The sequence below is a fragment of the Spinacia oleracea genome, chromosome 6, assembly GCF_020520425.1.
Source record: "Spinacia oleracea cultivar Varoflay chromosome 6, BTI_SOV_V1, whole genome shotgun sequence".
Lineage (NCBI taxonomy): Eukaryota > Viridiplantae > Streptophyta > Magnoliopsida > Caryophyllales > Amaranthaceae > Spinacia > Spinacia oleracea.
Genome location: NC_079492.1, coordinates 93523941 through 93668119, shown reverse-complemented (window position 1 = coordinate 93668119; position 144179 = coordinate 93523941). Strand labels below are relative to the sequence as shown.

Sequence of the window (144179 nt, the reverse complement as noted above, 5' to 3'; positions counted from 1 at the left end):
TTGAGTTTCACCAAAACTAACATGTACTCACAATTATTTGTGTACCTTACCCCTTTAGGACCAATAAGTAACACCTCGCTGAGCGAAAACTATTACTAGATTGATGTAAAGGATATCCAAGCAAGTGTTTATTTTAGCATGGCACCTTTTAACTCAATTTTTAAGTTTGGAACTTAAGGCTCTTACTATGTTGGTTAGATTTTAAGTGAACTAAAATCCTTAATCATGCAACATAATCAAGCCACAATCTCATGCATAATTAAGACATATTTAAAGCAATAAATAACTTAAAGCATGCGTAAGATAAATGTGATCTAGTATGGCCCGACTTCATCTTGAAGCTTCAACTTCAAAGTCCGTCTCGAAAATGGAAATTTCGTCTTGAATTTCACCGTGGGAGGCGCCATTTTCTTCAAATAGGATAAGCTATAATTAAACTAATTACAACTATTTGATGGTACGCAGACCATATTTTAAATTGAAAAACAAATTTGGTGCATTAGACCAATTACATTCAAATTAATGGTGCGCAGACCATATTTTCTATCCTATTTGGGCCATACTAGTCACTCCATAACCTGCAAAACAGTACATATACAATATATACCATTCACCCATTCATTATCATGAATGGCCCACATAGCTGGTTAGTAAAACACGTTATGCATCACATAAATATTTGCAGCAATTAATTAAGGGCACCAATAATCTACCAATTATCCAGTCCTTATTAATTCTAATCAAGTTGTTTTACCTTAAAGGATTTGTAGACCTAATCAAGAGTTTATGACTAAAAATGCTCCCACTTAAACCAATAAATTCATATGCTTTACTAATTTTAAACATAAAAATGTATTTCTAGTCTAACCGGAAACATACAAATTTAATTAAAATTTAAAGCTCATATAAATTTATAATCGAATCCATTAATTTAATTTATTTCAGTTGAATTAAACGAATTTAAATTAATTCAAGATTTAATTCTAGTAAAATAATTAGTATAAATAAAATTTATAATAATTATAATATTCAAAATTAAAATCCAAGAAAACAATTTAAATTACGTATTTTAAAATTAATTAAAATCGTTTCCGAACTGAAAATTAAAAATTAAATTCAAAGCGCATCAATCGGGTCAAGACGAGGCCATGGGCTTGCGCCCATGCCTCGTCGAGTCCACGAGGCAGCATCGCCCCTCACGAGTGATCGCACAGCAAGGCACGAGCAGCTACCACGCGCAAACGCAGCAAGCCGAGCCACGCTTGCGCACAGCATCGCTCGCTGCTTCGTAGCGCAGCAGTTGCTTGGCGAGGCTGGGCGAGGCAGCGCTCGTGCTGCGAGGCACCCCTCGCTGCCCGCGCGCGCGCGCCTGCCTTTACTCGCTCGCCTTGCTTCTTCGCCCATCCGCCCATGCATCATCGCAGCACTCGACGCAAGGCAGGGCTGCTGCCTTGTGCTCGCGTGCTACTCGCCTTGCTCGCTGCATTTGTACCGCATGGGCGACGAGCTCCCTTGCTCGTCGTCGCATGCCCGCACTATACAACACCCCTTAAGGGTAACACGTAGCGTCCATTGCTTTGTGCGTGCAAGTTTTCTGAGCGAATTGCATAAAAATTAAAACTTTTATTTCCAAAATTAATGACAAATTAATAAATCATATTAATTTCATAATTTTAGGGCGAAAATCGAAAATTTATTAATCAATTAATATCCGATTAACATGGATTCAAGTCTAGGTCATAAAAATTTAAAATTTAACACAAATTAACAATTTTTATGGTGGTTTTTAATCATTGGTACCTAATTAAATTATTAATAAATTATGAAAATCAAATTAATTCTAAATTATTCTAATTTCAACAAATTAATCATAATTACAAATTAGGTTGTATAATTAACAAGGCTAGGCATTCAAACTTGTTAAACATATACTGTAGGTCAATCAAAAATTCAAGATTTATCAACAAGAATCGCAAATATTTAATTTAACATCTTAAATTTACAAACTTTTGCGTTCGAAAAACTAAAACCTCCGAAAAGTCATAGTTAGGCTTCGAATTTGGGAATTCTGGGTTTCGGCGGAATTTACTATTGTTGTCAAAATTTTAGAATGCCTTTTACATGCGGAATTGACACAAAAATCACTCGATTTGGTTGAGTAACGAACATTCTGCCGAAAAACTGCGTACATATAATTAAATAAACGCAATTTGCAATTAATTAACAATTACGAAAATTAATCACCGCTTTTAATTCCTTGCAAATTTGTAATATTTAACCATGTTTATGCAATTTAGATTATGAAAATAATAAGAGGCTCGTGATACCACTGTTAGGTTATGATTCATATGACAAAACATAAATCATGCGGAAAAAACCATAAAGCCAAAAAAACATATTATTTGCACATAATCATTTAGCATAGATGCATACACTTTGTTGCGTGCCCTCCCTAGCTGCGCCCGAACCGAACAAGAACAAGTCTTTAGGACTCCAAGTGTCGTCCCTCCGTAGATAGTCCACAGCACGTCCGGATCCGCCTTAATCTTGACCAACTAGAATCGCCCTTAAGGTTGCTTAGGAATTTCGGCTATTTAGGTGCAAGTGTATGGCTGATTTTTCTTCAAAATCTTACCTTTAGAATACTTCAATTGTATCTATAAATTATGACCCTAGGCTCTTATTTATAGGGGTATGGAAAAGGAATTATAATCCTACTAGGATTTGGATTTATTAATTAGAATCGAACTTGAACTCTAAATAACAAATTTAATCTTATTAGGATTAGGATTTAATCAATACACGAATTCCGATAGGATTAGGATTCATTATGAACATGAGCATCGTATGGCCACGAGCATCGCACCACCCGCGCAGGCCTTGCGGCCCACACGAGCAGTCGCTGCTCGCAGCCCAACAGCACGCTCAGCGTGCGCGCGCCAAGGCCTTGCTCGGCCTGGCCTTGCGCTGGGCCTGGCGAGGCTGTGGCAGCTCCATGTTGGGCGCTCGGCTTGCTGGGCGCGGGCCTGGCTTCGTGCTGGGCCTTCGTCTAGCAAGCCTCGTCCGATGCTAATTCGTACGATGCGCTTCCGATTAAATTCCCGGTTCCGGAATTCATTTCCGATACGAACAATATTTAATATTTCTGATTCCGGAATTAATTTCCGTTTCGAACAAATATTTAATATTTCCGTTTCCGGAATTATTTTCCGATTCCGATAATATTTCCGATTCTGACAATATTTCCGTTTCCGGCAATATTTCTGATTCCGGCAATATTTCCATTTCCGATAATATTTTCCGATACGTACCACGTTTCCGTTTCCGACAACATCTACGACTTGGATAATATTTATATTTCCGATACGATCCATATTTCCGTTTCCGGCAATATCATCGTTTCCGGAGTATTCACTTGCTTGTGACGATCTCAGCTCCCACTGAAACCAAGATCCGTCGATTCCGAATATCCATAGAATGAGTATTTAATGCCATTAAATACTTGATTCGTTTACGTACTATTTGTGTGACCCTACGGGTTCAGTCAAGAGTAAGCTGTGGATTAATATCATTAATTCCACTTGAACTGAAGCGGCCTCTAGCTAGGCATTCAGCTCACTTGATCTCACTGAATTATTAACTTGTTAATTAATACTGAACCACATTTATTAGACTTAATATTATATGCATACTTGGACCAAGGGCATTATTTCCTTCAGAAGATTGAGAGTGGTGAAAAAGAAAGACGTACTTAATCCCTATATATACACGACAACATCAAGTGACATCCTAATCCCATTTGGAAACGCGTTAAGAAATCCGGGAACTGCCAAAATAGAACATCCAGCGCCCAAGGCTGGGCGCTGAAATTTCTAACGCCTGGCCATGGGCGCCGGAAATGTAGCCCAAGGTCCGGATCCTTCAAAACGCGGAGCAGGAAAGGACTTAAAACCGTGTTAGTAGACACGAGGCCCTATTGTAATCAAGATCAAGCCCGAAGCACCTTTAGAGCCCGAATAGTGAAAACAAATGTTAAAGCTTGTCGAAACTTAGACTCATCTCAAGAAAAAATATGTGTACATTTATCAAGGCAATATAGAAAAAAATAAAAAAAATCAAGGTCATTCTTCAAAACACAAAAACAAAAAATCAAGTCGTTGGCTTCTCAAATTAAAAAGCGTTTATTTGTCAAAAAGATCAATCCGGGCCGAAGTAAGCTCGATGTGCTAATTATTGAAATGAAGCAAAACTTTGTCGCACTCCACGACTTCATCAAAGTAGCATACCACTACAAAGATCGCTCGCACTTACGAGCACGATCCCAAACGCGATCAGGGACATTACAAAATGCGTATCCCCAAAGAACCTCTTTGACAAGAAATGACCATCAAGCACGAGTTCTCGGGGGCTCGAAAGAAAATATATATTTCAAAAGAGAGTATGCAAAGTTAAAGCAATGTTCCCAGACTACGCTATACGAAGTCCCGTGTTTGGATAATCTCAAAAGATAAAACCGGATTACGACCTCAAGACAAAGGTCGCCGTTGATACTTATACATAGTCCCCTAATCAAGGACCCAGGTAGTGGCAGAATTGAGCCGTAAAGACTAGCTCAAAACCATGAAAGATGATGACCACGAGACAATGGTTCCTCTAAGCACGTTGTCAACCCACATTCAGGTTGCAACTAAATCCGAGCATCCCTCGAAAGAATTCGCTCTTACAGGAATGAATAAGAAAGAAATTCTCAAAAGAAATCACAAGAACAAATGAAATAGGGACTTGCCCACCTCAATCGGGCAAAATCGCGGCACGTACCACGCGAGTCCCAAATCGAAAAGACGAATTCAGGTTCGCTCACCTTCAGCAGGCGGGGTGTCCACCCTTAGCGGACAGGGTTTGCCCACCTTCAGCGGGCGGGGTCTGCGTCACTAACCGCGCAGGTCCTCAGTTTTCGAAAGTGACAAGAAAATAAAATCTTCAAAATCAAAAACAGGCTCGCCATCTTCAGCCGGCGGGATTTACGTCACAAACCGCGTAGGTCCTTATTTTCAAAACATCAAAACAGATTCGTCCACTTCTATCGGACGGGGCGTCCACCCTCATCGGACAGGCTTATTTTCAAAACATCAAAACAGATTCATCCACTTCTATCGGGCGGGGCGTCCACCCTCGTCGGACAGGCTCGCCCACCTTCAGCGGGCGGGGTCCGCGCCACTAACCGCGCAGGTCCTTAGTCGCTGCCGCGATAACTTTTCCCGGTTTATCCTTTTCCAAAAATCAAAGGATGGTTTCCCTTTTCCAAAAATCAAAAGATGGTTTCCCTTTTCCAAAAATCAAAGGATTGGTTTTCCGTTTTTCCAAAAAAGAGCGATGTGCTGGATTTTCCTTTGTTTTACGTCCTATAAAAACAAGGGGGTTTTCTCGTTTAGCTAACCCTAAAAATGAGAATCTTTAAAACATTTTACCTTGTGATTGGGCTTGGCCAGGCCTAGTTACACTTTATAGCTTTGATTTCGAAAACATCTTTAGACACTTCCAATGACAAAGTGAGGGAGTTTTTATACTATCAGTTAACAAATTCCAATGACGCGTGAGGAATGTGTTAACACTTCAAGTGATGACCCTTAAGTCAAATGTTATCACTCGGGGGCTCGTGAGACCCTCGCAAAACAGGTCACATACACCATGGCTTGTATGACGCACTCCGTCTAGTACTTTGACCATCGTCTCATCTCGAGACTCAGTCATAGTGGGGGCTAACTGTAGACACCTACTTTTGTCCCCATTCCCGAAAGGAAAGGTTCGATGATGAGAACATAAATCTCCACTTGGCAACGCATCTCCAATAAAATAACGAATCTCAATCACCCTTTCATTTCAGCCAAAACTGCTATTTATAGAAACCTGCTAAGAATAGTAACCGCCGTAAAAGGTAATTGTTAAAAGTGGCAAATCATAAAAGATAGAAACCTGTCAGAATTAGGTGTTGCACTCCAACATAAATCCTAAAAGAGATAGAATTTACATTTCTGGTATAATTCGAAAATAAGAGTTACGTATTAATTAAATTCCTAACGAACCTAGAGTTCGTAATGGGCCCAGACGCATTCCGTCATAAGTTAATACGCACTAAAAGACTCGGATAAATCTCAAAACATCCGTGTTCTAAGAGTTCAAATCTGACAAAGAACTCAGCCCAGATCCCATTTTCAACGCCTGGATCTAGGCGCCGAAATCTTCGGCGCCCAGCCCTGGGCGCTGAAAATGCCTGGGGCCGTTTTACCTCCGGATTCTTTTTGGATTCGTATCTTAAAATCAATCTTTCCACACACCCTTTTTCTATAAATAGAGCCTAAAAACCGACGTGAAAATAACACACAATTCCATAATCTGAGTATTGACTCTAGCCTTAAGCCTAAGCCTCACGCTGCGAAATTGATCCGGCGTTCTGTCGCAATCGACCCAAAAGTCGAACAGAACGCGTCCTGCCCCTTGTAGCTTGATGAATTAAGCCTAAATACTGGAACATTGCTTAGAAACCCGAGATTCGTTAAATAAAAGGAGAAATAGCAAAGCCAAGTGGTTAGTTTTCTGAGAACCACAACGCACCTCTCAAGGGTGCGTTGTAATGTGTCCCTCATATGATTTAATCGCTTTCATCACCCTTTTATAAAATTGTCAAACTATTAATTTGATTGATCTATCACGCCTAATGAGATAATATCTTGGACAATTGAATTATCATGCTAGGTACCTTAAATCAATCTAAATAAGATAATCACGATCGATTTAGTGTTATGTGTTGCATATTGCTAAAATCAATTCAGAATAGTTTAATAGTTTAACGCATGTCCCTTCAATTATTTATGCTGAGCTACTAAGAATAACCTGCCTCTGGAGTATTATCGATGAGCACTCCTCTCGGTAGCTAAAGTCCCCCGAACTCTCAATCTCTGCCCTGCGGGTGTACGTTGAGCGATCCCCACACCAGGGATCATAAGGGAACCTATGGCGGTCGTGGTCGACCATAATTGCACTCTCTTTATGTCACGATAACCGGGTTTTGTCAGTTTTTCTCATTGTCGTTAAAAAATGAATGACGACTCCTATATTACTAGTCAATTCGGTGTAAACTCACAGGAAATCCAATTACACTTGATCTGACGACGTCACGCCCACGAGGGACGAGGTCATGCATTAGCCTCGTGCTTTTTCGACCCCCTCACAGTGTAGCATCAATATTTAGCATATCTTTATTTCCTTGAATCAAGAACTATTCTTATGTACCTTTTCAAGTACCATAAGTCTTTCTTGATCTCAATCTAGTTGATCTTCACTTAGATCAATAGAGATTGGTATATGTTCGTCATGCCCAAAGTCATACGATACGTTTTTGGCGATCCTCACGTTATATTATACATGATAAATTCTTTTGCAAAATAATTCCCAATTGAATTCTATTCATGTAACTTTTAGCTCATCTAGTTTCAGTAGATACTAAATCCAGCTAAATTCTTTGACATATAATATAGGATAAGAATCTCATTTAGACTCTTTGATGTTTAACTTAGTAAATGCTTATACATAGTTCAAACATTCATTACTTAGATTTATTCACATGGGTCGAATATCTCCAATGGAGCCTTTCGTGTTTGATTTAGTAAACGCCATTACTTAATCCAAAATAATAATATAAGATCTTTGTAAAATAGATCTTAAAACCCAGTATGTACTAAGTTTCTTCTTGGTCCGTCATTGATGAATAATTTTCAAATCTAAGTCATTAGCATTTGAATGTTATTTCACAATGGAGAGATATGTGTGTGATACACATAGGACCAATTAAGTTTTATGTACTCCCACTACACTTCTTATATATCTATAAGAAGCTTGTACATTTTATGAAACTAAAATACTTATTAGCTTCACTAAAGTACAATTCCAATTCCCAATTGCTTGCTTAAATCTGTACTTAGATTTCATAAGCTAGCTTTCATTTAAAGCATTATTTGGATCCACAAATCCTATGACATGTCACGTACATAGTTTATTCCAACATTTGATTGAGGAATACGTTTTGTCATCCAATTGCCATATGTACCAATATGCAATCATTGCTTGATTTATAGACTTGAGCATTATGATTTTGCATGAGGTTTCAACACAATCCACACTGTGAATTTGCTTGTAACTTTTAGCAACTAATCTAGCTCTGTGTGCGAAAACACAATTTCATGTTTGATGGTTTTTATCCTTAAAACTAACTTGCAACCAATAAGTGTGAAACTATTCTTGCAAATCAACAAATTTTCAATTTTGTCATCAAAACACTAAGTATTTTTTTATGCCTTTAACCAATTAAACATTAAGTCTATATATAGCCTCTAACCATAATAGGGAATTTGGGTTTCTTCATAGCTTTCTTACAAGTCACAAACTCATTAATCTACATGATAATAGTTTGACTGCAAGTTGTAGGTTTCTTCACTATTTAGAAGAATCGCATAGTTTCAGTGACCTGGACTCTATGTTTCTTCACTATCTAATAGAAGAATCTCATAGCTCCAGTGACCTGAACTCTATGCCTACATGGGTATAGAACATCAAACAATAGAATATTAATAGACACTAGAAAGTCTTTTGAATATTCTGTTCTCCTTGAAGCACTTGTAAAGTCTTCTAAGAGATATTTATTCTTTAAAGCCACTTCTAAAGTCCTTAAAGAATAACTTCGGATTTTCTGAAGCACTTCGAAAAGCCTCCGGAATGTCCGTTTATGTTTGTTGTTCGCCTCGAAGACTTTCGAGGTCTATTTTTCTCCCACTTGTCATTTTGGAAACGAATCTCCAAAAGGACACTATTTCGAGCAAACAAACATTATGTTCTCAAAAATTCATGGTAGAAACAATACCCTTGTGTCTCATTTGAATAAATCACAATGAAACATATATCTATACTTGGGCCTTAGTTTGTCGAATGACAAACACCAAGCTCCCACTGAGTTTAGCAACTCTCTAGATATATATTATGAAAAGATATTCTCACTAGTAGAAAAAACCCTTGTTGCAACCCCCTAGTTGCAGCGTACAAGTATTAATACGCTTCAACAACCAATCGGTCAACGCGGGTCAAACCCTTTAAAGGGTTATCGCAGCGTACATTTTTATTGTTCACTGCGAAATAGTTTATTGCAGCGTACAAAATTAAAGCCCGCAGCAAAAATCATACTCTGTTGCAGCGTACATGCTATTGTACCCTGCAACAGGTCCTGATCCGTGTTTCAAAATAAGTTAGCCCATTTCTCAAAATTTGTTGCGGGCTCCGTGTTTCAAAATACCCTGCAATTCAAAATACTCCAAAATATCTCAAAATTTTAGAACTCATTTCCCCGCTCAACTCCAACTCTCCAAACATCTCCATATTTTTGAGAACAAGCCGTCGAACTGCAGCCCTTGTTCGGCCCTGCGTCGCTGTCGAATTCCTCCCTTGCTCGGCTCTGCGTCGATGTCCTCTCCGGTGGTGTCTGTTCTCGCCTCATCTCCCCCGTCGCTGTCCTCTCTGGTGGGTGACGTTTCAGTCGCTGAAAACTCGGTCAGCTTGGTCGGCCAGGGGTTCAGCGTTCCCCCGTCGCGTCCTTGTTCCGGTGCTTGCTCGGCCGTTACTCTCCTCGCCACAACCAGTAAGTAACTATCTTCCCAGCTGTATTTCCGTTTTCGGATTAGGGTTTTGTTCAATTTATATTTTTTTTTGATTTTTTTTTGGTTGTTGTTCAATTAGTTTTTAGCAATTCACATGATTAGGTTGCAAAGGTGCATGCTTTATCTGTAGACTTGTAGTAGTTTCCCAAGTAGCTAGAAATCAACAACATCAAGAGTTTCTGATTGTAATCGAATGGTGTACCCTTTTGTCATTGAGGTGGATGGCTCATCCTATTGTGGGTGTGTTGGGTGCTATTACAAGCTAGGATATATACTCATATGTTCACTATTTCTGCCTTTGTTTTCCAAGAGTAACTTGTCAGTTTTGTATGTGAATCTTTGGAGAAGTTCCACACGGTGATTGAAGAATGTGGATAGTTAAGATGTTGATTATTTTGTAAGACATTAATTTCATGAGGCCTTAAGAACATCTGGCTGGATGTAACTTGATAAGTCAAATAGAACTAATTATGAAGCTGAGTGTTGCTTGTGTTGATAGTAAAATGTTGTGAAAAAGGGATTCCATCGAATTTGCGTTGTTGTGTGTCAATTCATATTACAATATTGGGCTATTAGCACTGAAAATTTGCACAAGCTTAGGTTACTTCTTTCTTGATGCAATGCTCTTAAGATAAAGGGAAGGAAAGTGGGCAAGAAATATCCCACGTACAAAACACACTGCTACTGAAAAAATAGAAAACCACTAATAGTGCTTAATTAAAGGGAAAAGTGAATACTAACAATCTTTGAATAAACTACTTAATTATCAAACATTTAATTTGTTTGTCAAGTAATGAACTGACCAAAGAGTAGTTGTCTACTCCGTATTAAATTGTCAGGATGAAAAGGTGTTCTTCGCTCACTATGCGGAGTCACATAAGATGATGTTCACCCACCCTGCTCTGCTACGAAAGCCTAAAAAATGAAAGATACATGCAGGCATGTCAGCTTAGGGCTAGACTGAAATGTAACTGTTGAGGATAACTTGTACATGTTGAGCTTTCTTGTCACATTTACTGAATATGTAAAATAGACAATCAATTAAACAGGCCCTCTTACTTTTAGCAAAATAATCAAGGCTAAACTTATATTTTCGCTACAAAGTTTATACAGGTTGGTGAATGCAGAATATTTGAAGGAAATTGAGAGAACTCGAAGACATCTCCGTGTTCTCATCTTTACCAAGCAATGTGCTCCTATCATGCTTCGCTTAGCGTAATCTCTCAATCCTGATCAAATTCATCTTTTCCTCGTTAACTATTTTGTTAATGTTCAAAACTTCCACTTTCTCCTTTTATTCAATGATTGATTTCTGCTTTCCGATCCTTTGGCATGGTAGATGGCACGATGATTCAGGGAGTCCAAATGGTTCAATAAGGAACGAGCACGAGTTGAGACACAAAGCCAACAGTGGCCTCAACAATGCTAGGACTAAACTAAACTAGTCATACATGACTTGTGTGCTACCTTCGCCGAGTATAGGCGTCGTTTACTCTAGAGATGCTGAAATTTTACCCCACTCACAGTGGAACAATTACATGAGATGAACTTGAGGGATTCTAAAACATATATACTTCATATATGATGTGAGATTTAGATTTCAAGTAGACCTTAAATCGCCATGTGATTAGATTTTTACGCAATTTTTGCCCCTCCTGTTTAATTTTTTGCTTTTATAGTTTGATTATCCCATATTTACATGATTTTATTGTCAACTACAGTTGATCTTTGAGAACAAGATGTATTGATAGTTGTCGTAATTTGTAAAATACTAGTTATTCTTTTACATCTCTTTATGTCAGCATTTCCATGCAATTATAAGCATTGTATTCCTTTTCACTTTGTTGCTTGATATTTTAAGTCTGTAAATTGGTACAGGTATATTTATCACCATTTGTTGGGACATGAAGTCGAGATGCAGGTGGTTTGAAATACTTTGCCTCATCGATTTGGCGCTCCAGGTCTTCCAGAGTTGAATGCATCTCAGGTATTATATTCTTGTCTTTAACATTGTTCTTGTAGGCTCATGTTTTTTTTCTCTGTGGGGTTTGTGGTTGTCTGTTCCCTCCATTGATTGCTCGTTGAACCTCCTTCCTCATTCATCGAAGTTCATCTGAACTACTTGAAAGGTTAATTCTGTTTATGTAAGCGGAATATAACATCTGAAACAGAATACAATGAAAATACAGAGTACTAACTTATGCGGTATACTACTCTTAATAATAACCTTCTCTATTACATCCAGTGTGTATATTATGTGGTTTGTTAATTGTTTCTAATTTACTTTGGATTTTGATTTCTAGCTACAATAATCGGGCAATTATGGAGGCTGCTCAAGTACTGCTTTATTTCGGAGTTGAACAAATCATCTATGTTTCTGAAATGACGCACTGCTAAATAAAGGTTTTACTTCTTAACTATACCACTTCAAGGCATTATTTCTTTTCAGAGTTTCTGATTCAAGAACATTCTAGCTCTTTTTTCTCAAATACCTAATACAACGTACCTAAAAACTCATTTCAAACTTAATACCTGATTCATATGATTATTTTTAATTTTTCAAGACTCAATCCAATGAATTTATGCACGTTTGAGACTTGTTTGGTCGTTATAGGTCTTTTTTAGGCTAAAATGAGGCATTTTCGCTCCCAACTTTGAACTAACGAACCTAAGAACTTATTTCAAACTTACTACATGATTCATATGATTAGTTTTAACTTTCGAAGACTCAATCCAATCTATTTATGCACATTTGAGACTTGTTTGGCCATTATAGGTCATATTTAGGCTAATATGACATTTTCGCTCCCAACTTTGAACTAACGTACCTAAAAACTCATTTCAAACTTACTACATGATTCATATGATTATTTTTAATTTTTCAAGACTCAATCCAATCTATTTATGCACATTTGAGACTTGTTTGGTCGTTATAGATCATACTTAGGCTAAAATGAGGCATTTTCGCTCCCAACTTTGAACTAACGAACCTAAGAACTTATTTCAAACTTACTACATGATTCATATAATTAGTTTTAACTTTCGAAGACTCAATCCAATCTATTTATGCACATTTGAGACTTGTTTGGCCATTATAGGTCATATTTAGGCTAATATGACATTTTCGCTCCCAACTTTGAACTAACGTACCTAAAAACTCATTTCAAACTTACTACATGATTCATATGATTATTTTTAATTTTTCAAGACTCAATCCAATCTATTTATGCACATTTGAGACTTGTTTGGTCGTTATAGATCATACTTAGGCTAAAATGAGGCATTTTCGCTCCCAAATTTGAACTAACGACCTAAGAACTTATTTCAAACTTACTACATGATTCATATGATTAGTTTTAACTTTCGAAGACTCAATCCAATCTACTTATGCACATTTGAGACTTGTTTGGCCATTATAGGTCATATTTAGGCTAATATGACATTTTCGCTCCCAACTTTGAACTAACGTACCTAAAAACTCATCTCAAACTTACTACATGATTCATATAATTATTTTTAATTTTTCAAGACTCAATCCATCTATTTATGCACATTTGAGACTTGTTTGGCCGTTATTGGTCATATTTAGGCTAATATGACTTTTTCGCTCCCAACTTTGAACTAACGTACCTAAAAACTCATTTCAAACTTACTACATGATTCATATGATTATTTTTAATTTTTCAAGACTCAATCCAATCTATTTATGCACATTTGAGACTTGTTTGGTCGTTATAGATCATACTTAGGCTAAAATGAGGCATTTTCGCTCCCAACTTTGAACTAACGAACCTAAGAACTCATTTCAAACTTACTGCAAGATTCATATGATTAGTTTTAACTTTCCAAGACTCAATCCAATCTATTTATGCACATTTGAGACTTGTTTGGCCATTATAGGTTATATTTAGGCTAAAATGAAACATTTTCGCTCCTAACTTTGAAATGAAGAACCTAAAGACTCATTTTAAACCCTTGACATGATTAATTTGCTTAGTTTTAAGTTTCCAAGGCTCTTTCCAATCTATTTATGCACATTTGAGACTTGTTTGGCCATTATAGGTCATATTTAGAATAAAATGACATTTTTGCTCCCAACTTTAAACTAACGAGCCTAAAAACTCATTTCAAACTTACTACATGATTCATATGATTATTTTGAACTTTTTAAGACTCAATCCAATCTATTTATGTACATTTGAGACTTGTTTGCCCGTTATAGTTCATATTAATTTAGGCTAAAATTACATTTTCCCTCACAACTTTGAACTAACGAACTTAAGAACTCATTTCAAACTTATTACATGATTCATATGATTAGTTTTAAGTTTCCAAGACTCAATCCAATCTATTTATGCACATTTGAGACTTGTTTGATCGTTATAGGTCATATTTAGGCTAAAATAAGGCATTTTCGCTCCCATCTTTGAACTAAAGAACATAAGGACTCATTTTAAACATTTTACATGATTAATATGATTAGTTTTAAGTTTCCAACACTCATTCCAATCTATCTATGCACTTTTATGGCTCATTAGGCCGTTATAGGTAATATTTAGGCTAAAATGACATTTTCGTTCCCAACTTTGAACTAACGAACCTAAAAACTCATGTTAAACTTTAATACATGATTCATATGATTTGTTTTAATTTTCCAAGACTTAATCCAATCTATTTATGCACATTCGAGACTTCTTTGGCCGTTATAGGTCATATTTAGGCTAAAATGACATTTTCGCTCCCAACTTTGAATTAACGAACTTAAAAACTAATTTTAAACTTATTACATGATTCATATGATTATTTTTAAATTTTCAAGACTCAATCCTATCTATTATGCACATTCGAGACTTCTTTGGCCGTTATAGGTCATATTTAGACTAAAATAACATTTTTGTTCCCAGCTTTGAACTAAAGAAACTAATGACTTATTTCAAACTTATTACATTATTAATATACTTAGTTTTAAAGTTTTCAATACTCATTCCAATCTATTTATGCACATTTAAGGCTTATTGGGTCGTTATAGGTCATATTTAGACTAATATGACATTTAATCTAATGCTCCCATTAAATTTTTGTTTTTGAAGGTCTATACTACGAGGAATGCGCGTTATGCTAGTGAGGAAATTGATGTGGTTCTTGAGCAATGGGCTAAGTTTTTTACCAGCAAGTATTTATTATCGGCCTAAGCGCGTTTGATCGAGTTGGCTTAGATGTTATAGAACAATCTTTTATATTAAAATGTATGCGTACGTTGAAATTGGAACGTACATATATTTAAATGTACTACATGCACTTTGTTTTGGGATATTTGGTATACAAAACACCAGTTATTATTTTTATATTTGTTATACCGGTTGCGATATTCTATTATTGTTTTGACAGGTTTCTATATTTGGTGCAAGGCACTCTAGGTATCCCTAAAAAAAATTAGAATTTTCCCGCCAAAAGTGCTTTGTTGCAGCGTACATATATATGTGTACGCTGCAACAAGGGTCAAAAATTTGGCAAAATTCCAGACTTGTTGCAGCGTACAAATAGATGTACCCTGCAACAAGTGGAGTCTTTTGCAGCGTACACGACTTTGTACGCTGCAACAAGTCAATATTTTTGCCAAAATATTGACACTTGTTGCAGCGTACATTTGAACGTACGCTGCAAAAAAGTACTTTTTGCAGCGAACATTGTACGCTGCAACAAGTTCAGACTTGTTGCAGGCCCCCCAGTTGCAGCATACGATGTACGCTGCAACAGGGGTCTAAAAGCCCGCTGCAATAGGGGTTTTTTCTACTAGTGTCTGAAATTACTTTTCAATAGTTTTGACGAATTTGGTTTAGTTTGGTGGTAGTTGAGCATTTTGTTTTAGAAATTATAGGAAAAGTCTTTATGATTCATCATTGATCGAATCAAGTACTAATTGACTTCGATCATTCCAACGTAGATATGACATATCTTATGGAGCTAGATCGTGAAGTTACAACACACAATCATTGATGATCATTCTTGACTTAAGTAATCATCAACATGATCTGACCTACATCTTTATGATTCCTTGCCAAGTGGATTTTATACTTCTCAATCTTTGAACTAGCCAAACAGATTCAAACTTATATCACATTGAGTAAATAAACCAATATGCACTCAAAACCATGTGAAATAATAAAGTCATAAAATCTTTCTTTAGCTTTAAACTCTATTGTCTAGGCGTTCTAACAATAGTTCATATCTTTTGTTACTTTCAACAAGTAAGACTAGCTTGTCTTGAATGATCTAGACATCAATCAACTTTCAAAAGTCCATCAAAATAGAGCTTTTGAATGTTAACTTGTTGATATGGTCTAAGCAACAACGCCAAAGATTAGTGGAACTCAAATCAAGAGATTGATTTGAAACTAGTAAAGTTCTTATTGTTAAAGAGTTGTTTGTTTTAATCAAGCATATTGACTCAACCCGTAATTGACCATTTCATTCAAATAAACAAACAAACATTGTTTTTGTTTTTTTGAATGTGAGTCTTTCTGTGTTTGGAAACAGAAATTTAGGTATAATGATTATGGAACAAAATAGCCATTAAGTTCCAGCCTTTGAAAGGACTTAAAACAAACTAGATGACCCCACAACTAATGTAGCATTGCCATGCTTCATTTCCCACTTGTAGGTCATTAGTGTATCCTAGCTTCCATTGTTTGAGTTATTACCGAAGTAAGAACCTCAAGCGGTATATGATACCAAGGAAGTTTGATTGCTAGGTTACTTCTCTTTAAACATAAACTTTTAGGTAGAAACGGAATTGTAAATTCCTTTCACTTGTTCCTTGTTTTCCTATTTCTTGTACCCTTTCTTATAGACTTAAGAATTGAATTCTCTAGTGTTGACTTTTATACTTTGTTAGACATGTCCAATGTCACTCCAACAAGGTTCTTACCATTTAATTTATGTTGAATATTCTGTTTCAACTAGATGATCTTACCAGAAGCTTCTAAAGTTCTCTAAGCATCGATCTAATCGAATGTCTAGGGACTAGACTCATTCGAGAATTAAATGGACAAAGATATTAGGTTGTTAACCATTGGTAAGGCTGAGCGTTTAAACTCAATGCTTTATGATCTCAAAACTACATTGTATTTTGAATCTACAAGCACCAATTGGTTTGCCATTCGACTTTTGATATTCGAAAACAACCATAAAAGTCGCTAAAAGAAATGTACATTTTAAATTGCTCACTTTCTCTCATTTCCGTGAATCGTTCTTGGATTCACTACCAATCGAGGAAATTTACTGTTACCTTTCTAAAAGGGTTTACTACAGTGCAAGATATTTAATTATAAACAATAATTAAAACATACATTGAAGCATGCAAAGTCTAAACATTTATCATGAATAATAACTTGAATATTAAAGCAATCATGCAATTCAAACAAGTCATTAGCATTTTATTCGAATTTTTGTTCCGGCAGGTGTGAATAAAATGATTCCAAGACCCTTAAATCATTGAAGAATTAAGCACATTATGTATTTTGACTCAATTCTAAAATATTTTAGGTAAGCAAAAGCCTTTTGCTAATAGTCTAGAAACTACTCTTGGTTGATAGATACGTCTAAGAACTTATTAGGTAAACCTATCGATTTTGCCACGACATAAAAGGACTCCTTACTTATATCGTTGAGTTTCACCAAAACTAACATGTACTCACAATTATTTGTGTACCTTACCCCTTTAGGATCAATAAGTAACACCTCGCTGAGCGTAAAACTATTACTAGATTGATGTAAAGGTTATCCAAGTAAGTGTTATTTTGGCATGGCACCTTTTAACTCAATTTTTTAAGTTTGGAACTTAAGGCTTTTACTATGTTGGTTAGCTTTTAAGTGAACTAAAATCCTTAATCATGCAACATAATCAAGCCATAATCTCATGCATAATTAAGACATATTTAAAGCAATAAAAAACTTAAAGCATGCATAAGATAAATGTGATCTAGTATGACCCGACTTCATCTTGAAGCTTCAACTTCAAAGTCCGTCTTGAAAATGGATTGGAAACTCCGTCTTGAATTTCACCATGGGAGGAGCCATTTCCTTCAAATAGGATAAGCTATAATTAAACTAATTACAACTATGTGATGGTACGCAGGCCATATTTAAAAGCAATAAAATTTGGTACTTTAGACCAATATTACATTCAAATTAATGGTACGCAGACCATATTTTCTATCCTATTTGGGCCATACTAGTCACTTCATAACCTGCAAAACAGTACATATACAATATATACCATTCACCCAGCTAGTTAGTAAAACACGTTATGCATCACATAAATATTTGCAGCAATTAATCAAGGGCACCAATAATCTACCAATTATTCAGTCCTTATTAATTCTAATCAAGTTGTTTAACCTTAAAGGATTTGTAGACCTAATCAAGAGTTTATGACTAAAGGCTCCCACTTAAACAAATAACTTTATATGCTTTACTAATTTTAAACATAAAAATGTATTTCTAGTCTAACCGGAAACATACAAATTTAATTAAAATTTAAAGCTCATATAAAATTATAATCGAATCCAATTAATTTATTTTCAGTTGAATTAAACGAATTTAAATTAATTCAAGGTTTATTTTAGTTAAATAATTAGTATAAATTAAAATTTTATAATAATTATAATATTCAAAATTAAAATCCGAGAAAACAATTTAAATTATTAATTTTAAAGTTAATTAAAATTATTTCCGAACTGAAAATTTCAAATTAAAATTAAAACGAACCAATCGGGTCAAGACAAGGCCATGGGCTTGTGCCCATACCTCGTCGAGTCCAACAAGCAACAAAACCCTTGTCACTCGATTGATCGTACCGCAAAGCCCAAGCAACAACGCACCAATGCGTCAGGCCCAGCGAGCCACGCTTGCGCGCAGCCCACTCGCCCATCGCCTTGGCGCGCTGCTGGGCAACGCTTGCTGGACAGGCCAGCCAACGCTGCCCGCGTGCACGTTGTGCTGCGCTTGTCGGTGCCTTGGCTACTGCCTTGGCGTGCTGCTGGGCGAGGCAACGCACGTTGTGGGGCAGCATCCATCGCTGCCCACGCGTGCTTGCCTTGCTCGCTGCACTTGCTTGCCCATCGCCCCATCGCCCCACACGCGTAGCACACAACCCCTAGGCAGCCATTGCCTTGTGCATGCCACGCTCGTTGCTCGCTGCATTCGTACCGCATGGGCGACGAGCTCCCTTGCTCGTCGTCGCGTGCCCGCACTATACAACACCCCTTAAGGGTAACACGTAGCTTCCATTGCTTTGTGCGTGCAACATTTATGAGCGAATTTTATAAAATTAAAACTTTTAATTTAAAATTAATGATAAATCATATTATTTTCATAATTTTAGGGCGAAAAATCGAAAATTTATTAATCAATTAATATCCGATTAAATGGATTCAAATCTAGGTCATAAAAATTTAAAATTTATCATAAATTAACAATTTTTATGGTGGTTTTTAATCATGGGTACCTAATTAAATCATTAATTAATTATGAAAATCAAATCAATTCTAAATTATTCGAATTTCAACAAATTAATCATAATTACATATTAGGTTGTATATTTAACAAGTCTAGGCATTCAAATTTGTTAAACATATACAATAGGTCAATAAAAAATTCAAGATTTATCAACAAGAATCGCAAATATTCAATTTAACATCTTAAATTTACAAACTTTTGCATTCGAAAAACTAAAACCTCCGAAAAGTCAGAGTTAGGCTTCGAATTTGGGAATTCTGGGTTCGGCCGAAAATTAATATTTTTGTCAAAATATTAGAATGCCTTTTACATGCGGAATTGACACAAAAATCACTCGATTTCGTTGAGTAACGAAGAAACTGCCGAAAAACTGCGTACATATAATTAAATAAACGCAATTTGCAATTAATTAACAATTACGAAAATTAATCACCCTTTTTTAATTCTTTGCAAATTTAAAATTTAACCATGTTTAAGAAATTATAGATCATGCAATTAATAAGAGGCTCGTGATACCACTGTTAGGTTATGATACATATGAAAAACATAAATCATGCGGAAAAACCTAGATGCCATGATACATATTAATTGCACATAATCATATACCATAATTTAGATGCATACACTTTGTAGCGTGCCCTCCCTAGCTGCGCCCGAACCGAACAAGAACAAGTCTTTAGGAATCCAAGTGTCGTCCCTCCGTAGATAGTCCACAGCACGTCCGAATCCGCCTTAAGATTGACCAACTAGAATCGCCCTTAAGGTTCTATAAATTTTCGGCTAATAGGGAAAGTAATATGGCAGATTTTTCTGCTTAAAAATCCTAGTTTTGAATACCTGAAACTTGTATATAAATTTGTGACCCTACGCACATATTTATAGGATTATGCAAAATGACTTAGAATACTATTAGAATACCAATTTAGTTTAATTAGAATCCTGTTAGGACTCTATGAAATAAATTCTATCTACTAGGATTAGGATTTAATCATAGAACGAATTCGAATAGCTTTAGGATTCGTATTGCACACAACCGCACACGAGCACGAGCACGAGCACAGCCCGCGCAAGCCTCGCGGCCCACGCGAGCTACTCTTGCTCGCAGCCCATGTCCGTCGCAGCCCACTTGTTCCGCGCGCGCCATGCCTTGCTGGGCCTGGCCTTGCGCTGGGCCTGGCGAGGCTTTGGCGTGTGTGTTGAAGCGTGTGGCTTGCTGGGCGAGGGCCTGGCTTCGTGTTGGGCCTTCGTCAAGCAAGTGTCGTCCGATGCTAATTCGTACGATACGCTTCCGATTAAATTCCCGATTCCGGAATTCATTTCCGATACGAACAATATTTAATATTTCCGATTCCGGAATTAATTTCCGTTTCGAACAAATATTTAATATTTCCGTTTCCGTTTCCGGAATTATTTTCCGATTCCGATAATATTTCCGATTCAGAAAATATTTCCCTTTCCGGCAATATTTCCGATTCCGGTAATATTTCCATTTCCGATAATATTTTCCGATACGTACCATGTTTCCGTTTCCGGCAACATCTACGACTTGGATAATATTTGTATTTCCGATACGATCCATATTTCCGTTTCCGGCAATATCATCGTTTCCGGAGTATTCATTTCTTGCCTTTGACGATCTCAGCTCCCACTGAAACCAAGATCCGTCGATTCCGAATATCCATAGATAGATTATTTGATGCCATTAAATACTTGATCCGTTTACGTACTATTTGTGTGACCCTACGGGTTCAGTCAAGAGTAAGCTGTGGATTAATATCATTAATTCCACTTGAACTGAAACGGCCTCTAGCTAGGCATTCATCTCACTTGATCTCACTAAATTTATTAAATTGTTAATTAATACTTGGACCAAGGGCATTATTTCCTTCAGGAACGAAGTAAAAATGAAGGAGAGGGAGGTAGACTGATCGGAGATGGAGAGCAGAAAATGAAGAGAGAGAGAGAGAGTTGGGTGAGACCGAGAAGAAAAAATGAGAGGGGAAAGGTTTCCAGATTTCTCTTTAGTAACTCGTAAGGGGATTTGACACTAGAGTAGTAAAAGATATGTTGGCTTTCTCCTATAATGACATGTAGCATAGGTGAAAATAAGGGATAACTAGTATAGTTTGATTAATAAAAATATAGTTAGTATAATTAGATGAGGTAATATTAATCAACTCTAATTTAAAAGTACTTATAAAACAAATCAATTAATAAAAATATTATACTTACTAATTCTATAAAATACAATATAATAATTTGATCAGTAACCCTTTAGATTAAAGAATTTGTTTTTTTTTTATTCTTATTTTTTATAACGAAATTAAAAATCCTTGAAAGAATTAATTTCAAGAATAAATTTAATCTAATTCTTAATATCGTATTAAAAGCTGCTTAAAATAAGGGCTATTACAATATATTAAGAATGTAAAATATTGGGGCATCACATTATACCTCCCTTAAAATAAGTTTCTTCCTCGAAACTTTAAACTATAAAATTTAGATCATTTGAATAAACTTATCATTTTGAAATCGCATCTTGAAATCATAGTGTAGTGTACAAAATGAGGTAATTCAATTTTTAGTGAAATAATTCAAAATTGGATATATCGATACTTGAAATCTTAGGAACGACACTGAATATAAGAACTTAATTTCGGGAGATAGCTTGGAGTCCAATGAGGGTTTTGAATCTCATCAATGTTGAACCATTATCGGCATTGCTTAATTGCACAAATTGGAACAGGGTTAAGTAGATTGACAATGATACTCTAACTATGGCTCGTGCTACAATACGATGGAGTGCAAGGACATGATTTACTCTCTAGGGAAAATTTTGGAAAGTCTATCTCGAAGGGTTTCCTACATTTTAAGTACTTAGTTAAAAATTTGGTTCAAAGTTTTGACTAAATTTCATTCCCTAGCAGATCAAATAATTCACAACCATAATACTAATTAAGAGGCTTGCCTTCTTCGAAATTGCTTCTTAAATTTATACCCCTTATCAAATCAGAGATAAATGGTTCAAAATATCAACAATAACCCATTCTTCATAACAATATCCATAACAAGGCACTTTAATTCAAATGAAATCAAAACACGCAAATGAAACTCACTATTTAACTTCTCACAACTCAAATGAATGATAATCTCAACCACAAAAAAAATTCTACGCTTTTGCATCTCTAATCATATAATATTCTCAATCAAAATTTTCCTCTTATTGTTTCAAAGGTAATAACTAATATTTGAAATCATCTAACTCGATTTCCCAACTCAAACTACCATTTTAAACAGACTTGCTTACATCTAACAACCCAAGAAACTTAAAATTTCAATGTTCTCAAATCACAATTCTCATCACTAAACTCAAATTTCCCAATTGCCATCTTAAATTATTTGACAATACTCCAAACTATTAATCAAATCAAACCATAAAGATCCACCATACACATTATTCATAACTAATTAATCTATCCATAATTCTAAATAATTCATAAGACCATCCTAGGCTTCCAAACTCAAGTTATCGAAAATATTCCTTTAACAACCAAATAAATCCAAAACATTTCTAATTTTCTCACATAATATCACATGACCTTAACATCATCATCCCATGAAAGAACTTATACTAAGATCCACAAATCACTATTCAAATTTCAAAACTCAACTCTTTATAAAAGAAACTCGTACTCGTAACTCCCAATCATACGCCATGATATGAAGATCATAACGAACACAAAATAAATTAGGTTATAACCTTGCCACTGATTTCTAATACCATGTCCCAATTAAATAATTAACTCATAAGGATCTCAAACTGAATATCCCAACATACATTACTAACTCAATTCCCGAATATGTCAAATCAATATAACTTAAACATTCTCAAATCATAATTCCAATTTCCTAACTCACTTTATTCAAATCACAACTCATAATCTCCAAATTAGGGATGTCAACGAGCCGAGCCGAGTATTTGGCTGTTCGAGCTAGGCTTGATAAGAAATTTCCGAGTTCGAGCTCGAGCCGAGCTTAACCGAGCTTTCATTTTCCCTGTTCGAGCTTGGCTCATTTAAGTTTTTCGCTGTTCGAGCTTGGCTCACGAGTAGCTTGTTTAAGTTCAAGCTCGAGCCGAGCCAAGCTATTAACAAACGAGCCTTAATAAACAAGCTTTTAACAAACGAGCCTTAACATTATGAAATATTATTTTTTAAGAAATTATAATTTATAAAACATAAAAACATAACCAAACCCAAATAAAAAGTTAACATCTTATACTTTTTAATACTATTTTATTAATTAGAATCTCCTCAAATAAAAATACTCTAAAAATCAAAATCTAACAAACTAATTGCAATTAGTTCTAATCTTTTCACATCAACATTCTCATCTTTAATTCATCTCTTCTATCCTCCATCAGACTTGAGTTATATCTTCTAATCTTCTACCTTATTATGTCATACCTGCAAGAGGTTAAAAAATCAAAGATTAGTGTTAAAACAAACTCAACCAAAATAATTTTACTACACGTATGTAAACTAATTAACATTTTACCTGGTGGTGTCATTTATCTATCTTCAAACTTCAAACAAGGTTTACTTCCGTCACTCCATCACTTTTTGCCTATATTGTAAAGTTATTACAAAGTAATTAAAAGCATTGAAAGTGAATAAACCATTACTTACGTAGTACTAGTTTATGATATAGAACATACCTTCTTCTTCCTTTTAATCCCATAAAAGCTCCTTAACCAGTCTTCCCCACACAACAACATTTGAACGGTTTCAGCACCGAGATTAGCTCTATGTGGCTCAATAACACGACCGTCGGCACTAAAAGTAGCTTCTGAAGCAACAGATGTGACTGGAATTGCAAGGATATCACAAGCCATCCTCGATAAAATTCGGTACTTCAAGTTGTTTGCTCTCCACCAATTTAAGGGGTCAAAATGCTCAGTCTCAGTCTCATTACAAATGTAGACACCCTCTTCCAAATGTTAATTCTTCTCAAACCTTATCCTCAATCAACAACAACGAATCCCAAACATCTTTTTCGCTACTATATAGCCAAGTCGTCAAATGACTCGGCATACAGTCGTAGGCCCGCTCTGATACCATTCTGTAATACCCCGACTCTAGATCCTATTAAAATATTACTTAAAATAATAAATATTAATTTGAGTATAAAATTCGGCAGAATTTCCTTTGTAAATCGAACAAGCCCAGTTTTGGGATTATTTAAAAACCTGAAATAAATTCAACAAAACCAACATCCATCCGAAAAATGCGATTTACAAACCTGTATATTTTTAAACATAGGCGGAAGCAACAACAGAGAATCAGAGTATTACTGCCGCATTTACCTCGGGGAAAATGCAGGGCTACAACTTTCAAGATCGATAAAGAATAATTAAGATTACAAACCTCTTTACGTTAACCAAATTAAACTTAACAATTATATTAAACTTATAAAATAAATTAATTATTAAGAAATTTATGATTGAAAAACCCTTCTTGGATACATTGACTTCTATTAGCATCATCCTCACTCGAAGTAACCTATGATATCGATCATACTTGTGGATAATAGTCATCTGCTCACCATAACAAAATGGGTCGTCGCAGGTTCAATCCCAAATGGGAGAACAACACAAACAACAAACACACACACGTCAGCGAAAGCCGAGTACCACAACTCTAACTTAATCAAGTAATGAGAAAACTCATGTGACCGTTTAAGTAAATGAAGATAAAACACCAAATAATAAATACACACAAAGACGTCGTTCCCAAATAAATTGTGAATAACAACAGATAAAAGATACGGAGTCTTGTTAGTACTTAAATAAGTATTAGAAATTACTATTGGTTCTCTATCATATCAGAGCTCTTTCTCTAATCTTATTTATCTCTTACATTCCCAAATTCCTTTAATTCTCCATTCTAAGTAGATCCGGGAGCCCCTAACAATCTACTGAATAATATAGATAGACCCGGGAGACCCTGATAGTCTATTTAATGTGTACCCGGGAGCCCCTGACAGTACATTCAATAACCTCTAGTGTGCACACCCCCCAACTCTAGTTTTTATTGTGACCCGGGAGTCCCTGAACAGTCACACTATAGATGGGGAAGGTTTACCATCTTGCCACATACGGCGATAATTAATTCCAAATTGCCACATACGACGAGAATTAATCAATAAATCTCATAGAAGAGGGATTTGAGTAAATTACCAATTGACAGCAACGAAGATAACCGTGGCCACCATTAGTGGCGGCGGCAGACAGAGGAAGGGCGAGCACGGAGGCGGGACAACACCACCAACCTCAACAATGCAACAACCATCACAACCACCGCATCACCGGCGGTGCGAACACGCAGGGGAGGCAGAGAAACGGTGACGCGGTGCGACGCGACGGTGGAGGGGAGCAAGAGGGGAGAAGGAACGAAGTAAAAGTGAAGGAGAGGGAGGTAGACTGATCGGAGATGGAGAGAAGAAAATGAAGAGAGAGAGAGTTGGGTGAGACCGAGAAGAAAAAATGAGAGGGGAAAGGTTTCCAGATTTCTCTTTAGTAACTCGTAAGGGGATTTGACACTAGACTAGTAAAAGATATGTTGGCTTTCTCCTATAATGACATGTAGCATAGGTAAAAATAAGGGATAACTAGTATAGTTTGATTAATAAAAATATAGTTAGTATAATTAGATGAGGTAATATTAATCAACTCTAATTTAGAAGTACTTATAAAACAAATCAATTAATAAAAATAGTATACTTACTAATTCGATAAAATAAAATATAATAATTTGATCAGTAACCCTTTAGATTAAAGAATTTGTTTTTTTTTTATTCTTATTTTTTTATAACGAAATTAAAAATCCTTGAAAGAATTAATTTCAAGAATGAATTTAAGCTAATTCTTAATATCGTATTAAAAGCTGCTTGAAATAAGGGCTATTACAATATATTAAGAATGTAAAATATTAAGGCATCACAGAGGTCATTCAGCGTGGGTAAATGACCAATTTACCCTTAAAGGTTTCATTTGGTCGGGTGAATCATGGTACGTTGGATTGATCTGATTCGAGAGGCTGAGATTGCTTCTCATTCTTCTCATTTTAAGCTCCCTTCCCAATTGAGTATATATATATATATATATATATATATATATATATATATATATATATATATATATATATATATATATATATATACATACGTACTTCCTCCTTTCCAGAAATATCGTACCATTTATTTTTACACTATTCACACTACGAATTTACCCATTTTTTGTGATTCGTACGTAAGGAAATTTTAGTCATGTGGGGTCATGTTAGATTCGTATCGATATATATTTTTTAAATATTAATTTTTTATAATTTTTACTTGTACACAATTTGAGATATTAATAGTCAAAGTAATGGTTAGAGAAGTAAAAGTCAACCATGGTGCGATATTTTCGGAATGGATGAAGTATATTTTTATTGATACATAAACAATTATACATAGATAAGAGTTTCATTTTTATTAAAAGTATGTTCATAATAGATATGAGACTAAAAAATATATACTCTCAATTCAAAATTCACTTGTATTAAAGACCCGAAAGTAAAGCCTACAATCGAGCACAAAATAAAGCTCAACAAAACCAAAATAAAACGCAAACTAAAAAAAAAAGTTAACTCTAGTCAAAAGTTGACCAGAATCCTAACACTTTAAAACATGTAAACTTCAAGTTACTATTGCAGCAGTAGTGTGCTGCCTATTTTACCCCCGCCTTTCAACCTTAATTACTGAATTTTGCCATGATGTTGGATGATGCCACGTGTTCCCATCAACCATCTGCCTTATTTGTTCCTCTTTGGTTCCTCTTTCCTTTTCCTCGACTCTGGGATCTTGATCCTCCCCTTCCATTTTCAAGAAACCCTAGCTCTCCTCTCTGCAATCTCCTCCGCCCCTTCACACATCTCCTTCCATCACCCTAGATTTTCAGACCGCCAATCTCCGTTCTTTTTCAAGAGGGTGTTGTTTTATGGTGATCGAAGGCCACGTTCGAGGATTCTGAGAAGGAGTACAATATTGATACACCGAAAGGTAAAAATCGTTTATTTTCGGTGGTTTTGTTTTTGATGTTATTTTAGGTCAGTTTAACTCACTACCTCCTTCCATTTTAAACCCTAGCTATCCACTCTCCTACGTCGAATTAGTTGCTTCATAATTTGCCTCTTCAACAATTGGCTCCCAGGTTCTTCATGATTCTCCTCTCTCAAACAAATTCTCCGCTGCCAAAATCGTTTGAACCCGCGACTCTCAGTTCTGGGTTTTGTTTAAGTTTTCTGGGTTGTTTCACGCAAGGATTTATGCAGAGTGTTTGATTAATTAATTGGTTGAATGAAATTTGGATGTGAACATAATCGATTTACTTGTTTAATTTGATTTGTTGAATGAAATTTGGAGTTGGATAGGTTCAGAAAATTGATGTTGATTCGTTGAAAATCTATGTCATTTTAATTTTCATTTTAATCTACGTCATTCTATTTCATTTTAATCTATGTCATTCTAATTGTAATTTTAATCTCTGAGTTGAAAATATATGTCATTGGTAGCCCTCTATTTACACGCATTACCAATGGTAAACAAAAAAGGTAAGGAATTTCGTATATGGCCTTCTATACTTGATTTTCTTATACCATGGCCTTAATGAGTCTTTTTAAGGAATTTTTGTGCTAGATAAGATTAGTTATGGTTAATTATACTGACCATGATTAATTAAACATGATTTGTTTTCCCTCCCAAATGAAAATAAGTTCCCCCCTAAATATTTTCCCTCATGGTTGCAATGTCGTGTTAATGGAAAAATCAGGGTTGCAATACTGTCATGGATGTCTTGTCGCACGATATATCACGTACGTTTCACTAATGTAATTAAACTGTGTATTATGTATGACTAACATACATCAAATGTTTGACCGATGTAATTAAATTGCATATTAATTAAAATGCTTGATTGATGTAACTAAAATGCTTTTAGATAGCTATTGTAAAGATTCCATTCAAAGGTAAGATTAGAGAAAACAACAAGAGTAATTTGAGAGGATGAAGATGTTGACCTGATCGTGGGATTTTACAGAGACAAAGATTAATATGGGTGGTGGGAGGAGACTACTTTGCAGGGAGTTGTTAGAGGTGTTAGAGTAATTGGGTTGCTAACCATGGTTGGAAACATCTTAAAAAGTTATTAGAAAGGCCCAATAAGGCTATCGTATAGGAAAATCAAGATTAGAAGGCCACAACGTGAATTTTGCTTTATTTCGATTTACCATTAGTAATGTTCATAAACAGAGGGCTACCAATGAGAATTTCCCTTTTAATTTTAATTTTGGCTTAATTCGTGTTCGGTTTATATTGGTGTTGGATTTGTTTACCTTATTTTAAGAGAGTAGATCATCCTATCTGCGACTCAAAGCATAATGTAAACACAAAATATAAGAGCCGATTATCAATCCGAGCGAAGGTGGACTCCGATTATGAAACAAAGAAAGCTCAATAATTTGAGACGGAGACAAAATTATCATCATCTAACACCACTAATTAAAACACAGTAAAATAAGAATTGAATACCTTTAGATAAACCCAACATTATCTTACTTGCTAACGTCTTCTTTCACACATTAGCAAAAAAAATGATGTTCAAAGTGGAGATTGTGAATAGTGCAACAAGTCAAAAGGTTAAATAGGGATGGAGGGAGTATAACGTCTGAATTTCTAATTTGCGAAAGGTGTTGATCCTACATTTTGAGGTGCAAATGCTTATATTTTATTCACATTTTTTTATCAGATGAAAGAAATTGCAACAAAGAATTTTCAGCGGATATGTGAGGCATATTAACTACTCTCAGATTAGAATAAAAGACAGATATATGATATATATGGTTTGGAAGGTTTGAAATATAGATCCGGTTTAGAACTTGGAGTGAAGCTAAATAAAGCTGAAGAAATTAAGGAAGACCTACTGGTTCTATTATGGCCAATGTCTCATTGCCACAATTTTTGGACGGTTATGTCATTATGAGGGAGTATGTTATTTTATTTATATGTATTTTCCCATTGTTTGATCATGACATGCTTTTGTGGGAGAACTCTTATTTATTACTGTTAAAATCCATTAATTGGTCTTATATTGGTTCATGTACATGTAAATGACAGAATTGCCATGACCAGTGAGGTACAGTCTCAAATGTCTGAACGCATTGCAATTACCATAGGCGGGAACTTAGAAGTTAAAGGCAACTCAGGTCGTGGAGCTGCTTCAGTGTTCTTAAACATCAGATATCTCCAGTTGCCTCCATTGAGTATATGGCATCTGCTGGTCTGCTGTCAATCATTGGTATACAAACAACACGGTATTGAAGGAAATATGTCCTTCACCCAAGGTGCATTTAGTCTAATACCAAGGTTAAGATTAATTGCGAACAATTAATTCAGTGAGATCAAGTGATCGGAACAGCTAGCTGGAGCAATGCTTCCGATCAGTGAGTTCTAATGAATATTAAGCTCACAACTTACTCTTGACTGAACCTATAAGGTCACACCAATGGCACGTAACAGATCACCAGATTAAATGAATCGGAAATTCATTTAATAGCTTTTCGGGAATTAGTTTTGGAAAACGTATTATACGATACGACCTTGCATCGGAATCGTATATCGTATCGCGAATATTCGTAAGCTGGGCGAAACGAATAAATCGTATCGTACGACGGTGATTCTTCGTATACGAAACGATAAATAATATCCGGAAGGAATTAGTCGCGAGTACGAAGGGCATTGGAGTTGCCGGCCCGTCGAGCCAAGGACGCAAGCGTGCAAGGCCCAACGAACCAGCAAGCTCGCGAGCAAAGGCGAGCAGCCAGCCCGCGTGTGCGTGCGAGCACGCAACACAAGCAACGCAGGAGAGAGCACGCGAGGCCCACGGCCCAGCAGCTCGGCTGTGTGCGCTGTGGGCTTCGGCCTGCAGCGTGTTGGCTGTGCGCAGGTCCGTGTGGTCGTGTGTGCAAGTGTGGCCGGTCAAGGCCTTGTCTTGGCCGGTTACACAATATAATATTAATTTATTATATTTTTGCACACAACCTAATACACACAGTAAGTTTTCCAAACCCTAAACCTAATTCAGAAATTACGTTCTACAGTTTTCTCTCTCTGTGAAAACCGTTCTTCCCAAAAGCAAAAACTCTTGATTGATTGTCTAAGCTACGGTTATCAAGACGGATCTGATCGTGTCAGTGAACCAAGTAGAGGAACGACAAGTAGAGTTCTAAGTTCGTGTTCGTTGACAGATTACTAGGGAAAATACGCTTCGAATATAAGTTTTCTTAATCTGTGCTTTATACATGTTCCCTGGCTTTGGGGATTGTTTCCGCACATGTTATTATGTTTAACTGTATTCCCCTATAGGTATTTGACTTGTATTTCTTTTTTTCTTTTTATTTTATTTTATCAATCTGATTTTTCTATTTTTTAGAGTCTGGTACGTTCCCATCTTGATTGCCAAGTTCTCAGTTATCCAATAATAAAACTGGTTGTGTTTTACCACATGCAATTGTCACCTCACTCTTCTGCCACCGTTGGACTTGCAATGTCGCTTAACGATGGGTCGATCAATCTTTCTAATTTATGGACTTGCCAACTGTCTGAGACTTCTAATGGAAATGTATATCTTTCTTTTCTCAATAACACGTTAAAAGACAGAAGGAAAAGTTGCATTGGAGATATATGTTTGCCTTTGTTATGGATTCATATGCTTGTAGTCATCATTAGTCTTCTAATCTCGATAACTTTCATTTCTTGTTGTTTACATCTGTGACAAAATGGATGGCACTAGAGATTGACACTAAGGCATTTCTTGTCGTTTACATCTGTCATTAGGAATGTATTGAAGCATATTAGACATATATAGTCCGCATTCATTTTGTTCTTTCTCTTGGAGGAACATCATGTAATTTGTGTATCCTAACTAATTTTATTTGTAATTTGACAGGATAAGCTTGATGCTAAAATTATTGTGGCAGGCTATTCAACTACTTGTAGTCAGAAGATACACAACCACCTTGTAAGTTACAAAGTATTTTTATTCTACTTTCCTCTGCGGCAGGAATAACCTCTTATCTATTAGAGCCTTATGAAAATTGAATTGGATGTGGTACGTAGCATCTGTTACTAATATATTCTATATGTAGAGAGAAATTCTGTGTGTTTAATTGTATTTTATTTTAATGTATCCCTGGTGACCTTTTCATTTCCCCCTCTGATGATACCTTCACAAAATGGCTCTTTTTTAATTTCTAATTTTGATAATTATTACATGTACGATGTTGGTTCTTCTTGATCCATTAGTTAAGAGGAAATAGTCCCATAATTTCTTTCAAAAGCTATCTTTTTGCCCCATTTTGTGATAATTGTTTTCTATTCTTCTTATAGCACTGGACAAAATGTTGCCGTCCTCTACTCTGGAGATGTTGATTCCTGCTAATGCAGTAATTAAGTTGTAGGAAAAACGGGCAATCTTTCTGACATCTGTCACGTACATTCTGTTTTTTCGATTTGATGTGATATTTTTCATTTTGATTATATTCACGTGTTATTATTTTTAGTATCATACTTGGCTAAAATATTGGCTAACATTTTTGGGGTGGTGATGTGCTTTGAGAGGTGGTGTTTGACAATTTTATCTAAAATAGCTGTTTATTATGTATTTGTGTATTCAAATTATGTGATTATTGATAATAGACTGAGTTGAGCTTTAGTACTACTAATTGCTTATTGATTCACTATATGTACTATTGAAGCTATGTATGCGATGATAAGTTCAGCTAAAGTCATTCCATATCCCCCTTAACCCAGTCATGTCATTAGTTTAGTGCAAGACAAGCTTTTTAAAATTAAACATGAGTAGTGACGTATCTTAATTTTATGATTGGTAGAGTATAAGGTCCGAGGATCGCATCTTCTCATCCGTAAAATTCATCTTTTCTCATTTCTTTATTACATAGAAGTACTATGGCCCTGTTGTGTCCACTAACCTGGATAACTGGAGCTTCAGTAGGAAACTAACCTTTAAACTTGTGTGCTATATGTGTGGAAGAAAGTATTCTTGCTGAATTTTAGTGCTTCGTGTTTGCTTTTCTTTTTCTCCTTTCCTTTTCTGCGGTATTTTCCTATGTGTTGATTAAAATGCTGAGGTTTTGAGTATCTAACATTCTCTAGAACTGTTCTTGTGTTTGGTCTTCCTGATATCTGGAGTTGTATTATAGAGATTTTTGAGCCAATGTCTTCTCGTGGAGATCGTGTAGTACATATATCTGGCACACCTGAGCAGAAGAGTTTAGCTGAAAACTTGATTCACGCATTAATTATGGTAATTTAACTTCTCAGGCTGTTTCTTGGTAGGAAAGTTTGAACTGGAGTAAAAGAGCTTTCTCTTCACTGTTATTCTCTATATATTTTCTCTAGGCTATTCCACCAGATATCCTTTTTAGAATATTCCTTCAGATTGTATGCCCTCCATAAAAAATGCATATCAAGGTTGTGCCATAAGATTTGCACAAGATTTTAATATCTTTTTATGGTTGAAAGAGTGCTAAGCTTCCATTGATTTTAACTCTCTGTAGATCTTGAACTTGAGATGGCAATGGAAAGTCCTGCATAAAGAAAAATACAGCAGTTAGGAACACTCGGTATTTTATCATTGTGTTTATAACGGGAATGGGAAAACAATCAGTTAGAGAAACCTCAGCAGGGGCAAGTTTACATATGCTATTTGGTTTCTTTGTTGTCTTCGCCCTGTTTCATTCCCACGCCCTTTTCCACCAACTCTTTTCCTGCAAATTAACATTAAATAAAAACAATCATGTACTCAGAAAAGGGGTATTTCTCTGGGAGCTCGTGCCTTTTCTAGAGGGCATGATTACTATGAGGCTATGAAGCATACAATAAGGAGACAATGGAGCCAATACAAGATGATACGCTCATTATAATGCTTAAATACTCTAGAATTTAATTTGTTAATTATGATGAGAATCTGACTTTCTTTGTGTAGATCGAGCTTTATTTTGGTTTAATGAAAGTGGAGTATGAGGTAGAGGTTCTCACATATATCCTACCTTTGTCCTTTGCAGTGAGAAAAGCGATGATAATAATGCTTCTCTCGTGAGATGTGCGCAATTATCAAAACGAGGATGGTAAAGGAAGCACATGACACGGAGAATCATCTTATGCAGTCGGCAGAAAGCTATGGTAAGTTGTAGATACCTTGTAACTATTGTATGTGTGGAATGATCAATCAACATTCCTTTTCTTTAACTTGTTCAAATTAAAGGTTTGCATAACAAAAAGTTCTGAGGGTGCTTTCCTATGTTGATGTTTACGGTTTGTGCATAAACTAGACGTTAAAGGAGCTTGGAGAGGAGTGACTATGTGGTTGTTATGGTGCTTGATGTAGCTATTCAGATGCATTGATGCCCGAGTCAGTTCAAGTTCTATGTTGTTAACTTATTGCTTCAATCTAATCAGGTTCGTCTAATCAGTTATATAAGTTGATATAGGGGAAGGGAAAAACCCACATGTATAAAGAGCACAATTGTTGATATGGCTCATATTTGTATGGGTACAAATAACTTTAATCTTGTCATGCCAAATGGACAGTTTGGCATATGTAATCTAGTATGATTAGCTAAGTAGAAAGAAGAACACTATTGTCTTCTTTTGAACTTATCTTATAACTGTGTGAATTCAATTGTTTATCAGATTTTCCCTTATTTGATATTACTATTCCATAGGGAGGAGTGTCAGATACATGTACACAAGGCTGGCTGAAATCACTAGAGAACTGCTAGGAAAGACACTGGCATCACTTTACCGTTAGTGGAACTATTGAGGTAGTGGATGAAGACAGTGCAAATGATGCCAGTGAAGGTGACGGTGTAACTCTCTTAATCACTGAACTGCCAGCTCAGAAGTGGACTCGAGATTAAAAGGAATTTTTAAGAGACGGAGATCAAATGATGCAGCGAAACCAAATGATGCAGTGAATATTCGATGCTAAGGAGTCCTTTGATTTTTTTCAAAGATGCTTCTCATCAGGTATTGATGTACATTTCTCTCTCTTCGTTGATCGTGGAGTCTAGGATTTCTAACAATGTGTGCCTCTCAATTTTGAGTTTCATAAATGTCCCAAAAGGCTGTGATTCTTTTCATTCTGTACTTATTTGTATAAGATATTGCATTTGATGTGTTACTGATGTATTTCGAGTGATTTTTACTTCATCAAGTTGTAGTTAACCACTTTACCCTACCTTTTTAAGTTGGTACATATCTCGAGGCATCATTTTTCTCTTAAATTTAGGTTTCATTGTATGTTGAGGGTAGGGAAGAGAGGATTGAATATCGTACGAGAAAAAAAACTAAGCAAAACAATTATTTTTATTGGTCAATGTCGCGAGTGGCCTTGTTAGCTTAATAGGAGTTACAGACCCCTCAAATCGATATATTTTGTATAGTGCAACTCCTTTAACACCTAAGAGAACTTCATAAATATTTTTAGCAGTAAGTGTAATGAACATGCCTAATAAAGAAGATTTAGTTATTTCACCAGGGTTATGCGTGTTTAGTTCTTCAGTGTTTAGCCGCTACAGGCATAAGTTACACCTGGCGGAATTTCTATTCATCTCTATTATGTAATATCCTGTTTGGGGTTATCAGCTTTTCGCTGACAAGTAAGAGTCGTAAGCAAAGAGGGAAGTTGATTAGAAATTCTTAGCATTGCTTCTGTTTCATTATTTAGCAGTATGTATTGGAAATATAAAGGAACTATTGTCATCAAGGATACTCGACATTGTGTCTATCACATTAGAAAGGATGGTTGGACTTTGAATAGACTGCATTTCATCCTAGCGGATTTAGGTTTTGTTAATAGTTCTTGAATAGTGTGCATTTATTTTGAGTACCTACCTTTTGTGTGAGTTTTTACAACTTCCTAGGAAAAGGAAGTTTGTTTTAGTTCAACCTCCTGCCTCTCGCTTTGGGTCTACTATGATGTCCAATTAAGCTGTTGTGAACTTAAGAAGTTTGTTCGAGTCTATTAGCTCCCTCAGTTCCTCTTTGTTTTTATGAGATGATGTGTTGCATTTAGAAACTTAATTAAATGATCGTTTATTGTATGAGATGATGTGTTGCATTCAACTGGTGGAGAGCTTGATCTTACGAGAAACTTTATAAACAGGCCAAGAAACCCGAGACAGAATTCTTTGCGGCACCACCTCTTGCACAAAATATCGTGGCTCCCTCGTGGAAAGAGATTAATCTTGAAGGTTGGCATCTCATGCTATTTTCAGATTTTGACTTGATTTGCACAGTTGTTGATTCGTCTGCAATATTAGCTGAAATTGCAATTGTAACAGCTCTGAAGTCAGATCAAAGTCCAACTTACAGTCAAATTACTCGGATGTCATCTACTGATTTGAGAAATACATGGAGTGTTTTCCCAAGGCAGTACGCAGAGGAGTACGAGCAGTGTATCGAGACTATTCTATCAGCGAATAAACGTATCTATATCTTATCATGGTTTCTATTTTTATGTATTTTGAGGGTTGGGGGGGGGGGGGGTTAGTTTGTGCAGAGCCCTTATGTGTTATGGTTTGTTTAATTTTGGTCATTTAAAAAAAAAAAATTAGCTCATTTTTTTGAAAAATCTTCAAATCTCTCCTTATCCCAGGAGCAACGTACACAAATGAAGTCTCAGTGCAACAAATATGGAACACAATATCTTAAACTTACATATAATCAAACAAAAAATTTCTACAACACTCTCTCAAAATTACAATTTAGAGAGTACACCACAACATAAGTGAACTTGATAAATGAACTTGATGAGCTAATTCTACTTGGATTTTCTGGTAAATATAAATATAAATAAATATTCAGGGTGCAATTGAAATTTCATCAGCGCAACTAAACTTAGTTATCCAACTGTAAAATACTATTATGCATAAGGCCTTATATCAGGTGATTGAGTACGACAATAGTCTGTGTATAATCAATAACTGCAGAACGGACAAAGTTTCTTGCTTTCTTGCTTCATCATTCATCAACTAAGTAATCATGTATCTTTTCTTGCAGAGTTGTACGTTGCCACAAAGTTGGGCGATGAACTATCACGACTGTTCTTTATGCTATTAGGCCGGCCGTGTTTAATTTCTCTAAACTTAGTCTTTTTTTTATGCTTAGCCATGATTTCTATATATGTAACCTACATCAAGTAATTAGCGGTGTTTCTATTCATGCTTTCAACTAATTCTATAGAGTAATTAGGCTTATGATTTGTATAGTGTACCGGGAGATAGTTTTTTATATCTTGGGGCTACCGCACGTTCCAACAACTAGTGATAAATAAAAACACTACATTTGTAAGTATGATTGTGAAGCATCATAAGCTGTAAGAATTAGCCCTTCCAGACCGGACCAACACCATGGCAGCAACACACATCGAAAAAGACATCACCATGCAACATTTCAACAAAAGCCAACTTGAGCAAACCCCTGTCGTTCCCTAAGCTCAACTGATTCAACCTTCAGAAGTGTATAAGTATTAAACAAAGTATCATAACCCCCAGAACCAACAATAACCTAACCAACACCTAAAATCAATCTGACTGTTGACAACACATCAGAAACAACTACAGCACAACTTGCAGAAACACAGAAGCATGAGCATAGTGTTTGAAGCTAAGTTTGCCAAGGACTTGTTGATAATAATTTACCAGGTTTACATATTTTCAATACACAATTATACGCTACTAGGGACAATTCTTCCGCAGTTGATGAATTGAATCTGCAAATTGTGCTGGAATCTAAACCCCACCCAAACAACCACAATACTCCATAAATAAACAATTGACACCCAAAAGCATACAAAAATAAAATGTAAATCTTAGGTGAAACATAACTAATTACAGAAAAAACAAACCGTGTTGGAAGCTCCAGGAACTGAAGTCAACCATCCAACCGCCTATAAAATTTATACTTCCTCCGTCCCACATTACTTGATATATTTTTCTTATTCGTCCGTCCCAAATTACTTGTTACACTTCTAAGGTAGGAATGACCCCACACATATTATATTGTCTTTCTCTTCCCACTAAAAAAAAAAGTTTGGTCCCCACTCTCTTTCTTATTCAATTAAAAAAAATACCCCACTAACTCCTATCATATCTACTTTTTCAATAAAATAACAATTGATAATCAAATAACCACTTATCACCTTAAACTTTGTACAAATGTAAGTGTAACGAGTAACGTGGGACGGGGGAGTATATTGAGGAATAAAAACCATGACTGCATTGAGGAATCTGAAGAAGATAACCATGATTGCTTGAGAATCTGAAGAAGATAACAAGTCCTTCGGACGACAATGAACTTCGGAGGGGTGGAGGATGGTGGAGAACTCCAGAGTTTGTGGAGGTGAATTGCTAACAGAGGAATGAGGATACCTTGCTCCAAACAACGAACCCAAGAATCGCAACCAAATCACCGACCAACCCCCGATCAAAATCCGGTCAATCGTTCAATCAAAACGCCAAAGAAAGAAACACGTCAAGAATCTATCACCAATTTGCAGATTCTTACAAATATAAAATTGCTCGAAAATCTTCAAGAAACACTAGAATTTGGGGGAAATTTTAAGAATAAAAAAATCATTTGATTCAAGGTTTGAAAGAAGATTTGTGAGTAAAATTAGAAGATAATTGGGAAAATTGAATCTCTAATTAATCGAATTCGAGCCCAATTTGAGAAAAAGTTGAAGCAAAAAATTTGATGAATTGGTAATTTAATTATAATAAAAAAAAATGGTTATTAATGGCGGAAAGAAAACGGGTAAAAGATGAAAGCTTGAAGGTGATGTTGGCGCTCAACCAAATTATCCCGCTTAACAAGAGTGTTACGGCGCAATAGAGTGAAAAAAAAAATACCGCCCAAAATCTCTATTTTAGTTTTGGTTTCCCCTTCTTTTTTAAATGGGATTTGTGAGGTGTCTAAGTATGAGTGGTGGTGTACAAGATGCCCTTGTACACCATGTGTACTCCTAACCTTTTCGGTATATGTTGGGTCTTGTAAGGAATGTTTCATTTATGTGACACATGTATACCTGTGAGAGGTTCTAACGTGGCCTCATGTCCAAGTCAGTAGGAGGATGGACCAGACATGTGGCCTTCAGCCAGCTGTATAATTATAACTAACTTTTGAGCCCGTTCAATGAACGGACAATTATATAATGGTTGGTAAGCTGTCTTTTAAAGTGCTAATTTTATCGAGGGCTTGCGTTTTTAGTGGGAATAGATAATTCATATAGAGGTGAAAGTTGAAAAAAAATTGATGGTGAATTAATTTGAGTATTACAGAGGGAGATGGAGTAACCGAGTGGAAGCGATTGAATGAATATATGAATTAAATTGTGAATTGATGTTTAATGAGGAAGATGAAGTAAAATAGGTGTTAAAGTTGTAAAATATATATATTTTTTTTGATAAACAACTTAATTCATTGATAAAAAGTCATACGACATCTACATAAAGATATAAATCTAACAAATACATAACAATCGAATCAAATAAAAACTTCTTTTCACCATAGCTACGATCGTAGTATATCAAACATTCTGTATACCCTCTTTTATATCGCTGTGATTTACAGCCTTCATTGACGAGGGGGTCTATAGATCTGTTGTAGCCGTGAAAAATATGATTTCCGTCTGATTGTAGTCGAAAGATTGACGTATTCTTCGATCCCGCATAAATGTTTACCAAAGAAACAACCTGAACTAAACTAAACACACAAAACATAACTAAAAACAAACCCACCATAGGGGTACTTACTACATCGAAACAATCAAACCCACCATAGGGGTACTTATTGAGATCTAACGCAAAAACACAACGGAATTGAAAGAGAAGGGGCGGAAATAACCAAATTTCCGAAGAAAATTGGCTATTTTCGCCCTAGAATACCCTAATTTTTGTAAACCCTAAAAAGAGAGAGAAAAGAGGGAGAGGGGAGAAGCGGCTAAAAGTTGTAAAATATTTCTTATTACAAACAAAATGAAAAATTGAAAAAATAAATAAATTTATGTATAAAAGATATATGAGGGTGACACGTGTCAACTAATCATATATGATAGGGTGATACGTGTCAACTAATCATATTTAGTAGGGTGACATGTGTCAACTAATCATATATAATTATCGTTTTTAAATACTAGGTATTGAGGTATTGATTAGTCGACGGTGGATGTGCCATTTTGGTAATATCACAAAATATCAGAGATGAAACCAAGTTGGGACACAACAAAATATCAGCCACCATTTTCATTTGTCAGTTGTCACCATCTTCGCAACTTGAAAAGACAAATTTCCGTGGAGCCTGTCACAAAACTTTCCAAGGGTGACATTGCACATAAGCACTTAGATACTGCCATATTGGGATGGATGGCTCAAACTTCAAAGGGTGCATTTCGGAATTAAGAGATACAAAGTAGTTCTAAACACCCGGATAGTGGGATGGATGGCTTAATGGCTAAAGAGACCCAAACTAGTTCCTAACTTTACCCAAAGTACTATTATTAAACACCGAATTTTTAATGTATTCTAAATCTACTAAGAAGGTCCGAATTTCCATTGGTGCAAGTTCCACCACCAACTCCACAGGATCAACAAGACCTCCTCTCATCACCTTTGTTTCTTCTTCTGATGAATCTTCTACTTTCCATACTAACTTCTTCTTCTCCATCTCAGCTCTTTCTTGATTAGCAGATAGACTCGTCTCTATTACCTTATTGATCTAGCAAAACAAACATCAATAACCCAAGAATTATTTATGCTTGCATCAAGACAAAGTAATCTGATGCTACAACTCAGATTCCTTACATTCTTGTTTGGGAAGAGTTTCTTGAGCTCTACATGTGTCATCACTGATAAGTCTTTGTCTTCTCCAGTCTTTGCATACAATAGTTACCCAAAAAGTGCACAGTTTAGCCAAAATACACAAGTAGAACTAAATTCAAAAAAGATGAGTACGCCAAAGCGAAAAGAACAAGCAACAGAAAGGAAGCCACAAATATAGATTGGCAAATCTACTGTTTAATACTGACATCCATCCAATTAATCAGCTTTTTCCTGAAAGATTAAACTTGTTCACAAATAGGTACAAATGATATCAACGACAACTAACACAAACAAACTTTAGTCACGATCTTACTAAATTTTTCTTCCACCTCCTCCAATTCCTGAATCCTGATCGACGGTGTGCTAACTATATTTGACACAAAGTAAACCAGTGTAATGTTACAAAGGCATTCATACTAGCAATTCCTTTTTACTACTCCCTCCGTCCCGGAATACTCGACCCGGTTTGACCGGCACAGAGTTTAAGGGACTTGAATTGACTTATTTAATTTAATAGGTAGTAGTTGATAGTGGGGTATTATTTTAATGTAGTTAGTGGGAGGTGGGTTAAGAGGTGGGGTTGAGGGAGAGTAGGGGTTGAATTTTTAATTATTTTTTGTATGGAGTAGGGGGTAGGTGGGTTAATAGGGGTGGAGTGAGAAATAATATAATATTGTTAGAATATTTCCATTTTTAGAAACAGGTCAAGTATTAAGGGACGGCCCGATAAGGAAAACAGGTCAAGTATTCCGGGACGGAGGGAGTATTTCAGTAGCTCAGGCGTTACGTTTGTTTTGAACTATTCATAGGTGGAATTTGTTATTAACAATTCAGAGATTCATGGAGATGGAACGCCAGGAAGTATCTGCTATCTTCTCCATAGTGGCAGGGAGTCTATTCTCATGGGTGTAAAAGGGAAGGCGCCGAAGGGTAGTTCAAATTTAAGAGGGCTTTGGACATGCCTTAGGGTGTCCCCACTCCCCAAGACAGGGCTTGGGCAGAATTCATTATTATAATCCAAATAAATCAGAGGGACATTGATTTAATGATACTCATGACCAACTACAGTGAAACCATCTCTACATCCACTATTATGAAAGGCAGCCCAGACAATGGGTGCACCACAAACCCAGGTCTCAGGAGATGCTTCAATGTACCACCTCAGTAAGGAGGAGCACACTAGAGCTATCAAATCGGGTCATCGGATCGGTTTCGAGTCGGTTAATATGTAGTATGATTTAGTCCAAATACAAAATACGAGGATTAATCGCAATGCAATACGTTTTGAGGTATTTTGAAACACAATTTTTGATAACATAATACGAAATATTACGGAATATGATACTTTATTTAGGACAAATTGTTTTTTTACCACCTAAAAAAATCGAAAAATTCTTTTTACCACCTAAAATAAAAATATTGTATTTTACTACCTAAACAAAAAATAGTTGTTTTTTACCACCTAAAAACGAAAAAGTTGAAGAAACGGTTATGTGGGGCAACTACTCATGTGAGTTGCTTCGACTTGAACGTCATCCTTATCAACAATTAGTATATCAACTCTTAATAACGTACGATTTACCTCTTACGATCATTTGGCTTCATCTAGATGACAGTCGTTGCTGAAGATCATCAGCAATGTCTGCCTTCAGTTCTCACCATAATAATAAAATGACCTCTCACTCTCCAAGGCCCTATTAAGAGACCCATTCTCCTCAGGCTCCTTAAAAAGTCCGAGCTCAGGCTCCCTTGCAATCTGACACAAATTATGCAACACACAGCAGGCCACAATGGTTTGAAGAGCATGATGGAGACCTACATTAAGATCCTGCAAAATTCTCCATCTCCCTTTGAGAAGTCCTATGGCCTCCACTGAGGCTAAACTGGCCTTCAGAGCAGCATTGAATGTATTCTGAGCAGGGATGCCTCTACCAGTACCAGAGAAAGGGGTCAGGAGGAACGATAGCAACGGGAAACACCAATCACATGAGTAGTTGCCCCACATAACGGTTTCTTTAATTTTTCCGATTTTAGGTGGTAAAAAGCAACTTTTATCTTTTTTAGGTGGTAAAATACAAGTTTTTTTTAGCTGGTAAAAAACAAATTTTCAATTTTTTTTGGTGGTAAAAAACGATTTGTCCCTTCATTTATATTGGAAAAAAAAGTACATAATTTTAAGACGTTTTCCTAAGCACACTTATTCAATTATGAGAAAAAGTATCTAGCTGTCAACCTTTATTTTCCTAAGTACTCGTCCAATTATTCAATGAACTTCCAATTGAGTTTGGATCGGGTGTATGTCGGATTCGGGTACAATTTGACCGGTTTACTTCGGGTACAGGTCATATCCGAATTGGCTAAGTCTTGGATTCAGATCAAGTATGGATCGGTAGGTCAAGTTCGGATAAGACGTACCTCGGATTCGGATCAATTATGGATTGGGTTTGCGGTTCAAGTTTAGATCGACTTACGTTTGTACTCTTGTGTTTTATTGGTCGAGTGACTCTCGAGTTCACGATAACATTCAGATCACATATTATTCTAAGGTTTCATGCCAAATAAAGATTTTTTAAACTTCAAATTACTCCCTCCGTATTTAATTAAAAGATACACTTTGACCGGCATGTCGTTTTAGGAGAGTGAGTTGAATTTATTAAAATAAGATGAAAGTGGGATAGTGGGTGAATTATTTATTGTAGTAAAAAGATGATGTGAGTAAGTGTGGGGATTACAAGGAGAGAAATATTAATATAATTGGTAGTGGAAACCATGACATGCCAAAAGAGGAAGGTGTATCTTTTAATTAAATAAGACGGATTATAGAAAATGTATGTTTTAATTAAATACGAAGGGAGTATTTTGTCTCCAAATTATTTAATATAAATAGAACATAGAATAAATTATCATACATCGAGTTGAATATATAGCATCAATAGTATCAATAGTTCAATTCGGTTAACTTGAGTTAGATTAATGACGAGTAAATTGAATAGGATCCGGGTTAAATCGGGTATTTCTTTTTATCGTGTGTGGCTATCGTTAATCGGGTTAGCTTAAGTCAGGTTATTTTCGGATATCAAATTAATCGGGTCGGATAGAAAATAATTCGGTTGAATTAGGATTTGGATAGACGCGCGTCGGGTTTTATTGGGTTGGGTTGATTGCGGTTGTTCTAGGGTAAAATCGGTTTTTGGATTGCTATTGGGTCGGATGCGAGTTCGGTTCGGTTCAGTTTGGTTAAAAGTTACCGGAACTGGTTGCTAGCGGTTCGTGTTAGGGTCTTAAATGCACGGGTTAAATCAGATTTAGAATCAACAACGGACCGGTTCAGGTCGATTTTGATCTCACTATTTCTCGGATATATTCGGTTCGGATGTCAGGTTGGTTTTCCGGGTCGGGTCACTTTTTGACCGCCCTAGGCACCATACTGCCATTCAAATCAACAAATTACAAACCTTTGTATCAACATATAATGCTAAAAAAATATCCATGAGAAGATCAGGAGATAAGTTTGAAACCTCATAAAGATGGGCCAACCGAAGAAGTACTTTCCCATTGTCAAGCTCCTGAATGATAAAAAAGAAAGAAAGTACAGGCCAGTCAATTACTCGAGATTGATGAAACATCTTTTTTAAGACGGTCCTGATTTCCACTTGCCTGAAGAGTGATTATAGCAACATTGTCAGGTAGACTGTATGAAGAAGCAAATCCTGAGAAAGTTGGCACATGTGAGCTCATCCAATCATCCCCATCCTGCAAAAAAGAAAATGGATACATTGATATAATGGGAAAACGACTTAAGTAGATTCAAGTACTTTATATCCTTCATTGTTTCTTTACCTGTTCTGCAAAAGCCAAGATGAGTGGAGAGTAAATCTCCTGACCAACACTTCGACGCCATTTTGCCCCCTCTCCAATGGGATCAATTCTGATAAAATATTTTCCTTTAATCTGCAGAATGCAATTGAACAAATTGAGAATGGAAGCTGAGGGAGAATAAGGTGTGTAAGCTGAAGACGGTGCACAGTGGATTTACTCCTATATAATGATTCTCAGATGATGATCAGTATATGACCTAATTCTGGAAAATGCCATGCACATTAGTCGTGGCATCCAAGTAGAGGTGGCAATCGGCCGTTCAGACCCTATGGGTCGTTTGGGTCGGGTCATTTAAATAGGTTCAGTTTTGTATTCAGGTTGGGTTCAGATTGATCCCAGTCTATGGTATCTCGTTCGGTTTATCATTGAAAATTTCTGTTCAGGCTTGATTTTGAATATATACTAGTTCATTTTAAATGACGTTTTAGCCTTTACTCTTTAGCACATGAATTAAGGGTCCATTTATAAGGGTTATTTTTCCTCTTCTATTACCATTTATTTATTCCTTACCAAATATATTCAACCTTTTCAATTTACTGTTAATTACATCCTTTTCATAGGGTGGGAGGTTGGATTATTATTCGCATTTTTCCATTTCACGGGGATATAAAATTTCCTATGAAAATCCAGCTAAAGTTTCTCTTTGTAATTAAATGATTCTTAAATATCAAATAGTTAGCAACAACTATACATCTGCATTTAGAAGCTATGTTTATTAAAAAAAAAATATTGTTTATGTTTTTTCCTCAATTTTCTCCACTTCAATTCAACTTTCGAACCGTTCCAGTATTCTCATCTTTAATGCTCTGAGTAACAAAAATAATTGAGAAATAAGATCAGATAAATGTTTAGGAAGATTAACATTCGGATAATTGTTGTTCTGGTGTACTTCAGGTCGGGTCAAACAGGTGTTTGCCTCGGGTATGGTATGCGTTCATGGCAACTTCCGGCTAGGATCAGTTTATTTGGGATTCTAATTTTACGGAACTTTTCTTCCATGTTGGCATAGAAAAGGTCGTAGTGATATTATATGGTTCACAGAAATAATACAGGACATCTATTCTACAGCACATACGTGCATATGGTGCAGTGCATGTGTAACTATGAAGAAGGGCACTTCATTGCTGAGAAGCATACCACTAGGCCTTTACAGTCATCAAAAGCACAAACTGTTTCATTGAGCACCTCACCGACACCTCTGGAATCATCATGAAGCAGCCTCCTATCAACCAAGAACTTGTTACAAGGAAATTCAACCACTTCCTACACTTAATGGGCACACGAGAGTGATGAGACCAAACTACTTAACATTAGGTAATTTTAAACATACCGATGTAGCATTAGCTCTATCTGACCGTCCATTATGCTGGAACCTCCAATTGCACGGTCAACAAGCACGGAAAGTTCCTTTTTGCCATCTTCCACATATACTCCTACATTTATCTGGTCAAAGAACAATAAAGTACCAATTAGGAATTTACAACAGTCTTGCTCACTTCCACAAAATGTCCTAATATGTCCTACACATCAATTAAATGGCCCACTTCCAAGACTACAGAGGGAGCACAAATGCCTCACAATAGTCACAAACATCCAATATGATAGGAAGAAAAAAGCCTGCCATTCGCACATCCAGATAGAGTCTACTCTAACATGAACAAACTAAGCACATACAAATAGAATAACCAAGATATGACATAACCAACAAAAAAATTTAGGGAAGAAACACTGGGGAATTTAAAGAACTTGTTGCAACGAACACCACGCTCTGAACAAATTCTGTAAGTATGATAAAACAATACCGGGTAATAGTTTCCTGCAATTGCTTGGCTGACTTCAAGGTCCCAATCTGCTCTGTGATCACGAATCTGGAAAAAAATTATGTCGGTCTTTAGACTCAAGCCGATTTAAGGTTTCCACCGCTGAAAATTTGAAGAAAAGAAAAAATTGTACTAGATCCTTGGAAAGGATACACACAATTAAATCAGTTTTAAGAAATATGAGTACTTCATAAGAAGTGTGAAGTTAATGGTGAAATGATGGTAACAAACGAATCATTACCTTTTACATCATTACTTGATTTGGACGTAGATTTGAAACACAATTGAAATCAAGAACAATATGAGGAAACATTAAGACATTAAGTATAACTTTGATAAGTATTAACTCACCCTTTTTATGAAATCACGACCATTAGAATCAGTGTAGAAAGTTCCATTCGTATTCATAGTCGTTTTGATCTGGGTGACAATTTCTTTCCCAGCTCCATCATCAATGGGTATGGGTCCAATCTAAACAAACAGGCAACAAGTAAGAGCTTGAGGATCAATATTAAGTGCCAATAGTAATTAGTTTATATGTAGAAACTAACCGTGAACTCTATTTCAGCATGTTCTTTTCCCTTGTATACCCTAGTTATCTGCATAAGGAAGCAACAATTTCTTATGGCATAAATTTCCAGTTAGTAACAAAAGCACAACTTTGTAAACTACGGGAGCAGATCATCTTTAACTAATGGATATAAGTACAATGGTTCTCAATATTCTCTTTTTCTTCTTCTACTCTTCCCTGAATGATTTCCAAGCTTTGCAGCATAACTATAAAGCACCATCTTAACAGAATAAATCGTATGAACATAAAAACTTGCAAACAGATTAAGCATGAAGATAAAGTGGTCAATTTCTAAACAAAACACCATTAATCATGCATGCTAACTTATATTACTAAGTTAACATGATGCTCAAAACTAAACATCAGGAAAGGTGAAAAATATCCATAAGACCAACCGTTACAACAGCACCTTGGCAAGAAAATTTATCCGTTTTCTACTTCGAAATATAATGGAATAAAGCCTATTAACTTAAAACAATATTCAAAAGAAAACATCAGTTATAATCAGTGAGAATAAATTTTCAATCAGTAAAAATCAGTTCAATTAGTGATAATCAATAAAGATAAGTTCAATTCAATAAGAAATAGCTGAACAAAACAGAGCCTAAATCAAACTTCATATATGGAACTCAAAAAGGAAAAAAAAATGTATTTGTTGCCCTCCACTTGATGCCTTTCCGATAGGAGGTCTAGCAAAATTTCCAAGGTGAGTTTGTATCATAATTACCTTATTTGCTAGTATGACTGGGTACAGGTTCTCAATTCCGCTACCTAGAATTTCAAATTAGGCCAAAACTGTACCATTCTCATAATCTCATGTTATAATTTGCCTTTTACGTTCGCAGTTTGTGGGGGAATTAGTTTACACTAGTCTGTATCCTTTAGAACCCTACATCCCATAGTAGGTGAGCATGTGCTATCTTGTTGAAGTCAGATTAGACAACATTGTGCTGTAATACGGTAAGTTATTGGAGGGAAATGACATTAAATCAATCATTGCAGGCTTAGGTTACCATGTTTGTATTTTCTATTAATTAAGTTGAGAATATCAAATTTTCTCTCAACATTAAATTTCTATAATACATTGTTCAAATATGAAGAGTACCTGATGTATCCATGAAGTAGGATGTTGATGAACCTCATCAAGTAGTGGGCCTTTCATTACAGTCAATGAATCCTGGAACAAGTGGACAGTACTTGTGATCACCAGTTAACTAAAGGCTTTTGAATTATTAAAATTGCACATTGTCGCAACAGTAAATCTAGTAAGCATAATGTTAGAAGAATAAATAAATACCTTTCCTTCACTTTTAATGGAGAAACTGCCATTTGACCGGAAAACATAAGCACCAGATGCCTTCAAAAAAGAAAAAAACAGTAAGCAACCACAACTACAGAAGCTCTTCACACACTCAGCTCAACTTCAAACAAAGTGAACCAACGGAAAAGAACCATGAAAAAGAGAAATGAGATAACTTATACAGAAACAATATGGTTACCTGAGGATCCTCATCAGTTCCACTGAATCCAGTGTAATAACTATAGGACTGTTCGACAACTGCACTAACCTTCACCAGTAACGGTACAGCAAACCATTATTAAAATTTGGTGCCTTTTTACTCTAGACATCTCTTTTGTATAACCAACAGAGCCTGATTAGTCATAATTCATAAACAATACTATAACAACAAATATTCATGTGAAAATCTTCAACCATTTAAACCAACTAGGCACACATATTTTCTGAAACTTATCAAACATGTTGCTACATGAACATTCTCATCATTGAAGCGGTGTTCTGTAAGATTTAGTAATTTTCAAATTGCAAAATATGTCAACTACTTCCTCCATTCTTTATTAAATGACACAATTTTTTTGTCACGTTTGCCAATGCAATATTTCAACCATTAATACCTTTTATTATCAATGGTTAAAAATTATAAAAGTTTGATATTATAAATCTATAGGATGAGACGATTATAACAAGACCCCACATGACTATATTTTTTGTTAAGTATAAATCACAATTGATGGTCAAAGTATATTATATGAATAGTGCCAAAAGTACAATTGTGTCATTTAAAAAAGAATGGAGGAAGTATATCGGTATATCCCGTAAACTAACCCAAGAGAAAATTTTGTAGATTTTCAGCATATACAATTCGAGTATAACAAATTGACATAAGTTTCTCATCATCATCATTATCATTACCCCATTGCCTCAAAGAGGCTCCTGGAAGAAGCGGGGTAAGGGGGAATCGGGTGTACGCAACCTTACCCCAATTACAGAGAGGTTGTTTCCAATTGACCTAAAAGCGATAATGGGACGACAAAGGGACGACCATCTTCTACTTCATGGAAAGGAAGCGAAGAGGTTTTAAGAGCCATTTTGATTTAGTCCATTACATCCCACAGCCAAAAGAACAAATGAATCTTTGGCTCCATCGGAAATGGACCATGACAAACGTTTCTCCTTGAACAAAAAAAAATTAGATCTGTGCAAGGAAATACAGTACTAAATTAACTAAAAAGGAACAGTGACTCTACTGCTTGAAATCATAAGGCCCCTGAAGCACAGGCTATGTTATTCAGTCTTTGGGTGTCGTATACGGATACTTAACTGAGAGTCTGATTCCACGCCTCAGAATTTAGACATGGGGATATTGTTCTTTATTTGGAAACGGGTACGGGGACATGCCATTTGAAATTTTATAGCGTTCTTTTAACGAGATTATTATAAATCTTAGCTGTTGAAAAGATATAGGAAGAGAGCAATCACCTCTCAATTGCTGTCTTAATATTAGATTTACTCCAAGTAAGTAGGCCATGCTCCTCTAAGCCTAACTTTACTGCTCACACATCCTCTTTCCAGTCTTAACTACAGTACAAAGCAATTTGAGTTCAAAGTATCCAATTGTAAGCTAAAGCTACAATACCCATACCCATGCTGTGTTGTGTTGACAGATATGACAAAGGTGTGCAGCCAAAATGCCAAGTCAATGAGAACAGATCTTATCGAAGTAACATAGAGGCATAGAGCACACATCTTTGACATTGATAGTATTGGAGATGTGATTTATTTAGAAGAAATTCAAAGTCTAGTCCAAAATCCAGTCCAGCCATTTGAAGTGAATTGGACTGGACTCAAATGGTTCATATTTGATTGGAACTCATTTTAAAAGTTATTGTTTACGGACTGGGTATAGACGTAACCTTTTGGATTACAAATTTCCAAAGCTAGTATCAAACATTTAAAAGCAAATGTAAATGTTAAAGCCCATATTTAAATTTAAATTTAGGTCCAAAAACTTTATGAAGGCGGGAGTTTTAGATCTAAACTTTCATCAATGTTAATTAGAATTGGGTGTTAATTCTACAACTACATATAAAAGAGAATTAGAAGTTTGGAGCTAAAGGGTAAATGAATAGTGGTGACTTTTGAAAAAATGACACATATGTCCCACTTTGCTTTTTCCTTTTTCCATCTTTTAATATTATCATGATATATGTTGTAAGTTGTAACACTAACCTTTGAAAAAAAATGTATATATATGTTGTAATACTATGTGATTGCCACGTGACCAAAAACATGGTCTACACTATCAAATTACGTCGACGTTCCAAAATTAATTCTCACTCCCTAACTTTTTTTTACAGGTTCTTATTTAAAGATTATGTAAAATAAATATAAAATTATCGTACGACGTAGTAAATATAGCTCAAAATGTTTAAAAGTTAACACGATAATGTAAAAGTTGTTTATTTGTTAGGGATCAATTTTGTCAACTTTATTTAAAACTAGATTTTAGCCCCTGCGATGCACGTATTCTATTAAATTGTTAAATTCAAATAAAACTCTTATATATATATATATCAACTGCTATAATTTACATATTATATTAGATTATCCCTTTATAATCACTAATAATGTATAAAGGTAATTATGTAATCCTTTAAACATATATCCTTTTTTCATAAAACAAAAGTAATCAAACTACAAAAAGTTACCCAAAATTGGATACAAGTTACTCCGATATACAATAAATTTTCGGATGTATGCAAAACTTTTGAACTTTTTTGACTTTCTGGTTTTCAATTTTTTACCTTACCTAGCTATGTACTTATGTGTGATAAAAGCATGGTTTTAATTGTTCATGGCCATAAATATTTTTTTGGTCTGAACAACAAACGTTTACATAGTTCTAAAAGGTGAACAATTGGATGAATATTCATCTAACTTATTCAACCAATCTACAATTGTTACGTGCACATAAATGAGACAAAAGTAACAACTTTTTTTCATGTACATTTTAAAAACTACAACTCAAAAAATAAAATAAAATAATATAAAGATTTATTTTTCAGACTCTACAAATAGATATCCATTATTATATATATTCGACAATATTTATTTGAATAGGAAAAAGACAAGAAAAATATGAAAGAAATTTAATTTTTAAGTTCATTATTGATGAACAGTAGCATTTTGCCTAATAGTTTACTCCATAACTAAATTCCTTTCGATCTTTATACCCTCCATTTCTTTTACTTTATCCCACTTGTTGTTTTTGTTCGTCCTGAAAAGATTGTTCCATTACAATAAATGCTCACGAGAACTACAACTTTATTATCAAGTAACATCCATTTGGTCCTTATCAGTTTTATCTCTTATCAATTTCATTCAACCAACTCTTAATAAAGCACTTTTGATGCAAGGGTAAACAACAAGGGGCGAAGGGAGTAATTTTTTTTCCTCATTTCCTATTGCAACTAGGTTACGTATGAATTTTTTATACCTTTTCTCAAAAGATTTTTTCCTTAATATAGGAAAGTTTTGTTTTAATTTTACAACAAAGGTTAAGAAATAATAAATAATAAATTGATTTTTTAGAGTTCCACCAATGGAAATTAGAATCTCAGATTAAGTCCCAAAACATAATATGACTCACCATCGGAGAAATAAAATCGTTTATGAAAGGCTATTGTACCTCAATTAGAGGCTCGTCAATTATTATGCTCTGATTGAGCTATTAATTATTCAACGGATATTTCATGAAATACCCCCGAGGTTTAAGTTAATTCACCAGGTACCCTCGTTGTTTCAGTAATCTACCAGGTACCCCTCAGGTTTCATTTTCTCGCATGACTTAACCCTGCCGTTAAGTGGCCGTTAGAAACTTTTTTTCACCAGGTACCCTCGTAATTTATTTCACCAGGTACCCCTGAGGTTTTTTAGATTTTCACCAGGTGCCCTTGTGCTTTATGGTAATTTCACCAGATACCCCTGCTCACCAACGGCTAGTTTTTTTAAAAAAAAAACTAGCCGTTGGTAAGCCTTCTCTATTTAAAGGGGGAGCCGCTACAACTCTTCACTACAAATTTCTGTTCTTCCCCTTAACCAACTCATATTTTCCCTAATTCCCAACTCACCTTCAAATGAGCTCATATTCTTAATCTCAATCTTCTTCTACAACGTATGAATCCTCATACGTTGTAGTTCCAAACAAAACATGCAACATATATGGGAAAAAATTTGCAATAAGAAGTTCTAAAACAATGAAAAATCCTCAAAGACTATATTACAAGTGTGACTTATGTGACAACTTCAAGTGGTGCAAGGGAAGCATTGAGCAACCACTGCCAATCAGAAACAATAGAGGTAGCACAAAGGAAGGAGAAATTGAAGAAAACAGAAGCTTGGATGAAGAAATTCATCAAATGAAGAAGAAACTCAAGCAACAAAAGAAATTAATGCATGGAACTATCAAAATTGACATTGTAATGTTTTTTATTCTAGTATTTGTAATGAGAAAGTGAATGATGACATTTCATCAATAATATGATATTTCATTTCCGAATTAAGTAGCTTTACAAAAGTGTGCCCCCGACACGCAAAAACTTTAAGTGTAGCTCTACAAAAACTTGCTCCCATTGGCAAAAGATATACATGATAAGTTTAGCAAAAAGTTATGCATAAATCACAAAATCAAGTACGCTTCCTTTTTCCCTTACTTGATGCATTACGTTGTTGCTGTGAACTGGAAGCACCTTGATCTCCCCCTTGCTGTGAACCAGTTGCACCAGAACCAGCTGGACCAGCAGAACCAAAAGCACCACCACCAGCAGCAGCAGCAGCAGCAACCTTCTTTTGCTTTGCAGTGGCCCCACCTCTGCATGTCCTTGCATTGTGTCCCACCTCCTTGCACTTACCACACCTCACAGTGCTATTTCTCTTTCCCCTTTTTGGATCATGTTTACCTCTTTTTCTCAGGTTAGGGGGTCTACCTGATACTCTCTTCATGGGTGGTGGGAGGATAATAGGAAGGTCAAAAGAAGGCCATTGGGTTGGGTCAAGCATGGGGTGTATGTGCTCTGAGTAAGTTAACTTGTATGCTTGCCCTTTGAAGTAGTGAGACACAAAATCAATAGCCTCAAGTCTTTGGTGGTAAATAACCCTAAGGCCATGTCTGCAAGGTATGCCAGATATTTGCCATACTCCACAACCACAAGTCCTTGCATCAAACTTAATAGGGTATTTGACAGCCCCCTCTTTCACTTCATATTCCCCTCCCCCAGCAACTGTTACAGAACAAAACCTGGTGAAACTAGCCGTTGGTGAGCAGGGGTATCTGGTGAAATTACCATAAAGCACAAGGGCACCTGGTGAAAATCTAAAAAACCTCAGGGGTACCTGGTGAAATAAATTACGAGGGTACCTGGTGAGAAAAAGTTTCTAACGGCCACTTAACGGCAGGGTTAAATCATGCGAGAAAATGAAACCTGAGGGGTACCTGGTAGATTACTGAAACAACGAGGGTACCTGGTGAATTAACTTAAACCTCGGGGGTATTTCATGAAATATCCGATTATTCAAAGAAAATGATATGAGAGGATAGAGTGAGGACCATATATGAGTGAAATTATTAAAATGTAAAGGCATACAAAATGTGAAATATAACTCATACTTTGTATTAAAATGTGACAGTGTATAGTAGTTGTAACTCAATAAAATACAAAAGGAGTATTATTTTTGGAAAAAAAATACATTACATAGGAGAATTGGGAAAAAAAAAATATTTCCTTTTATATTTTAACATAAATGCATAATTCATTAATCTGTCAAAATTTACTCCAATTGATTATTTAATAAGTTAAATTCATTTTGGAATAAATTCATCACACTTTTCTCATTTAGTGGAAAAGTATATAAAGTATTTTTATTGGTTGTTAAATTAATCACTCAAATTTCTTTTTAATAAGAATAAAATTATAACTTTAACCAAAAAGAAAAAATGTTAAATTTTGGATAAAAGCAAAAATATTATTAAAGAATGTAATTTTGATTGTTTAGTTAATAAAAATGATGAATCTTTACCGCGTTATTACTCTGTATGTAGTTGTTAAATATATCGTGTGAATTATACCAAACTTAAAGTTTAAAAAAGAACGGAGGGAGTAATTAAGTGCGTTGCACGGTTTCAATTTTTTTGCTATGTAATTAAGTGCTCATTAGTTTAAGGGTAATACTTCGGTTTTATTTTTATGCATCTCATAATTTTGCATTTCTGTGTATTGTTTTTAAAAATATACTAGCTTTGGAGCCCGTTCAAAGAACGGGCAATTATATAGTGTTTGTTAAACCGTTTTTTAAAGTGTTAATTTTATTGAGCACTTGTGATTTTAGTTAGAGTATATGATTTATATAGAGGTGATCAAATTTCTAAGTTGAAAAAATATAAAAATTATATGGTGAATTAATATTAATTAAGTGTTAAAGAGGGAGATGAAGTAGTAGAGGTTGAATATGAATTCAATGGTAAATTGATGTTGGATGAGGAAGATAAAGTGGAGGATGTGTTTAAGTTGTGAAATGCTTCGTATAACGAACAACAACATGAAAAATTGAAAAAAAAAATAAAAAAAATCCATGGATGAAAGAAGGAGGTGACACGTGTCATCTAACAAAAAAAAATTCATGGATGTAAGAAAGAGGTGACATGTGTCATCTAATCATGTATGGTTATCCTTTTTAAATACTAGGTATAGATTTATGGGAGTGAGTGTGTGGTATTAATTTTCCTTATTTCATTCCATACATGAGTTTTTATTTATACTTTCATGTAATAATATTTAATTATTACTCCCTCCGTCTAATACCATTTAATTAAAAGCACCTTGTTTTTATAAATTGTAATTTGATTAAAAAAATTTTTACTCCCTCCGTATTTTAAAAAGAGATACACTTTGATCGGCACATAGTTTTAGGAGAGTGAGTTGAATTTATTAAAATAAGATGAGAGTGAGGTAGTGGGTGAATTATTTATTATAGTAAAAAGATGATGTGAGTACGTGTGAGAACCAACAAAAAGAGAGAAATATTTATATAATTGAAAGTGAGACCAAAACATGTCAAAAAAGGAAAGTGTATATATTTTTAAAATACGGCCATTTAAGGAAAGTGTATCTCTTTTTAAAATACAGAGGGAGTACTCCGTCTTTTTGTTCTTTACTTTTTTCTTTTTGGGTGTCCCAAAATGTTCTTTACATTTCCTTTTATATTATCACATAAATGCTTTAATATTCTATCAACATTTGTGTCAAAAATTATTTTATCCAATTAAATTCATTGGGTACTTAATCTCTCACACTTTCCATAGGACATTAAATCTTTTCCATTTAATTTTCCAACGTTAGATTTTTAATAAAAGCGAAAACATTAAAAAAAAAATGTAATTTGTCTTGTTTAAATAAAAAAAAACATAGAGAAATCTCAATGCACATTAATTAGTCGTTAAATCGTGCACAAAATACCAAACGTAATGAACATTTTGGGACGGAAGGAGTATTTACTTAAGTTAGTACTTTGTATTGTGTATAAGAGATAATTGAAGATGGGGTATGTAAAAGGTCAAGATTGCGGAAGAAAAAAAAAGGGGGAAGATTAGAGTAAGATGTATGTCAAGTTATTGGAAATGAGGTAAATGAAGGAGAAATATGAGAGAGAAGTTGTTTTATGTTTGACCAAAGGTCAAGAATACAGATGGTCTAAACAAAGTAGATATGATTGTATACATGAATAGTAATAATGTAAGTTAAGATCATCAACCTTACAATTACATCATATCCATATAATTAGACCGGGGGGGTAAGGAGGGGAGGGAGGAGGAAGGTAGGGGGAGTTGTCTTTCCTACGGAGTACAAGACTATGCATATAAAATAAGGTTACAAACACGAGAAAATATTTAATTAAACTAATCAAGATTTATTCTATATTATCGAAAAAACTCTTTTAAAATAAACTTATATACAATTATTTCATTAGATTACTATTTAATCTTTATTAGTAATACGAAGTATATGCTTGTTACTATTACATTCTTCTCTATATATACTTGATTTTTTTCTGCATCGGTACTTCATTAATGTTTAAGATTTACTTCAACAATACAATTGCTACATATATGAAATTGGCTTAATTTTTCCAAACTCAACTTTTTTTTTACTTGATATTATTTTTTTTAAGGTGAAAAAAAATACAGAGCCTAATATGGAAGAACTCAAGGAAAGAACATTATTGTGTATTTAACTTAAAGAAAAATAAGTTTTATTTCGTAAATAGTTCAAATTAATTAGGTTTATAAAATATAAAAAATAACCATGTCAAGTTTAGGAAAATGAGTTTACTTAACGAAAAAGGGGATCCCTAAATTCATTCTTAACTACTATAAGTTTCAATAAGTTTCCATATATTATTAAGTTCGAATAGATAAATTAAAGTATTTTTAAATATAATGATAAAATATAATTAACCTTAACCTTACAAAAAAACAAAACTTCAATCTGAGACAAGAAGTAATACAAGTTTTATTATTACCAACAATTTAGAAAAGATAAACTATAAACCACTCTAAAAACATGGAAAAAGAGTATTTAACACAAAAGAATAGAAGAAATACACATAGTATATTTTTCTTACAAAAATACCAAGTTGACTACCGCGTGCTACGCGGTTGTTCAACTAGTCTCATAAAAAAAGAAAAAAAAATTCCCTGTAGAACTCCCCTAATTAAGATATACAATAAAAAGAAGTTATTTGTCATTCATTTTTTATTTTAAAAAAAAAAAGTTGTCCTTTTAAGTATAATCTTTGCATCAATATCTAATGCACTATATTAAGTATTATTCTTGTGGTTAATAATAATATAGCCAAAATGAGATTTTAGACATTTTATTTACCATTCAATTTCAACCTAACACTTAATATTCTAGGATACTTTATTTCGATAGCAGTACATTACAGAAATATAAATGAGTGGGATAGAAGTATAACAGCCATAGTCCATACACTGATGCTCTCGTTTGCCGATAAAATTTATCACTCGAATTGTAGTTATAGTAGCCATGCAATGCAATGGATGATCTATATATTTCTAATGAATTTTTATAGTTGGTAAACTATTTTAATATTTTTAAGTTTTATATATTTTGAGTCATATGCTTGTTTAATACTTAAGCTTCTTTCTTTATCTTCCCAACTAGTTTTGATCCTCGATAACCAATTTTGGGCAGAATATGTAATGGTTGGTCATGTCTCTCTCCCACTAGTAGCCTAGATGTCTTTTAAGTTTTGAAAAGGATTTGATTCAAATTCGAGTCAAAGCGTTGGGAATTGGATTTGATCTGGACTTTGGAATGTCCAATCCTATTCATCAAATTTACACCCGCAAACATAGAATAGTTCTTTTGTTGCCAAAAGCTGATACAAATATAGTATGGATCACACTTTTCCTATTCACTAACTTCAGGGAGCTCAGTTTATTGGCTCATAAAATTCAAGAATAAGTTCCACAAACTTCTCAATATCACATAGATCAATAGGCTAGAACGCACGCCAAGAACTCCACTACAAAAACCATGCAAAATAGATAAAGACGCAGAAATTTTTGCTTGTGGTACACTGGATTGGACACTGAACATGCAAACCAAAAATGAACACCAAATTTGGGAAATCATAGTCTTCAACAACAACAACAACAACAAAGCCTTAGTCCCAAAATGATTTGGGGTCGGCTAACATGAATCGTCGTAGGAGATCGTCATTGTTACCAATCAAATCAGAAATGAGCAGCAAGTAAAAAGGAAAAAAAAAAAAGGAAGAGAAAGTGGAATTAAAGAAAGTAAGATAAGAGAAAATCATAGTGGAAATCATAGTCTTCATAGATACAAAAACACAACTTACTGAGTTTCTTCTATTAATATACTGAGCAAGTTTCCCTCCATCTACAGAATAAAGCAACTTCAAATTTCCTTCTCCAATTTCTACAGTGCTATTTACTTCTCCTTGCACGGTGAATGCTGATGACATTACTGACCTTGCACCTATATTAAACAGAAAATATATAGTTTTTGTCTTAGTCATACATTAAGCAACTGAATTGACATGGAGGCATATTATTACCGAAATTGGCTAACCTGCTCGTGCTCCAGACACGACATAGGTGCTGAAACCAAGGGGGGGCACAGATACTTGAAACGCAAGCCAGTACTTGATGACAGTGTCTGAGGGTTTACCTAGATATGCTTTCAAATGATCATTTCTAATACTCAGTGAGGATTTAGTCACAGGTAGTAGCTGAGATTCGACTTCCCTTCCTTTAAAATCCTGAACTATGACCTCGTCAATACTCACCTACAATAGAACCGAATTTCCGTCATATTTTAGTGCATTGAAAATAAAAATCATGGAAAGAAAACAACATAATCACTAATTAATAGGTAATTTGATTTTAGATTATTTTCAAGAAATGTAGTCTTTCTTTGGACTTCTTAGTCAAGGACTTAGGGTATCATTATGGGTAAACATGGGAATTTTTCAAAGTACAAGGTTTAACTTAACAAATCTGAAAATGGCCTATTTATTTTTGGGACAAACTAATATAGACATGTGGTCAATTATTACAAATCATATGGGGAGTAAATGTTTTGACGACGTAATATGAACACTACATTTGTCAAATACGCCTTACTTTTACAGTTGCTACTTTTAGTACATACAAAGTACAAAAACCAGATACAGAACCAATATGGGCCCTTAGATCATCAAAATCAGTTGGTCCAAATGATTCTCATGCCGTTAGTGACATTTTCGTAATTTTGCAACTTTTCAAACCGGTTCCCAGTTTCTTCACTTTAAATGAAATTTCATTTACTTTATAAAATTAACGTGAACTTATCCAAAACGACATTTTAATAAAAAAGATTGAAATGTTAGTTGTCAATACTGATATTTTATAGTAAAGTGTTTTCTTTCTTAAAAGTTGAAAAATTAAGTATAAGAAGTTTCATATTTTAATTATTTACTTTTGAGTTAATACGATTTACTTTAATGAGTTTTTCTTTACTTGTAAGGGGCGAAATTGGTTCTCATGCATGCAAAAAAATTATGCTTCAAAGGTGAAGGGGAAACACGTCAATGAGAAACAGAGTACTAACTGGAATTTGTATCACTTCTTCTCTGTTCCATCCCAGAGGGTTGTAAACAACAACTACCTGACAAAGAAAAGAAAGCATGTTATTTCAACACAAGATGATATTCAACAATAAAAATGTACACTTCGAAAGCATAATACTCCCTCCGTTCTCGAATATTAGTCCCTTTTGGAATCTTGCCATTATTCACAATTGAAAAGACTCTTCTAATTTCTTCCCAATATGTATTTCAAAATATATTCATGTGAGATATTGTTTTGTTCGTCTCAGAGTATAGTTTAATAATATCAAAATTTTATATTTCTTTAACGTACGTATTTGGCGATATTTACGTATAAATATTGAGTTGAAACGGGTGAAAATGTCAAAAGGAAACTAATATTTAAGAACGGAGGGAGTATCAAGTTTTACCAAACTTTTCCCATTGGACAAAAGAGTTTCTGATGGTGGGCAATAGCTGATGTTAAGAAGAGGACACTGTAGACATGCCACAAACACAATTAGAACAATTTTACCGTCGCTGTCAGGCAGAAAAAACATATGCATGGCATACACAATTAGAACAATTTAATATGTAGTATCTTTTTGTCAATGGCCACAACATTCAAAATACTTCCACAATAATCCCGACACCTATAACAAAAAGTTAACACCACAATTCACCTGTCGTAGGCCAAGGAATGTACAAATATACAGGGTCGTCTTTGAGAGAGTGCAAACCTTACTGTGCACGGCCCATTATTTTATGGCCCCCAAACCAAAAAGCATACTTTAATTATGAAAAAAAGCTCTTCAATTTGATAATTTATCTGTCCTCCATATTGTTGGATTTGGGTACTATCTCCATAGATCTTCCATCAATTAGAAATCTAATTTAAATGAAAAGTCCCCTTCTTCTATTATAATTCTCATTAAATCTTTTGCCATTTTTCAATAAACATTAAATTATTTTTTCTTCCTTCTAAACACATAATCCTTTGATTTCTCTCCATCTTTTTTTTGTTGAATAAACCTCATAAACACACTAATGTTATCAATTTTCTAAATTTTGCTTATCAATTATAAGGTAGACTAAAAATGTGGATGATTTTATCAAACAAAAATAAAAATAAAAATAAAACAAGATATGAAAGAAGCACTCTGTATTACTCTGTATTGTAGCTCATATTTTTCGTTTCTAATTTTTATAATGTTGTTTTTGTTTACTTATTATACTAGTCTCATATGCACGCGATGCGTGCAAAAGTAAATTGAAAAGTCAAAATTTGTTAGCATATCTAATAACCTAAAGTAATAGGTAAGGAAAATTGTTCACAAAGTTACTCTAAAAAAAAAAATCACATCATCTCTATATCACATAACCTAACGTAATAAATAAGAAAATTGTTCATAAATTTCTCCGCTCAATCGATATGTAGCACATAAACAACATTATAATAATGTTATGGATTGATTTCTTCATCCAGTGGAGGTAACATCTACGAAAAAGCTTTGTATCAAAGAATTGAGAATGTTTTTTTTTTTTCAAAACTCAAGTTCGTCCATTAGGCAAAAACGTAAACAGATGTATTGTTTTTGTTAAACAATATTAGGCAACTAAAATTAAAAAACTATTTATAGTAGATGAAATTCATAAAAACCGGTTGAGATAGTAATTTCTATTCCAATAGCTAAGTATCACAAAAGGTGTTATGCAAGGTCATATGATATAGTAAGTTAGAGTAATTAAATAAAATCAAACAAAATCAACCCATTTTCTTAATACCCTCCTATTCACATTCCATTATCATAAAGTCATACCCACACGATATGAACTTGCGTATGATAACTTTGTTGAACTTCCTAGAAATTTTAGTTGATCTTGTTTCTTACATAATTTATCAATTTTGTCAACAAACTTTCACACAAAACCTAGAATCGATATTTGTTTAGCTATAAAAATACTCAATATGTAAAACTTCTGGATAAGTTATTATTAAAGGAGTCCAAACATTTACTTGGGACACTCAAATTAAAAGCCAACGATAGTGATTTTCAAAATAAAAGTTTTCTAGTCTTTAGGTCAACAATATTCCTATTTAATCCTACACAACAATTAGCATGCAAAGTACAAACCTTGTTGAAATCTATGTTTTTTTTTTATATTTGTTGAAATCTATGCTTGGTGAACGAAATTCGCTAAAATAATATGTAACCAAGAACCTTACTTAACCCAAGTTTTGTAACAACAGATCATGTTTTATTCCGCTAAACGCACCATGTTCATGGATATTAACTCTTACACCGTATTGGTTTAACTACAAAAAACAAAAAATTCGAAAATGCCTCAAAAAACCGTCAAATATACCGAAATCCCAAAAGGAGAGATAAAGAAAAGTAGAAAACTAAACATCACTATTTTACTCCTCCCTCCACCATAACTGTGAAGCCTAGACACTACAATGTCCCCATTTCCCCTTCTCCCTTCATCATTGTGCCTTCCTTAATCAACAATATAGAGAAAAATGGATTTCAGGTTACAAAAACAACAAAACCTTCATGTTTCGTTGTGACGAGCATTATTTCCAACAACATCGACGTATTACTAAAAAATGTTGTTGATTTGGAGCACAAATATTAAAATAATGGTATTTTGCATGTAATTAACTCAATTCGGGTCTGCTTTTTATTTTTGATTTTGAGGCAAATATGCTTTTCTTTGTTCTATTTGTGAATATTGTGAGTAATGGTAATAGTTATGATTGCATATTTTTGGGGCATGATAGAATTGAGTAATTCATGAGTAATTCCCTCAATTTTTCTTCATTTGGGTCAACGAATGTACAATAAAAATATAATCATTGTGCTTGAATTGCTTTTTTTTTAGGGAATTGCATGAATTGCTCTACATTATTCCGTTGTTTAATTTTTTCAATCTACCTAAGCCAAAATATGGTGGTGGGGGGGGGGGGGGAGTGATTGTGTACTCCTTAAATATTCCGATACTTCCTCCTTTCCGTAAATATCGCACCATGGTTGAATTTTACTCCTCGAACCATTACTTTGACTCTTGAACCGTGTGCAAGTTAAAATTATAAAAAATTAATATTTAGAAAATATATTTTGATACGATCTAACATGACCCAACATGAATAAAATTTTCTTACGTACGAATAACAAAAAATGGCCAAAGTTGTAGTGTGAATAGTGTAAAAAAACAAATGCTGCGATATTTACGGAACGGAGGAAATATTATTATTTCATGAATAATTTAATTCTACAATTTAGAATAAAGTAGGGGTATTATAGTCTATTCTATAGGCGGACACCAAATAGTCATTTACTTAAATGACCTCAGAAGTTCCCTTATAGAATAGAGATAAGTACTAGAATTTTTGTTACGGAGTATATATTTGATTTTTTGTTGAATACGAAGTACATATTTGTCGTGGAGCATACATTCATACTTAGGGGCCCAAGTTTTGAATGAATCTGCACACGGCCCCAAATTTTAAGACGACCCTGCAAAGACATAGACTATCAGGTAGAGGACCAGTCCAGTCCTGATAATTATGTTCTTGATCTTGACCCTCTCTTCTTAAACTTTTTACCTTCAGCAACCCCCAAATTAACCTATTTAAACACCCCACTGAATAGCCTACCCAACTTATTGAATATTGACCCCTTACTTTTAGTTACCTTAAAAATCTCTTTTAAATTTTTTAATTTTACATGCTATTTTGAAATGTACTTATTTTACTTATTCATTTATTTTAAACTTTACTTATTTTTTATTATCTCTTACAATATTTCTTCTATAATATATATATACATTTTTCTCTTATCTTACTTTCATTAATTCCACTTTCTCTTCCTTGTTTTTTCTTTTTTATTTCCTGTTCCTTTCTGGTTTGATTGGTGACAATGACGATCTCCTACGACGATTCATGTTAGCCGACCCCAAATCATTTTGGGACTAAGGCTTTGTGTTGTTGTTGTTGTTGTTGTTGACAACAATAACCAAGGTTTAAGCAAACAAACCCAGACTTCAAAAGTAACTAACTACATGGATCTAAAAAGATAAGTGTCTAAGTGAATCCAACACAATTTGTGAATGGAATTCTACCTTACATTAAAACGACAATAACAACACCCCAGTATCAACACCAACAATATAGTCAAACACTACTAGAGAGGCTGTTTCGGAAAGCCCACCCACCTGCAAAATAAAACTTAAAACCTATCCTGCTTATGGAAGGAAATGAATCAACCTACAAATGATCACTGGAAGCTCAATGGTCCAATAAATTTTCTTAGTTCGCTACAAAGAATTTATAGGCCTTTATACAACAAAAAGAATTCAGAATAGGAAAAGCTACACCTGCATAGTGATTAGTCTGAGACACAAATTAAAGCACGTGGCCAGTATATTACCTGTTCATAGCTAGTTTCTGTTTTACCATGCGTATTGGTCATAGAACTAAGTGAAGATGAAATCACTTTCTCAGCCTGCAGATGATGATTAATTCTTAGAAGATTATACTTGCAGCGCAATTAGCAATTACAAAAAAAAAAAAAAACGAAAAACCAATCAAAATAATTTACGCCTGTACGGCTGTACCTCTACATATCCCATGTGCAACCGCATCGTATAATCGGCAGCCACATGTTGTCTTTCTGTACCAGTAACTGCATCATGATGTTGAGCAATTGCCAAAGCATTAGCCAATTTTTCTGTTTTCAAGAGTGAACCACTCCTACCATTTAGAAATTCCAACTGCCTAGCTGCCTGATAACAACAAAAAAAAGATTGAGGAAGATATTTGAGATATCATGCAAGTAAGACCCTTGGCCGGTTGGCCTCTCAACAGATAACAAAGATACTATGTGTCTTACTAAGTAGTAACCGCTCGTCACTCTGACATAACCTTTAAATGCCGGTCTACTTGTGAAGTAACCCGTCCAGTATGCATTAACACGATCTGCATAGCTGGACAATCACATCATGTTGTTTTAGTATGGTTTTTGGACAGGATATAGATTCTGTCATTCTGCCAACATCCACCAGAAAAACAAAAACTCACGGGAAATAATCATCAGTTTTGACAGGCCACGACTCATTCATTGCATATTTTGCATTTGTGTAAATTGATGGCGTTGAGTATAAAGCATTGACACGCCCATCCTACATCCAAATGTCAAACATTATGCCAAAGTAAAAGCAACATTTGTAACAGACATAAGTGAAAAAATGAATATGAATGCTCGAACCGAATCCACCAAGCTAATGACATATGGAACTTGTCTTTACAGGTAGATAACAAATGTATACCAAATTAACATAATGGATAAACTTGTCCATCTGTCTGAACCAGGAATTGGCATACTGATATCGAAAATCTTCACCCATGGTCCACATGACATGCTTTGTTCTGGTAACATTAGCCTGCGGGACAAAGAAAAATAATAGTAAGTTGTCTCCTTGACTGCTTCAATAAAAGCTAGATATTGGGAAGCAAAAGTATTTTCAAATATAAAAGTAAGATTATATAAGCACCCAATACATAGATGAAGAAAATAGAGTTTTGTGCACAGTTTCTCGCCTCTGTTGCAGTACCCCAAGCCATGGACACTCATCATAAATATTTCCATGATAACATGTGATCTACATGTCTCTTTGTTGCAGTTGACAATATTGAAGATCAATAAGATAGTGCCAGATTCTTTTCTTTCAAAATCAAAAAAAAAATGCTTAGTAATTTAGACCAATGTCAAGAAGCAGATACGACTTAAGGACCAGCATCCCTTTTTCAGGAAAAAAAAGAAGCAAACAACTAAGAGACAAAATTGCCCAAAAGATTTTTCTCCACAAGCAAAGCCAAGATCATCACTTAATCTGCTTAAACAATTAGAAGCAACGACTTTCTTATACACTATTGTTCCTTTGCAGCACTAAAATCCTTTCTATTGCCATAAGGGCTCCTCCATGAGAACACCTACATTTTTGCAGGCTTGCAGCAATACAAGAGCACAAAGTTAGCTATTAGCCCATGAACTCAAAAATAGTTTCGCAAATTTAATGACTTTCTTCGTCGACGTGATTGAGATAGTTTTGCTTGCTCTACATTTGAGGAAGACATATCTTGAAGATTGGAGACATTTTAATCCTTCACACAGCGATTAAATCACTGTGACTTGTAGCTGTGATTACAATTGTGTGATCAATCAATACCCTTTTCTCCTCTATCTGGATTTCAAATCTGGCGCTAGCAATCTCCAAGAAGGTGTCTGCAATGGAGGAACAATTGAGGTTACAGGAAGAAAAATGGGTGGAACAGCAAGCTCAAAACAAGTTGCTGCAAGATAAATTGAGAGATGTGATGTTCTCTATCCAAGAGATGAATGGGAGATTGAAAGCAACTGACTCTTCTTCTTCATCTTCCTCTTCCGTACATGATGGACCACAAGGGGAAGGATTCAATCCAACCAGAATCCGAGGGTATGTACCTAAACTGGACTTTCTTAAACTTGATTGAACAAACCCAAAAACGTGGATTAAAAAGTGCAATAAATATTTTACTCTGTGTAAAATTGAAGGCCAGAAAGTTTATCTTGCTAGTTTGAACATGATTAAAAACAGAAAAATGGGTGTTAGTTAAGTAACTGTTGGGAGAAATGTAGATTGGTTAGAATTTATTGTGGATTTCTAACCTAGATTCAGAGATGAGGCGGGTTGTAATGTGGTAGAAAAGTTTAACAGGCTGCAACAAACTGGTTCCATTGAAGGATACATTGATGAATTTAAGGATCTTAGGTCCTTAATATTACAACATAATCACATTCTGTATGATTCTTACTTTCTGGACAGTATTTTGTTGGTGGGCTTAAGTCCACAGTTAAGCCTATTGTTAGGGACTTTAAGCCAAGAACTGTAGCTGAAGCAGTTGAGCATGCTCGGTATCAGGAAGAGTCCATTAGTGCTAATCAGCCTAAGATTTACAGAAGCTCTTACCCTAGCCAATCAGTGAGTAAGACTTTGAATGTGCCTGCATTTGCAATTCAAAGCCACCTATTATGTCTAACCCCTCGATAAAACAAACACGAAAAGACCGTACAAATATATTCCAGCTGATGTGAGACAGGAACAGATGGCGAAAGGTCTTTTCTGTTATTGTGAGCAACCTTATGATAGAAATCATATGTGAAATTTTAGGGAATCACAACTGTTTACAGTTGAAGTGGGAGGTTATGAAGGCCTAGTTGAGGATAATGATGATGAAATGGAACTACAGTCTAGAGCAGGAGTATGAAGCTACTGAATTTACAGCAGCTTGTATTTTGTGCATGCCTTGGTTGGTAAGCAAAACTTCAGTACTATGAGAATCAAAGGAACTGTGAACGGCTCACCATTACACATCAGCACACATAATTTCTTAGATCTGTCTTTAGCTAAGAAATGAGGGTGTGAATGGAAGGGTATGTGAAGACTTTCAAAGTCTCAACCTTGCAAGAACAGTTTGAATAAGAAAGCAGGAAAATTGTGCAATGTGGGCGGCTAATATTATATTATCTCACCATTTACAATGTACAAGGTACAGCTTTTATATGACTCCTTAGGAAGTAAACCTAGGATTATTGTGCCCTACACTGAAGGCATAAAACACCTACACCATTAGAAGACAAACTGTGATCACATGGGGGTAAACCAAGTAAGCTATACTAAGCTATGTTACACAATAAAGTAGAGATGTACACTAGCCATATACACCGTATGAGGCTTCATATTTCATCACTCCCCTTCAAGGTTATAGTTGGGTGCACAACTCCAAGCTTGGGTAGAAGAGTAGCTAGCTGACCAATAGACATAGGCATTGTGAACAAGTCAGCCACTTGAAGTTGAGATGGGACAAACTGAGTACTAATAGAACCATCGGTGATTTTATCTCTGATGAAGTGACAGTCCAATTCAACATGCTTGGTTCTCTCATGGTGAACTGGATTGGCAGCAATTAAGATAGCTGCTTTGTTATCACATTTCAGAATGGTGGGACCTAGGTGTTTAAGTCCTAGGTCCTTAAGAAGTTGTTTGATCCATGTTACTTCACATGTAGTTAAGGCCAATGCCCTATATTCTGCCTCTGCAGAGGATTTGGCCACAACTTGTTGTTTTTTAGCTTTCCATGAGATAGGTGAATCTTCTGTCTGAGTATGTTGTAAGGAGCTGCAGAATCAGATGTCAACAATATTCCTTGACCTGGACATGAGTTCAAGTACCTGAGAAGTCTCTTGGCTGCTTGCATATGCACTGTGGTAGGTTTATGCATAAATTGACTGATATATGAACAGCATAGGCAATATCTGGTCTGGTTATAGTAAGGTAGATCAATCTCCCTACCAACCTTTGATACTCTGTTGCCACAGGCAATATGCATAAATTGACTGATATATGAACATCATAGGCAATATCTGGTCTGGTTATAGTAAGGTAGATCAATCTCCCTACCAACCTTTGATACTCTGTTGCCACAGGCAATACATCACCTAATTTAGGTGTGGTTCCAAGGGAACCCTCACTGGTTTTTCCTTGTGCATACCATATTCTTTCACAATGTTTTGTGTGTACTTCCTCTGTGACAGGAAAAAGCCTTGAGCACTTCTGTCAATTTCAATACCCAAAATATATCTGATATCACCCAAATCCTTCATATGGAAATGGGATGGCAACATGATTTTGACTTCTTGGATCAGTTTCTCATCATTTCCCACTATGAGCAGATCATCTACATAGACTAGGAGAGCAATGAATGACTTACCCTTGTACTGAGTGAACAAAGAGTAGTCAGTTTTAGACTGACTGAAACCAAACTCTATCAGGGCACTGGACAGTTTGGCAAACCATTGCCTTGGTGCCTGTTTTAATCCATACAAGGACTTTTTGAGTTTGCACACTTTGCTTGTCTTAGGAGGAGTTTCATAGTTCTTATCAACCTTGACTCGAGAGTTCCACCCTGTGTATCCTGGAGGCATTGTCATGTACAAGTCTTCTTCCAAATCTCCATGGAGAAAGGCATTTTTGACATCCATTTGAGACACATGCCAGTTTTCCATTGCTGCTACAACCAGGATAGACCTCACAGTGGTCATCTTGGCCACTGGAGCAAATGTCTCCTCATAATCAATACCATAAACTTGTCTGCATCGCAAACCAACCACTCTAGCTTTGAGTCTTTCTACATGGCTTTCTCTGCGAAGTTTGGTCTTGTACAGCCATTTGCTCCCTATGGCCCTTTTCCCAGGTGGCAGGTCAACTAAATCCCGTGTTCCACTACTCTCAAAAGCTTCAATTACCTCATTCATTGCTTGCACCCACCCTTTTTCTTTCACTGCCTGTTTGAACTGAACAGGATCATCTATGGATGTGATTTTAGCTAGGAAAGCTACAAACAATGCCTCTATGCTGGTCACAACTACATTTGCAACATGGAATGGCTGAGTATGTTATGTGGGAATTTTCAGGGCATGTTGATAATCTTTTATCCATCTTGGTGCCTTTCATTCTCTAGTTCCTTTCATTCTCTAGTTGATCTTCTGGTAACTTGTGGTACTACTCCTGATACTATCTAATCATTCTGAGTTTTGGTACTTTGTTTATCAGCAGTTTCAGGAGTAGTGTTCTCATCTTGTTCACCTTCAGTCATTTCAATATCATCTTCAATCACATCATCAACTGCATCTGCAAGTGGAATTCTGAGTGACACTGGAGAATTATACACTTTCCCTGGCTTGTCTTTGTTGGAAAGGAAAGCATCCTCATAGAACTTCACATCTCTTGACACAAAGGTTTGTCGGGTCAACATGTTCATTACTCTGTATCCCTTCTGAGTTGAAGGATAACCCAGAAATACATATGGTACTCCCTTAGGGGCAAACTTATCATGTTTGGCTGATTCATTATAAAGCCATTGCAAGGCATCCAAACACCTTAAGTTTGTTGTAATCTGGTTTCTTTCCAAACACCAATTCATATGGATTTTTATCTCCGATCACTGAGTTAGGCAGTCTTTTTATGAGATAGGTGGCTATCAAAACACAATCACCCCAATACTTCAATGGCAGACCTGCTTGAAATCTCAGTGCTCTCGCCATCTCCAAAAAATATTCCTGTGTTTCCTTTCAACTCTCCCATTTTGTTGTGCTCTATTCACACATGAAGTCTGGTGAACTATTCCCAAGTCACCAAAGTATGCCCTGCAATTGTCATCATCAAATTCCAATGCATTGTCACTTCTAATGGTTGTGACACTAGCATTCAATTGATTTTTGACAAACTTTACAAAGTGTCTGATGATCCTGTATGATTATGACTTGGCTTTTATCAACTGTTTATCATCAACAATTTTCAGGAAAAACCTGTATTTTCCCTTAGTCATGACCTTATATGGTCCCCATATATCAATGTGAATCAACTCAAATATTGAGTGTGCACAAGACTTGCTAGAAGAGTAAGGGAGTTTAGTGAACCTGGACATAGGACAAGTCAAGCAAATTGCATTATTATCAAAGCTTGTTTTAGTTACACAACCAGTTTTGATTAGTTTTTCCATAGGAGCATGCCCTAGTCTATTATGCCAAACAGTGCACACATCTAAATCAGCTACATTACATTCAAGTACTCCTAAACTGCAGCTCACTTTAGGTGTATGTTTCTGCTCTTCACACTTCTTTGTTGGCTTCCCCACTTTCTTCCTGCTATCATCCTTTCCTTCTTCTCTCATCAGGTAGAACAGTCAATTAACAGCTTTCCCAACTCCTTTAGTTGTCTGAGTGAGACAGTCCTGAATCACATATGTTTCAGCATTAAATTTCACTTCACAATTGTTATCTTTGATGAGTTTGCTAACAGACAACAGATTGTGTTTAAATTCAGGAACACACAAAACATTCTTCAAGGTCAGTTTTCCATTCAAGTTCAAGTTTCCTATGTGGGTTATCACTGCAGTTTTACCAGTTGGGAGGTTTATCTTAGGTATTCCATTGGTGCTCAAAGGATTATCAAGCATTTTACAGTCAGATATCATATGATCAGTTTCTCCTGAGTCTATTATCCAACCATTGTTTATGCTTGACACATTGTGACAGAAAATCATACACGCAAAGCTTACATCCATTTCATCCTCAGTGTCATATCCTGCTTTGGTGGTTTTTGTTGTTGAGGATGTTCCTGGAATGAGTTTTAGCAGCGGTTGTAGTTGGCTTGCAGTGATCATGACTTCCTCCTCAGTCTTAACATTTGTTGCCATTTTCTGACAACCCATTTCTTTTGTTCTTCCCCATTTAGCCCCCACACCAGTTTCTTTCTCTTTCATTTCATCTGTTTCTTGTACCGTGGGTGCCACTTAGGGTAACCAACTGCTTTCCAGCTGATAGCACCTATCAGCTGTATGTTCCTTCTTTCCACACACAGTGCAGCTCATTTCCATTCCTCCTTTGTATGTCATTCCTTTGTTGAACATTGCAGAATGCTCCCCTTCACTCTAAACTTCTCCAAGTGTCTTTCTTTGGGATTCTTCTTGTTGCAGGACAGCACATGCTGCTTCAACACTTGGCAAAGGACTCTGCATGAGAAAGTTGCTTCTTTGGGGGCCATAGTCTTCATCGAGTCCATTTAGGAACTGGAACAAGTGTTGTTCCTCAAGTTGTACATTCAATGCACTCACAAATGCATTGATCACTGGTGTCATAGCTGTGATGGGAGGATACACATTGAGACTCTCAATTTCACCCCACAAAGTCTTAATCTTTGTGTAGTAATCACAGATGGAGGCTCCTTTCCGTTGTATCTCATACACATCTTTGTTTAGTTTGTATTTCCTGGCTCCATTGGTTTGCATATACCTGATTTCCAGTTGCTTCCATATTTCAGCAGCAGAGTTGATGAACATTACAGACTCTTTGACTGAGTCATCCATGGAACCTGTCAGCCATGCTATCACTATACTGTTACATGTTTCCCATTGCTCAGCCTTGGATTCATCTTCATTGTCCTTCTTCAACAGTCCCGTAACAAACCCCAACTTTCTCTTTGAACCCAGAACAATCTCCATAGACCTCCTCCATTCCCTGTAATTGTCTGCTCCTTTCAGTTTGCCAACAACAACTAAATGTTGTCCATCAGATGGATGTAGATACAGTGGGCTTTGCAATTTTGTCAAGTTATCTTTAGACATACAAGCCAAGCAGGAAAAGACTTGATTTTGAAGGTTTTAACAGAAGAAATCAAATTCTAAGAGTTTAGAAAGTTTCAAGAGGCAGAGAAAAACTGAAAAGTTTGGAACTTGCACTTACACTTTCAATCAAACTTGCGGATCTTGCACCCTAGCTCTGATACCATGAAGACTTTCAAAGTCTCAACCTTGCAAGAACAGTTTGAATAAGAAAGGAGGAGAATTGTGCAATGTGGGCGGCTAATATTATATTATCTCACCATTTACAATGTACAAGGTAAAGCTTTTATATGACTCCTTGGGAAGTAAACCTAGGATTATTGTGCCCCACGCTGAAGGTATAAAACACCTACACCACTAGAAGACAAACTATGATCACATGGGGCTAAACCAAGTAAGCTATACTAAGCTATGTTACACAATACAGTAGAGATGTACACTAGTCATATACACAGTATGAGGCTTCATATTTCATCAGTATGGAACACAAGCAGTGACAGATGGGAACCATATCATTTGTCAGCAGCATTAGTGTGAAGAGTTCTCTTCGGAAATGCAAGGGAAGCAATTCTTAACTGATGTGATGTTGATTTCATTAGGGAGTTGTGACATGGTGTTAGAGACTCAATGGTTGAGTACATTGGGCTCTATCTGTTGGGATTTCAAGAAGTTGGTAATGGAGTTTTCTCTAGACAATCAGAAGTTCAGACTCAAGGGATACCTGCTAAGAAGGTTAATGTAATTAAAGGAGGGCCATCTATCAAATTGCTAGAAAGTGCAGCTCATCTCAGTTTCATACAACTTGTGGATACTTCCTTCATGGATAGTCCAGAATAGTTAGAAACCCATAGAGAGATAACACTTACTGAGTTTCTGAATTGGATACACTCAAGAGAAGGTTTAACACTGTTTTTGAGGACCCTACTAAATTGCCTCCTATTAGAGGTGTCTTTGATCACAGAAAAGGTGTTGGCCCTGTGAATATTAGACCATATAGGTATCCCCTTAAGCAAAGAGATGTGATTGAGCAGTTGATACAAGAGATACTTGAAAGAGGTATAATACAGAACAACTCTGGTAGTGGTGTTAGTTGGTAAGAAAGATGAAACCTGAAAGATGTGTGTGGATTAAAGGAAACTGGACAAAAGAACTATGAAGGATAAGTTCCCAATTCCTGTTATTGATGAATTAGTTGGAGCAACAGTCTTTACTAAACTAGATTTAAGGGCAATATTAACATAGATCGAAAATGCGGCATCGGTCACGTTCGCGTGATCGGTCGCGATGTCTCGGTAACGGGAATGATGCGTTAGTCGCGGACCGGGTCGCGGTGTTGCAGAAGAACTGCAATTAATTATATTTTGTATGTTTTTAATAGTAGTACAAAAATTAACTATTGCATAACGTACTTTCGTAAAATAATTCATAAGAAAATAAACGGAGTACTTGAATTTAGTTTGGTTACTCACATGATAAGATTAAACATATTATATGTTTAAACATACAAGTTAGAAGAATGTAAGTGGTCCAACTTTTACCTCCACTAGGCTAGGTTATTGTAAAATAAATAAGGCCTTACCTGCCTAACATTAATTAAAAATTCAAATAATGTAGATTTACTCCTTACCTTCTTTCCCTAATGGACACCTCAACTTTCCTTATTGTACTTACTGGACACCTCACCTGCCCCACTAGTCTTTTAATTTAATTTAAAAGTAAAGTTCTAGGAACTTTACTTACTTTCTCTTCCTCTTTCTCCCGTGTTTCTTCACCAAGCATCCATGGAGTACACCAAACCAGATCTGGAGTTTCCTTCCCCCGAAAATTAAGCAACGAATCTAAAGATATCGGTCAATTCGTAAGATATAATGGTTGGCCCGGGTGATTTGGAGTTGAATCGGGTGAATCGGTAAAAAATGCGTCTTTTTTAGGCAGTTACAAATCGCCTAATCTCGTACTGCCAACCTTAAAATCCGAGTTAACTCGGCTACACATTGGGGCGAGTTTTTACACCATGGCAGGATATCAAATCTATTAACAGTGCATGAAGGAGCTGTGTTTAAAACAGCTTTTAAAACACACACTGGCCAATATGAGTTCCAAGTAATGTCATTTGGCCTAACTAATGCCCCTGCTTCTTTTCATGGGTGGATGACTGATGTATTAAAACCACTTTTGAGGAAAAAAAAATTGGTATTCTTTGATTATATACTAGTTACAACAAGGATTTAACCACTCACATGGAACACTTGACAGAGGTGTTTAGTCTCGTGAAACAGAACAAGATGTTTGCAAAGGAGAGTAAGTGTGTGTTTGCTACTAATAAGGTGGAGTATTTAGGACATTTTATCTCAGCTAAAGGGGTAGAAGTTGATCCTAAGAAGTCATAGTTAGTTGGCCTGTGCCTAGTACACTGAAGGATTTAAGAAACTTCTTAGGTCTATTAGGGTATTACATGAAATTTGTCAGAAAAAATTACTTTAGAAGAGAGCTTTTAAGTGGAATGACCAAGCTCATATAGCTTTTGGGGGTTTGAAAACTGCACTCACAACAACTCCAGTTCGAGCTGCGCCAAACTTCTCTCTACCATTTGTTCTGTGCAACAAGGCCATCCACTAACCTATATCAGTCGATCATTGGGTCCTAAGTGGCAGAAACGTTTTGTCTATGAAAAAAGTTGTTAGCAATTGTTTTTGCTGTGCAGAAATGGGAACAATACCTCATTGATTAACAATACCTCATTAATAAAAGCGGACCAAAAGAGTCTTAAATGGCTACTATAACAAAAAATTTCAACCCCTTTGTAATATGTTTGGTTGTCAAAGCTAATGGGGCTTGATTATGAGATTCAATACAAGAGTGGAAAAGATGCCTTATTTAGGGTAGAAGGGTATGAGATTCTTTGTATAGAAATTTTTGTGGTGTCTTCCGACGTAAGTGATTTGAGTAAAAGTAGTGACGATTAAAAGTAGATATCACTTGGATGTCAACACTCACGCCATACTAGATAATCTGCAAGGAGGTGTCCTGGTTCCTAGCTTCTCTGTTGTAGATGGGTTACTTAGAAGAAAAGGGAAGATTGTTGTGGGGTCTGATGAGTGATGATAATCTGAGGTCGATGTTGTTGCAGTGGCAACATGCCCCCTGAGTGTGGCCATTCTGGAAGAGATATCACTCTTAAGAAACTTAAGAGTCTGTTCTACTAGAAAGGAATGACCAAAGATGTTAGACAGCTTGTGAGAAAGTACAGTGTGTGTCAAGTGTCCAAGTATGATAACTCTGCTAAACCTGGGTTGCTTCAACCTTTACCCATTCTGGAGGAGGCGCGGCTGGATATTTCTATGGATTTCACTGTTGGTTTACCTAAATCCAATGGTAAAGATGTGATATTTGTGTTCGTAGACAGATTCAGTAACGCTGACCATTTCATGCCTCTCTCTCACCCATTTGCAGCAGTTCAAGTGGCCTAATCTTATCTAGATCATGTATTCAAACTACATGGGTGACCAGGAAGCATTGTAAGTGATAGAGAATATGTGTTTGTAAGTCAGTTTTGGAAGGATTTGTTTCTCTACATGATACAGAGTTCCTCTTGTCATCTGCTTATCATCCCGAAACTGATGGGCAGACAGAAGTAGTAAATAGGTGTTTGGAGACCTATTAAGATGCATGTGCAGTGAGACACCTAGAGATTGGTCTATGTGGTTACCATTGGCCGAATGGTGGTCCAATACACATTACCATTCAGCTCTTCAGATGACCCCTTATGAGGTGGTCTACAATGAAGCTACACCCTTACACTTGCCTTATCTGGCAGGAAAGTCTCCAATAGAGGATGTAGACAGTAGCATGTTCAGGAGGGAAAACATGTTAACAATAGTCAAGTTTCACTTGAATAGAGCTCAGTTGAGGATGAAGTCTCAAACTGACAAACATAGATCTGATAGAAATTTTGAATTTAGTGATTCGGTGTCGTTGAAACTGCAACCTTACAGACAGCAGACAGTTCAAGCTAGACTCTAACAACAAACTTTCTTCAAAGTATTATGGTCCATTTCAAGTCCAGTCAAGGATTGGTAAAGTGGCATACAAGTTATCTCAACCTCCTAAGATACATGATGTATTTCATGTATCTCAGTTGAAGAAGTTTCAAGGTGTGTTGCCCATGGCTGCCCATATTCCATCATGGTTACAGAGACAAGATGAAGATGAAACTATTCAGCCTGAAGCACTTTTGGATATGAGAGTGATTAAAGTTTCAGAATAAGGATCAAATTCAATACTTAATCCAATTGGAAGGTTGCCCTAGTCATGAGGCTAGTTGGAAGAATGTTGAGGAGTTGAGTCATTTGAATAAAGGTTCACTAACTTTGATTGTAATCTACAGACTTGAGTCAAGTCTTTTTCAAAGGAGGGTGGTATGTTAAGGGAGTTTTATAGTTGACTTTGACTTTCGTATCAAACTAGTTTTGGAGGGAGAATTGGTTAAACAGAATTCCAGCTCTAACTGAATTCTGTTTCTATTTCTTTTCTGTTAGTTGCTTGCGGAGTTGTTCTTCTGTAGATGATCAGCTGTATAAATAGGCTTTCCTTTAGCTTGTAATAGGCATTCAGAAAATCCATAAAAAGTTCTAATTCTCTCTCATCCCACATTATCTCTCTAATCTCTCGATCTAAACTGCTAGAGTTCAACAGTTTATCAGAATCCAACAGTTTATTCCTGTAACACTGGAACTCTTCTTTATCAAATTTTCTTATAATGAGAAAGCACAGTGAAGAACTCGGCAGAGTAGACTCACCTGTGACATGGCTGCATCAACAAAGTCATTTACTCGCTCTTGGACGTTATAGTCAAATAGAAGCGGATCATCCTTCAACCAAAAACATATATCATGAAGACTTCAAATGCAGCTCAATAATCTTAGAACTAAAGCTAAGATTTCAAGAAAACAAATCTATTACATTATACTCCCTCCGCCCCAAATTAGTTGTTACACTTTCCTTTTTCGTCCGTCCCATATTAGTTGTTACACTTCTAAATTAGGAATGACCACACAATTATTATATTGTCTCTCTCTTCCCACTAAATTTTTTTTGTCCCCACACCCTCTCTCATTCAATTAAAAAAATACCCCACTACCATCACATCTACTTTTTCAATAAAATAACAATTGATAACCAAACAACCACTTATCACCTAAAACTTTGTGCAAAGGTAAGTGTAACGAGTAATTTGGGACGGAGGGAGTACTAAAACAGACACCAGGAGTGACGCGTGTCACTTCCTGCCTGCCAAAACTTTTCTTCTTATTTATTTAAGTTACCTGAATAGGAGGAGACACGTCGTTTACTTCAAACTGAAATCCATCAGGCGGGTTATAATGTGTGGGGAATATACCAGTGAATATCTGCAAACGAGTTGGCAAGATTCACAACATTCAGGAAACGAGGAAAACCTTACCTAAGGAGATGACAAAAGATTGGCAAGAAAAGCCTACAATTCTCACGTCAGAGACTGCAGCTAAAGATGTAACTTCAGGACACATTTAGAATCTCCATGTTTTATTTCAAGTGTAAAAGTTCCTATCCATGTTACTTGACCCATTTTTGAACTAACTTTTAGTAGTAAAATAAACTTGGTAGTCCACTAGTCCTTATCTGAACATTGGACTTCATATGAGCTTATGTTAACTAAACTACCTATAAGTCCTATCTGAACTTGATTTCTGTAAACATTTTCAAAAGGTGAAAAGAACAAGGTGTTATACCAGACCCCTTTAAATAAATGACAGTTGACAACCCAAGACTGTAATCAATGAAATTAGGCTTCCAAATGCTTCATTACAGTTTAAAAGAACATGAAAAAGAAATATACAAGTAAAACAAATAAACCCTTGGTTGTTGTATTATTTACCTGTGCGGTAGAACCAAGCGACCTAGAACCACGCCACACCACCTCAAGAGTTTTCTCATCTTTTCTTTTTGCTCTATCTTGGTAATCAATTCGAGCAAAGTACAGTGAATCAAATCCTACCTGCAAAAAAGATAATATGAACAGTTTTTTAAAAAAAATTAGAACAGTTAAATTCAATAGTACATGTATGCAAAAGATGATATTTGAGAATGACATTAGTCATTTCATTTACACACTGCTCCTACATGAATTAGGTGTACCTAGGTGTGCCTATGAGTTCAAAAAAGTTGAAAGCAGCAGATTGTGAGGCTTTGATTGACAAGATGTGTGCAAAGATCAGGGTATGGTGTAGCAGGCACTTATCTTGTGCATGCAGACTTCAGCAAGCTAACTCTGTGATGATGAGTATTAGTGAATATTGGTGCCAAATATTGAAGCATTTCCTTTGGCATGGAACTCATGAGAGTCATAAACCTGGTTCTGTGGCCTGGGAGGTTGATTGCACATCAAAATCAGGAGGTGGTCTGGGGGTAAGGATTCTCTCCCTTATGGAATGCGACAGCTGTAGGAAATCATGAATGGGAAATTGAGCAAAAAGCTGAAAACCTCTGGGTTAAATGGGTGAATTCGATGTACAATAAAAAGACTTCATAAGTTTCAAATATCTAACTCTAATTGATCCGGTTGAGGCATTGCCTAGTGTCTTAGTAAGTGAAAGGGAGGAATCTCACTACCATGGACATCCCAGCTCAGGCTTCATGGGTAGTGAGAAAGATCATTGGTGCTAGAGACCATCTGACTAGTCTTTCTGATAGCAGAGCTATTCTTCATGCTGATTCTTTTTCTATTAGAAAGATTGACCAGAGTTACTTTTAGGGATATGTTCTCCCTCAAAATGCAAGCTGGATTTGGAAAAGTATTTGCAAAACCAAAGACAGTTTGTATGCAAGAGGTAACAATAGGTTTACAAGCCTGACCTACAATAGTAAAACAGCTGATGGTGATCTATGTGGCCAAAAAGTTCAGTAGAGCAAGGGTGTATGGTACGCATTCTCTGTTAGTCTGTTCCTAAACACCGATTCTGTTAATGGCTGGCCATGAGATTCAGATTGCAAACCAGGGATAGACTTCTGAAAATGGGAATTACTGACAGTAGCTCATGTTGCATATGTGGTACAAATCAGGAGAGGCATCAACGTCTATTCTTTAGGTACAGATACAGCCAGGAATGCATCTTTCAAGTCAAACAATGGCTTCGCATCTCAGGACCTGGTTCAGAACTTCAGATGATGGGGTGGATACATATAAGTTACAAGGGTGGTGCCTTTAAGAAGAAAGTGATCTATGCTGCAATAGCAGCAACTGCGTATAGCATGTGGAGGATAAGAAATGAAGCTTTTTGGAACATGAGGATTCAAGGATTAGCAAAACTGTACAGGAAATACAAGGACTGGTGAAGAATAGAGTCGTACAGATCATTGGAAAAAATGCGAAGTCATCAATTTTAACCTGGTTTTCTTCTTGTAAAGTTGTAACTAGGCTATTTCTTGTTTTTTTTATGCAAAGTTGGGCGTTTTTGGAGGTTGCTTAACTCTGCTTGTCCTTTGCAAACTCTTAGGGGAAGGGGTCCTTCCTAGAAGGTTTGTCTCCCCTAGGATGTTTGTTGGTTATAAGTTGGTTAGAAGTGCATGTTAATAAAAAAAAATTGCTTGCTTCTCTTAAAACAAAACAAAAAAAACTTGAAAGAACCTTCTTTACCCACATTAAATTACTTCCATGTGAAGTGAATCAAAACATTTTAAGAAGAGAAAAACCACAGAGCACAATCTGCCACAAGGTCACGTATAAATCCTTCACCAGCCAAACTTCTAAACCGAAAGAGGTTCTAAGATTCATAACAATATTGCTGAATATACACAAGCAATTGAACTCCAAATATGCACTGAAAGACAAACCCAAGCACAATGAGCAATCGTAAAATAAAAAAGAATCAGTTAGATGGTAATGCACTCTTTAGCTGGATGCTGGAACATGTGTTAGACTACTCATTAGCTTGTAGTATCATACTAGTTAGCTCGTAGTTTCAGCAGCATTACTACAACAAATAGTTGCTGTGTCAGCATGCCTATGTGGCAGTAGTTATAAGTTTATAACTAACTCCCTTAATGCAAGGAGCTTGCTCTAACAACCTTATGAAGGTTCTAGATTATTTGCTACAATATATATTGCAAACTGCTGTAATCATCATCAATACAATAAATTCTTTCCCCTAAATTCTGGATTCTATCATGGTATCAGAGCAGGTTTCATAAACCTGATTCGTTTTTCTGAAAATTCCGCAAACTTTCTACACAAATTCATTCCAAAATTCTGCTAAAGTAGTGTGTTCTTGTTTTGTTTTCGATTGTCACTTGGTTGTTTGTTCTGAAAACTGTTCAAATATCTGAGTGTTTGAAGCTGCATTTAACTGAGTTTCTTGATTTGAAATCGTATTAATGGCGATTAATGATGAGAATGGTGAAGATCCAAGGAGGAATGTAGTGATGCCTCCAAACCAAGACCCTGCTAGCATCTACTACATTCATCCTTCTGATGCTAATTCTGTTCAGCTGGTTTCTTTCAAATTTGATGGTGAAGGCTTTACTGGTTGGAAGAGATCTATGATGCTTGCATTATCTGCTAAAAATAAGATAGGTTTTGTTGATGGAAGCATTAGCAAGCCAGAATTTGGTACCATTGAGTGTAAAGCCTGGGAGAGATGCAACGATTTGGTTTGCTCCTTGATTTTAGGAGATTTGAGTGAAATAATTGCTAAAAGTGTGATGTTCTTGAAGTCTGCCAGAGAGGTTTGGTTAGACCTTGAGGAGAGGTTTGGATTTGCATCCATGGCTCAGGTCTACTCTTTAGAACAGAAGCTGCCTGAGTTGACTCAAGGAGAGAAAACTGTTTCTGAATTCTTTACTGAAATCAAAACAATTTGGGATGCTATTGAGGAAGCACATCCGATGCCTTACTGTACTTGCAACAGTTGTACTTGCAATGTAACCAAGAAGTTCTTTCAGAGGCAACAGGAGAAGATGGTTATGCAATTTATGATGAAGCTGACTGATCAGTTTGCCACATTAGAGGAAATGTATTAATGGTGCCAGTTTTGCCAAAAGTTTCTGAAGCTTATGGACTCTTTGCTCAAGAGGAAAGACATCAAGAAGTTTCTAAAGCTACTTATCCTACAGAACCAGTTGCTTTTGTAGCTGAGAAGAGGAGATTTGGTGGACATCACTGGAACAACAGGAACTACAAAGTACAAGACACTGGCTCTACTTATCAGAAACATGGAAGTTCTAACAGATCTGGTTCTCCTTATTTTTGCACACACTGCCAGATTCCAGGTCACAGTATTGAGAGATGTTTCAAAGTCCATGGTTATCCACCAGGATTTAAACACTTCAAAGGCAACAATGTCAATAAGACTGCTGCTATGTCTTCTGGTGTTGATACTGAAGCAGAAGCATTAGGTTATCAGAAAACTGATTCACCTACAATCTCAGTGGAGCAGTACAATCAGCTAATGAGCATGTTGAGCAAACAACAGAAGTCAAATCTAGCTATGATGGCAGGTAACATTTGCTTATTGTCTTCTTCCAATTCTAAATGGCTATTAGACAGTGGAGCTTCTGATTAGTTCTGCTATGACCTAACACAATTTTCTGAGTTTAAACTGGTTGAAAATCAAGGCACCTATATTACTATGCCAGATGTGCTCAGTGATTTTAAATGAAGATATCACTTCGCACAATGTGTTCCATGTTCCTGATTTCAAGTATAACTTGATTTATGTACACAAACTGTGCAAGGATTTGAAATGTGAACTACACTTTACTCACAACAAGTGTTTTGTTTGCTGTCAGAAAGGGAGGTTGATTCCTCTTGGTGAAGTCAGTTCTGGTCTATCAATGTTGGGGAACAAAAGTTACCAGCAACAACAACTACTGTGCAGTCTCATATTTGCAACACAACTTGCCACTCTGCTATAAATGATGCCAAGCTCTGGCACCTGAGATTAGGCCATTTACCTTTTAGCCAACTCAAGCTAATAAATCCTAGTTGCAAAGTCAATTCCTGTATACAGGATACTATATGTCAAGTTTGTCCTGTAGCCAAACAAACTAGACTAAGCTTTCCTCATAGCAGCATTAAGAGTTCAGCTCCATTTGATTTGATACATATTAATGTTTGGGGACCTCATTCTGTGAAAACTACTACTGGTTGTAATCAAGTCCTGACTATTGTAGATGATTACAGTAGATTCACTTGGATTCATATGTTGAGAAATAAAAAGGACTATTTCTGTACTGACTGATATCTTGAATATGGTCAAAACACAATTTGGTGTTACTGTGCATTAGATCAGATAATGCAAAGGAGTTGTGTGAAGGGGATTTCAGGAGATTGTGTTTAACACTTGGTATCCTAAGTCAAACTAGCTGTAGTCACACACCCCAACAGAATGGAGTTGTTGAAGAAAACATAAACACTTGTTAGAAACTGCAAAAGCTTTATACATTCAATCTAGGGTTCCTGATAGATTTTGGGGTGAATGTCATGTGTGCAGCTTACCTAATCAACAGAATGCCCCTAAAGTCCATTGAGTTACAGTCACCCTATCTCAGATTACATGGAAAGTCACCTAATCTGTCCCATGTTAGAACCTTTGGATGCCTTTGCTATGTATCCACATCAAAGGTAGGAAGATCTAAGATGGACAACAGGACCACTCCTTGTGTTTTCATGGGTTAGATACTTCTCAGAAAGGGTACAAAGTATTAGAAATTGATACTAACAGGTTCTTTGTTTCAAGGGATGTGCAGTTTCATGAACAACATTTTCCATTTCACTTATTTCACAAAAAACAAACATCTACTTCCTATACAAATGCCATCTTTCTACCAGCCTTTGTTTCACCTCAATCTTTTGATACACCTGATTTTTCTTCTCCAGAAACCACTTTTCCCCCTCATACATCACCATCTCCATCTTCTCAATCCCATCCATCTTTCTCTACTGAGTCTATATCTCCATCTTCACATTGTACTCCTACAAACAGCTCCACATCACCTTCATCTACCTCTACTCCTATTTCTTCTCCCACTCCTATTTCACAATCTATCCCAACTGATACACAAGAACCAACTGCACCTAGACAATCATCCAGAGTCCATAAAGTACCCACATATCTTTCAGATTATGTGTGTCACTCTGTCACATCTCACAAAACTATCCCTCAGCATTGGTGTAATTTGGTTTCTTATGTTGCTTTTCCAGCTGAATTTCAAGCTTTTCTGTCACAATCATGTGACATTACAGAACCTCTAAATTATACAGAAGCTTCCAAGCATAAGTTATGGATTGAAGCAATGCAAAAGGAATTACAGGCACTAGACCAGAATTTAACTTGGGAATTAGTAGAGCTTCCAAAAGGGAAGAAAGCTATTGGTTGTAAGTGGGTTTTCAAGGTCAAACTCAAGTCCAGTGGAGCTCTGGAAAGGTGTAAGGCTAGATTAGTAGCTAAGGGCTTCAACCAGAAGTATGGTATTGACTATGAGGAGACTTTCAGTCCTGTGGTCAAAATAAGCACCATCAGATGTCTAATTGCAGTGGCAGCTAGCAAACATTGGCCTTTGTTTCAACTGGATGTAAACAATGCTTTCCTCCATGGGGACCTAAAGGAGGAAGTATATATGACAGTTCCTGAAGGTGTTCCTAACCCCACCAATAAAGTCTGCAGGTTGCTCAAATCTATCTATGGGTTAAAACAAGCATCTAGGCAGTGGCATGAGAAGCTCATGTCTACACTAGAACATCAAGGATGCATTCAGTCCAAACATGATTACAGTCTATTCATTCATAGACAAGATGATGATATCAACATTGCAGCAGTATATGTTGATGACGTGATCCTAACTGGCACTGATATTCAAAAACTTGATGCTTTAAAGGCCTATCTACACAGAGAGTTAAGCATCAAGGATTTGGGTCACTTACATTATTTTCTTGGCATTGAGGTTGGATACACTGCAAATGGGTGATTCTCAGCCAGAAGAAGTTTACTAAGGAGCTTCTACATGAGTGTGATTTTGATCTTTCAAAGACGGTTATCACTCCTTTACCTCTCAATATCAAACTGACTAAAACTGATGGAGATTTCTACTCTAACACAGAAAAGTAAAGTATAGGTCTCTGGTGGGAAAACTGAACTTTATGACCCATACCACACCTGACTTATCTTATGCAGTTCAGTCACTCAGTCAGTTCATACAAGCTCCAAGACAGCCACATGTTACAGCCTTGCATCACACTTTGAGATATCTTGCCCATACAGAAGGCCAAGGCATATTGTTAAAAGCTACAGATACTATCTCTTTACAAGCTTTTTCAGATTCTGATTGGGCATCATGTCCTGATTCTAGAAGATCAATCACAGGGTATGTTCTATTGTTGGGTGGTTCTCCTATTTCCTGGAAGTAAAAGAAACAAAGTACAGTCTCTAAATCCTCTACAGAGGTTGAGTATAGAACCATGGCAGCAACTGCCTCAGAGGTTACTTGGATGGTTAATCTTCTTGCTGACATGGGAATCACTAACCTCAAGCCTATCACCTTACACTGTGATAATCAATCAGCTTTGCACATTGCAAGAAATCTTGTGTTTCGTGAAAGAACTAAACACATAGAGATTGATTGCCACTTTACTAGAGATAAAGTCCTTGAGGGGTTGTTGCATCTATCTTATTTACCTACACAAGAACAGTTGGCAGATGTGTTCACCAAGCCTCTACCCTCTAATCAGTTCCAACATCTATTGTCCAAGATGGGTGTGAATGATTCTCCTCCCCTCCCATCTTGAGGGGGGCTGTTAGACTACTCATTAGCTTGTAGTATCATACTAGTTAGCTTGTAGTTTCAGCATCATTACTACAACAAATAGTTGCTGTGTCAGCATGCCTATGTGGCTAGTTATAACTAACTCCCTTAATGCAAGGAGCTTGCTCTAACAACCTTATGAAGGCTCTAGATTATTTGCTACTATATATATTGTAAACTGCTGTAATCATCATTAATACAATAAATTCTTTCCCCTAAATTTTGGATTCTATCAACATGTCAAACAGCCTCTAAGTAGTCATGTAAAAGTACCTCACTTGTTTGCTTTTATTTTATCCTCCTTTATTTTGGCTAAAATGGAGGTGCACCTTAGGAGTTCCAATGTTCCATACATGAAGATGATACTCTGTTCAAACTCAAGGGACAACATCAAGAAGCATTGGAATCAAATCTTCTCCGCAAACTCAAGATCATAAGATAATGCTGACAAGGAAGCTAAGGATCCAATTGACAACCAACCTTACCGGGAGAAGTACAAAAAAAAAGGTATAAAATGATAAAGAGATAAGTTGTGTTTAACCTGTATAGAAATCATTAAATCAATGTACAAGAACCAAGGCTTTTAGATGTTTAAGGTAACTTAAGAGAAGGCCTCTGCGAATAAATGAGAAGATCATTTGAGAGGATAGTGAGGCAGAAAAATAGAAAGAGCTGATCAGGTAAAAGCTTGTTGTATCAGAGCTCACCACAGATACTGTCTGTAATAAAACATTGATGATTTAGATGATCTAGCCAATCCCAAGTACAGAGGCTCTTGATGTGTTTGCTTTAGTACACCCTTCAAAAGCAAGCGAGACATATGCGGGATGGGTATTTCTTTTGATTCCTGACACTGGTATTTGATAGTGCCAAGTTCATTTTACATAATAAATCTAGAAGACCAATTCTAGGCTAGTACCAAGAAGGAAGCAATATAATAGAATGCAAAAGGAGACTACAAGCAAGTTAAAAGCAAAGAAAATAGAAAGCAAATACCTCTGCACCAAGCAAGTACGCCTGAACAGCAGAATGTCCAAATGGATCAATCTGCCAGCCGACTCGCGGCATCTGACCAAATTCATTCTTGATAAACTGATGCCCCAAAGTTGTTTGATCAATGAGGTCAATGTAATGAGTAGTTGCTTCATCATGCATGCACATCCCCCCATTTCTATATCATCCCAGAAACTACTGTGAGAATTAACTCAAAACTAGAAAAAGCATCAAAGAAAATGCAATAAATTAAAACTATAGGACTTCATAATAGAAATATTCAGTTGAAGTGTATTACATAAATTCTAGTTGACCCGAATTGACCAACTCTTTGACCTTCTCCTTGAGTTTTGGACTCTGCTGTCTCCACCATCGCTGAAAGAATGCCTAAACAATGCCCACCAACAACAAACGAAACCTCGTAAATTAATATGGTATTTGATCAATCTTTTAAGGAAAAGAAAAGCATAAGAGCTCTTAGGTTCTTATTACCATTTCAACATAGATGAACTTCCGGTTCTCATCTTCCAGCAAAGCCGAAATCACTGAATCCAGCACGTTTTGCACACAGGCTCCCTAATCAAATCAAACCCACAAAATCATTATACAAACCTACACAATCAGCCCAAAAAAATTACCAACTATGCAACATTTGACATTTCCTTAAGTTCCTCTTACATAACTACTTATTCTAGTATATTTCCAGCAATTTTCAAGTTTTTTTTTTTTTTTTTGACGGAATTTTCAAGTTACAAAAATATCAACATTATCAATGGAAATGGCACACTCCCTAATAATCAATGTTCTACTATAGTTTCAAGTATCTTGTAGCCCATAATTATTTGCTTTAAAGGCAGTGATGTACAACCCAGGTTTTGGATTCGGCACCCAACACTTTAACCAACTAATCTACTCGCATACAAAAACAACACCTAAAATTATGTGAAACAAAATACAGTAAAAAGAAAGAGAGAGAACCCGGATGGAATTGTTGGCACCACTATAGTACTGATCAACAGTCTTCAACCACCCAACATCATCATGTGTATGAGGAACCAAATGGACATTAAGTTTACCCAGAACGATTTTTGCCGAATTATTATATGCTATATAATCCGATTTTGCTCCAAAAAATAGCAGGAAAATACCCATTAAAATGCTGATCAAGGTTGTGGAATTCGCCATTGCTGAAACTCAAAAGAGTTCAAAATATTTTGAAATTTTCTTAATTGTGTCAAGAATTTAAAACGGGAGAAAGGGAATTAAGCAGGGAAATTTTAGTGGGGTTAACATGATTTTGTTTAAAATAATGATTTGTGTTTTAACTCTCTCTTTTGTGTCAGGTTTCTGATCACTTCGTCAGCAAGCTATGTGACGTTTCGTGCTCAATTGAGTGGAAAATGACAGTGGATGAACTGACAATGGTAATTAGAGGTGTCAAATCGGGTCACCGGATGGGTTGTGGTTTGACCCATGACAGTTCGGGTCTATTCGGTTCGGGTCAAGTTCGGGTTAAAAGTTTTCGGGATCAGATCGGGTTTGGGTCAGGTCTATTCAGTTCGGGTAAATTTCAGGTCAATTGTTGTCGGGTCCGGGTAAATTTCTGGACGGGTCAAGTTCGGTTCGGGTAAAAAACGAACCCGGTGATCCCGTGTCGGGTTGTAAACAGGTTTTGTCGGGTCAAACTAGGGCCGGGTAACTTTGGGTCGGGTAAACTTTGACTCAGGTCATTTCAGTTCGGGTCAATTCAGCACCAGTTCGATTTCGGTTCGGGTCATCTCAGTTAGGTCTCGGGTTAGATCGATTTCATTCTAGATCTTTTCAAGTCATTATCGATTAATGTTTTCATTCTATTTCTAATTAATCCAGTTATTAATCTACGTATTTACGAGTATTTTTAATTTACTAAACTACAACATCGTTATATCAATTAGAGTTTGTTTTAAGTTATAAGATGATTAATGATTATATAACGAGAACCATATGTAAACAGTAGATACACAATATATATAAATCTACAGTAGAATATAACTCTTTGAGTTGACACAAAATTCAACTTACTAAATAATAACAGTTCGGGTGGAGTTTAGGTCGGGTCAAATCGGTGTCGGTTATACAACAGTTCGGGTCAAATCAAATCGGGTCAAATCAGATATTTACCGGGTCAAATCGGTATCCGGTGAAGTTCGGTCGGGTCAAATCGGTGTCGGGTGGAGTTTGGGTGGAATCTAACCAGTGACAGGTGGAGATCGGGTCGGATCAAACTGGTTACGGGTGGAGTTCAGATCGGGTGAAACGGGTGTCGGGTAAAGTCAAATCGGTTACAGAACGGGTTTCGGTCTTGAAATTTCCGGGTCAAACCAGTTCGGTTAGAGTTCGAAACAGATGGTTTTTCGAAGTCGGGTCAACTTCTGACACCTCTAATGGTAATTACTCTGACTAGCATTTTGACCGGTGTACGGGGAGAAATTTCGAGTTAATCTCGTTGATGGTTCCCAATTAAATTGCGTTTCTGACCAGTCCCATCAATGGAAAAAAAAAACTCCTCACCACTATCTCTAATACTTTCTTACTCCTCCACATCACTTTCCTCACATATAAATATAAATTATGTTACAACAAACTTATCCCACCAATGAGCAAAAAAAAAAAACTCTTCACCACTTTTCCTTTTACTATTCATTAAACCTAACCACACTTTCTATTTCCCACATACTCCATCCATTTTGTATTTATTCAATTATATTAATAACTTAAATGAATTTTAACAATTAGTTAAGATAAATTATTTAATTTACGCTAATTATTTTATTTACGTTAATTATGTTAATTATTTAATATATGTTAATTATTTTATTTACGTTATTTTTATATCTATTTTTAATATTAAAAATTTTATTGAAAATATTTCATAAATTTAAATAAAATAAAGGGACATAATTGAATAAAATACATAATAGATGGACTAAAGCAAGACATGTTTCGGATAACTAAAACATTACAACAACTAAAAACACTATGTCATAAACTAAAACGTCATAAAGCCAAAATATGATTAAAAAAAATTACGATAAATCAAACACAACCACTAAAAGTAACAACTCTTCTTCGAGGCATGAGTTTAATGATTATTGCCTCCATATTTTTGCCAGTTATGCTCAATTAAATCCTCTTTCAAAGAGTGATGAATTTGACTGCTACGCAAAGCTGTTATTCTCCCCAATAATGCGTTAATGGAGAAGGGTTGTCCAGTCTGGAACTCAAAGGGTTCACCATTATTCACTGTTGCGGTTAAGCTCGAAAGGTCTTCTTCATAGTACCTTCGTAACACATCAGCTCGGACATACATATCTCGTTCATCCTCAACTATCATGTTGTGTAAGATGATACAAGCCTTCATTATATCGCCTAATATATCTTCATCGTAAGCCAGAGAAGGTACGTTGTCGTACAATGGCGAATCTTGCTTGCAAAACTCCGAACGCACGTTCAACATCCTTACGAACATGCGCTTGTCTGTTAGCAAACAACCTTTCCGTTTCAAGTTGGGGACGAGAAAATCCTTGAATGAACATAGCCCAATTTGGATAAATACCATCTGTGAGGTAGTACCCCATGTTGTATTCATGTCCGTTCACCTGAAAAGTTATAGGAGGTGCCTTACCTGTCAAAACATCATCAAAAACAGGAGAACGGTGCAGAACATTAAGGTCATTAGATGAACCAGGTTTACCAAAAAAAATGAATGCCAAATCCATAGATCTTGATCTGCAACAGCTTCAAGAATTAGGGACGCTTTCTCGCTGCGTCCTTGGTATTGACATCTCCATGCAGTAGGACAGTTCTTCCATTCCCAGTGCATACAATCAATACTACCGATCATGCCTGGAAATCCGCGCATTTCATTTTGATAAAGGATCCTCCTTAAGTCTTCATCAGTAGGACTTCTTAGGTAATCCTCTTCAAAATGCTTGATTACCCCTTGAGTGAAATGTAATAATGATTTTTTTGAAGTTGTTTCACCCGTTCGCAGATATTCATCAATTGCATCCGGAGCCAAACCATACGCTAACATCCTGATAGCTGCAGTGCATTTTTGCAATCCTGATAACCCTAATTTTTCGACAACATTTCTTCTCTGTTGCAAGAAAACATCATTTTCAACCACTTTGTTCATGATGCGGCAAAACAAAGGTCTTCTCATTCGAAACCTTCGACGAAACTGCTTGTCTGAATATACTGGATTTTCCGCAAAGTAATCATTAAACAAGCGGTTATGCCCTTCTTCACGATTTCTATCTGCTGGACTCGGAATGGTATCATTCTCATTTCGAAGTCTAGGACCTCGTGGAAAGAATGTGTTTGGTAAGTGATGAGTGACAAATTCGTCAACCATTCGATCAACTTCTCCGTATGGATTTTCATCAGCAGATTCTAAGCTTGAACTATATTCAAATAACATTTTTTTGAGATATAGTAGAGTGTGATAATGAGAAGTGAGTGTGAGAACTGAGTTTGATAATGTGTGTGTATTTAAAAAGTAATGTGGATAAGAATATATGGATTACGTGATAAGATTTTACTGGATTTTATTTGATTTTCTTATATTTTCTAAGATTTTTCAAGATTCTCGATTGGTTGATAGGATTGTATGGAATACGTGATAAGATTTTTTTGGATTTTCTTATATTTTCGATAAGATTTTTTTGGATTTTCTTAGATTTTCGATAAGATGTTATCGGATGTTCTTAGATTTTGTTGATAAGATTTTCTTGATAAGATGTTATTGGATGTTCTTAGATTTTCTTAGATTTTCTATTGGTTGATAAGATTTTGTGGATTTCTTGATAAGATTATATTGTACTTTCTTATAATATAATAACAACAATGTGTAAAATACTACTTGGCAATAAAAAATAATATAATATATTACATAACGCAAAACAATGTTTGCTTCAAAATCTTACCTTTGAATACTTCAATGTTGTGTATAAATTTGTGACCCTAGGCACCTATTTATAGAGTTTTGGAAAAGGACTTATAATCCTATTAGAATACTAATTTAGTTTAATTAGAATTCTGCTAGGACTCTATTAAATAAACTTTATCTATTAGGATTAGGATTTAATCATATGACGAATCCCGATAGCTTTAGGATTCGTGTAAAACGCACACGAGCAGCGCACAAGCACCGCACGCCCGCGCCCAAGCCTTGCGGCCCACGCCGGGCGCACAACGCTGAGGCCCACTGCTCGCAGCCTGCCTGATCCGTGCGCGCGCCCAAGCCTTGGCTGGGCCTGGCCTTGCGCTGGGCCTGGTCGAGGCTTGGCATGTGGTTTGTTGCGCTTGGCTTGTTGGGCGATGGCCTGACTTCGTGCTGGGCCTTCGTCTAGCAAGCTTCGTCTGATGCTAACTCGTACGATACACTTCTGATTAAGTTCCCGATTTCGGAATTCATTTCCGATACGAACAATATTTAATATTTTCGATTCCGGAATTAATTTCCGTTTCGAACAAATATTTAATATTTCCGTTTCCGGATTTATTTTCCGATTTCGATAATATTTCCGATTCTGACAATATTTCCGTTTCCGGCAATATTTCCGATTCCGGCAATATTTCCATTTCCGATAATATTTTCCGATACGTACCATGTTTCCGTTTCCGGCAACATCTACGACTTGGATAATATTTATATTTCCGATACGATCCATATTTCCGTTTCCGGCAATATCATCGTTTCCGGAGTATTCATTTCTTGCTTTTGACGATCTCAGCTCCCACTGAAACCAAGATCCTCCGATTCCGAATATCCATAGATGGAGTATTTAATGCCATTAAATACTTGATCCGTTTACGTACTATTTGTGTGACCCTACGGGTTCAGTCAAGAGTAAGTTATGGATTAATATCATTAATTTCCACTTGAACTGAAGCGGCCTCTAGTTAGGCATTCAGCTCACTTGATCTCACTGAATTATTAACTTGTTAATTAATATTGAACCGCATTTATTAGACTTAACATTAAATGCATACTTGGACCAAGGGCATTATTTCCTTCAGTGTCCCACTTGTCCTTAGGGACAAGTGTGCATTTCCTAATTCCCTTGTCGCTCGATGCTTGCTCTTGAACATAAGGTAAGAGTTGTCATCCTTATTATGTCCAGAGGTGTTTCTCGGTTTCAGAGTTCAACTAATCAAATAAACAGATAATCATAGCCTATGATTCATCTGAGCACGGCCATGCATTTTACAGTTTCTAGCTCTCCGAGTGGCCTTGTACAACTTTTAGCATCTCATCCCGATTTATGGGAGGACAATCCCAATCTTGCGATCTTGAGATTAGACTTCGTTTGATAGGTGATTACCAGAGCGTTGCCTTTATAGCCTCCTTTTACGGTGCGACGGTTGGTCAACGTCAAAGTAAGCAGTTCTCAAACAAGTAATCTCAAATCACTCAGGTATTGAGGATTAGTGTCTAATAATTTTAATGAAATTTACTTATGACAGATTTTCATCTCTTACAGTAAAGTTTCATAGGTCTGTCCGATACTAGTCTTCCCAAAGTAAGTATCTATGCAAATGATTATGACATTGCCATGTCCACATAGTTCAAGAAACAGAACTACTAGTCATCTTGCATTCTAGTCGTCTGACGTTTTCTATGCGTCCATCTTTATAGAAAACTCCGACCAGGGACCATTTTCAACTTTTGAAATTCAAGTTCACTTGATAGACATTTCTTAGTCACAGGACTGGTCCTGACAGTCTATCTTGAATATATCGTCAAATTGAAGGGACTCATCATTTAATAAACCACAAATTAAATGGAAAAATGAATTCTATTCATTTATTGTGAATGATTAACCAATAATGTTTTACAAAGAATTAAACTCTAAAACTTTAAAACATTAAACAAGGACATCAAAGCCATTCTCCAATATGCTTGATTCCCATAGCTGCAGTGTGCGAGTTGTGCTTCGCCTGCGGCAGAGGTTTAGTCAATGGATCTGAGATGTTGTCATTAGTTCCAATCTTGCTTATCTCGACTTCTTTTCTTTCAACGAACTCTCGTAGAAGGTGAAATCTACGAAGTACATGCTTGACTCTTTGGTGGTGTCTAGGCTCCTTTGCCTGTGCAATAGCTCCGTTATTATCACAATATAGGGCTATTGGTCCTTTAATGGAGGGGACTACATGTGAGGGGGTCGAAAAAGCACGAGGCTAATGCGTGACCTCGTCCCTCGTGGGTGTGACGATTCTTTTTATTCAATCAAGTGTAATTGGATTTCCTGTGAGTTTACACCCAATTGACTAGTAATATAGGAGTCGCCATTCAGTTTTTAACGACAATGAGAAAAATTGACAAAACCCGGTTATCGTGACATAAAGGGAGTGCAATTATGTTTGACCACGACGGCCGTAGGTTCCCTTGTGATCCCTGGTGTGGGGATCTCTCAATATACACCCGCAAGGTAGAGATTGAGGGTTCGGGGGACTGTAACTACCGAGAGGAGTACTTCGCTCGTCGATAACTCCAGAGGCAGGATATCCTTACTAGCTCAGCATAAATAATTGAAAGGACATGCGTTAACTATTAAACTAATCTGAATTGATTTTAGCAATATGCAACATATAATACTAATTCGATCGTGATTATCTGATTTAAATAGCATTAAGGGACCTAGCATGATAATCCGATTTCCCAAAAATATTATATTTGTTAGGCGTGATAGAACAATCAAATTAGGTTAGTTTAACAGTTCATAAAAAGGGCGAGGAAAGCAGTTAAATCATCGAAAAGGGACACATTACGACGCACCCTTGAGAGGTGCGTCACGGTTCTCAGAAAACTAACCACTTTGACTTTGCTATTTCTCCTTTTTATTTAACGAATCTTAATTATGGGACAGGATACGTTCTGTTCGATTTATGGATCGATTGCGACAGAATGCGTGAACAGTTTCGCAGCGAGAGGCTTAGGCTAAGGGTTGGAGTCAATACTCAGAATATAATTGTGTGTTGTTGTGTGTCCTTTCACGTCGAATTTAGGGGCCTATTTATAGGGAAGATTTCGTGGAAAGATAGAATTGCAGAGTTCTAATCCACAAAGAATTAGGAAAAAACACGTACCCAGGTATTTTCAGCGCCCAGGGCTGGGCGTCAAAGATTTCGGCGCCCAGCTCTGGGCGTTGAAAATATGATTTAGGCAATTTCAGCGCCCAGGGCTGGGCGTTGAAATTGCTGTTTGGGCCGTTTCTTTGTCAGATTCGGATTCCTGAAATTCGTAGAGTTTGAGATTAATTCGAGTCTTTTAGCGCGTATCAATTTTATGACGGAATGCGTCTGGGCCCGTTACGAACTCTAGGCTCGTTAGGATTTTAATTAATACGTAACTCTTATTTCCGAATCCTATTAGGAATAGGATTCTCGCAGTTTTCTATCTCATTTAGGATTTATGTTGGAGTGCAACACCTAATTCTGACAGGTTTCTATCTTTTATAACTTGCCACTTTTAGAAGCTACCCTTTACGGCAATTACTATTTTTAGCGGGTTTCCATAAATAGCAGGTTTCGGGTGAAATGAAATGGGGAATCGAGATTCGTTTATTTTATAGGAGACGCGTTGTCAAGTGGAGTTTTTATGCTTTCATCATCGAACCTTTCCCTTGCGGGAACGGGGACAAAAGTAGGTGTCTACAGTTAGCCCCCACTTTGACTGAGTCTTGGAGTAAGACGATGGTCAAAGTATTAGACGGAGTGCGTCACACAAGCCATGGTGTATGTGACCTGTTTTGCGAGGGTCTCATGAGCCCCCGAGTGATAACATTTGACTTAAGGGTCATCACTTGAAGTGTCGACATATCCCTCACGTGTCATTGGGATTTGTCAACTGATAGTATAGAAACTTCCTCACTTTGTCATTGGAAGGATCTAAAGGTGCGTAGAAACTCCCTCACTTTGTCATTGGGAGTAGCTACAGATGTTTTCGAAATTAAAGCTGTAAAGTGTAATTGGGCCTAGCCACGCCCTATCACGAGGTAAAACATTTTTAAAGATTCTCATTTTCAAGGCTAGCTAAACGAGAAAACCCCCTTGTTTTTATAGGACGTAAAACGAAGGAAAATCCAGCACATCGTTCTTTTTTGGAAAAACGGAAAACCAATCCTTTAATTTTTGGAAAAAGGGAAAACCGAAAAAGGTTATCGCTGCAGCAACTAAGGATCTGCGCGGTTAGTGACGCAGACCCCGCCCGCTGAAGGTGGGCGAGCCTGTCCGCTGAGGGTGGACGCCCCGTCCGATAGAAGTGGACGAATCTGTTTTGATGTTTTGAAAATAAGGACCTACGCGGTTTGTGACGTAGACCCCGCCGGCTGAAGATGGCGAACCTGTCCGCTAAGGGTGGACACCCCGTCCGATAGAAGTGGACGAATCTATTTTGAAATTTGTTTTGCTTTTTTGAAAATAAGGACCTACGCGGTTTGTGACGTAGACCCCGCCGGCTGAAGATGGCGAGCCTGTTTTAATTTTGAAGACTTTATTTTTTTCGAAAACTGAGGACCTGGGCGGCTAGTGACGCAGACCCCGCCTGCTGAGGGTGGGCGAGCCCTGTCCGCTGAGGGTGGACGTCCCTGAATTCGTTTTCTTTTCGATTTGGGAACTCGCGCGGTTTGTGACGCGATCTTGCCGACTGAAGATGGGCAAGTTCCTATTTCTTTGGTTCTTTGTGATTTCTTTTGAGAATTTCTTTTTATTCATTCTTGCAAGAGAGAATTCTTTCGAGGGATGCTCGGATTTAGTTGCAACCTGAATGTGGGTTGACAACATGCTTAGACGGACCATTGTCTTGTGGTCATCATCCTTTATGGTTCTGAGTTAGTCCTTACGGCTCAATTTTGCCACTACTTGGGTCCTTGATTAGGGGACTATGTATAGGTACCAACGGCGACCTTTGTCTTGGGGTCGTAAACCGGTTTATTTTTTATTTTTTGAGACATCCAAACACGGGACTTCGTATAGCGTAGTCTGGGAATATTGTTTTTAACTTTGTATACTCTATATTTTCTTTCGAGCCCCCAAGAATTCGTGCTTGACGGTCATTTCTTGTTGAAGAGGTTCCTTGGGGATACGCATTTCGTAATGTCCTTGATCGTGTTTGGGATTACGCTCGTAAGTGCGGGCGATCTTTGTAGTGGCGTGCTACTTTTAACAAAGCCGTGAGGTGCGACTTTCGGTAATTTTAAAGTCGAATGAATATGGCAGGGCCCTATAGAAGTCAGAGCTGTTTTTTTTGGGTCTGTGATCATTTTCGGCGCCCAAGCCTGGGCGTTAAAGATTTCGGCGCCCAGCGCTGGGCGCTGAAAATAATTTCTGGCGAGGTTTCTTGATGACATAGTTGGCCTCTTGTTCATTCGCTTATTTCACTTGGAAGTTCTATGTATTCTCTCTTCTTTTGTTTTTTCTTTGTTTTTAGAACGTGATGATTTTCTTGAGAAGCCGTAGCCGATTGGTGGACTACGGTGCTTGTTGCTTTGGGGCGATTATTTTAAGGAACTGTTGCTCTTAAGGCGTACAGTTATTGCGATAGTTGGGCGAGTCTATATGGCCCGAGGAACATACCTTGAGGTGTAAGACTTTGATCGCTCTTATATTTTTTTGAACGTGTTCGTGAATGATGATATGTATGTGCGAACGTGTGTTCATAGAATGGCAATTGTGTGCGGTCCATTAATCAGATTGCTTGAATTGTTTCATTTTTTTTTTGAGCAACGACTGATTTTGAATAGTTTGCTTAGAAGCTTGATAGGGTTCAGGCCCATTCATGAAGTGGGCTCAAACATCGTGCCCTTTCAATTGTTCAAACATTTGCTTCGAGATTTTTTTATTTTGCTATGGTTGTTTCGTAGCTTGGAGCTCCCAAGTATGCATGTTGGGATGCTTCCTTTTGGCGTACGATTTTTGTAGGTTCTTTCGAGAAAGATGCCTTGGGGGTCCGCTCGTGTAGGTGCGAGCTATCCCTTCCGTGGTAGGTAATATTTTGCTACCTTTAATCCTTAATGTAGAAGTCGTGTGGCTTGCATTTTGAATTTGGGCGATAAGTAGTCTTTGCCTCTTTTACACGTGCTCTTGGTCGTGCCTACATTAGTGCAACATGCCTTACTTTTCTTTTAGACTTGTACCGTGGGACGGTTGAACTGATGGTGCGACGTAGGCTTGTGTGGCCTAACGGCGTGTCTTAGAACATTCTTCCAGGTGTTGGGATATCATTTGCATTGGAGTATTTCATCATGCCTTGTTCAGGTGCTCGAATAAGGGTAGCACCTTTTGCGTGGGTTTGCACGGCTTATTACTTCGTTCGATGCGAGGATTCATAGGTGTTTCTTTCTTGTTTTTATATCAGGGCAAGATTTAGCAAGCAGAGATATTCAGCGCCCAGGCTGGGGCGCTAAAGATTTCGGCGCCCAGCTGTAGGCGCTGAAAATAATTTCTGGGCGGATATTTTTTTGGTGCTGTAAATGCTTCTTTTTCTTTTTAGACTAACTTTAGAGGCGCTTTGCAAAGTTCCTTTTTTTTATTATTTATTACTTTTTTGTACTTTTCATTTGTCTTCTTTTTTTATTCGTGACTCAAGACGGTTTGATAGGATAATTTGTATAGGTATTGGTCAAGCATGAGGATTATATTCGTTAGGACTCACAATTTGCAGTCTCGTGCTAGTGTCACGAGTTTACATCAATCAAGGCCAATGAGTAGCATGAGGACGACTCAAGGGCATATCAACAGGACGTATCCAAACAAGTTATATGGTCATTATACTAATGGTGATGTAAGAGCAGGTTTTGGAAATAATGGGTATTACGCACGTGCCAATGGCCGTGCGTGGTTTGCGGTCGATAACAAGTTCAAGAGTCGAGGTAATGGTTTCTTTGGTTATGGCAATGAGAACATGGATGGGTTAAATGAGCTAAACGGGGACCCCAGAGCGAAGGCGTCTAAGGGCATAAGGATTGGAAAGGGTAGACATCGTAGAATTTTATGATTTGGATTGGTTGACTCAATTCTTTTCCTTCGTTTACTTGGGTAAATTTCGCACTTTGGGAGGTACGGGCTAAGTATTTCATGGCTCGCTCTTTTCGCTCTCCCTTTTCTCTTTCTATTTTTTCTTCTTTGCTTGGGATTTCTCCCCAACATAAGTCCTTCAATTTTTTTTTATTTGGGCTAAAAGGTAGATGGTTGTGGTCTTTGAGTCACGAGACGAGACTGAGTGAGCCTCGTTTGGTAGGCCTATAGTGGACCTTTAATTTTAGTGGGCCTAGGGTGGACCTTTAGCTTTTGTAGGCCTAGGGTGGACCTTTTAAATTGTCTTACTTTGCAAGCGTATTTAGTCGTTTCTTAAAAGGTGCAAATAGCGTAGATTCAAAATGTTGTTTTTGCCTTATTGAAATTTAACGAAAGAATTACATCGGAAATATTTTTGTTTCTTTTCAGACTCCAGTTTCTGGGATTTAATTGGAAGTCGTGATTTAGACTCGAACTTTCATTAATTTTCTGATTACAACCCGTGTATGAATACAAGGAGGTGGCCTAGACTCAAAATAATGACGCGGCGTAAGCCTATAACACTTGACCAAGCGACTCTCGGATTTAGGCTAATTGGACCATAATTTTCGTTGATTGACACTTTAGATTTTAACCCTTGGGTGTTCATTTGTCACGCGCCATTTTGCTTAATGTTGGCAAGGTAGTTAATTGGGGAGATCGAATTTTTATTTTTGCAAGACTAGAATCATTAGCGCGGCTTCTCTCTTAGTGTGTATTGCTTTACCCCAATGGTAGCCTTGTGGTATGCCGATTTGGGTATTTTCATGGTTGGTCATGTTGCATTCATGGAAAATCTTTTAGTCCGTACTTAGTAGTATTTAAAGGAGTGACTGACTCGAGAAGACTATGATAGTCGTGACCCAATGTGATTATAAGCCTTGAGGCCATTAATTTTTTGCTAATGGTATTGACACCTTAGGTTCACTTTGGGGGTTGTGCGACCATGGGGGAATGATTTCCAGAATGTGACTGTTTCCATTTTGCAAATACTATAATATATTATTTTTATTGGTGAGAGAGAGTATTGAGGCCGTGGATTCTTAGCAAGGGATGACAATTACATATGGGTGCTCATCGATTTAAATGTTAGGAAGGGAGACTCAATATGGTTTAACCTTTTAACTTGCAGAACGACACCAAGCATTAGGACCGATTCTATGGATAAGACAACTAAGACTTAGGATTTGGATTGTATTTTGGCATAGCCTAGTCTAGACTCGGATTTATTTGAACATTTATTTTTTTCTTGAAGACTTTATTCGAACATTATTTTTTGAATATTTTGCCCATGTGACATTCAAGGTCGTTTAATTAGCATGCTCGGTTTTGGTGCCGAGCATTGCCGTCGTAGGAGGCCTAACAACGACACAAAGAGTTATTTATTTTTTATTTTTTATTTTTTTAGTCGCCTTTAGAGTCGAGTGCCTTTTCATACGCCCCTGCAGCAATTTTTACGAAAAGTTTTTTTTTTACTACGTATATTTTTTTCATGCGCGGGCACCGAGGCTGCTGTGCCTGACCAAAAGGCCAGGCAGCAACTTCAGCGCCCAGCAGTGGGCGTGAGAAACTTTGGCGCCCAGCCAGGGGCGTTGAAAATGCGTCCCTGGCTGGTTCTCGTTTTCTGTTTGCGTATACTTTTGTTTTTGCTACTTTAGTTTTGCGTGCTTGCCTTATAACGTCCTTTACGCGTTGTGCAGCGTTTGTGGGATTCGTTACAGGCCATCCCGAGCGTCGCTTATTTTTGTGGCGATCGTTCGGGCTTGCGGAACACGTATGTTGGTATAACTCTTTGGCCAATTGGTTCATGAATGTTTGGGCAACTTTTAAGGTCGTTGGTTTTCTAGCATTATTTGTCTAGCATTATTCGTACGCACAATCATAACATAGTCACATAGTTCGCTACACATAACTACATTACAAACATGGATTTGAAAATTAAATATGTCACGTAGTTTATGATAGGCTTCTATGGGTAGTTATTTGCGCCTGGCTTGGTACCGCTTCTATCGTAGATCCAACACATGCCCCGGTCGAGGTAGTGTCTTCAACAGACGAATTTCGCTCAAGAGGCCAACCCGCAAGTGCAAGCCAAGGGGGCATGCAGGCGAGAGGGACCTAATGAGCGAGCGATTGGGTTCGGGATAGGTGTACTACATGCACAAGTACCGAGTGGGCAACATGCGCGGCGTATGCACCCCCCTATTGGCGAAAAAAGGTATCCTTAGTCCCAACTCCCGAGGGAGCCGAGATTCGTTATGATGTTCTCCCCGTTCACATTAATATGCTGATTTTCAGGTCGTCCCTGAAGGAAATAATGCCCTTGGTCCAAGTATGCATTCTATGTTAAGTCTATTAAGTGCGGTTCAGTATTAATTAACAAGTTAATAATTCAGTGAGATCAAGTGAGCTGAATGCCTAGCTAGAGGCCGCTTCAGTTCAAGTGGAATTAATGATATTAATCCACAACTTACTCTTGACTGAACCCGTAGGGTCACACAAATAGCACGTAAACGGATCAAGTATTTAATGGCATTAAATACTCCATCTATGGATATTCGGAATCGACGGATCTTGGTTTCAGTGGGAGCTGAGATCGTCACATGCAAGAAATGAATGCTCCGGAAACGATGATATTGCCGGAAACGGAAATATGGATCGTATCGGAAATATAAATATTATCCAAGTCGTAGATGTTGCCGGAAACGGAAACATGGTACGTATCGGAAAATATTATCGGAAATGGAAATATTACCGGAATCGGAAATATTGCCGGAAACGGAAATATTGTTAGAATCGGAAATATTATCGGAATCGGAAAATAATTCCGGAAACGGAAATATTAAATATTTGTTCGAAACGGAAATTAATTCCGGAATCGGAAATATTAAATATTGTTCGTATCGGAAATGAATTCCGGAATCGGGAAATTAATCGAAAGCGTATCGTACGAATTAGCATCGGACGAGGCCTGCCAGACGAAGGCCCAACACGAAGCCGAGCCATCGCCCAGCAAGCCAGCGCGCCACAACGCACCAGCCAAGGCTGCGCCAGGCCCACCGCAAGGCAGGCCCAGCGCGCGCCAAGGCTGCGGCAGCGTGTGGGCCTCGTGGCAATGGGCTGCGAGCTCGCGGGCTGCGCGCGCGCGCATGGCGCCCCTCGTGGGCTGCTGTGCGTGCGTGTGTGTGTTTGTGTGCTATACGAATCCTAAAGCTATAAGGTTTCGACATATGATTAAATTCCTAAACCTAAAAGGATGAATTAATTAAATAAGAATTCTATTAGGATTCTAGTTTAATTAATTCGTATCCTAATAGGATTACAATTCCCTTTCCATACCTCTATAAATAAAGGCCTAGGGTCATTATTTTGGATAGAGTATTCAAGTATTCAAAGTGATTTTTGAGAGCAAAAATTCAGTCATACAATTGCCTATATTAGCCGAAAATTCTAAGTACCTTAAGGGCGATCCTAGTTGGTCAAGCTTAAGGCGGATCCGGACGTGCTGTGGACTATCTACGGAGGGACGACACTTGGAGTCCAAAAGACTTGTTCTTGTTCGGTTCGGGCGCAGCTAGGGAAGGCACGCAACAAAGTGTATGCATCTAAACTATGCTAAATGATTATGTGTAAATAATATGCTTTTTTGGCTTTATGGTTTTTTCCGCATGATTTATGAATTGTCATATGTATCATAACCTAACAGTGGTATCAGAGCCTCTTATTATTTTCATAATCTAAATTGCATGAACATGGTTAAATATTACAAATTTGAAAGAATTAAAAGGGGTGATTAATTTTCGTAATTGTTAATTAATTGCAAATTGTGTTTATTTAATTATACGTACGCAGTTTTTTGGCAGTTTCTTCGTTACTCATCCAAATCGAGTGATTTTTGTGTCAATTCCGCATGTAAAAGGCATTCTAAAATTTTGACAAAAATAGTAATTTTCGGCCGAACCCTGAATTCTAAAATTCGAAGCCTAACTATGACTTTTCGGAGGTTTTAGTTTTTCGAATGGAAAATTTCGTAAATTTAAGATGTTAAATTAAATATTTGCGATTCTTGTTGATAAATCTTGAATTTTTGATTGACCTACTGTATATGTTTAACAAGTTTGAATGCCTAGCCTTGTTAATTATGCAATCTAATTTGTAATTATAATTAATTTGTTGAAAATTGGAATAATTTAGAATTAATTTGATTTTCATAATTAGTTATAATTTAATTAGACACCTATGATTAAAAACCACCATAAAAATTGTAAATTTATGTTAAATTTTAAATTTTTATGACCTAGACTTGAATCCATGTTAATCGGAAATCAATTAAATAATAAATTTTCGATTTTTCGCCCTAAAATTATGAAATTAATATTATTTATTAATTTGTCATTAATTTTGAATATAAATTTTAAATTTTTATGCGATTCGCTCATATAACTTGCACGCACAAAGCAATAGACGCTACGTGTTACCCTTAAGGGGTGTTGTATAGTGCGGGCATGTGACGACGAGCAAGGGAGCTCGTCGCCCATGCGGTACGAATGCAGCGAGCAAGGGCATGGTGCACGAGCACAAGGCAGCAGCCCTGCCTTGTGTCGTGGGCTGTGAGCAATGGGCGTGTGGGCAGGGGCGAGAGCAAGGCACGAGCAGTCGCGTGTGGGCAGCAAGCGAGCTGCGCCACAGCGCGCACTGCCTCGCGCAAGCATGCGGAGCCTCGCGCGCAGCGAGCGCTAGTGTGCGTGCGACGAGCGCTGCGCCCAGCGATTGCGTGCAGCGTGCTTGTTGCGACGTGCGACGAGCGCTGCGCCCAGCGATGACGTGCAACGTGCTTGTTGCAACGTGCGACGAGCGCTGCACCCACCGATGGCGAGCAGCTTGCTTGTTGCGACGTGCGACGAGCGCTGCGCCTAGCGATGGGCTGCGGCATCATGCTTGTTGCGTCGAGCGCTGGCGCGCGCAGCGAGCACCAGCTCGCGTGATGCCTTGCGATGGTGAGCAGCAGCGATGCGACGCAGCGCATGGGCTGCGCGCACATGGCCAGCGATGGCTGTGTGCGTGTGGCCCATGGGCGTGCGTTGCATGGGATTGTTGCGTTGCGATTAGATCGTTTTGAAATTTTAATTTGAAATTTTCAGTTTACGTAATTTTAATTAATTTTAAAATTAATAATTTAAATTATTTTCTTGAATTTTAATTTTGAATATTGTAATTATAATAAATTTTATTTATTCTAATTATTTTACTAAAATTAAAATCATGAATTAATTTAAATACGACTGAAATTAAATTAAACTTTTTGGATTCAATTATAAATTTATATGAGCTTTAAATTTTAATTAAATTTGTATGTTTCCGGTTAGACTAGAAATACATTTTTATGTTTAAAATTAGTAAAGCATATGAATTTATTGGTTTAAGTGGGAGCCCTTTTTAGTCATAAACTCTTGATTAGGTCTACAAATCCTTAAGGTTAAAACAACTTGATTAGAATTAATAAGGACTGAATAATTTGTAGATTATTGGTGCCCTTGATTAATTGCTGCAAATGTTTATGTGATGCATAATGTGTTTTACTAACCAGCTATGTGGGCCATTCATGATAATGAATGGGTGAATGGTATATATTGTATATGTACTGTTTTGCAGGTTATGAAGTGACTAGTATGGCCCAAATAGGATAGAAAATATGGTCTGCGTACCATTAATTTGAATGTAATTGGTCTAAAGTACCAAAGTTGTTTTTCAATTCAAATATGGTCTGCGTACCATCAAATAGTTGTAATTAGTTTTAATTATAGCTTATCCTATTTGAAGAAAATGGTGCCTCCCACGGAGATTTTCAAGACGGACTTTGAAGTTAAAGCTTCAAGATGAAGTCGGGCCATACTAGATCACATTTATCTTATGCATGTTTTAAGTTATTTATTGCTTTTAAATATGTCTTAAAATGCATGAGATCAAAAGCTTGATTATGTTGCATGATTAAAGATTTTAGTTCACTTAAAATCTAACCAACATAGTAAGAGCCTTAAGTTCCAAACTTAAAAATTGAGTTAAAAGGTGCCATGCCAAAATATACACTTGCTTGGATATCCTTTACATCAATCTAGTAATAGTTTTCGCTCAGCGAGGTGTTACTTATTGGTCCTAAAGGGGCAAGGTACACAAATAATTGTGAGTACATGTTAGTTTTGGTGAAACTCAACGATATAAGTAAGGAGTCCTTTTATGTCGTGGCAAAATCGATAGGTTTACCTAATAAGTTCTTAGACGTACCTATCAACCAAGAATAGTTTCTAGACTATTAGCAAAAGGCTTTTGCTTACCTAAGATGTTTTAGGACTAAGTCGACAAACTGTGCTTAGTTCTTCAATGATTTTAGGATCTTGGAATCATTTTATTCACACCTGCCGGAACATATAACTTGAATAAAATGCTTAATGAACATTGAATTATGCATGTATGCTAGAATTTAAGTTTATTAAGAGAAACTGTGAATGGTTATTTATTTGTTTATTCTTTTCAATTGTAGTTTTAACTATGGAAAACAACAATCAAAACATCATCATGGGTTCTGAGCTTATGGTCAAGCTGAACCTGGAAAATTTTCTTGAATGGGAAGCTAAGCTAGTTGAAATAGTCAGACTCAATGGAATTGAGTATGTACTATCACATCCCATGCCAAGCTACTATGCCAAAGACATGACCCCTGAGAGATTTTTCGCCTGGGATGCGGATCTCAAAAAGGTTATGAGTCTCATGCTGAACAATATCCTTGATGATTGGGCTAGAAGGTTTGTAGCCTATGAACCTTTAACGCTCATCAAGAATCTGAGGGATATCTGTCGTGGAAGCACGGAGGACAGGGACCTGAACGTCCATGAGTTGATTAAATCAATGTCTGGTCTAAAGGTTAGTTCTCCCAACAGGTGTTATAGGATGGAAGTCCAAGAAACACATGTTCAGCTCCTTCGCACTAAACAGAGGGTAGGCGTCCCACTGAGGTTCCATGTGGATCTTATGCATTCATACTTTGATCGCCTAAGTCTACTAGGAACACCAATAAGCGAAAGGATGGCAGTCTCTATCTTGCTCAATTCACTACACAGTGGGTTTGGTCGCTTCAAGCAACTATACCTAAGTGAACCAAGAGAAGAAACAGTTGCAGAATTTGTTCACCTTGTCAGAAAGGTTGAAATAATACTGGACTGTGAAGCAAAAGATTTACTCAAGGCTAGAAGGAGACCGTTCAAGAAAAGTGGAAAGTCCAAGGGCGATGCTAAATCAAAGCAGGACAAGTCCACATCAAGCTGTCTTTATTGTGATGGAATAGGCCATTACAAAAGAGAATGTCCAAAGCTAAAGGAAGATCAGAAGAACGGAACAGTCGTTCCATCTTCAGGTATTTTCGTTATAGACTGTATACTTGCTAATTCAACTTCTTGGGTATTAGATACAGGTTGTGGCTCACACTTATGTTCCAATCCACAGGGACTAAGAAGAAGTAGAAAGTTAAGCAAGGGAGAAGTCGACCTACGAGTGGGAAATGGAGCACGGATTGCTGCATTAGCTGTAGGAACTTATTATTTGTCGTTGCCCTCCGGGCTAGTTTTGGAACTGGAAGAGTGTTTCCATGTTCCAAGTCTTACTAAAAACATCATTTCAGTTTCTTGCTTAGATGCTAAGGGATTTTCCTTTTTAATAAAAGACAATAGTTGTTCGTTTTATTTTAAAGAGATGTTTTATGGATCTGCTAGATTAGTCAATGGACTTTATTTATTAGATCACGACAAACAAGTATATAACATAAATACCAAAAAGGCCAAAAAGGATGATTCAGATCTCACCTATCTGTGGCATTGTCGATTAGGCCATATAAACTTGAAACGCTTAGAAAGACTTCAAAAGGAAGGAATTCTAGAACCATTTGACTTAGAGGATTATGGTAAATGCGAATCATGTTTACTTGGCAAAATGACAAAGCAACCTTTCTCTAAAGTTGGAGAAAGAGCAAATGAACTATTGGGTTTAATCCATACAGATGTATGTGGACCAATGAGTACAAATGCTAGAGGTGGTTTCAGCTACTTTATCACTTTCACTGATGACTTCAGTAGATATGGTTATGTTTACCTAATGAAGCATAAGTCTGAATCCTTTAACAAATTCAAGGAATTTCAGAGTGAAGTAGAGAATCAATTAGGCAAGAAGATTAAAGCACTGCGGTCTGACAGAGGCGGTGAATATCTGAGCTATGAATTTGATGACCATCTGAAAGAATGTGGAATTCTATCAGAACTGACTCCTCCTGGAACACCACAATGGAACGGTATGTCGGAACGGAGGAACAGAACCTTGCTAGACATGGTCAGGTCAATGATGGGTCAGGCCAAACTTCCATTAGAATTTTGGGGACATGCACTAAATACAGTTGCACTCACTATAAATAGAGCTCCGTCTAAAGCTGTCGAAAAGACTCAATATGAGTTATGGTTTGGAAAGCCTCCAAATGTGTCTTTTCTTAAGATTTGGGGATGTGAAGTATACGTCAAACGATTAATTTTGGACAAACTTCATCCAAAATCTGACAAATGTATCCTTGTGGGCTATCCAAAGGAAACAAAGGGGTATTACTTCTACAATACATCTGAGAACAAGGTGTTTGTTGCTCGAGATGGTGTCTTTTTGGAGAAAGATCACATTTCCAAAATAACAAGTGGGAGAAAAGTAGACCTCGAAGAAATTCGAGTCGAACAACAAACTCTAGAGAATGCTCAAGATGACATTCAGGATGAAACTCAGAGATCTTTAGAAGAATCTGGTAAGAATCATGGTCAATCTAGAAATGTTACCCCGCGTAGATCGCAAAGATATAGATCTCAACCGGAAAGGTACTTAGGTATTTTGACGAACGAGAGCTATGACGTTCTATTACTTGAAAGTGATGAACCTGCGACTTACAAACAAGCTATGACGAGCCCTAGCTCCAAGCAATGGCAAGAAGCCATGCAATCTGAATTAGACTCCATGTCTGAAAACCAAGTATGGGATTTGGTCGATTTGCCAGATGGCTACCAAGCCATTGGAAGCAAATGGGTTTTCAAACTGAAAAAGGACAAGGATGGGAAACTTGAAGTTTTCAAAGCTAGATTGGTTGTAAAAGGTTACAGGCAAGTCCACGGTGTGGATTACGATGAAACCTTTTCACCAGTTGCAATGCTAAAGTCTATTCGGATAATGTTAGCAATCGCTGCATATTACGATTACGAAATATGGCAGATGGATGTCAAAACTGCTTTCTTAAACGGCGTTTTAACAGAAACTGTGTTTATGACACAGCCTGAAGGTTTTGAGGATCCAAAGAATGCTAAAAAGGTATGCAAGCTAAAGAAGTCAATCTACGGATTGAAGCAGGCATCCAGGAGCTGGAATATACGTTTTGATGAAGCAGTCAGTGACTTTGGTTTCATCAAGAACGCAGACGAATCTTGTGTATACAAGAAGGTCAGTGGGAGAAAAATTGCTTTCCTAGTATTATATGTCGACGACATATTACTTATCGGAAATGACATTCCTATGTTGAACTCTGTCAAGATTTGGCTTGGGAAATGTTTTTCGATGAAAGATCTAGGAGAAGCACAGTACATATTGGGCATCAAGATTTACAGAGATAGATCTAAAAGGATGATTGGACTTAGTCAAAGCACTTATATCAATAAAGTGCTTGATAGGTTCAAGATGGCAGACTCCAAGCGAGGCTACCTACCCATGTCTCATGGAATAACTCTAAGCAAGACTCAGTGCCCAAAAACGCTTGATGAGCGTAGACGAATGAATGGGATTCCATATGCATCATTGATTGGTTCAATAATGTATGCTATGATATGTACACGCCCGGATGTTGCGTACGCACTCAGTGCTACGAGCAGATACCAGTCAGACCCAGGAGAGGTGCATTGGACTGCTGCCAAGAATATTCTGAAGTACCTGAAAAGGCACAAAGATGACTTCCTGGTCTATGGTGGAGATAATGAATTAATTGTTAAAGGCTATACAGACGCAAGTTTCCAAACCGACAAAGATGATTTCAGATCACAGTCTGGGTTTGTCTTCTGCCTCAACGGAGGTGCAGTAAGCTGGAAAAGTGCTAAGCAAAGCACCATTGCGGATTCTACAACTGAAGCGGAGTACATTGCTGCACATGAAGCAGCAAAGGAAGCTATATGGCTAAGGAAGTTCATAGGTGAACTTGGTGTAGTCCCCTCCATTAAAGGACCAATAGCCCTGTATTGTGATAATAACGGAGCTATTGCACAGGCAAAGGAGCCTAGACACCACCAGAGAGTCAAGCATGTACTTCGTAGATTTCACCATCTACGAGAGTTCGTTGAAAGATTAGAAGTCGAGATAAACAAGATTGGAACTGATGACAACATATCAGATCCATTGACTAAACCTCTGCCGCAGGCGAAGCACAACTCGCACATTGCAGCTATGGGAATCAAGCATATTGGAGAATGGCTTTGATATCCCTGTTTAATGTTTTAAAGTTTTAGAGTTTAAATCTTTGTAAAACATTATTGGTTAATCATTCACAACAAATGAAAAGAATTCATTTTTCCATTTAATTTGTGGTTTATTAAATGATGAGTCCCTTCAATTTGACGATATATTCAAGATAGACTGTCAGGACCAGTCCTGTGACTAAGAAATGTCTATCAAGTGAACTTGAATGTCAAAGGTTGAAAATGGTCCCTAGTCGGAGTTTTCTATAAAATTGGACGCATAGAAAACGTTAGACGATTAGAATGCAAGATGACTAGTAGTTATGTTTCTTGAACTATGTGGATATGGCAATGTCATAATCATTGTGCATAGATACTTACTTTGGGAAGACTAGTATCGGACAAGACCTATGAAACTTTACTGTAAGAGATGAAAATCTGTCATAAGTAAATTTCATTAAAATTATTAGACACTAAATCCTCAATACCTGAGTGATTTGAGATTACTTGTTTGAGAACTGGTTGCTTTGACGTTAACCAACCGTCACACCGTAAAAGGAGGCTATAAAGGCAACGCTCAGGTAATCACCTATCAAACGAAGTTTAATCTCAAGATCGCAAGATTGGGATTGTCCTCCCATAAATGAGATGCTTAAAAGTTGTACAAGGCCACTCGGAGAGCTAGAAACTGTGAAATTCATGGCCGTGCTCGGATGAATCATAGGCTATGATTATCTGTCTATTTGATCAGTTGAACTCTAAAACCGAGGAACACCTCTGGACATAATAAGGATGACAACTCTTACCTTATGTTCAAGAGCAAGCATCGAGCGACAAAGGAATTAGGAAATGCACACTTGTCCCTAAGGACAAGTGGGAGACTGAAGGAAATAATGCCCTTGGTCCAAGTATGCATTCTATGTTAAGTCTAATAAGTGCGGTTCAGTATTAATTAACAAGTTAATAATTCAGTGAGATCAAGTGAGCTGAATGCCTAGCTAGAGGCCGCTTCAGTTCAAGTGGAATTAATGATATTAATCCACAGCTTACTCTTGACTGAACCCGTAGGGTCACACAAATAGTACGTAAATGGATCAAGTATTTAATGGCATTAAATACTCCATCTATGGATATTCGGAATCGACGGATCTTGGTTTCAGTGGGAGCTGAGATCGTCACAGGCAAGAAATGAATGCTCCGGAAACGATGATATTGCCGGAAACGGAAATATGGATCGCATCGGAAATATAAATATTATCCAAGTCGTAGATGTTGCCGGAAACGGAAACATGGTACGTATCGGAAAATATTATCGGAAATGGAAATATTGCCGGAATCGGAAATATTGCCGGAAACGGAAATATTGTCAGAATCGGAAATATTATCGGAATCGGAAAATAATTCCGGAAACGAAAATATTAAATATTTGTTCGAAACGGAAATTAATTCCGGAATCGGAAATATTAAATATTGTTCGTATCGGAAATGAATTCCGGAATCGGGAAATTAATCGGAAGCGTATCGTACGAATTAGCATCGGACGAGGCCTGCCAGACGAAGGCCCAGCACGAAGCCGAGCCATCGCCAAGCAAGCCAGCGCGCCACAACGCACCAGCCAAGGCTGCGTCAGGCCCACCGCAAGGCAGGCCCAGCGCGCGCCAAGGCTGCGGCAGCGTGTGGGCCTCGTGGCAATGGGCTGCGAGCTCGCGGGCTGCGCGCGCGCGCATGGCGCCCCTCGTGGGCTGCTGTGCGTGCGTGTGTGTGTTTGTGTGCTATACGAATCCTAAAGCTATCAGGTTTCGACATATGATTAAATTCCTAAACCTAAAAGGATGAATTAATTAAATAAGAATTCTATTAGGATTCTAGTTTAATTAATTCGTATCCTAATAGGATTACAATTCCCTTTCCATACCTCTATAAATAAAGGCCTAGGGTCATTATTTTGGATAGAGTATTCAAGTATTCAAAGTGATTTTTGAGAGCAAAAATTCAGTCATACAATTGCCTATATTAGCCGAAAATTCTAAGTACGTTAAGGGCGATCCTAGTTGGTCAAGCTTAAGGCGGATCCGGACGTGCTGTGGACTATCTACGGAGGGGACGACACTTGGAGTCCTAAAGACTTGTTCTTGTTCGGTTCGGGCGCAGCTAGGGAAGGCAAGCAACAAAGTGTATGCATCTAAACTATGCTAAATGATTATATGTAAATAATATGCTTTCCTGGCTTTATGGTTTTTTCCGCATGATTTATGAATTGTCATATGTATCATAACCTAACAGTCCCAACTTGATGGGGAAATAAACGTGGGGTAGGATCGTTTCACCCTTCGGCTATTTTGATTACCTACAAGCACGAGTATTTCCTTCACTATCCCCAGTGGAGTCGCCACTGTGAGGGGGTCGAAAAAGCACGAGGCTAATGCGTGACCTCGTCCCTCGTGGGTGTGACGATTCTTTTTATTCAATCAAGTGTAATTGGATTTCCTGTGAGTTTACACCCAATTTACTAGTAATATAGGAGTCGCCATTCAGTTTTTAACGACAATGAGCTAAACTGACAAAACCCGGTTATCGTGACATAAAGGGAGTGCAATTATGTTTGACCACGACGGCCGTAGGTTCCCTTGTGATCCCTGGTGTGGGGATCTCTCAATATACACCCGCAAGGTAGAGATTGAGGGTTTGGGGGACTGTAACTACCGAGAGGAGTACTTCGCTCGTCGATAACTCCAGAGGCAGGATATCCTTACTAGCTCAGCATAAATAATTGAAAGGACATGTGTTAACTATTAAACTAATCTGAATTGATTTTAGCAATATGCAAAATATAATACTAATTCAATCGTGATTATCTGATTTAAATAGCATTAAGGGACCTAGCATGATAATCCGATTTCCCAAAAATATTATATTTGTTAGGCGTGATAGAACAATCAGATTAGGTTAGTTTAACAGTTCATAAAAAGGGCGAGGAAAGCAGTTAAATCATCGAAAAGGGACACATTACGACGCACCCTTGAGAGGTGCGTCACGGTTCTCAGAAAACTAACCACTTTGACTTTGCTATTTCTCCTTTTTATTTAACGAATCTTAATTATGGGACAGGATACGTTCTGTTCGATTTATGGATCGATTGCGAGAGAACGCGTGAACAGTTTCGCAGCGAGAGGCTTAGGCTAAGGGTTGGAGTCAATACTCAGAATATAATTGTGTGTTGTTGTGTGTCTTTTCACGTTGAATTTAGGGGCCTATTTATAGGGAAGAGTTCGTGGAAAGATAGAATTGCAGAGTTCTAATCCACAAAGAATTAGGAAAAAACACGTACCCAGGTATTTTCAGCGCCCAGGGCTGGGCGTCAAAGATTCCGGCGCCCAGCTCTGGGCGTTGAAAATATGATCCAGGCAATTTCAGCACCCAGGGCTGGGCGTTGAAATTGCTGTTTGGGCCGTTTCTTTGTCAGATTCGGATTCCTGAAATCCGTAGAGTTTGAGATTAATTCGAGTCTTTTAGCGCGTATCAATTTTATGACGGAATGCGTCTGGGCCCGTTACGAACTCTAGGCTCGTTAGGATTTTAATTAATACGTAACTCTTATTTCCGAATCCTATTAGGAATAGGATTCTCGCAGTTTTCTATCTCATTTAGGATTTATGTTGTAGTGCAACACCTAATTCTGACAGGTTTCTATCTTTTATAACTTGCCACTTTTAGAAGCTACCCTTTACGGCAGTTACTATTTTTAGCGGGTTTCCATAAATAGCAGGTTTCGGGTGAAATGAAATGGGGAATCGAGATTCGTTTATTTTATAGGAGACGCGTTTTCAAGTGGAGTTTTTATGCTTTCATCATCGAACCTTTCCTTTGCGGGAACGGGGACAAAAGTAGGTGCCTACACTACACCAAGTTCACCTATGAACTTCCTTAGCCATATAGCTTCCTTTGCTGCTTCATGTGCAGCAATGTACTCCGCTTCAGTTGTAGAATCCGCAATGGTGCTTTGCTTAGCACTTTTCCACCTTACTACACCTCCGTTGAGGCAGAAGACAAACCCAGACTGTGATCTGAAATCATCTTTGTCGGTTTGGAAACTTGGGTCCGTTTAGCCTTTAACAATTAATTCATCATCTCCACCATAGACCAGGAAGTCATCTTTGTGCCTTTTCAGGTACTTCAGAATGTTCTTGGCAGCAGTCCAATGTGCCTCTCCTGGGTCTGACTGGTATCTGCTCGTAGCACTGAGTGCGTACACAACATCCGGGCGTGTACATATCGTAGCATACATTATTGAACCAATCAATGATGCATATGGAATCCTATTCATTCGTCTACGCTCATCAAGTGTTTTTGGGCACTGAGTCTTGCTTAGAGTCATTCCATGAGACATGGGTAGGTAGCCTCGCTTGAAGTCTTCCATCTTGAACCTTTCAAGCACCTTATTGATATAAGTGCTATGACTAAGTCCAATCATCTTTTTAGATCTATCTGTGTAAATCTTGATGCCCAGTATGTACTGTGCTTCTCCTAGATCCTTCATCGAAAAATATTTCCCAAGCCAAATCTTAACAGAGTTTAACATAGGAATGTCATTTCCGATAAGTAATATGTCGTCGACATATAATACTAGAAAAGCAATTTTTCTCCCACTTACCTTCTTGTATACACAAAATTCGTCTGCGTTCTTGATGAAACCAAAGTCACTGACTGCTTCATCAAAACGTATATTCCAGCTCCTTGATGCCTGCTTCAATCCGTAGATTGATTTCTTTAGCTTGCATACCTTTTTAGCATTCTTTGGATCCTCAAAACCCTCAGGCTGTGTCATAAACACAGTTTCTGTTAAAACATCGTTTAAGAAAGCGGTTTTGACATCCATCTGCCATATTTCGTAATCGTAATATGCAACGATTGCTAACATTATCTGAATTGACTTTAGCATTGCAATTGGTGGAAAGGTTTCATCGTAATCCACTCTGTGGACTTGCCTGTAACCTTTTGCAATCAATCTAGCTTTGAAAACTTCAAGTTTCTATCCTTGTCCTTTTTCAGTTTGAAAACCCATTTGCTTCCTAAGGCTTGGTAGCCATCTGGCAAATCGACCAAATCCCATACTTGGTTTTCAGACATGGAGTCTAATTCAGATTGCATGACTTCATGCCATTGCTTGGAGCTAGGGCTCGTCATAGCTTGTTTGTAAGTCGCAGGTTCATCACTTTCAAGTAATAGAACGTCATAGCTCTCGTTCGTCAAAATACCTAAGTACCTTTCCGGTTGAGATCTATATCTTTGCGATCTACGCGGGGTTACATTTATAGATTGTCCATGATTCTCACCAGATACTTCTAAAGATCTCTGAGTTTCACCCTGAATGTCATCTTGAGCATTCTCTAGAGTTTGTTGTTCGACTCGAATTTCTTCGAGGTCTACTTTTCTCCCACTTGTCATTTTGGAAATGTGATCCTTTTCCAAAAAGATACCATCTCGAGCAACAAACACCTTGTTCTCAGATGTATTGTAGAAGTAATACCCCTTTGTTTCCTTTGGATAGCCCACAAGGATACATTTGTCAGATTTTGGATGAAGTTTGTCTGAAATTAATCGTTTGACGTATACTTCACATCCCCAAATCTTAAGAAAAGACACATTTGGATTCTTTCCAAAACATAACTCATATGGAGTCTTTTCAACAACTTTAGACGGAGCTCTATTTATAGTGAGTGCAGCTGTATTTAGTGCATGTCCCCAAAATTCTATTGGAAGTTCGGCCTGACCCATCATTGATCTAACCATGTCTAGCAAGGTTTTGTTCCTCCGTTCCGACACACCGTTCCATTGTGGTGTTCCAGGAGGGGTCAATTCTGATAGAATTCCACATTCTTTCAGATGGTCATCAAATTCATAGCTCAGATATTCATCGCCTCTATCAGACCGCAGTGCTTTAATCTTCTTGCCTAATTGATTCTCTACTTCACTCTGAAATTCCTTGAATTTGTCAAAGGATTCAGACTTATGCTTCATTAGGTAGACATAACCATATCTACTGAAGTCATTAGTGAAAGTGATAAAGTAGCTGAAACCACCTCTAGCATTTGTACTCATTGGTCCACATACATCTGTATGGATTAAACCCAATAGTTCGGTTGCTCTTTCTCCGACTTTAGAGAAAGGTTGCTTTGTCATTTTGCCAAGTAAACATGATTCGCACTTACCATAATCCTCTAAGTCAAATGGTTATAGAATTCCTTCCTTTTGAAGTCTTTCCATGCGTTTCAAGTTAATATGGCCTAATCGACAATGCCACAGATAGGTGAGATCTGAATCATCCTTTTTGGCCTTTTTGGTATTTATGTTATAAACTTGTTTGTCGTGATCTAATAAATAAAGTCCATTGACTAATCTAGCATATCCATAACACATCTCTTTAGAATAAAACGAACAACTATTGTCTTGTATTAAAAAGGAAAATCCCTTAGCATCTAAGCAAGAAACAGAAATGATGTTTTTAGTAAGACTTGGAACATGGAAACACTCTTCCAGTTCCAAAAATAGCCCAGAGGGCAACGACAAATAATAAGTTCCTACAGCTAATGCAGGAATCCGTGCTCCATTTCCCATTCGTAGGTCGACTTCACCCTTACTTAACCTTCTACTTCTTCTTAGTCCCTGTGGATTGGAACATAAGTGTGAGCCACAACCTGTATCTAATACCCAAGAAGTTGAATTAGCAAGTATACAGTCTATAACGAAAGTACCTGAAGATGGAACGACTGTTCCGTTCTTCTGATCTTCCTTTAGCTTCAAGCAATCTCTTTTCCAGTGCCCCTTCTTCTTACAGTAGAAGCATTCGGACTCAAAAGTGGGTTGACTGACCTTCCTCTTTTCAGACTTGGCGCCAGTTTATTTAGTCGGGCTGGCCTTCTTGCCACCTTTCTTAGCATTCCTCTTCTTTCCAGATTTCTTGAACTTTCCCCCACGCACCATAAGCACATCTTGCTTATCAATTTTGAGCGTCTTTTCAGCGGTCTTCAGCATACCGTGAAGCTCAGTGAGGGTTTTGTCCAGACTATTAATACTGTAGTTCAGTTTGAACTGATCATACCCGTTATGAAGAGAATGGAGGATGGTGTCTACAGCCATTTCCTGAGAGAATTGCTGATCCAGCCGACTCATATTCTCAATGAGTCCAATCATTTTGAGAACATGTGGACTTACGGGCTCGCCTTTCTTAAGCTTGGTCTCAAGAATTTGCTTATGAGGCTCGAATCTTTCGACCCGAGCCAGATCTTGGAACATGTTCTTTAACTCACTGATGATCGTGAAAGCATCTGAGTTGATGAACGTTTTCTGTAGATCTGCACTCATGGTTGCAAGCATTAGACATTTCACATCCTTGTTGGCATCAATCCAACGATTGAGGGCTGCCTGAGTGACCCCGTCGCCCGCGGCTTCGGGCATCGCCTCTTCCAAGACATACTCCTTTTCTTCCTGCATAAGAACTATTTGCAAGTGTTAGGTTATGATTCATATGACAAAACATAAATCATGCGGAAAAACCATAAAGTCAGGAAAGCATATTATTTACACATAATCATTTAGCATAGTTAAGATGCATACACTTTGTTGCGTGCCCTCCCTTGCTGCGCCCGAACCGAACAAGAACAAGTCTTTAGGACTCCAAGTGTCGTCCCTCCGTAGATAGTCCACAGCACGCCCAGATCCGCCTTAAGCTTGACCAACTAGAATCGCCCTTAAGGTTGCTTAGGAATTTCGGCTATTAGGTGCAAGTGTATGGCTGATTTTTTTCTCAAAATCTTACCTTTAGAATACTTTAACTGTATCTATAAAATATAACCCTAGGCACCTATTTATAGAGGTATGGAAAAGGAACTGGAATCCTACTAGGATACGAATTAATTAAACTAGAATCCTAGTAGAACTCTTATTTAATTAATTTATCCTTTTAGGATTAGGAATTTAATCATATATCGAATCCTGATAGCTTTAGGATTCGTATATGAACACAAACACACACACGCACGCACAGCAGCCCACGAGGGGCGCCATGCGCGCGCGCGCAGCCCGCGAGCACTCGCAGCCCATTGCCACGAGGCCCACACGCTGCCGCAGCCTTGGCGCGCTGGGCCTGCCTTGCGGTGGGCCTGGCGCAGCCTTGGCTGGTGCGTTGTGGCGCGCTGGCTTGCTGGGCGATGGCCCGGCTTCGTGCTGGACCTTCGTCTGGAAGGCCTCGTCCGATGCTAATTCGTACGATACGCTTCCGATTAAATTCCCGATTCTGAAATTTATTTCCGATACGAACAATATTTAATATTTCCGATTCCGGAATTAATTTCCGTTTCGAACAAATATTTAATATTTCCGTTTACGGAATTATTTTCCGATTCCGATAATATTTCCGTTTCCGACAATATTTCCGTTTCCGACAATATTTCCGATTCCGGCAATATTTCCATTTCCATTAATATTTTCCGATACGTACCATGTTTCCGTTTCTGGCAACATTTACGACTTGGATAATATTTATATTTCCGATACGATCCATATTTCCGTTTCCGGTAATATCATCGTTTCCGGAGTATTCATTTCTTGCTTGTGACGATCTCAGCTCCCACTGAAACCAAGATCCGTCGATTCCGAATATCCATAGATGGAGTATTTAATACCATTAAATACTTGATCCGTTTATGTACTATTTGTGTGACCCTACGGGTTCAGTAAAGAGTAAGCTGTGGATTAATATCATTAATTCCACTTGAACTGAAGCGGCCTCTAGCTAGGCATTCAGCTCACTTGATCTCACTGAATTATTAACTTGTTAATTAATATTGAACCGCATTTATTAGACTTAATATTATATGCATACTTGGACCAAGGGCACTATTTCCTTCAGTCTCCCACTTGTCCTTAGGGACAAGTGTGCATTTACCTAATTCCTTTGTCGCTCGATGCTTGCTCTTGAACATAAGGTAAGAGTTGTCATCCTTATTATGTCCAGAGGTGTTTCTCGGTTTCAGAGTTCAACTGATCAAATAAACAGATAATCATAGCCTATGATTCATCCGAGCACGGCCATGCATTTTACAGTTTCTAGCTCTCCGAGTGGCCTTGTACAACTTTTAAGCATCTCATCCCGATTTATGGGAGGACAATCCCAATCTTGCGATCTTGAGATTAGACTTCGTTTGATAGGTGATTACCTGAGCGTTGCCTTTATAGCCTCCTTTTACGGTGCGACGGTTGGTCAACGTCAAAGCAACCAGTTCTCAAACAAGTAATCTCAAATCACTCAGGTATTGAGGATTTAGTGTCTAATAATTTTAATGAAATTTACTTATGACAGATTTTCATCTCTTACAGTAAAGTTTAATAGGTCTGTCCCATACTAGTCTTCCCAAAGTAAGTATCTATGAAAATGATTATGACATTGCCATGTCCACATAGTTCAAGAAACAGAACTACTAGTAATCTTGCATTCTAGTCGTCTAACGTTTTCTATGCGCCCAATTTTATAGAAAACTCCGATCAGGCACCATTTTCAACCTTTGACATTCAAGTTCACTTGATAGACATTTCTTAGTCACAGGACTGGTCCTGACAGTCTCTCTTAAATATTTCGTCAAATTGAAGGGACTCATCATTTAATAAACCACAAATTAAATGGAAAAATGAATTCTATTCATTTATTGTGAATGATTAACCAATAATGTTTTACAAAGAATTAAACTCTAAAACTTTAAAACATTAAATAAGGACATCAAAGCCATTCTCCAATATGCTTGATTCCTATAGCTGCAGTGTGCGAGTTGTGCTTCGCCTGCGGCAGAGGTTTAGTCAATGGATCTGATATGTTGTCATCAGTTCCAATCTTGCTTATCTCGACTTCTTTTCTTTCAACGAACTCTCGTAGAAGGTGAAATCTACGAAATACATGCTTGACTCTTTGGTGGTGTCTAGGCTCCTTCGCCTATGCAATAGCTCCGTTATTATCACAATACAGGGCTATTGGTCCTTTAATGGAGGGGACTACACCAAGTTCACCTATGAACTTTCTTAGCCATATAGCTTCCTTTCCTGCTTCATGTGCAGCAATGTACTCTACTTCAGTTGTAGAATCCGCAATGGTGCTTTGCTTAGCACTTTTCCAGCTTACTGCACCTCCGTTGAGGCAGAAGACAAACCCAGACTGTGATCTGAAATCATTTTTGTCGGTTTGGAAACTTGCGTCCATATAGCCTTTAACAATTAATTCATCATCTCCACCATAGACCAGGAAGTCATCTTTGTGCCTTTTCAGGTACTTCAGAATATTCTTGGCAGCAGTCCAATGTGCCTCTCCTGGGTCTGACTGGTATCTGCTCGTAGCACTGAGTGCGTATGCAACATCCGGGCGTGTACATATCATAGCATACATTATTGAACCAATCAATGATGCATATGGAATCCCATTCATTCGTCTACGCTCATCAAGTGTTTTTGGGCACTGAGTCTTGCTTAGAGTTATTCCATGAGACATGGGTAGGTAGCCTCGCTTGGAGTCTGCCATCTTGAACCTATCAAGCACCTTATTGATATAAGTGCTTTGACTAAGTCCAATCATCTTTTTAGATCTATCTCTGTAAATCTTGATGCCCAATATGTATTGTGCTTCTCCTAGATCCTTCATTGAAAAACATTTCCCAAGCCAAATCTTGACAGAGTTCAATATAGGAATGTCATTTCCGATAAGTAATATGTCATCGACATATAATACTAGGAAAGCAATTTTGCTCCCACTGACCTTCTTGTATACACAAGATTCGTCTGCGTTCTTGATGAAACCAAAGTCACTGACTGCTTCATCAAAACGTATATTCCAGCTCCTGGATTCCTGCTTCAATCCGTAGATTGATTTCTTTAGCTTGCATACCTTTTTAGCATTCTTTGGATCCTCAAAACCTTCAGGCTGTGTCATAAACATGGTTTCTGTTAAAACTCCGTTTAAGAAAGTGGTTTTGACATCCATCTGCCATATTTCGTAATCGTAATATGCAGCGATTGCTAACATTATCCGAATAGACTTTAGCATTGCAACTGGTGAAAAGGTTTCATCGTAATCCACACCGTGGACTTGCCTGTAACCTTTTGCAACCAATCTAGCTTTGAAAACTTCAAGTTTCCCATCCTTGTCCTTTTTCAGTTTGAAAACCCATTTGCTTCTAATGGCTTGGTAGCCATCTGGCAAATCGACGAAATCCCATACTTGGTTTTCAGACATGGAGTCTAATTCAGATTGCATGGCTTCTTGCCATTGCTTGGAGCTAGGGCTCGTCATAGCTTGTTTGTAAGTCGCAGGTTCATCACTTTCAAGTAATAGAACGTCATAGCTCTCGTTCGTCAAAATACCTAAGTACCTTTCCGGTTGAGATCTATATCTGTGCGATCTACGCGGGGTTACATCTCTAGATTGACCATGATCCTCACCAGATACTTCTAAAGATCTATGAGTTTCATCTTGAATGTCATCTTGAGCAATCTCTAGAGTTTGTTGTTCGACTCGAATTTCTTCGAGGTCTACTTTTCTCCCACTTGTCATTTTGGAAATGTGATCCTTTTCTAAAAAGATACCATCTCGAGCAACAAACACCTTGTTCTCAGATGTATTGTAGAAGTAATACCCCTTTGTTTCCTTTGGATAGCCCACAAGGATACATTTGTCAGATTTTGGATGAAGTTTGTCTGAAATTAATCGTTTGAGGTATACTTCACATCCCCAAATCTTAAGAAAAGACACATTTGGATGCTTTCCAAACCATAACTCATATGGAGTCTTTTCAACAGCTTTAGACAGAGCTCTTTTTATAGTGAGTGCAGCTGTATTTAGTGCATGTCCCCAAAATTCTATTGGAAGTTCGGCCTGACCCATCATTGACCTAACCATGTCTAGCATGGTTCTGTTCCTCTGTTCCGACACACCGTTGCATTGTGGTGTTCCAGAAGGAGTCAATTCTGATAGAATTCCACATTATTTCAGATGGTCATCAAATTCATAGCTCAGATATTCACCGCCTCTATCAGACCGCAGTGCTTTAATCTTCTTGCCTAATTGATTCTCTACTTTACTCTGAAATTCCTTGAATTTGTCAAAGGATTCAGACTTATACTTCATTAGGTAGACATAACCATATCTACTGAAGTCATTAATGAAAGTGATAAGGTAGCTGAAACCACCTCTAGCATTTGTACTCATTGGTCCACATACATCTGTATGGATTAAACCCAATAGTTCGGTTGCTCTTTCTCCGACTTTAGAGAAAGGTTGCTTTGTCATTTTGCCAAGTAAACATGATTCGCACTTACCATAATCCTCTAAGTCAAATGGTTATAGAATTCCTTCCTTTTGAAGTCTTTCCATGCGTTTCAAGTTAATATGGCCTAATCGACAATGCCACAGATAGGTGAGATCTGAATCATCCTTTTTGGCCTTTTTGGTATTTATGTTATAAACTTGTTTGTCGTGATCTAATAAATAAAGTCCATTGACTAATCTAGCAGATCCATAAAACATCTCTTTAAAATAAAACGAACAACTATTGTTTTTTATTAAAAAGGAAAATCCCTTAGCATCTAAGCAAGAATCATAAATGATGTTTTTAGTAAGGCTTGGAACATGGAAACACTCTTCCAGTTCAAAAACTAGCCCAGAGGGCAACGACAAATAATAAGTTCCTACAGCTAATGCAGCAATCCGTGCTCCATTTCCCACTGTTAGGTCGACTTCACCCTTGCTTAACTTTCTACTTCTTCTTAGTCCCTGTGAATTGGAACATAAGTGTGAGCCACAACCTGTATCTAATACCCAAGAAGTTGAATTAACAAGTGTACAGTCTATAACGAAAATACCTGAAGATGGAACGACTATTCCGTTCTTCTGATCTTCCTTTAGCTTCAAGCAATCTCTCTTCCAATGCCCCTTCTTCTTGCAGTAGAAGCATTCGGATTCAGAAGTGGGTTGACTGGCCTTCCTCTTTTCAGACTTGGCGCCAGTTTGCTTAGTTGGGCTGGCCTTGTTGCCACCTTTCTTAGCATTCCTCTTCTTTCCAGATTTCTTGAACTTGCCCCCACGCACCATAAGCACATCCTGCTTATCACTTTTGAGCGTCTTTTCAGCGGTCTTCAGCATACCGTGAAGCTCAGTGAGCGTTTTGTCCAGACTATTCATATTGTAGTTCAGTTTGAACTGATCATACCCGTTATGAAGAGAATGGAGGATGGTGTCTACAGCCATTTCCTGAGAGAATTGTTGATCCAGCCGACTCATATTCTCAATGAGTCCAATCATTTTGAGAACATGTGGACTTACGGGCTCGCCTTTCTTGAGCTTGGTCTCAAGAATTTGCCTATGAGTCTCGAATCTTTCGACCCGAGCCAGATCTTGGAACATGTTCTTTAACTCACTGATGATCGTGAAAGCATCTGAGTTGATGAACGTTTTCTGTAGATCTGCACTCATGGTTGCAAGCATTAGACATTTCACATCCTTGTTGGCATCAATCCAACGATTGAGGCTTGCCTGAGTGACCCCTTCGCCTGCGGCTTCGGGCATCGCCTCTTCCAGGACATACTCCTTTTCTTCCTGCATAAGAACTATTTGCAAGTTCCTTTGCCAGTCAAGGAAGTTTTTCCCGCTCAACTTCTCCTTTTCGAGAATTGATCGAAATGTTGAATGAATTGTTGTTTGCCATAATTAAAACTACAATTGAAAAAGAATAAACAAATAAATAACCTATTCACAGTTTCTCTTAATAAACTTAAATTCTAGCATACATGCATAATTCAATGTTCATTAAGCATTTTATTCAAGTTATGTGTTCCGGCAGGTGTGAATAAAATGATTCCAAGACCCTAAAATCCATTGAAGAATTAAGCACATTATGTATTTAGACTCAATTCTAAAATCTTTTAGGTAAGCAAAAGCCTTTTTGCTAATAGTCTAGAAACTACTCTTGGTTGATAGGTACGTCTAAGAACTTATTAGGTAAACCTATCGATTTTGCCACGACATAAAAGGACTCCTTACTTATATCGTTGAGTTTCACCAAAACTAACATGTACTCACATTTATTTGTGTACCTTACCCCTTTAGTATCGATAAGTAACACTTCGCTATGGCGGAAAACTATTACTAAGATCGATGAAAAAAGGATATCCAAGTAAGTGTTATTTTGGCATGGCACCTTTTAACTCAATTTTTAAGTTTGGAACTTAAGGCTCTTACTATGTTGGTTAGATTTTAAGTGAACTAAAATCCTTAATCATGCAACATAATCAAGCTTCGATCTCATGCATATTTAAGACATATTTAAAAGCAATAAATAACTTAAAACATGCATAAGATAAATGTGATCTAGTATGGCCCGACTTCATCTTGAAGCTTCAACTTCAAAGTCCGTCTTGAAAATCTCCGTGGGAGGCGCCATTTTCTTCAAATAGGATAAGCTATAATTAAACTAATTACAACTATTTGATGGTACGCAGACCATATTTGAATTGAAAAACAATTTTGGTACTTTAGACCAATTACATTCAAATTAATGGTATGCAGACCATATATTCTATCCTCTTTGGGCCATACTAGTCACTTCATAACCTGCAAAACAGTACATATACAATATATACCATTCACCCATTCATTATCATGAATGGCCCACATAGCTGGTTAGTAAAACACGTTATGCATCACATAAATATTTGCAGCAATTAATTAAGGGCACCAATAATCTACCAATTATTCAGTCCTTATTAATTCTAATCAAGTTGTTTAACCTTAAAGGATTTGTAGACCTAATCAAGAGTTTATGACTAAAATTGCTCCCACTTAAACCAATAAATTCATATGCTTTACTAATTTTAAACATAAAAATTTATTTCTAGTCTAACCGGAAATATACAAATTTAATTAAAATTTAAAGCTCATATAAATTTATAATTGAATCCACTTATTTAATTTATTTTCAGTCGAATTTAAATTAATTCAAGGTTTAATTTTAGTAAAATAATTAGTATAAATAAAATTTATAATAATTATAATATTCAAAATTAAATTCGAGAAAACAATTTAAATAATTAATTTTAAATTTAATTAAAATTATTTCCGAACTGAAAATTTAAAATTAAAACGAAATGCATCAATACTTTGCAAGATAAGGCACTTGGGTTTGCGCCCAAGCCCCATCGAGCTACGAGGCCCATGCCCCGTGAGAATTGATCGTCGCACATCCCTAGCACAGCCACACACTCCCACGCACAAGGCCACGCACACACGCACCCCTTGCAGGCTACGCTGCGCGCAGCATTGCTGCGTCGTGGCTGCTGCTTGTCTTGGCGCGCATGGTGCGTTGTAGCGCAGCGTGCTGCTGCCCACACGCATCATGCAGTGCCTTGTGTGCCTCGCCCTCGCTCATTGTGCTACGTGCATGCCTAGGCGTTGAGCCTAGTGTGCCGCACACATCGTTGCTCGTTGCATTCGTACCGCACGGGCGACGAGCTCCCTTGCTCGTCGTCACGTGCCCGCACTATACAACACCCCTTAAGGGTAACACGTAGCTTCCATTGCTTTGTGCGTGCAACATTAATGAGCGTTTTCAAAAAAAAATTAAAACTTTTAATTCAAAAGTAATGACAAATTAATAAAACATATTAATTTCATAATTTTAGGGCGAAAAATCGAAAATTTATCAATCAATTAATTTCCGATTAACATGGATTCAAATCTAGGTCATCAAAATTAAAAATTTAACATAAATTAACAATTTTTATGGTGGATTTTTATCATGGATACCTAATTAAATTATTAATTAATTATGAAAATCAAATTAATTCTAAATTATTCGAATTTCAACAAATTAATCATAATTACAAATTAGGTTGTATAATTAACAAGGCTAGGCATTCAAACTTGTTAAACATATACTGTAGGTCAATCAAAAATTCAAGATTTATCAACAAAAATCGCAAATATTTAATTTAACATCTTAAATTTACAAACTTTTGCGTTCGAAAAACTAAAACCTCCGAAAAGTCATAGTTAGGCTTCGAATTTGGGAATTCTGTGTTCGGCCAAAAATACTTGTTTTTGCCAAAAATTTAAAATGCCTTTTACATGCGGAATTGACACAAAAATCACTCGATTTAGATGAGTAACGAAGAAACTGCCGAAAAACTGCGTACATATAATTAAATAAACGCAATTTGCAATTAATTAACAATTACGAAATTAATCACCCCTTTTAATTCTTTGCGAATTTGTAAAATTTAACCATGTTTATGCAATTTAGATTATGAAAATAATAAGAGGCTTGTGATACCACTGTTAGGTTATGATTCATATGACAAAACTTAAATCATGCGGAAAAACCATAAAGACAGGAAAGCATATTATTTACACATAATCATTTAGCATAGTTTAGATGCATACACTTTGTTGCGTGCCCTCCCTAGCTGCGCCCGAACCGAACAAGAACAAGTCTTTAGGACTCCAAGTGTCGTCCCTCCGTAGATAGTCCACAGCACGTCCGGATCCGCCTTAAGCTTGACCAACTAGAATCGCCCTTAAGGTTGCTTAGGAATTTCGGCTATTAGGTGCAAGTGTATGGCTGATTTTTTTTCTCAAAATCTTACCTTTAGAATACTTCAATTGTATCTATAAATTATGACCCTAGGCACCTATTTATAGAGGTATGGAAAAGGAACTGGAATCCTACTAGGATACGAATTAATCAAACTAGAATCCTAGTAGAACTCTTATTTAATTAATTTATCCTTTTAGGATTAGGAATTTAATCATATATTGAATCCTGATAGCTTTAGGATTCGTATATGAACACAAACACACACACGCACGCATAGCAGCCCACAAGGGGCGCCATGCACGCGCGCGCAGCCCGCGAGCACTCGCAGCCCATTGCCACGAGGCCCACACGCTGCCGCAGCCTTGGCGCGCGCTGGGCCTGCCTTGCGGTGGGCCTGGCGCAGCCTTGGCTGGTGCATTGTGGCGCGCTGGCCCGACTTCGTGCTGGGCCTTCGTCTGGCAGGCCTCGTCCGATGCTAATTCGTACGATACGCTTCCGATTAAATTCCCGATTCCGGAATTTATTTCCGATACGAACAATATTTAATATTTCCGATTCCGGAATTAATTTCCGTTTCGAACAAATATTTAATATTTCCTTTTCCGGAATTATTTTCCGATTCCGATAATATTTCCGATTCTGACAATATTTCCGTTTCCGGCAATATTTCCATTTCCATTAATATTTTCCGATACGTACCATGTTTCCGTTTCCGGCAACATTTACGACTTGGATAATATTTATATTTCCGATACGATCCATATTTCCGTTTCCGGTAATATCATCGTTTCCGGAGTATTCATTTCTTGCTTGTGACAATCTCAGCTCCCACTGAAACCAAGATCCGTCGATTCTGAATATCCATAGATGGAGTATTTAATGCCATTAAATACTTGATCCGTTTACGTACTATTTGTGTGACCCTACGGGTTCAGTCAAGAGTAAGCTGTGGATTAATATCATTAATTCCACTTGAACTGAAGCGGCCTTTAGCTAGGCATTCAGCTCACTTGATCTCACTGAATTATTAACTTGTTAATTAATACTGAACCGCATTTATTAGACTTAATATTATATGCATACTTGGACCAAGGGCACTATTTCCTTCAGCAAGTTCCTTTGCCAGTCAAGGAAGTTTTTTCCGTTCAACTTCTCCTTTTCGAGAATTGATCGGATGTTGAATGAATTGTTGTTTGCCATAGTTAAAACTACAATTGAAAAAGAATAAACAAATAAATAATCATTCACAGTTTCTCTTAATAAACTTAAATTCTAGCATACATGCATATTTTAATGTTCATTAAGAATTTTATTCAAGTTATGTGTTCCGGCGGGTGTGAATAAAATGATTCCAAGATCCTAAAAACCATTGAAGAATTAAGCACATTATGTATTTAGACTCAATTCTAAAATCTTTTAGGTAAGCAAAAGCCTTTTGCTAATAGTCTAGAAACTACTCTTGGTTAATAGGTACGTCTAAGAGCTTATTAGGTAAACCTATCAATTTTGCCACGACATAAAAGGACTCCTTACTTATATCGTTGAGTTTCACCAAAACTAACATGTACTCACAATTATTTGTGTACCTTACCCCTTTAGGATCAATAAGTAACACCTCGCTGACCGTAAAACTATTACTAGATTGATGTAAAGGTTATCCAAGTAAGTGTTATTTTGGCATGGCACCTTTTAACTCAATTTTTAAGTTTGGAACTTAAGGCTCTTACTATGTTGGTTAGATTTTAAGTGAACTAAAATCCTTAATCATGCAACATAATCAAGCTACAATCTCATGCATATTTAAGACATATTTAAAAGCAATAAATAACTTAAAGCATGCATAAGATAAGTGTGATCTAGCATGACCCGACTTCATCTTGAAGCTTCAACTTCAAAGTCCGTCTTGAAAATGGTTGGAAAATTCGTCTTGAATTTCACCGTGGGAGGCGCCATTTTCTTCAAACAGGATAAGCTATAATTAAACTAATTACAACTATTTGATGGTACGCAGACCATATTTGAATTGAAAAACAAATTTTGGTGCATTAGACCAATTACATTCAAATTAATGGTACGCAGACCATATTTTCTATCCTATTTGGGCCATACTAGTCACTTCATAACCTGCAAAACAGTACATATACTATATATACCATTCACCCATTCATTATCATGAATGGCCCACATAGCTGGTTAGTAAAATACGTTACGCATCACATAAATATTTGCAGCAATTAATCAAGGGCACCAATAATCTACCAATTATTAAGTCCTTATTAATTCTAATCAAGTTGTTTAACCTTAAAGGATTTGTAGACCTAATCAAGAGTTTATGACTAAAAATGCTCCCACTTAAACCAATAACTTTATATGCTTTACTAATTTTAAACATAAAAATGTATTTCTAGTCTAACCGGAAACATACAAATTTAATTAAAATTTAAAGCTCATATAAATTTATAATTGAATCCACTTATATAATTTAATTTATTTTCAGTTGATTTAAATGAATTTAAATTAATTCAAGGTTTTTAATTCAAAACTAATGACAAATTAATAAAACATATTAATTTCAAAATTTTAGGGCGAAAAATCAAAAATTTATTAATCATTAATTTCCGATTAACGTGGATTCAAATCTAGGTCATAAAAATTTAAAATTTATCATAAATTAACAATTTTTATGGTGGTTTTTAATCATGGATACCTAATTAAATTATTAATTAATTATGAAAAACAAATCAATTCTAAATTATTCAAATTTCAACAAATTAATCATAATTACAAATTAGGTTGTATAATTAACAAGTTTAGGCATTCAAAGTTGTTAAACATATACTGTAGGTCAATCAAAAACTCAAGATTTATCAACAAGAATCGCAAATATTCAATTTAACATCTTAAATTTACAAACTTTTGCGTTCGAAAAACTAAAACCTCCGAAAAGTCAAAGTTAGGCTTCAAATTTGGGAATTCAGGGTTCCGCCGAAAAAAAGTATTTTTGTCAAAATTTTAGAATGCCTTTTACATGCGGAATTGACACAAAAATCACTCGATTTGGATGAGTAACGAATAAATTGCCGAAAAACTACGTACATATAATTAAATAAACGCAATTTGCAATTAATTAAAAAATTACGAAAATTTAAAGTGTAATGTGGATAAGAATATATGGATTACGTGATAAGATTTTACTGGATTTTACTGGATTTTCTTATAGTTTCTAAGATTTTTCAAGATTCTCGATTGGTTTATAGGATTGTAGGAATACGTGATAAATTTTTTTTGGATTTTCTTAGATTTTCGATAAGATTTTTTTGGATTTTCTTAGATTTTCGATAAGATGTTATTGGATGTTCTTAGATTTTGTTGATAAGATTTTCTTGATAAGATGTTATTGGATGTTCTTAGATTTTCTTAGATTTTCTATTGGTTGATAAGATTTTATGGATTTCTAGATAAGATTACACTGTACTTTCTTATAATATAATAACAACAATGTGTAAAATACTACTTGGCAATAAAAAATAATAATAATATATTACATAACACAAAACAATACAAAGTTAAAGACATAACACGAACTAATACAAGTTTAAAGGCACAACACGAATTAATACCAGCTTATTGAAAACTTATTAACTAGATTGTGACATAAAATTTAAACGCATGAAATAAACTAAACATTAAAAACTTTGCTAATTATCACCACCATAAAACTCCAACATCAATCTTGCCTTAACTTTTTCCTCATCAGGAGTTAGACAAGCCTTAGACACCAATGTTTGCAAGAAATCATGTTTCATTTTTTGCTTATCCAACTGAATTCTCTGTTCCTCTATGTCAAGTTGTGGCCTCCTCATTATAGTCTTTTCTGCTTCTCGCTCGAATCTCTTTAAATTTAGTTCGTGCTCATTATTCCTCACTTCAGTGTTAGCTTGCAAACGACTTCCAAAAGACGAAACTGCCTCTGATGATTCTGCCGCTTTTCCTTTTCTTCTGGCCTTAGCTTTCTTTACACCATTTGGTCTAGATATACCTCCAGATACGAAGCTCCCACCACTTGGCAAGACGGTGTCACCATCATCAACTCTAGTTCTCTTGCCACTTCCATCTCTCTCTTCAGTAGAAATTGGTAGACTGGCATCGTATGTTTCTCTCTCTGTCTTTCACATACCCCACCTCATCATCACCCTCTACTTTGGGTTTTCATTAGTAGGAATCTTCCAAGCATGCATCAATGTGAAGTTCTTTTTGTTTTCTGTGCGGAATAACTGGTGAGCGGTAGCAACTTGGTCCGCATCAGTATTCCCACTTGCAAATAACCTACCAGCCTTTTCAAAACTAGCAGCCCACAACATGATGTCTGGAGACATCCTTCCCCAACGACTCTCTAAACATTTTGCATTTCATACAGGAAGTTTGTACGGTCTACCTACTTGAATTTGGCTATAGCGCGCAGCAGCTTGCCTCCAAATATCAGCTTTTCTTATGTTGGTGCCTATAATCTGATCGGAGCAAACTTTAATGTAGGAATCAACCAGAGCTTCATCCTCCTGAATCGACAAACTTCGAGACTGAGATGCAACCTTAATTGGTTGATTTGGGTTGACGGGCAATGGATGTGTCATGATCGGTTCATGTGTCTCCATAACACGTTCCTCTATAGCTTCACGGTCAACAATAGTGTTAGCATAAAAAGATTGTTGGAAATTTTGTGAGGAAGAATTACCCTGCGAATAAGAATCACAGTCGGGATGCTGATTCTTGTCAGAGTTGAGATCAAAATCACCAAAATTGTTTTCTAAATTTTGAGAATAGTAATTAGGGTCCATTTTATTTTTAAAAAATAGGCAAGCACACTAATAATAATAATGACAGTAACAATAATAATAATGACAATAATAATAATAATGACAATAATAATAAACTAAACAATAATAATAATAATAATAATAATAATAATAATAATAATAATACTAATAATAATAATTATTATGATAAAATTAATAAATAACAACCGAAAATAAAATTTTCGAAAATATATGCTACTGGAATGTTCAGTAAATTCCAAAAAATAACACAAATTATAGTAATACTTAGTATTAAAAATGATTTTGATGATTTTAGAGAGAGAAAAATGATTTTTGAAAGTGTGTCAAAATATAGAAAATTTGGTCTCTATTTATTGATCTTGAAATTTTATGACCGTTGGTATAATTTTTTTTTTTAAATTATTTACGGCAAAATTAGCCGTTAACAAAAATATAGCCGTTTGCAAAAACAAGTAAATCGCTGATTTACAAAGTGACACATGGCAAGCGGTGGTTGGACCACTTGCTGCTATGTCAGTTCCTTTTAATTACATTACTTGGATTCTTGTGCAAAATTCCCGTTGGAATGCAAAACAAACAGCAACAATGCAAAAATCTCTCACGTGTACTACCCAATTCCAACTGAACAATGACAGTTGTGGGCCCTTTATTTTCGGCGAGCAATACAGTAGTTTAGCATGCCTCGCGTGCTTTTTTTATTTTCCTCGTGAGTGACTTTACGTGTCCCCACTGATGTAGTGCGTGTGTTTTTTTTCCTCGCCATTTTATGCTCGTGAGCACTTTTTTTGCCCATTGGTGGGACCACTCCCATCAATGGGGAAAAAAACTCCTCACCACTATCTCTCTACCACTTTCTTACTCCTCCACATCACTTTCGTCACATACAAATTTTGTTACAACAAACTCATCCCACCAACGAGCAAAAAAAAAATCTCCTCACCTCTTTTACTTTTACTATTCACTAAACCCCACCACACTTTCTATTTCACACATACTCAATCCATTTTGTATTTATTCAATTATATTAATAACTTAAATGAATTTTAACAATTAGTTAAGATAAATTATTTTATTTACGTTATTTACGTTATTTACGTTAATTATTTAATTTACGTTAATTATTTTATTTACGTTATTTGTATATCTATTTTTAATATTAAATTTTTATTGAAAATATTTCATAAATTTAAGTAAAATAAAGGGACATAATTGAATAAAATACATAATAGATGGTCTAAAGCAAGACAAGTTTCGGATAACTAAAACATTACAACAACTAAAAACACTATGTCATAAACTAAAACATCATAAAGCCAAAATATGATAAAAAAAAAATTACGATAAATCAAACACAACCACTAAAAATAACAACTCTTCTTTGAGGCATGAGTTTAATGATTATTGCCTCCATATTTTTGCCAGTTATGCTCAATTAAATCCTCTTTCAAAGAGTGATGAATTTGACTGCTACGTAAAGCTGTTATTCTCCCCAATAATGCGTTAATGGAGAAGGGTTGTCTAGTCTGGAACTCAAAGGGTTCACCATTATTCACTATGGCGGTTAAGCTCGAAAGGTCTTCTTCATAGTACCTTCGTAACACATCAGCTCGGACATACATATCTCGTTCATCCTGAACTATTATGTCGTGTAAGATGATACAAGCCTTCATTATATCGCCTAATATATCTTCATCGTAAGCCATAGATGGTTGTAGTACAATGGCGAATCTTGCTTGCAAAACTCCGAACGCACGTTCAACATCCTTACGAAATTGCACTTGTCTGTTAGCAAACAACCTTTCCGTTTCAAGTTGGGGACGAGAAAATCTTTGAATGAACGTAGCCCAATTTGGATAAATACCATCTGTGAGGTAGTACCCCATGTTGTATTCATGTCCGTTCACCTGAAAAGTTATAGGAGGTGCCTTACCTGTCAAAACATCATCAAAAACAGGAGAACGGTGCAGAACATTAAGGTCATTAGATGAACGAGGAATACCAAAAAATGAATGCCAAATCCATAGATCTTGATCTGCAACAGCTTCAAGAATTAGGAACGCTTTCCCGCTGCGTCCTTGGTATGGACCTCTCCATGCAGTAGGACAGTTCTTCCATTCCCAGTGCATACAATCAATACTACAGATCATTCCTGGAAATCCGCGCATTTCATTTTGATAAAGGAACCTCCTTAAGTCTTCATCAGTAGGACTTCTTAGGTAATCCTCTTCAAAATGCTTGATTACCCCTTGAGTGAAATGTAATAATGATTTTTTTGAAGTTGTTTCACCCATTCGCAGACATTAATCAATTACATCCGGAGCCAAACCATACGCTAACATCCTGATAGCTGCAGTGTATTTTTGCAATCCTGATAACCCTAATTTTCCGGCAGCATTTCTTCTCTGTTGCAAGAAAACATCATTTTCAACCACTTTGTTCATGATACGCAAAACAAAGGTCTTCTCATTCGAAACCTTCAACGAAACTGCTTGTTTGAATATACTGGATTTTCCGCAAAGTAATCCTTAAACAAGCGTTTATGCCCTTCTTCACGGTTTCTATCTGCTGGACTCGGAATGGTATCATTCTCATTTCGAAGTCTAGGACCTCGTGGAAAGAATGTGTTTGGTAGTGATGAGTGACAAATTCGTCAACAATTCGATAAACTTCTCCGTATGGATTTTCATCAGCAGATTCTGAGCTTGAACTGTATTCAAATAACATATTTTTGAGATATAGTAGAGTGTAATAATGAGAAGTGAGTGTGAGAAATGAGTTTGATAATGTGTGTGTATTTAAAGAGTAATGTGGATAAGAATATATGGATTACGTGATAAGATTTTACTGGATTTTATTGGATTTTCTAAGATTTTTCAAGATTCTCGATTGGTTGATAGGATTGTATGGAATACGTGATAAGATTTTTTTGGATTTTCTTAGATTTTCGATAAGATTTTTTTGGATTTTCTTAGATTTTCGATAAGATGTTATTGGATGTTCTTATATTTTGTTGATAAGATTTTCTTGATAAGATGTTATTGGATGTTCTTAGATTTTCTTAGATTTTCTATTGGTTGATAAGATTTTATGGATTTCTTGATAAGATTATATTGTACTTTCTTATAATATAATAACAACAATGTGTAAAATATTACTAAGCAATTAAAAATAATAATAATATATTACATAACACAAAACAATACAAAGTTAAAGACATAACACGAACTAATACAAGTTTAAAGGCACAACACGAATCAATACAAGCTTATTGAAAACTTATTAACTAGATTGTGACATAAAATTTAAACACATGAAATAAACTAAACATTAAACACTTTGCTAATTATCACCACCATAAAACTCCAACATCAATCTTGCCTTAAATTTTTCCTCATCAGGAGTTAGACAAGCCTTAGACACCAATGTTTGCAAGAAATCATGTTTCATTTTTTGCTTATCCAACTGAATTCTCTGTTCCTCTATGTCAAGTTGTGGCCTCTCATTATAGTCTTTTCTGCTTCTCGCTCGAATCTCTTTAAATTTAGTTCGTGCTCATTATTCCTCACTTCAGTGTTAGCTTGCAAACGACTTCCAAAAGACGAAACTACCTCTGATGATTCTGCCCTTTTTCCTTTTCTTCTGGCCTTAGCTTTCTTTACACCATCTGGTCTAGATATACCTCCAGATACGAAGCTCCCACCACTTGGCAAGACGGTGTCACCATCATCAACTCTAGTTCTCTTGCCACTTCCATCTCTCTCTTTTCAGTAGAAATTGGTAGACTGGCATCGTATGTTTCTCTCTCTGTCTTTCACATACCCCACCTCATCATCACCCTCCACTTTGGGTTTTCATTAGTAGGAATCTTCCAAGCATGCATCAATGTGAAGTTCTTTTTGTTTTTTGTGCGGAATAACTGGTGAGCGGTAGCAACTTGGTCCGCATCAGTATTCCCACTTGCAAATAACCTACCAGCCTTTTCAAAACTAGCAGCCCACAACATGATGTCTGGAGACATCCTTCCCCAATGACTCTCTAAACATTTTGCATTTCTTTCAGGAAGTTCGTACTGTAGACACCTACTTTTGTCCCCATTCCCGAAAGGGAAAGGTTCGATGATGTGAACATAAATCTCCACTTGACAACGCATCTCCTATAAAATAACAAATCTCAATCACCCTTTTCATTTCACTCAAAACCTGCTATTTATAGAAACCTGTTATTTATGGAAACCTGCTAAAAATAGTAACTGCCGTAATGGGTAGTTGTTAAAAGTGGCAAGTCATAAAAGATAGAAACCTGTCAGAATTAGGTGTTAAACTACAACATAAATCCTAAATGAGATAGAAATTATGAGAGAATCCTATTCCTAATATGATTCGAAAATAAGAGTCACGTATTAATTAAAATCCTAACGAGCCTAGAGTTCGTAACGGGCCCAGAAGCATCCCGTCATAAAATTGATACGCACTAAAAGACTCGATTAAGTCTCATACACTCCGGATTCTAAGAGTCCGAATCTGACAAAGAAACGGCCCAAACATCAATTTCAACGCCCAGCCCTGGGCGCTTAAATTGCATGGATCCTATTTTCAACGCCCAGAGCTGGGCGCCGAAATCTTTGACGCCCAGCCTTGGGCGCTGAAAATACCTAGGACGTGTTTTTTCCTAATTCCTCGAGGATTAGAGTTCTACAATTCTATCTTTCCACGAACTCTTTTCTATAAATAGGGCCCTTAAGTTCGACGTGAAAAAAACAACAACACACAATTATTATTCTGAGTATTGACTCTAAACCCCTAAGCCTAAGCCTCACGCTGCAAAACTGATCACGCGTTCTGTCGCAATCGATCCATAAATCGAACAGAACGTATCCCGTCCCATAATTTGAGATTCGTTAAATAAAAGGAGAAATAGCAAAGTCAAAGTGGTTAGTTTTCTGAGAACCGTGACGCACCTCTCAAGGGTGCGTCGTAATGTGTCCCTTTTCCATGGTTTAATTGCTTTCCTCTCCCTTATATGAACTGTTAAACTAACTAAAATCTGATTGTTCGATCACGCTTAATAAATATGATATTTTTGGGAAATTGGATTATCATGCTAGGTCCCTTAAAACAATCTAAATCAGATAATCGCGTTCGATCTAGTACAATACGTTGCATATTGTTAAAATCGACTCAGATTAGTTTAATAGTTAACGCATGTCCCTTCAATTATTTATGCTGAGCTAGTAAGGATATCCTGCCTCTGGAGTTATCGAAGAGCGAGTACTCCTCTCGGTAGTTACAGTCCCCCGAACCCTCAATCTCTACCCTGCGGGTGTACGTTGAGCGATCCTCACCACCAGGGATCACAAGGGAACCTACGGCCATCGTGGTCAAACATAATTGCACTCCCTTTATGTCACGATAACCGGGTTTTGTCAGCTTTTCTCATTGTCGTTAAAAACTGAATGGCGACTCCTATATTACTAGTCAATTGGGTGTAAACTCACAGGAAATCCATTTACACTTGATTTGACAAAAAGAAGCGTCACACCCACGAGGGACGAGGTCACGCATTAGCCTCGTGCTTTTTCGACCCCCTCACACGTACGGTCTACCGACTTGAATTTGGCTATAGCGTGCAACAGCTTGCCTCCAAATATCAGCTTTTCTTATGTTGGTGCCTATAATCTGATCGGAGCAAACTTTAATGTAGGAATCAACCAGAGCTTCATCCTCCTGAATCGACCAACTTCGAGACTGGGATGCAACCTTAATTGGTTGATTTGGGTTGACGGGCAATGGATGTGTCATGATCGGTTCCTGTGTCTCCATAACACGTTCCTCTATAGCTTCACGGTCAACAATAGAGTTAGCATAAAAAGATTGTTGGAAAATTTGAGAGGAAGAATTACCCTGCGAATAAGAATCACAGCCGGGATGCTGATTATTGTCAGAGTTGAGATCAAAATCACCAAAATTGTTTTCCAAATTTTGAGAATAGTAATTAGGGTCCATTTTATTTTTAAAAAATACGCAAGCACACTAATAATAATAATGATAGTAACAATAATAATAATGACAATAATAATAATAATGACAATAATAATAAACTAAACAACAACAATAATAATAATAATAATAATAATAATAATAATAATAATAATAATAATAATAATAAATAATAATAATTATTATTATTATTATTATGATAAAATTAATAAATAACAACCGGAAATAAAATTTTCCAAAATATATGTTACTGGAATGTTCAGTAAATTCCAAAAAATAACACAAATTATAGTAATACTTAGTATTAAAAATGATTTTGATGATTTTAGAGAGAGAAAAATGATTTTTGAAAGTGTGTCAAAATATAGCAAATTTGGTCTCTATTTATAGATCTTGAAATTTTATGACCGTTGGTATAATTATTTTTTTTTAAAATTATTTACGCCAAAATTAACCGTTAACAAAAATATAGCCGTTTGCAAAAACAAGTAAATCTCTGATTTACAAAGTGACACATGGCAAGCGGTGGTTGGACCACTTGCTGCCATGTCAGTTGCTTTTAATTACATTACTTGGATTCTTGTGCAAAATTCCCGTTGGAATGCAAAACAAACAGCAACAATGCAAAAATCTCTCACGTGTACTACCCAATTCCAACTGAACAATGATAGTTGTGGGCCCTTTATTTTCGGCGAGCAATACAGTAGTTTAGCATGCCTCGCGTGCTTTTTTTATTTTCCTCGTGAGTGACTTTACATGTCCCCATTGATGTAGTGCGTGTGTTTTTTTTCCTCGCCATTTTATGCTCGTGAGCACTTTTTTTGCCCATTGGTGGGACCACTCCCATCAATGGGGAAAAAAAATTCCTCGCCACTATCTCTCTACCACTTTCTTACTCCTCCACATCATTTTCGTCACATACAAATTTTGTTACAACAAACTCATCCCACCAACGAGCAAAAAAAAAATCTCCTCACCACTTTTACTTTTACTATTCACTAAACCCCACTACACTTTCTATTTCACACATACTCAATCCATTTTGTATTTACTCAATTATATTAATAACTTAAATGAATTTTAATAATTAGTTAAGATAAATTATTTAATTTACGTTAATTATTTTATTTACGTTATTTACGTTAATTATTTAATTTACGTTAATTATTTTATTTACGTTATTTTTATATCTATTTTTAATATTAAATTTTTTATTGAAAATATTTCATAAATTTAAATAAAATAAAGGGACATAATTGAATAAAATACATAATAGATGGACTAAAGCAAGACAAGTTTCGGATAACTAAAACATTACAACAAATAAAAACACTATGTCATAAACTAAAACATCATAAAGCCAAAATATGATTAAAAAAAAATTACGATAAATCAAACACAACCACTAAAAATAACAACTCTTCTTCGAGGCATGAGTTTAATGATTATTGCCTCCATATTTTTGCCAGTTATGCTCAATTAAATCCTCTTTCAAAGAGTGATGAATTTGACTGCTACGCAAAGCTTTTAATCTCCCCAATTATGCGTTAATGGAGAAGGGTTGTCCAGTCTGGAACTCAAAGGGTTCACCATTATTCACTGTTGCGGTTAAGCTCGAAAGGTCTTCTTCATAGTACCTTCGTAACACATCAGGTGTCCGCGCAAAAGGAAAATACGTAGCACAAAAAAAAACGTTCGTTAAAAGAATTGCTACGAGGGCGTAAGAAAAGCACTCGATTCTAAAAGCGACTCATAAAAAAATTAATAACTCTTTGCGTCGTTGTTAGGCTTCCTACGACGACAATGCTCGGCACCAAAACCGAACATGCTAATAATTATGAATGTCACACGGGCAAGTGTTTCGAAAATCCAAAGAATGACCAAAAGAAAGAACTAAAAAGTGTACCAACAAAAGAAAGAGTGAAAAACCAATAGAGAGAGTCGAAGTCTAGACTAAGTAATACTTGAAACTTTGGGACCTAAACTTTAGCTTATCTTATGCATAGGACTGGTCCTGCCACTTGGTGCCGATCGGGAAATCAAAGGTTAGTACGTCTCGAAGATATATCGCCAACACCAGGTTTAGTGACTCCAAGCTCCGTCCGTCCTTCCCCATTTCAAGGACCTCCGCTCCCCCAAACTCGATTCGCACCCTCAAACATGTCTATAGAAGAGTTACAGAACCAAATAACCCAAATGACCCTGCTCGTGAACCAACTAAAAGTGGAAAACAAATCCTTAGCGGCTGCGCAAGCCAAACATTTTGAATTACTGGTCATTTGGCCTCCTGAAGCCGAATTAGCCCAAAAATTCATTGACAATCTGGACCCAACTTACAAACAACATCTTAGATACTTGAGCCTTGATACCTTCAAGAGGGTTTATGATATGGGAATAAAGATCGAGGATGACCCCACAAAAACAGTACAACGCAAACCTGCATACAAGAGTAGCACCTACCGCAGGGGCCCCATGCCCCAAGCCCAAAAGGTCCATGCTGTAACCCGAAGGAGCCCGGGAAGGTGGACCCGAAATCGAAAGTTTGCCCCACTCGGGTCGACTTTGGTACACGCCTTCGAAAGACTAACCAATCAAGGAAAGTTGAGACCTATAGGCCCCACCCGTGACCCTCCTGTCAAGAGCAAATATTGGGTCGAAGGTACTTATTGCAAGTTCCATCAAGGAAATGGGCATGACACCGAAAACTGCTGGGACCTAAAAAACACGATCCATGATATGATAGAGGAAATAAAACCTCTCCCCAACGTTGGCAAACCCAACAACAACAAGAGCCCACTCGACTCTTGTCACATCTCTCTCGACCTACCAGAAAATGAGAACTTCGACCCTACGGTGTACATTACACCTCAAGGTGCACCACTCGCTGTGGTCCCTATGGATCGAATCGAGAGAGAAGTATGCGGTGTGTGGGATGATGATGCTAAAGATATCTACCTGTCTCAAGAATCGGGCCAGGACCTCTTTACTGAAACTTGGCCCAGATTTGAAGTTTCCCATAACTGCCACACCTTGGATGAGGCACCCCACCTCACCAAGACTAAAACAGCTGAAATATTGGACAACCAACCTTTATGGACATTGTTTAACGAATCGAGGCCTGTGGAGGACGAGACTGTGATGACTACCCTAGCTTTACAAGATGAAGGTTTCGATCCAACCCGGTTAATCGCTCCTGCATCAACACTAGAAGAATCGAGAACGGATGGGTGAAGACATATCAGTGGGTCAATGCAAAAGGAATAGAATTCAAGATGAGTACCGGTGAAGGACCGAAGTTTTACGAGACTAAACCCAAGGCTTGAGCCACATAGAGCACCTTAATAAAAAGCGCCTAGTAGTTCTTTAGATTGGTAGAAAAATAATAAAGACTTTAGATGGTCCTAAGACCCCTTAGAATATAGGTCAAGTTTATTTCAGTGTGTTTTCCTTACTTTCCAAATTAATAAAGGCATAATATTCCTCCTAAAACACTTTATTTCTAACACTAAAAGAGCACCAAACGTACTTGCAAAGAGGCGGCCCACTCTAGGCCCAATAAAACAAGGCCCACTCGGTCTTGAATCGTGACATCGAAATTCATCAAACCACAAAAGAGAACCACATTATCATATTACCAAAACATGAGGGTCTAACCCACGCAACCCAAAGAAATCAAAAGGAAATCAAATTCAAACAATACAAAGGTTGCTCAAGAAAAAACTCATAAAAAATAGACACCGCCCCCCGCATCAACACGCACCTCAGCCCATCCAAAATCCTATACAATAATCTTCATATCTTCCACACACTAACCCCATTCTCAAAACTGTTTCGAGTCACGAATAGAAAAAAATAATCCGAACAAAAATGCATCTCACGCTAACAGTCAAAAAAGTCTCCGAAGTAGCCTCAAAATTGATTTTAAATACGAGCAAATATCAAAGCACTAAAACAAAAAAAAAGAGAGAAAAAAAATATGCAAGAACACGTGAAGCAAAGCGTCAAAATTGACGCCCAAATCATTTTCAGCGCCCAGGGCTGGGCGCCGAAATCTTTGACGCCCCAGCCTGGGCGTTGAAACTCTCTGCCTGCCTAAATTTTTTTAGAAGTGCTCGTCATTTTATCCGCACATAACAGAAAAATAACGAACACTTGGGGGGTACAACACGTATCCAAATAGGCTCACCAAAAAATATAGCCATACAAAAGTAGTCGAATTTCATTTTTTACGCGACTTACGGCAAACAAAAAACGGCAGACAAAAATAATGATAATACTTCACTCATTTGACCGGTTAAGTAATATGCTTCCATCTCAGGGCATATCTATCAAAATCCGGCATCTTAGAATTTATTCTAGCTAGAACTACGCGCGACCTGATTCTGACAAGATACGTAGGCAATCCTTACCAAGGATTCGGTCCAATAAAAAAAACATATATAAAATGTGCAAAAAGTGTTAGACATATAAAAATAAAAAAAAGGGGAGAAACAAAAAATGAAAAATAAAATACGCCTATATTGAAAAATAATAAGAAGGAAAACAAAGTGCTAAGAAATGAAAAAACAAACACAACTGAAATAAATAAAGGGCACCTACACCCTAGCAAGAACTACACTACTCTGGTTCTTCCGGATCATCAAATAAAGTCTTGTAGAGGGCAATGTTCGCAGGATCCACCCCAACAGTCTTCTGCGCTGCCCCTATATCAATATCCATAAGAACCGGCTCCTGGACACTAACTTCCAAAGATGCCAAGGCTTCAGAAACATTCTCAGTTATAGCCCGCTCAGCCTCAAGGGCACAGACAATGGTGGGAGAAGGATTATTATCATCAACTAGACTAGTCACTGTTTCTACAGGCGGCTGAGCCTTCCTAACCCATACATTGTTCCGGCGACGATCTCCGCGAGAGTTTGCATTTCTTTTAACAACAGCAGGCCCCTTCATGTTAGGCATCTTTTTAGGCCTGGAACTGGAACGGGGAGGAACTTCCTTTCGCTTTCGATCAGGACGAGCTTCCACAGTCTTAATACCATGGGTACGAGGTTTGGCAGAATCAGGACCCTCATACTTAACACGAATACGAGGTATTAAAAGCTCAGCCGGCTCCCCATTTCGAGCCTCGGTCCTCACAGCTTTATGATCGAAGCTCATCCACAACTTGTAGTTTTCAGAAAGACCCACAAAGCCATTTGTAGCTACGGCCCAACGCGGGAGACCATCATAATACTTAGCCCACGCTAGAACCCGTGCTTGTGAAAAGGCCGCTACTTTAGGTGGTACCGTATCAGAAAGGGGGATAGTCTGCCTTAAACCGTATTGACGCATGACTCGGTAAGGGAAAATATAAGTGGGCCGAGATAGCCCCAACAAAGAAACATAAACCGATACATCAGAACCCCCCGTCATAGTAGTCAAACCCCACCATGGTACCACCCACTTAATAGAACAGGTGCCATGAGTAAAAAGGGAGGCCCATTCGGCCTCGTCCTGGCCTCGGTGCAAATATTTTCGGTTACCCAAGGCTATAGGGCGATAATGTTTAGGATCGGCAGGAGCTTCCAAGAGCCTAAGCCGTTCCACGAGCCAAATCTGCAAAAAATGGGTACGATAAAAAAAATAATGAAAAGAAAACGGTTCCTGGGGCGCAGTTTCAACGCCCAGGACCAGGCGCCGATAATTCTAGCGCCCAGCCCTGGGCGCTGAAACTCAGCCCCAAGGCAGGACGAATAAAAAATATATATGAAAAAAACGTATACGTGCGCAAAAAAAAAATCGATTACCTGCAGTAATAAGGGGCTTCCCTTAAAATATTCAGATTTGGCATCCTTCTTCAGCTCATCCGCACTCAGCAAAGTCTCGGCAACAACCAACGGCATAATAGAATAGCAACTTTCCATCTGGCTAATCAAGGGGATCAACCTTATGTCACCGAACTCACCATTGTTATTCGACAGCAAAAAATGATTCAACAAGCAAAATACAAGGGCTCGAACATTCAATTTCTGTTCGGTCATATTCTTACTAGGCCTAAAGAGGTGTTTTACAAGTTTTGCCAAATTAACCTCATCACCTACAACAATCTCAGCAAGCATGTTAGCATCTAGTCCTAGGAAAGCCCCTATGGTTGTTTTACTCTCTTCAATAGTGCCAGGAGTGGCAGGGGTAGCATTAGTAGGATAACCAAGGATCGCAGCAAATTTATCTGGCAAAGGACATATTTCGTTGCCCCGAAAGACAAAAACATGATGATCGGAATCCCAAAAGCTTAGGGCTGCGTGCAGAAAATTATAGTCAATGTTAATTTGTTGTAAGCCTAAAAGTGCCTCTAAGTGGTATTCTTTCAACAAGGCCTTTTCTGTAGGAGTAAGGGCCCGTAGCCAACGCCTAACAGCCCGTTGGAGTGAGAAAGTAGGAATCGACACGACGAAAGCAAGGGGTAACTAAAACGCAGCAAAGAAAGAAGGAAATTGAGATTGATGGAAAATAGGGACGTATCTAGCCCCTATATATAGCTGAACGCATCAAGTGACATCGTGATCCCATTCGGAAACGCGTTAAGAAATCCGAAAGTCAAAATTCGCCAGGAAAGGACTTTCAGCGCCCATAGCTGGGTGCCGAAATAATTAACGCCCAGCCTTGGGCGCCGGAAATGTAGCCCAAGGCCCAGATTTCACAAAACGCGGAACAGGAAAGGACTTAAAACCGTGTTGCCAGACACGAGGCCCCATTGCAATTAAGATTAAGCCCAAAAGCACCTTTAGCTCCCAAATAGCAAAAATGAATGTTAGAACTTGGTCGAAACTTAGACTTGTCTCAAGGAATATGTGTACACTTTTCAAACCAAATATGAACAAAATAAATATCAAGGTCATTCTTCGAAACACCAAAAAAATATTGTTATGTCGTTAGTTTCTCAAAAAGAAAAATGTTTGTCTGTCAAAAGATTAATCCGGGCCAAGCTAAACCGGATGTTATTTGAAAATAAACTTTGTCGCCCGAAAACTGAAGTCGCACTCCACGACTTCGCCAAAATAGCACACCACTATAAAGGCCGCTCGCACGTACGAGCGCGACCCCAAATATGATTAAAAGACGTTATAAACGTCCCCCTCTTGGCGAAAAGTAACCGACAAGCCCAAGTGCTTGGGGGCTCGCGGAAAAAAATATATACTCCAACAAAGAGTGTGCGGAGTCAAAATCATATTTCCGGACTACGCTATACGCAGTCCCATGTTTAGGTAAGCTCAAAAGAACGGGTTTCGACCTCAAGGAAAGGTCGCCGTTGACACTCGTACATAGTCTCCTAATCAAGGACCCAGGTAGTGGAAAAATTGAGCCGAAAAGACTAGCTCAAAACCACGAAAGAAGATAACCACAAAACAATGGTCCGTCTAAGCACGTTGTCAATCCACATTCAGGTTACAACTAAATCCGAGCATCCCTCGAAAGAATTCGCTCCTGCGAGAATGAATAAGAAAAGAAATTCTCAAAAGAAATCACAATGAACAAAAGCAATAGGAACTTGCCTATCTTCAGCGGGCAAGACCGCGTCACCAACCACGCGAGTTCCAAGTCGAAAAAAAAAAAAAAACGAATTCAGGGACGTCCACCCTTAGCGGACAGGCTCGCCATCTTTAGCCGGCGGGGTCTACGTCACTAACCGCGTAGGTCCTTATTTTCAAAAACATCAAAAAATAGATTCGTCCACTTCTATCGGACGGGGTGTCCACCCTTAGCGGACAGGCTCGCATCTTCAGCCGGCGGGGTCTGCGTCACTCACCGCACAGGTCCTTAGTCGCTGCAGCGATAACTTTCTTTGGTTTTCCGTTTTTCCCAAAAAACGATGTAAATAGCCTTTGGTTTTCCGTTTTCCCCAAAAACGATGTGAGTAGCCTTTGGTTTTCCGTTTTTCCCAAAAACGATGTGAGTAGCCTTTGGTTTTCCGTTTTTCCCAAAAAACAATGTGAGTAGCCTTTGGTTTTCCGTTTTTCCCAAAAACGATGTGAGTAGCTTTTGGTTTTCCGTTTTTCCTAAAAACGATGTGAGTAGCCTTTGGTTTTCCGTTTTTCCCAAAAACGATGTGAGTAGCTTTTGGTTTTCCGTTTTTCCAAAAAAGAGCGATGTGAGTAGTTATTGGTTTTCCGTTTTTCCAAAAAAAGAGCGATGTGAGTAGTTTTTCCTTTTTTCCAAAAATTAAAGTATTGGTTTTCCGTTTTTTCCAAAATGAACGATGTGCTGGATTTTCCTTCGTTTTACGTCCTATAAAAACAAGGGGGTTTTCTCGTTTAGCTAACCCTGAAAATGAGAATCTTTAAAAACATTTTTACCTCGTGATTGGGCTTGGCCAGGCCCAATTACACTTTATAGCTTTGATTTCGAAAACATCTGTAGATACTCCCAATGACAAAGTGATGGAGTTTCTATACATCTTTAGATCCTTCCAATGACAAAGTGAGGAAGTTTCTATACTATTCGTTGACTAATCCCAATGACACGTGAGGGATATGTCGACACTTCAAGTGATGACCCTTAAGTCAAATGTTATCACTCGGGGGATCGTGAGACCCTCGCAAAAACAGGTCACCATGGCTTGTGTGACGCACTCCGTCTAGTACTTTGACCATCGTCTTGCTCCAAGATTCAGTCAAAGTGGGGGCTAACTGTAGACACCTACTTTTGTCCCCATTCCCGAAAGGGAAAGGTTCGATGATGAGAACATAAATCTCCACTTGACAACGCATCTCCTATAAAATAACAAATCTCAATCACCCTTTTCATTTCACTCAAAACCTGCTATTTATAGAAACCTGCTATTTATGGAAACCTGCTAAAAATAGTAACTGTCGTAATGGGTAGTTGTTAAAAGTTTCAAGTCATAAAAGATAGAAACCTGTCAGAATTAGGTGTTGCACTCCAACATAAATCCTAAATGAGATAGAAATTATGAGAGAATCCTATTCCTAATATGATTCGAAAATAAGAGTCACGTATTAATTAAAATCCTAACGAGCCTAGAGTTCGTAACGGGCCCAGACGCATCCTGTCATAAAATTGATACGCACTAAAAGACTCGATTAAGTCTCATACACTCCGGATTCTAAG

General features: G+C 37.1%; 4 protein-coding genes and 2 long non-coding RNA genes across 11 annotated transcripts; 2 read left to right on the top strand and 4 right to left on the bottom strand.

Moving 5' to 3' along the window:
- Nucleotides 1-23393: 23393 nt before the first annotated feature.
- Nucleotides 23394-24212, bottom strand: LOC110791190 (uncharacterized). Its single transcript, XR_002534031.2, has 3 exons — nucleotides 23938-24212; nucleotides 23778-23846; nucleotides 23394-23686 (listed from the first exon to the last, which is right to left on the bottom strand). It is a non-coding gene; the product is annotated as an uncharacterized lncRNA (long non-coding RNA).
- Nucleotides 24213-30986: 6774 nt separating this feature from the next.
- LOC130462767 (uncharacterized) lies at nucleotides 30987-36645 on the top strand. 4 transcript variants are annotated; one of them, XR_008923511.1, is made up of 8 exons: nucleotides 30987-31335; nucleotides 32537-32640; nucleotides 33401-33518; nucleotides 33668-33794; nucleotides 34061-34364; nucleotides 35503-35590; nucleotides 35681-35824; nucleotides 36399-36645. It is a non-coding gene; the product is annotated as an uncharacterized lncRNA (long non-coding RNA). The 4 variants fall into 4 exon arrangements; XR_008923513.1 differs by lacking the exon at nucleotides 36399-36645 and having other exon boundaries at nucleotides 30987-31425; nucleotides 35681-35862; XR_008923510.1 differs by lacking the exon at nucleotides 36399-36645 and having other exon boundaries at nucleotides 30988-31335; nucleotides 35681-35862.
- Nucleotides 36646-39689: 3044 nt separating this feature from the next.
- On the bottom strand, nucleotides 39690-86430 carry LOC110791205 (alpha-mannosidase At3g26720). Of its 3 annotated transcripts, XM_056833544.1 has the most exons (29): nucleotides 85984-86430; nucleotides 85498-85581; nucleotides 85304-85392; nucleotides 85009-85183; nucleotides 77093-77212; nucleotides 76503-76586; nucleotides 75978-76049; nucleotides 64287-64400; nucleotides 64039-64139; nucleotides 63851-63944; nucleotides 63576-63743; nucleotides 63389-63463; nucleotides 59387-59452; nucleotides 58979-59035; nucleotides 57959-58175; nucleotides 57726-57865; nucleotides 47986-48054; nucleotides 47784-47843; nucleotides 47592-47663; nucleotides 46467-46514; nucleotides 46267-46386; nucleotides 45898-45963; nucleotides 45426-45538; nucleotides 45233-45317; nucleotides 44057-44167; nucleotides 43874-43969; nucleotides 43735-43782; nucleotides 40199-40267; nucleotides 39690-40112 (listed from the first exon to the last, which is right to left on the bottom strand). In XM_056833544.1, exons 1-29 carry the CDS (start codon nucleotides 86188-86190, stop codon nucleotides 39864-39866), a joined length of 3069 nt encoding a protein of 1022 aa, XP_056689522.1. In that variant the 5' UTR covers nucleotides 86191-86430; the 3' UTR covers nucleotides 39690-39863. The 3 variants fall into 3 exon arrangements, with proteins under 3 accessions (XP_056689522.1, XP_056689523.1, XP_056689524.1); XM_056833545.1 differs by lacking the exon at nucleotides 76503-76586; XM_056833546.1 differs by lacking the exons at nucleotides 75978-76049; nucleotides 76503-76586; nucleotides 77093-77212.
- LOC130464128 (uncharacterized) lies at nucleotides 64711-81428 on the top strand. The gene is made up of 2 exons (XM_056833547.1): nucleotides 64711-65453; nucleotides 77347-81428. The coding sequence occupies exon 2, from the start codon at nucleotides 79588-79590 to the stop codon at nucleotides 80230-80232; it is 645 nt and encodes a 214-aa protein (XP_056689525.1). The 5' UTR covers nucleotides 64711-65453; nucleotides 77347-79587; the 3' UTR covers nucleotides 80233-81428.
- Nucleotides 86431-87942: 1512 nt separating the features above from the next.
- LOC110791189 (uncharacterized) lies at nucleotides 87943-89513 on the bottom strand. The gene is made up of 2 exons (XM_021995939.2): nucleotides 88739-89513; nucleotides 87943-88643 (listed from the first exon to the last, which is right to left on the bottom strand). Exons 1-2 carry the CDS (start codon nucleotides 89465-89467, stop codon nucleotides 88425-88427), a joined length of 948 nt encoding a protein of 315 aa, XP_021851631.2. The 5' UTR covers nucleotides 89468-89513; the 3' UTR covers nucleotides 87943-88424.
- Nucleotides 89514-130466: 40953 nt separating this feature from the next.
- LOC130463371 (uncharacterized) lies at nucleotides 130467-131366 on the bottom strand. Its single transcript, XM_056832480.1, has one exon. The coding sequence runs from the start codon at nucleotides 131364-131366 to the stop codon at nucleotides 130467-130469; it is 900 nt and encodes a 299-aa protein (XP_056688458.1).
- Between the last annotated feature and the right edge of the window lie 12813 nt (nucleotides 131367-144179).

Excerpts from the sequence above, each read along its gene's own strand:
- LOC110791205 (XM_056833544.1), bottom strand. The coding sequence starts at position 86,190 with ATGGCGAATTCCACAACCTTGATCAGCATTTTAATGGGTATTTTCCTG. Across the intron at positions 59,453-63,388 it reads CAGAAACTAGCTATGAACAG|TGTCCTCTTCTTAACATCAG; the intron begins GTAATATACTGG and ends GCATGTCTACAG. Across the intron at positions 45,318-45,425 it reads ATAGAGCTAATGCTACATCG|GAGGCTGCTTCATGATGATT; the intron begins GTATGTTTAAAA and ends CTTGGTTGATAG.
- LOC130463371 (XM_056832480.1), bottom strand. The coding sequence starts at position 131,366 with ATGGGTGAAACAACTTCAAAAAAATCATTATTACATTTCACTCAAGGG.
- LOC130464128 (XM_056833547.1), top strand. The coding sequence starts at position 79,588 with ATGGCGATTAATGATGAGAATGGTGAAGATCCAAGGAGGAATGTAGTG.
- LOC110791189 (XM_021995939.2), bottom strand. The coding sequence starts at position 89,467 with ATGTTATTTGAATATAGTTCAAGCTTAGAATCTGCTGATGAAAATCCA. Across the intron at positions 88,644-88,738 it reads TTTGGCATTCATTTTTTTTG|GTGAACGGACATGAATACAA; the intron begins GTAAACCTGGTT and ends ATAACTTTTCAG.